Source organism: Protomyctophum bolini (genome assembly GCF_963924005.1).
Source record: "Protomyctophum bolini genome assembly, chromosome: 7".
Classification (NCBI taxonomy): domain Eukaryota; kingdom Metazoa; phylum Chordata; class Actinopteri; order Myctophiformes; family Myctophidae; genus Protomyctophum; species Protomyctophum bolini.
The window spans coordinates 22,801,213-22,945,391 of record NC_137868.1 but is presented as its reverse complement, the minus strand read 5'-3'; the positions used below and the strand labels follow the sequence as shown (position 1 = coordinate 22,945,391).

General features: G+C 42.3%; 1 protein-coding gene across 11 annotated transcripts; it reads left to right on the top strand.

Annotated features, from left to right (window-relative positions):
• The first annotated feature begins 52,368 nt into the window (after positions 1–52,368).
• mef2d (myocyte enhancer factor 2d) lies at positions 52,369–124,785 on the top strand. 11 transcript variants are annotated; one of them, XM_080768440.1, is made up of 13 exons: positions 52,369–52,579; positions 81,303–81,715; positions 87,861–88,064; positions 99,046–99,180; positions 99,412–99,549; positions 105,302–105,515; positions 107,957–108,007; positions 112,869–113,047; positions 114,293–114,322; positions 116,704–116,824; positions 117,614–117,779; positions 119,157–119,225; positions 123,781–124,785. In XM_080768440.1, the coding sequence occupies exons 2-13, from the start codon at positions 81,662–81,664 to the stop codon at positions 124,196–124,198; spliced, it is 1,779 nt and encodes a 592-aa protein (XP_080624566.1). In that variant the 5' UTR covers positions 52,369–52,579; positions 81,303–81,661; the 3' UTR covers positions 124,199–124,785. The 11 variants fall into 11 exon arrangements, with proteins under 11 accessions (XP_080624566.1, XP_080624569.1, XP_080624563.1 ...); XM_080768443.1 differs by lacking the exon at positions 52,369–52,579 and adding an exon at positions 71,897–72,121 and having other exon boundaries at positions 114,293–114,313; XM_080768437.1 differs by lacking the exon at positions 52,369–52,579 and adding an exon at positions 71,897–72,121.
• Positions 124,786–144,179: the final 19,394 nt, after the last annotated feature.

Genomic DNA, 144,179 nt, shown 5'->3' with positions numbered 1-144,179 from the left:
CTTCAACTACAAGACATGCAGTGGTCAGCTGATCCCTCCATTTCAGGGCACAGCACTGTGTGTATGTTTCAATGTGCTGGGTGCCATTTACGTTAGTTGAAGCGTTTTTTTTTTTTACAAATGTGCTACATTTCATGATCTAGATTAACGTATGAGTAAACTAAGGCACCAGTACTTGTTTTAGATGTTAGGTATATGTATTGATGACATTTGAGAAAGATTTTGTGTTGCCGAAAACAATATAACACATTTTACAAGCAAAAACAGCAGCACTGTGTTCTATTCCAACAGGCTACGTCATTAGCGTATCCGTGTGCGCCGTGATGGTCGTGAACGCCCCGTACCGATGATGGTCGTGAACGCCCCGTACCGAAGGGAGCCACCTACGGCAAGCCCGTTCACCACGGAGTCAACCAGATCATGTTCGCCCTGCAGCCTGCAGTCCACCGCTGAGGTGAGTCTGACCCTAACCTGGGATAGTGTACAGTAGGTCTGCTATTTATTTTTTTATCGAAGAACCACGGACATAGAAACATAGCTTTAGATTAATAATAAATAAATAATATAGTAGAAGCGTTTTTATCAATAATTTATCAATGTCATCATGGTCCACACACTACAAATTAAGAAAAAAATAAAAAACTTTTTTTAATTTTTTTTAAAGAGCACATTGTCAAAAGGGCAGGGGGTGCTCTAGCACCCCCTAGTGTCTATCTGTGCACGCCACTGATTTTCATTTAATCAAAACATTTAGAGACATACAAATATGTAGCCAAAAGCAGGAAATCATAGTGGAGGTAAAAAGGGAAAAAAAACATACAGTGAGGGAAAAAAGGGTGTGGGTGGGGGAATCAGATTTTATGGAGGCCAGTTTCGAATTGCAGCCGTCCGTATGTGCCCATTGAGAACGGTTTTGAAGGAGTCATGGGATTTGCATGGCTTAATGACTGTTGGTAGGGCGTTCCACATTTTGGTAGGAGCGAAATTAATTTAGTCCCTTGTTTGTGCCGAATCTGGGTTGCACATGGTTTGTTGAACTCCCTCTGGTATTGTGGGTGTGGACTTTGTTGACATTAAGGAAGTATTTAGACAGGTACATGGGTACCTTGGTGGTGTATCGAATCTTGTGGACCAGACCCATTGCAAGATGCTGTACTCTGTCGTCAACCCTAAGCCATTCCAGCCCGTCAAAGTGGGCACAGGGGTGACGTGGGTTCGGGGAGTGAAGTAGCAGCCTGACCAGTTTGTTTTGGGAAGTCTGGAGCCTTGTTTTCAGGGCCTTTGATGTGCTGTGGTACCAAGAGGTGCAGGCATAGTCGAAGAAACCTTGTACGAGGGCTCCTGTTAAGGTCTTCAAGGTGTTTTTGTTGAGCAGTGAGGAGATCCTGTATAGGAATCTTAATTGTTCTTTGGTTGACTTTTTTGATTATGTTGGTGGCCATTCTATCACCGGAAAGATTTGCCTCCAGGGTGGAACCTAGGTAGGTCATTTCATATTTTCGTGTGATATCATTGTCACCTCTAACCAAGAAGCCATCTGCTTTGCTGAGATTACTATTTGATCCAAAGAGAATGGATTCAGTTTTTCCCAGGTGTAAAGATAGTTTGTCATCAGTGAGCCAGGTGCAGATTCTACCGAGTTCAGAGCTGAGGGCCTTTTCAACCTGCAGTTTGTTCCTGTCCGAGACCAGCAGTGCTGAGTCATCTGCGAACAGGAACAAGTTGCAGTCACAAGCTGATGTCATGTCGTTTACATATATTAGGAACAGTAAAGTCCCTAGTATGCTTCCTTGAGGAACGCCACAGCTCACTGGGAGGGGGGGGGGGACAGTGTTCCGTTCACCGCCACCATCTGTTCTTTCCCCTAGGATTGCATCCAGCTCATGATGTGCTATCAAAACCAATTGTTTTAGCTTGTTAACCAGTATGGAGTGGTTCACAGTGTCAAAAGCCTTTTGGAGGTCCAGCATGACCATGCCGCAGTATTTGCCAGCATCCACCTCGTGCTTGATGTGGTCGCTCAAATAGAGGAGTCAGTGGAGTGGGATGAAGCCAGATTGGAATTCGTACATTAATTCAAACACACAGGCACAACAGAGAGAGAGAGAGAGAGAGAGACATGCACACACAATGCACGCAACAGTGCATTGACTGCATATCAGCACCACAAGTTCTGCAGCTGCAGTAGCATCAACATGCTACAACAGCAGCATCAACATGCTACAACAGTAGCATTCACTAGCCTCACGTAGCCAGACTCTAATAATAATCCACGCAGTGATAGTCTGGCTTAGCCTGGCTCCAGCCCTGAATCGCTACCATTTAAAAAAATCCTGGTGATTCAGGTCTGGTGGCGCTGCCTATGGCTGCGTCGGTCTCGATCGAAAATCTGATCAGCAGCTGATTGGCCATCAGCCCCATCACTCAACAGCGTCAAACAACAAAAATGGCTGCCTCCACTGCGGTAACTCGCGACTGTGTCAATCCGGTTATTTAATCGACCTATGATAAATAGTTTTTTAAAGAAAGGTTTTATGAACATCATCCGACATATTTTACCGCTTTTGTAGTAGCCCTCGTTGGCTGTGTTTGTTTGGTTAGCAACCGGGTTAGCCATAGCCACATGATTGAAAACAACGTCATCTGCTTTCCTACTATTGTGATTGGTTGGTATGAACCAATCGCCGAAGACTGCCACTTTGACAACGCCCATCCCAGAAATTGCTGCCGTGGGAAGGGCTTTCAGTCTGAATAATGAAGTGAAACGAAATGGAAATGGAAATTGAGAGTGTCAGGCTAAGTCTGGCTGGCTATGTGAGGCTAACTCTTCTTGTGCCCTGCAGAGGATTTAACCGCTCCGTAAAAGCTTCTTTTCCGTGAGATGATGCCTCTAAGGCTGATGCTATTTTTCAAATCATCTTGGTCGTCAACTTTGCACACACTATGCGCAAGCAGCTCACTACTAGTACTGGCCAATCACAGCAGGGCTGTGATCCGCTCTCTAGCTAAATTATAACTATGGGCTGCGGCCCATAATAACGCCATGCTGAGTTATAAATAACGCAGACGAGAGACATGCAGTGTGCACAGAGATACACACTCGTACAGTTCCCTTTACCATTTAGTCTGTTGTGATCCGTGAGCGTCGGCAGTGCTTGGCACAAAACCAACGTAAACACGGCACTCAGTGACAACGCAAAGCAAAACTTGTACTCCCCAGGTCCCCACCTTTTTATTTTCAGGAAGATTTCTCGTACCACCGGAGGGGTCGTTGCGTACCGGCAAAGGTACGCGTACCACAGGTTGAGAATCGGCAGACGGTACAGCACTGGTTCATAGTTTTTGCACCACCCCCGTCCTCAAGTCGTGTTGTGTTCAGGTCAGGACTGAGTCCACTCACTTAAACCTAATCTAAACAGACCTTCATTACATTCGGCTTAAAACTTATACTCATTTAGATCTTTTATTTATCCTTTTTTTCTCTGTCAAGACCTGGCAAGGATCAAGTGATAGTCCTACCATTGAAGACAAACATAAATAATGAACAAAATAATAATAAATCAAATTTGCTATATGAACACACAAAAGGGAGTAGCCTAATCTAATAGCAAACCCTCAGGTTCATTATGCAAGTCTATCGGCTTAACAATACATGCACAGTGCCTAGAGTCTGCTTCAAGATCCTTCATAGTAATTGATAGTTTGGGGTTTCCCACTCACTGAGTATAACGTAATCATAAAATGGCTATCTTGTCAAAATGGTCAATTACTCAGTGTTTTGTTATTCCTTACAGCACCTTATGTACACCGTTCAGGTATTTTGAAGCACTTTTCGTCAAATGGCACCACTGTGATGGCCATAGAATCTTAAAATATTACTTACATATAGCCTATTAGGCCTATATAGGAATATCAAAATATTAATGTTCCACCTATAGAGGGTATGCGCATGCATAAAGTGAATGGGAAATCGAGTGGCAAAGTGAGTTTAACGTCGCTTAACATCGTCTAATGCAATTAGATAGGACTTTTCTGTTTGGATGTATGGGCTGTCAAGGCCAGAAAGTAGTTTTTTGACACTCAGTAGGCATTCCCGCATAACTTCCAGATATGATGATCATGTCACACGCATATGCTCTATTCCTGTTCGTTTAGAAGATTTAGAACACTTTCCTATGGGGGTCTTTATGTGTGTAATATGTGGTTTTAGACATTTTAGATTTTAGCAGTGTCCATGATGTCACAGACACTGGGCTCACTTCCTTCCTGGACTACAATTCCCATAATGCTTTGGTGCACTGCTCCTCCTTGTGCATAGGGGGAGGGCTGTCTTACTGAGACAACAGGTAGTCCAGATCGGTAAACCAATATTCTCCAGCGCAAGTCTCAGCCGCGACCCACCCAGAAAGCACACTGGCTAAGCTAGGCTATGTGACATCATGGGCTGTGGAGTCGTGGACACTGCTAAAATCTATTTCTAAAACCACATATTACACACATAAAGACCCCAGGGTTCTAAATCCTATAAACATCATTAACATATTTGTTTTTGCAACTGTCATCTCCCCACTGTTTCAAAAGCCTATCCAAGCTGTCAGGCCTCAGCCAGGCTAGACTTCATGCACCTCTGTCAGCTCTCGATGTCCTCATGTGGAGAGGGCCTCTCTCACGGGGCCCCTCATTGAAACACCAGAAGAAGATCTCAGAGGCGAGTTAACTCCAGGATAGGCCCAATAGCATGTTCCCACTCTATCCTCCTGGAAGACAGACACACTGAGAAAGTCAGGCAGAGAGAGAGAGTGTGTGTGTGTGTGTGTGTGTGTGTGTGTGTGTGTCTGTCTGTCTGTCTGTGTGCGCGCACTTATCGTCTACTGATCATCCACTAATAAGCAGCTTAAATTGGGGAAAAGTGTAAAAGTGGCTCTGTCACTCTCTCGCTGTTCAAGGCAGACAGAGGTTTCTTCATTTTGTATAAAATTGTATACACACATACAGCGACAACTAATTTGGCATTACAGTGAATGTGAATGCAGCATGAAAATTATTTAATGTTTCTGCTAATTCTCAATATATACTTATAGTTATATACTTATAGCACTGAAACAGTGATATAACCTTTTTCCACCATGGCTTGCCAACTCAGCCAGTGCACTTGTCGATGCACAAGGCCATCAGCTGGAAAACCGTTCTTTATTCAGTTGAACAAGTTCTCCCCCTCCCTCCGGCTCATCCAATCTAGCACTAGTTCTGCCTCAGAGCATTCTGACGGACCACTCTCTGGTGGGTGTCAAGCTGCTTATTTTCACCGCCAGGCCAAAGGCATGTCCGAGACTACATTTTGTACCCAGTGTCCGTCCGTCTGTCCGTGTGTGTGTCCTACTGTGAACAGCTAATCTCCGGCACCTTTGGCTTGGTTGCAGCAAAACTGTGAACACAGTAACACACACACACACACACACTCCCTGGATGACAGAGAAGAACCTCTGGCCCAATGTTTTCACATGGGCCTGTCCGTTTGGAACAAAATGCCTCAAATCATAAACAGCGTGAAATTTCCGGGAAAGTTTGCACGCACATACCCACTAGGCCGAGACAGAAAAATGTAGCTTGAAGTTTTTTCAAATCAGCCAATTGGTGGTGATATAACAGGCCTGAACCAATCTGTGTAAAATTTGCACACTCCCTATAGTCCCTAGAGGTGAAGGAAAAACCTTTGCCCTGCATGTTTCATATCTACCTTCTATAGCCCTTGCACCAGGAGTAAAAAGAAAAAAGATATTGCTATTATTTTATCAAAATGTAACGCAAATCGGTACACATGATCTCTATAGTCATGTGATGAAGACAATCTGTTTTTTCATATTCTATCCTGGCTAAGATTGACATCAAAGTTCAAACGTGCCACTCTTGCAAACTTTAGAACACAAGGCCGCAAATCATGAACAATTGCTTTGACACTTTACACACACATTTGATGATCAAATGCCACCCTTTTAACATTGCCCAATTATAGCGCCACCTGATATTTGGAGAAACAACTATATTACTCCTACATATTTTGTCCAAACGTCACACAAATCGGTAGATCGATAGATAGCCTTTCCCCCGCGTTCCTAAGTATTAGGCGCCCGCGGGCGGAGCATTCTCACATTCAGCCTTGAAACCAATTCTGCCAGCTAGCCTGCTGGTCTTGGACACCAAATCCACACCTCCTGGGTTTGAATCTAGCTGTCATCACTATTTTTCCAACAACCGCAGACTAGTTTTATTTTGCCGATAAAGGGCGCCTGCTGGCATACAGTATAGGGGAGGAACGGGGAGGCGAGGGTAGGGGGTAGCTACGGGAGGCAGTGTAGGAAAAACTTGTTTGTGGCAATGGTGTCCGTTCCTAGCCTCGCGTAGCGATACGAATATCACTGCGTTTGATATTAGTCTCGTCCCTCTCAGTGTTGGACTTGTTTCCCCCCCCCCCCCCCCCTTCCAGATGAATCTTTGGCCGTCACCATTTTGGTCGTGAAGTCATCCCACAATTGTTAGGGGCCAGACTTAATCTGCCTGGGGCAATATGCATTGCAAAGGCAGATGAAGGCTGGCTACGCGAGGCTACGTCCGTCTGTTCTCTACCCTTTGTACCACTGTCAATTTCCTCTTAAACACTCATTTGTGCATGTGCCTGATTTCATGTTGAATGAAAAGAACAAACTGTAACAGACGAAAAACATATAAATTAATAAATGAATGAATGAATGACAGTAACAACAACTTGTTGTGGAAGTTGGCATTAACTGCCAAGGGACCATTCTAAGTTTAGACCTTGATTATGCAGGCTAAAATCCTTGATTATGCAGGCTAATATCCTTGATTTTGCAATGAAATATGCAGGGGTTTTATGTGATTTTATATGGTGAAAGTGCAGAAATTTGTGAAATATGCAAAAGGTTGCAAACTATGCGGAGATATGCGAAAAGTTGGTATAATACTGTCTCGGTCTGACCGGGTATCATGCTTGTTTTCTGTGTCAAAGGCAGTTTTTAGCTTTTACAATTTTACCCACTGTAAAGCTTTTTCTGTTTTGCTTTACAATCAGAGTTAATCATTCAGTGAATATAAAACATATTCCGGACCCCCACCCAGGCACCCACCCTGTGCTAATTCTGATAATAATGAGCATTTAGAAATGTCCTTTTTACCACCCCACTAAGAGTGCGGTTCTAAGAATCGCAGTGTTGGTTTGTTCAAACCACTTGTTTTTTTTGTTTGTGTAATGCACATGGGATCTAGGGGCTACTAGTGGGGCTTTTAGACTCATTGGTCTTGTTACATGTTTGATTAGCAGTTGCTTATGGCAGGATTGTACACAGCATGTGACTCGTCATGGATTCCTCATAGGTGCTGCCACCACCATACTTGGCAGTGCAGTCAGTCACAGATGCCATTGCCTAGTCCTTCACTATGTTCCTCTACAACCCTGGACATCTCCAGGGTTGTAGAGGAACATAGTGGAGGACTGGGCAATGCTGACTTGTTTGTGTGGTGGAATTAACATAAGAAAGTACCTCCATTTCAGTGCACTTATTTCACCTCTGACCTTTCATTTGTGTCTCCCAGACGGCAAATTGCTATTGGTAGGTCAATGGCAATGCTGGGTCCCTATAGCCGCCACACCACTACTACTCTGTGCGTGCAAGTGTCCCTCAGAAGGAGTGGGGGACGTCACTCAATCAATTCATTTAATACCAAAGTCAATTCCCATACAACCCCCCTGAACACATAGCCACCCATATATACACGCGCTCCCACACTCTTAACCAGACAGGCTAGAGGACTCTGTCTCAGCAGCCTTTCTTTGCCTCTACCCCTGTGTCTGCACCCCCTTTTCTTGTCTGAGTTTTAATGAAGAGCGGGGGACCCAGGGAAGGGACATGATTAGGGGGACCCTGTAACTGCAGGAACATAGACTTGGTATGTGTGTGTGTGGGGTGGGTATTTGTGTGCATGTCTGGGTTTTGGGGTCTAATCCCATGGAATTACAACGGGTTGAGAAACATATGCAGCATATTATGGTGCATCATATTCAGACCAGGCATCAATGGTGTCCACTGTTTTACTAATATTATGGGAGAGTATTTGTGTTAGATATTACATATGGTAATCCACTAATCTGTTTTCAACACTAAAAGTATTGATGTGTTGAAAACAGTGCTTGTTTCAGATTAGTAATGCTATATGGCTTCTCAATGGCAAATGTTAATGCATGACCAAATTACCATACAAACATAGTCAAAAAGCTGTTTTATGTTGGCAGAAGACTAGACTGATATATTATATTTTGCTTTCTGGTTGGAGTGTGTTTCAAATACCTTTCTAATGAATTTGTGATGAAGCATATGAATATTATAATTTGCCATCAAACTCACTCCACTCCAAACACCACTCTCACTGGACCGGTTCGCAGTCGAGTGTACAGCGGCTGGGATGAGGATCAGCATCTCCAAACCTGAGGCCATGGTTCTCAGCAAGAAACCGATGGATTGTGCAGTCCAAGTAGGGAATGAGACATTACCCCAGGTGAAGGAGTTTAAACAGTTTCACTGCCTAGGGCGAGATTGGGCAAGATAAATTAATGATCACAGATCGCCTAGGGCGAGATTGGACGAGATAAGGGTTTATAGTGTTTAATAATGCCATCATCACCAGGCAACGCTTCGCTTCCGCGTTGGCGACGTCATCTATTGTTTTCCATCCGTGGGTCCCGGGCTATACGCGATCCAAAAACTCTTGAGCTCAGATTGAGGTGATCATTCAAAACATCCATGTTTATATATATATATTTTATATTTGTCAGGCGCCAGTTTTTGTCGGCGACATCAGTCCCAAACCCTAACCATAACCGCAAGCACGACGCAACGCATGTCGGACCAAACGCACTGCTGCGGAATCGAGTGGTAGTCGAGTGTCATAATCCCCCCAGCTGCCGTCCCTTCTCCCGGCAGCACCGTGGCTGTTTACGGCAGTATACCGGCAGTTACTGCGTGAATCGGCGGCCACGAGATGGAGCGGCAGTGGAGTGACATAATCCCCTGGCACATGCCGCCCCTCCCCCCGGCAGCGTCGCGGCTGTTACCGGTAGTTTACCGGCAGTTGTGGCTGCTGGAGCGCAGCTGCTGAATGGACTGACAGAGCAGCGGAACGGAGCTGTCATAATCCATCCACCTACTCCGGCAGCTGCCGGTCTTCCCCCTGGTCTTCCCCCTGGCCCCGTCTCATGCCGTTTCCGGATTATGCACTCGCTGCTTCTGCAAAAGGGAGACATCGAAGAGGAAGGATGGATGGGGAAGGATAAACACATATGGAATGTCAGAACAGGTTCTGACATATATCCATATACTAATATTGATGACATCAGGGATCTCCATCCCTGATGATGTCACGAGACCTGGGCACCATATATGGGGCGACAAAGGTCGCAACCTTCTGTCGCAACCAAGGCCTTCCAACATTATGTCATTGTCGCTATGGTATAATTTTTGAAATGCAGAGAAGCCTGCTTGTCTCCGAAGGATATAGCTCAGTGAAGACCTCAATCCCAGCAATCACAAACCCTTTCCTGTTGATTACACATTGTCCTGGACAACTGGAGCTGGCTATAGGAGGTCATCATGACGGGTTTCAATCTACTTGCCCTTTCCCAGGGGACATTCTGTCACCCGCATAGAGGTCAAGTGACTGGCCTTCCTTTTTCTCTCCCCGCAGTTCTAATCTGGAGGCGTTGATTCACAACTGCCCACTTTAGCAGTGTTTGTGCTCCCTCCCACCTTCCCTTGTCTATACCCACCCATTAGTGACCTTGTCCATGGAGGTCAGAGGCTATTTGTACTAGCCTTGACCTGTCATATTATTTTACCCATGAATTGTGGAGGAACAATGCAATGCACATAATGCTCACTCCACTTGTAGGTCCCCCATCCTGTGTGTTTATCAGCCATGTTCAGGTGGTATTCATTGGATTTTGGAAGAATATGGTTTCCAAACTTTTCTTATTGACTGTGACAGGAAGCTATGAGAACCCCATTTGTTTCCTGGTGCTATACAACTAAAACCCACAGAGACACTTAACCGCTTTTACTTCGACATTCAAAATAAATCTAAATTAGCAAGGGAATTCATTTTAGATTTTTTTTAAATAAAAATGTGGAGAGGTTTATGCCCGACAGTGACGTATTATGGGATGACTGTAGGAACTAAAGCCTAATTTATACTTATACTAGATCAATTTTCGGCGCATTGTACAACAAATTCAGCGTAATTTGTGCATTTCTGGGCCGTTCAGACCATTTTGGCAAGAATCATGACACAGTAACTTGGGTTTTCTTATTCTCGTAGGCCTATGCCCATTCTCGTATGCCCTTGTTTGCACAAATCTCTCCAAACACTAATGCATGCCGTAGGAAATAACGCGCACTACATTGCATGCTTCCTACATTTACCTACAGTTTGCATTTGTATGGCATACTATGTTATATTACAATGCAATATTTTGCTTTGATGCAAATTACATCACATTTTACACATCCATCGGCCCCTCTTCACTGCGCGCGCACACACACACACACACACACACACACACACACACACACACACACACACTGCACTTGGACAACTGGGCAGTTGTATGTATATATATATATATATCTTAAATAAAACATTTTATGGTGCTACATTGCAAAACACATAATTTAATGTTTGTGAGTGTAGCACCTATATGGATAAATATCTGCTTCTTAACTTTCTAACTAACTAACTCTCTCTCTCTCTGTCTCTCTCTCTGTCTCTCTCTCTGTGTGTCTCTCTCTCTCTCTCTCTCTCTCTCTCTCTCTCTATCTTGTTCTGTATTACTGGAGTTGGGGGCCACACGGCCGGGGACCTAGACCTGAAAGAAGGAGGTAACATATATGTGGATTAAGGGGAATAGCAAGTTACCTAAAGAGATGAGAGAGAGATTACACTTCCCAGAACCACTCTGCGACATTGCTTTGTCAGAGATGAGGCAGAGGTCCATGAAGTGTTAAGTTGGCATGTGGCACGCACACCCACACGATCGCACGAGCACACACACACACACACACACACACACACACATAGTGCATCACAATGATTAACACAAGGCAACCAGTCATTTCATGTTTATACAGTATACACACAACAATCCCTTTCACACAAGCACATGTACCTATTCACACACGCACGCACGCCGCGCACACACACACACACACACACACACACACACACACACACACACACACACACACACATACATTCAGCAGCTATATGTTGCATGTATTCCATACCCGCCATCTTCAGGTCATAATAAATGCACATCTACATACCACATCTACATAAATTACAGGAATCCCTTATAGACAGCAGCAGTCAATTACTCTCTATTATCACCCCTGAATTACAGCTGATTATGAATTTCCTGCCACTCAAGAATTATTCTATCCGTCATTTCTATATATACGGTAAATGCATTCATACAAACAAGCTGTTTAATTTTGTGCAGTGGGAGAGAGTGCATGCATTGCTACATGTCTTGGTTTGACGATGTGGTTTTGTGGTCTGTTTTGCAGTCAGGCCAATAAAGTGGATGTGTATTGTAAAGCCAGCCATAATGCTAATCCTGCAATTCTCACATCTCCATAAATTAATTTTGTGTGTGTGTGTGTGTGTGTGTGTGTGTGTGTGTGTGTGTGTGTGTGTGTGTGTGTGTGTGTGTGTGTGTGTGTGTGTGTGTGTGTGTGTGTGTGTGTGTGTGTGTGTGTGTGTGTGTGTGTGTGTGTGTGTGTGTGTGTGTGTGTGCGCGTGCGCGTGTGCGTGTTGGCACAGTGTCGAGTAGGATGTAGAGAGCGGGAGAGAGGGAGCATGCAGCACAGCACAATGCACACACACACACACACACACACACACACAGACTCTCTCACACACACACACACACACACGCATGCACAGCAGCACGGCCAGTTGCCACGGCAACGAGGAGCTCGCATAAAAGCTGTGAGGAGAGGTGGAGCATGGCACCAGTCCGACCAAGACACAACTGCCTGTGTGTGTGTGTGTGTGTGTGTGTGTGTGTGTGTGTGTGCGCGTGCGTGCGTGCGTTCACGAGAGAGTGAGAGCTCGCGAAAGAGAGGTGTGCAATGTGTATTTTATTTGTCATTGTTTGTATTTTCCAGTGGTAGCCCATAATGAGATGGGGGGGTGAAACATTAACAGACAGAAAGTGTAAATAACAAAAGACGGCATGTACTTTCCAGCTACAGCTCTGTGTTTAAATTGAATAATAAGATGCTACAATACGCCTGGAAAAATATTCTCACCCCATGCAAACATATACAATTTAAAAAACTGGGACAAAATCATCATTGTCAGAGTTGTCAGACATTCAAGTGAGTTCAAAAGTCTCCACGTGCCTCTAGATTTCACTTGGACCAATCAGAAGCGCCCACGGTGACTGGACAGCGGGGGTTGGTGTGTGCACTCGGTTAGTTTACGTGTGGCCAGTGAGCTGTGGGGTCAAGGGGTCGGTCTGTGGACACGTTGTCTTGTGAATTGTCTGTTTGAGGTTAACAAAAAGAATAGGCCACACAGAGTTCTGCTCCGTTGACCTTCCATTGTGGAAAGGTTGCAAGGGGCAGCATTGATATTGTCTTTTATGGGTTGGATGGTGGTGGTCCACTTGCCCCCTAATCTCTGTCTGGTCACAGAAAGAAAACAAACATATGCTCTTCTTCAATGGGGTCCAGACCACATGAATGAACTAGTGGCGTTCCAGTTCATTAAATGGATTTGACCGTATGCTCTGTGGTCAGTATTAGTCAATCCTGATGTTATGTCACTGAGCCATAGCTATGTGCAATAAGGAAAGCCTGTAGGCCTAAAGGGCTATTTCAGAACAGTCTTTGAAAATAGGTCCATAATGTACAGATGTAATTATATGCTAAACTGTTCCTAAGTAAATGTAACAAAAATAATCAGTGTAATTGATGGACAAATTACAATGTGTGGCTTAACTATATCCAAGTTTTTCTACATGTGGGCGGCTGTATTGTGGGTCAAGGCTGGTAATCAGAAGGTCACCAGTTCCCCTCCTGGCCTCTGTCTATGTGTTGAACTGCTCCCCCCGAGCGTTCATCATACCTATCTGAGCAACCATCATCTGGGTGAAGCTAAAAACTGTATTGCCCCTGCAGGACTAATGAGGTAATTACAAAAAAAGAAAAAGAAAAACACACAAGTGCTATACATGCTTAATATGCAGTATGTCCTCTAGTTATAACCAAAATATTGGTAGGAGTATAAAACTGTCAGCTGCAGACTGGCACAGTCTATATAATCACATTTCCTTTCATGGAAATAACTCAGAAACTAAACGGACTTCAACACACTGCCCGCTTGGAACAGATTTGGGGTTCAGGCAGCACTCGTTAAAGTGCACTCCAGCAGTGTTGGTGTACAGTAGTTCACAGCAGGAATATAGCCTCATGTTGGCCTTAGAGAATTGTACCAGCAACCTTCTAATCATTAGCCTAACTCCTGACCAATGTGTCCCACTGGTCAGTGTAGTGGTTTAAATGCCACCTACAGTATACCTATATATATCTCAGGAAAAGTACAACTCCCACAGATGCTGTTAAAGTTTAAAATGTCATACATTAGTATAAATGTCACCTTTTTAGCTTTATTTGGCCCCGATATGTCAACAGTGGGACAATGACAACCACAAAATGTTTCTATATTATTTTGAGCTGTACCTGCTCACAACGCGTCTCAACTCAGTGTGATATGTTGTGAGCTTAACGTGTGAGCTTATATTTTCAAAGAACATTTTTCCTGCCTAGAATTGGGATGCCAAGGTTAATGTGGTTAATGTTGGTTTGAGGAGTAAATAAGGGTTTCAAATGGGGGTGTAAGTACTGTGGGTGTGGTATGGCTGTTAAAATGCAGACACTGACAGTCGCCTTGAACTTGAACCCCTCAGAGGTCCCCTTGACCTTCGCTCTTTTCCCGTGCTCCTCCCTGGCCTCTGCGGCGGTGGCGGCCTTTGTTGAGCTGTCTGCATTAACTCTTCGCGCCCCTCTCTCACAACCACCTCCTCCTCCTCCTCCTCCCCTCGACTCTCTCCTCCATCTTCCAGGGGGCCAGGCCTCAGCACATCTCACTCTGTGTGGCTGAATGTCAGGGTGCACCGGTCTAGTCTGCGGCGAACGCCCCTGTGGGGAATTTTGTTTTCCCAGAACACTAATCTGACCTGCGGGTCCCATTCCCACATACTGGATCCTATAGATGTATATTCCTTTGTTTTTTAACCGCTGGCTTTCTGTTGTCCCATGATAAGTAAATAATTAAGCACACTTAAAATCCTAACGCTGTGTAGTGTGTACAAATGGAAACCCCTTCTGGGTCCATTTGATTTTAGACTCTTTAGAGTGTGTTATGGTGGAGAAACAAATCTTGAGAAAATATAAAGCCAATAAGATTCTGTTTGATGTCAAACTTAATAATAATGTTAGATATACTTTCTAATATAGTAAAATAATATCAACGTCTGAATTTCTTTGGAGCTTATAGAAATAAAACAGACTTTAAAGTACCTGTGATGCATTCTTCCTACATCTTCTTTCCTCTATGCTGAACTCTTGATGACATTTGAACTTCCAGTAAAGCAGTAAACATTTAATAGATCCCCCCATGCCCCAATGTCATTTGATTTGACTAGATTGTAAAACCACATTATGCTTAAATCTCCACAGTTACCCCTGTTTATAGGATTCCTACTTCCTACCTCCTGTGCTTTTCCCAGGGGCGTTGCCCTGATTGTGTCTCGCACAATAATCATAACGTTTGTGTCATTTTGAGAGCTTTGTCGCTGATCACATACTGATGCAAGTTTCCAAGACGATACATCTAGTCAGAGCAAGAGAAAGATTCTAGGAAGCAAAAGGAAGAGTTGAGTGGTTTAATCTCCTAATTTTTCTCAGGTCTTTTGGCTGTTGACAGGCAAGTGTAATGGTCCTTCAAGTAATGGAACCAACCACTCAAGTAACATGTGCATCTCCCCGCACAAGCACACATGCACGCACACACACATACATACACACACAAACTGACACACACACACGTGCGCGTGCACAAATACATGCACACACATTTACCCACTGAAAGCATGACTCTTTTGCATATGAATGACATCACCGTAAAGTTTGTGGGGAGGTTTTGGCGGTTGGGGAGGATGCAGGGGAACAAGGGAGGATGGGTATGAAAGGGAGGACATTACTCAAATCGCTTAGCGCTTCAGTCACCCGCCTTAGCCAAACTACTTGACATTCCACGACAGGGCTCTCTTGGCAGCATCCCCAAAGATAAAACCCTCCACTCTGAGCTTAAATCATTAGGCTCCAAGTCCCCAACATAGTGTGGCCCTCCCCCACTCTATGTATAAATTCAGTACAGTAAATAAATGCTTAGTAGAAAAGCATATACTTTTGGTGCTACTGGGTGATATCATATACAGGGCGATATCTATCTTCTATCTATCTATAAATGCACCAAGTCTCTGTACGTCTGCAATCCACGTAACTCGAGAACCGTTCGCCCCAGCGACTTCAAATTCGACACACCCTTCCACACCCCCACACAGGGAGTGCAGTGCCCGGTGTCTGGTCTGTCGGATAGCACAGAACCAGCACAAAAGCCTCTGCCCGGGCTCTTGGCAGACTCAAGAAGGTGCACTGTAGTGTAGAGTCAGACGGATACCTGATTTATATTTAGCTGTGCACCAATGTCATGCACCAAAAAGACCAAATCTTCAAGCACTCAACACATTGCACTATGGCGTGTTGTGAGCTTGTAGATCAGCAGTGCAATGCGATGCTCAACCAAATATAAATCAGGCCAAACTCATGTCAACTATGCTTATAATGCTCAACTCCACCTATGTGTTTTTAAGTTACACAGAATTAAATGTGGACCGTTTCACTCTGGAGCATTTAGTTTTTTTCGGTCTGAAAAGCGCCACTGTACTATTGGGGAGTGGCTCACAAAGGTGGGCAGAACTGAACAGACGGGCACATTCTTTTTTCTTTTTTTTGCACTGACCGTGGCTCAATCCAAAGACACACATCTTCTATCCTAGCGACTGACTGCTAACACAAATCACACAGAATGGCCTCCTAGGGCCACATTCCTGCATACAAATGATGATTCTGAGGAACCTGTGAACGGATAGCAACCGAGTTCCTAGACCTTGGACGTGCACCAAAAGCCGCCTTTTCCAACTTTGGACCCCCTACCTCTATCTCTTGTGCAATTGTCCACCAGCTCAGGCTGGCCATGATCGAGGCCAATCGGTTTTACAATCTGATTCAACCAACGTTGATCGCACGTTGTATACAGTGATGCCATCTTGAAATCAAATTAATTGAGCAGCAGTTTTTTTTCTCCAAACACAGCCATACCCGAAATGTATTTGAGAAAATTATTCCGCCCAGGAATGTCATACCTGACAACATCGCCCTGTATGCCCATTGTATAAACACAAGTCAAGTGTAATGATGATTAGAGGTGAATTTCAATGATGACCAGAATGGCATTACCCCTTGACAAACCCATGTGAAAGTGAGCAACCACAGTTTCAACAGTTATCCAACATGGCTACTGACAGCATAGCCATACGCTCCAGTTTGTTCTAGTGTGCTTAACGTTGACACTTAGTTCATTATGGCCCACAGTGTTGGCTAATGCAACTTGCCTCTTGGCAGCATGTCAAAAACAGTGAATCAGATTATGAGGGCTGTAGTGGAGCCAAGAATCATTGAGGGCAAGGGGAGTTGTCACAAAAGACCAACGCTTGCACTCTGGATGTTAACACCCAGAACATAATGTAATTGCAACCTAGTTCAGTTAATAAGGGCACTGTAATATTTGCATCGAGCCTGTGTTTATTTGTATTACAGCTCATTTTAACACTCAGTACAGCTGTAAACAACAGACGAGTAGCTTGTAAAGCTCCACTGTTTCGTAAAGAGAATGCAGACACCCAAGGGGCTGCATTTCAGCAGCATTAAACCTTTTCATTGAATTACACAATACTTCATAAAACAGGGAGGATGAATGAAAAGATCCACATGATCAACCTGTACAGTAAAGGGTTACATTTCATTTGTTTTACTGGGCGACTACCCTCTTTTACATGACAATGCTAATGAATTGTGAGGGGCCCATATGTTGGTGTTGGCACGTTAGCCATATGCGGTGTCAGACTGCGAATTACACAGGGGAGCTGTAGGCCTACTCTACGATGCACAGTAGCCCAACCTGCAGGCAGCAAGATCACTACAATCCAATATGAATGATTATGTTGGATTTGGAATTTGGACATTTAAAATAACAATGTGTCTGTGTGACTGTGTGCATGTTACATTAGGCATGCATTGTGTTGAAATTCTGTACAGAATTCTTTACAGGATACTGTCAAATTTTTTGTCACAGTAGCTTAGAGTCCAATACTAAAAGATCCTGCTCTCAGCATTGTTTGATCTCAAGTGAATGTGATAATCTTTTGATTTAGCTGCAACGTTTTGTTGAAATGTAATTATTTTTGATTCTTCTGCAGAAGTGACTGCCGCAAAGCGACAAATGCACAAGGAAGTCTGGCAGGTATTGGGTTATTCGCAATATTTACTTTATTTTTCCAATAGCGCTGACATTCATTGTATCTCCACATTCACATGCAGTAGACAGCTAATCAAATGTGACCAGAAAGAAAGACAGAACAGCCATGTTTTCTGTTGTTTTCAATGTAAACCTTTATTAATATTCCATGATAGGACACAGTTTTTCATACAAAGGCACATGTGATGAACACTCATTTAGAGCATTAAGATTGCATAACACAAACATCAATTACATTATTTAAAAAACAATAACATTATGTTGGATCACTCTTAAAAAAAGAAAGAAATATATTTAGTGCAACCAATTTAATTATTGAGATCACAATTTGTGGTTTTCTTTGCCTCTGGATTGATCTCGAACAGTGATTTTTTTTCTTTCTTAGAGATTAAAACATAATTTCAAGCTTATCCAGGCAGATAAGTAATTGTCTTGAGCACTGGGATGTGCATGATTATCAAAAGAATACATTTTCTAAATTAGCCCAAGATAGTCTCCCTTGAATCAATTGCAAAAGCTCTGCATAGATTGTTAAAAATAATATTTAAAAGATTTGCATAGATTATCAGTCATAATAAAAATGGTCCTCTTCCCGAAAATTAATATAGAACGAATTAGGTTGCGATAGTACTTGGTTTATTGCATTTGTGTGTGTGTGTGTGTGTGTGTGTGTGTGTGTGTGTGTGTGTGTGTGTGTGTGTGTGTGTGTGTGTGTGTGTGTGTGTGTGTGTGTGTGTGTGTGTGTGTGTGTGTGTGTGTGTGTGTGTGTGTGTGTGTGTGTGTGTGTTTGTGCGTGCGTGCGTGCAGGTACACATGTTTGTGCATGGTACGTGCGTGTGTGCAATATACTGGTGTCTGTGTGTGCGCAATTGTGAAAGCACATGCATTTTAATGTCAAGGGCAGGAAATTAAGACGGTGTTTAAAGCCAATGTATTTATCATGTCTCTCCAAACGACAAATCATTGCAGTGATGCTGTGGTGAACCAAACCCCAGCCTTTAAAAGTGTCCTCGGAAGGCTTTAATACGCTACTATAAAATGGTGTGTCCACACAGCTCTGAGCTCTGCTTAGCCTTTTCCTGATGATCAAACACTGTTCTGTCATCAGCAATATTCTTATTTTTTTTATTCCTGCACTGATTTGCGTCACCTCTGTTAATTAAAACACCACTGTATCATAAAATGATCCTTAGTAGAAGTTTTGCTTCAACATGCCCCCCCCCCCACATGTGCACGCGTGCGCGCGCGCACACACACACACACACACACACACACACACACACACACACTGTTGCAATTGATTCTTAACAAAAGGTATCATAAAATTCATCATGGTCTGCTCTATTTCTATAACCTGGTGCCCCAAATAAACAGAATCCAGAGAAACGAGGCACACTTGCCTATTGGGCTTCAGGCCAAACCAACAATGTTGCATAGAGTATAAAGACGACAGCTCACTCCTTCGCCACTGTGTCAGCAGACACATGGAGCTGCCCAATCACAGTGCAGTATTCTTCACTGCTGCCGTGGGTGTCACATTCACATGTCTTTTTCATCCTAGCAACTACTATTAATGAAACATAAACTAATAATATGCTACGATTGATACGTGTCCTTCCAAAATAACATTATCCACCCTATGAGAAATATGAAACCTACTCTTACAGAAGAATCTGGAATTGCAGGTAGCCTAGGTCTGTGTCTTTACAAAATAATATTATGGATTGGATCCCCTATTGTCCTCCTTTTTTTATATATAAATTAGTAGAAACTTTAGGTCATGATCTTTTTGTAAAGTGAACAAATGAAAAACCAGTCAAATAGTCAAAGTGAAAGTCAAAGTAAAATAAAAACAGATTTCTCATGAAAATAAAATTTGCATTGAATATAATGTAATAATAGTGCACAAGAACATGCTTAAAGGGATAGTTCACCCCTAAAATGACTCGATTACTCACCCCATGGAGACTTGAAGCGCTTGTTTCACCTGACAAATATGATTATGTCATCATTTCTTGTTTTACATTTTTGTTGCATACCTAAGCCAATAATTTGATAATCAGCTCCCTTTACTCTGCTGGAGACCGAAATAAATATCCATGAATTCAAGACTCCATGGGGTGAGTAATGGACCAAATCTTTTTTTAGATGAGCTATCTCGTTATGATAAAACCACAGTAGCTTAAGGACATGTATGTCCATGTCTCTCTGTCCATCTTGTCATCACTCACATTCAAAGTCTGCATAACGTATTCTTGGCTAGATTGATTGATTGATTGATATACGTTATTCACATATACTGTGTGTGTGTGTGTGTGTGTGTGTGTGTGTGTGTGTGTGTGTGTGCATGCGTGCGAGTTTATGTGTGTGTGTGTGTGTGTCAGATGGCCAAAGGTCAAGGAGGTAGAAATCAATGTGATGTTGGAAGACTACCGTCATCTGGGTTTACTCCATGAGCTGAGATCTTGAATTTTTTAGATCCTTCCATTGTGTATTCTGTCCATTTCTGATCCTCTGGTTGACCTCTAACAAAAAAGCAAACAAACAAAAAGAAACAAGATAAGACAAAGCTCTGCAATAATTCTCAAGTCAGTGCATTAATGTGATGATGACTGTTAAACAATTCCAGACATAAGCACATCAATTTAGAGAACAGCACATATTCTTATCAGAGGGGAATTCATCCTTATTGCCCTTTAACTGTGCAAAGTGTTTTTTCAAAGTTGTTTAAATACAGGGCTTTTAGTGTCTCTCTCTGTCTTACATTTAGGCGAGGTAAAGCCAGCTTCATGTGTTGGATGCTGAGTTCCAGCGATGGGGATTGAGGGCGAAGTTGAAAGGCCCTAACAGGAGCCTGGTACGCTACAAGCTCCTAATACAAAGATGGAGCATGTGACACACCCTAAGCTGTTGAAGTTGGACTTCACAGAGCCATCGAAGTCCCCTTTTCTATTTTCAAGCAGCTCAGACAAGCAACTTATAATATTACACAGGGTCATGGAGTACACATGAACCAATCGTACTCACAACAATCAAGATCTAGCAGGCCAACTACCAATAGTGGTGTATTACATTTGAGCTATTATGTCGTTAGCAAAGCTCTTTAGCATTATGCTAAGACTATATGTTGCTCTTAAAGTCAGTGGGTGCAAAAATGGGCATGGCTGAGGGTTGGGAGTGGCTAAAAGAATGTTAATATGAACTGAGAACATCTTCTTTTTGTAGAGAGGCCTACAGTGAATGAGTGCGTGTTAATGGTAAATGTATAACAGGGGATAGAGAGGATGATGAAAATGATTGAGATGGTGTGTGTGTGTGTGTGTGTGTGGGGGGGGGGGGGGGGGGTGGAGAAAGTGAAAAGTGGAAGGCGCCAGTAATTAAGAGTCTGAAAGAGTGTGAGAGGGGCACACACTGCTCAGAACAAACTTTGTGCCTGGAATCCTCACTTATTATTTATGCACCCCCAACCCCCATTCCTCTTCACTTCAGCTTCCCCCCCCCTCTCTCTCTCTCTCTCTCTCTCTCTCTCTCTCTTGCTCTCTCACCCTTCACTTGTCTCCTTCTTGTGAATGAATTGTTATCATAGTGCTGTGCGGTGGTGTCCCTTCTACCAACACCACCCACCTCAACCCTCCCTCCATACTCCCCCTCCAGCTAGGCTCTGAATAGGGAGCCGAATTGAGCAAACAGTCAGACTGTCAGCTCAATAGGAGGTCTGGCCATGAACTTGAAGTCCTTCCCAGGCCCCCAGCCTCACATTAGGTTGGGAGGGGTGGTGGTGGTGGCAGTGGCTGGGTGGGGAGACAAGGGGGGGATGCGGGGGACATGGTAGTGCATGGGGCAGCCAGCCAGACTTTGGGGGGCCCCTATGTGCCAATGTTGGGGGATCCCTGCCACAGAGGTTCCCAAGGCTGGTGCTGTAGCTGCAGCTATGGGGGAAGGGTGCCCCAGCTGCCTGCTAACCTTCCCCTGTCTCTCCTACACTCAGTCTGGGCAGGAGGGGTGGTGATGGTGGGGTGTGCAGACGGGATAGTGTCTACCCCCAAGCCCTCTAGACCCTCTCACACACACACACACACACACACACACACACACACACAAAGATCCAGACGCAAGCTGCTGGCCGTGCCCACCCACCCCCTTACCCCGGCTAGCTCCCAGCCCTCCCAGGCTTCTCATCATCTCATTAGCCAACGCCAGCCACTCCACTGTCTACTGTTTGCATTGTTTTGAGCTCTGCATAATTTACACAGTAAATTGAGAATGGCCCTGGCCCCTTTGCTCAATCTACCACCTGTTTATGGGGCCTGGCCGTGATTAGTGGGCTTTGCGTTGGACACAGTTTCCAGGGCACTCATCAAGGAAGCCAAGTGACATTTCAATGCATTGCGTTGTTGATATTGATAAACATGGTTTCATTTAAGAATTGTACAGTGCTAATGGTTGTTTGAAAAGTTAGTTCACTATTTTGATACTCTTTTAACTCCAACATCAACTTAACTAACGTAAATGACTTTTGATGTCAAGGTGTTTTCTGGCATTGTTTTCAGTCTATCTATCTATCTTCAGGCAGTCAGCTTTATATTGTGTCTGACCTATGCACTCCAAAAAACTGAAACAAAGGGATCTCTCTCTGTATTAGAAGGTCAATAACATGCATTGTTTACTGGCTGCCTTATACTTAATCACTCCCAGCCGGCACTAATTGGTGTTTTAGTTTAAGCTGTTTTTAAACTTGGGAGCCTGTTGGTTGGAATAAGCTTGCGCTACAACAAGCTTGCTGACAATGAACAATACTTGAATTGTCTCAGCACTAGTTCTGCTCATGAACTCGCCACAACAAGCAGAGAGCTTCTAGTGTTGACAGCTGCTATCTTTCCCTCTTTTCACTTAGTCACCATTTGTTTTTCAATTTATTTGGTTTCCCTGTACTTTCTTGTAGTGCTTTTTATGAAAATCTACAGTGTCTCAGTCTAAGCATAGTGCATATACTTCACACAGACTCATAGACAGATACACCCGATGCTTGCAGCATTTCTATTACATTTATTTTCACTCTGTTTAAGGTTCAAGGGTTATACTATGACTCAAAGGTGCTACATACAGTATAGTCATAATAATAATGAGGGTAATAATCATAATTTAAAGATCAAACAACCAAATGTTTGGTATACATTGTCTTGCAGTTAAGCAATACTCAAGTACTGTGTTTTAAATATCGTCCAGCATCTTCAAAATGGCAGCTGTCGCCATGTCAGGGCATGTGTGTAAGGATGGCATCAGAATTCCCAAACGGGAAAGAAAACGGGGCGCTTCAGTGCACAGATGCCCACTGAATGCCTCCTGAGAGAAGCATTGAGAGCTGGGTGATTTAATGCGAACACATCCCACCCACCCCTCAACGCCACCCCACCCCCACCCGTCAGCGCATCTTGCAATTAACGAACGCATCTGAGGTGATTAAAGCCGAGGCCAACCTGCCAGAGAACAGACACGAAGGAAGAGGTCAGAGAATGGAAGCCCGTGGCTGTTTGTGTGTGTGGTGTGTTGGAGAGGACATACGGTGGTGCATGTTGGTTTGGTTGTTACCTGCACTGGTCTCCCTTCACTTCCATTTCATGCCAGTGTCGTTCTAAGATGGTGGCGTCGACTCGGCTGCATCTCGCTGTACGCGGAAAAGGGGCAGCCTGCTGAGGATGGAGCGAAGAAGGAAGGGAGGAGGGGAGAGGCGATGCAGAGGAGGGTGAGAAGAGGGAGAGCAGAATCAACAGCAACCCCCTCCTCCTTTCTCTCTCTCTCTCTGTTTTTCGGTCTTGTTTTCGCCAGCTTTCCTTCAGTAGTGGTGTTGGTAGTCTAGTAAGCCTACACAGAAAATAGGGATGGAGAAAAGACAAGGGAAGCAGGAACATTTGAGTGAATGGTTTTAACCACCTAATGTACAGACAGTTCATTTAAGATTTCACACAACCACGCATGCACACAACCACACAAATTACACACACACACACACACACACACACACACACACACACACACACACACACACCTTTTCATGTCTGTTCTCATGGTACAGTCTGCCCCTGAGCATGCAAATGACTTTCATTATGCAAATGCATGCAAATCAGATCCAACCATCTGAGAATCAAGGCTGGGAAAGGGAAAAAAACCTCGACACAGAGATTGAATGAAAGAATGAAAGAGAAAGGGGACAAGAGAGAGAAATCCTTTTGAGTGGCAGGAGGCGGTAAGTTAGGTGAAGGCTCTGTGGAAAACAACAGTAGCCCAAACACAATTACCGTCTTTACTGTGTCTATAGCTTAATTTTATGTATGCAATGTAGTGTTTATTTATTTTTTCATATGATACCAGTTTGCATTTGTTTAATGTGTCCGCCTTTTGAAACATATTGTTCTTAACCTTGTAAGAATAAGTGCACATGAAGGACGCAATGATGATGCGTCCACATCATGTGTTTCACATCCTAGGAACTGCAGCAAACATGCCTTTGAAGCTGGAGGACTAGTCAATCTGTAAATTGCATTGTTGGTCTCAGTATCTTCAACAGTGTGTTTAACCACAACAGGAGAAATCGAATATAGTTCCTTTTATACCTTTGACTCCACCACTACTATTATCATTGTTAAAGACGTGCACCTTGTAATACAATTGTATTTACTTACACAATGAATGGGAAGCATATGCAGCCTAGCTAATAGCTAATGCTATATGGCAGGGATACTCAAATAGATTTACCTGTGGGCCACATTACAAAAATGGCAAGGGGCCAGGGGCCAGTAGATACAATTACGACATTAATGATACTTGATAACTTCTCTCTTTCAATTGCTTTATTTTCGCAAAATGTATCAAAGTACAATGTGCATGCACACAATATGTAAATAAATAAATGTGTTACATTTTCTTGCATAAACACAAAGAGCTGTTTCCATAACTGCACAAATTATTGCACATAACATGAGTAGCTGTTATAATAACATAATAACATAACATGAGTAGCTCTTTGCCTGCCTGCCTGCCTGCCTGCCTGCCTGCCTGCCTGTCTGTCTGTCCATGAGTATAGTATTTGTCTGTCTGTCAATGAGTAGCTGTCTTACTGTCTGCCTGTCTATGAGTAGCTGTCTGCCTGCCTGTCTATGAGTAGCTGTCTGTCTGCCTGCCTGCCTGTCCAATTGTCCATGAGTAGCTGTCTGTCTGCCTGTCTGAGTAGCTGTCTGCCTGCCTGCCTAATTGTCCATGAGTAGCTGTCTGTCTGCCTGTCTATGAGTAGCTGTCTGCCTGCCTGCCTAATTGTCCATGAGTAGCTGTCTGTCTGCCTGTCTATGAGTAGCTGTCTGCCTTCCTGCCTGTCCAATTGTCCATGAGTAGCTGTCTGTCTGTCTATGAGTAGCTGTCTGCCTTCCTGCCTGTCCAATTGTCCATGAGTAGCTGTCTGCCTGCCTGTCCAATTCTCCATGAGTAGCTGTCTGTCTGCCTGTCTATGAGTAGCTGTCTGACTGCCTGCCTGTCCAATTCTCCATGAGTAGCTGTCTGTCTGTCTGCCTGTCTATGAGTAGCTGTCTGCCTGCCTGCCAGCCAGCAAGTTGGTTAACAGAAAATAAATTGTTATGGCTGAGTAAAATAAAATACAATAAACACAATTTGCCTGAAAATAGATTACCCAGCTATGACCTTTTTCATGAAAAAAAATGAGTAGTGATATGGCTGACTGAGTAAAATAAAACAATCTACCTGAAAATAGATAGCTATAAGTGAAGAGCAATTTCCGCAATTTCCATTTCCGCAATTTCCATTTCCGCAATTTCCTCAATTTCCATTTCCACCATTTCCGCAATTACCATTTCCGCATTTCCGCAATTTCCATTTCCACCATTTCCGCAATTTCCGCAATTTCCATTTCCATTTCCAACTATTAATGGCAGCTGGGTTTCATCATTCAAATAAAATAGAATTCTGTCCGTTTAGCTATAAAATTATGTCAGGGAATAGGGATACACAGTATATGTCTTTCATTTGCATTGCATCTCCCCCCCCCCCCCCCCCCCCCCCAAGCTTTTATTTTCGTTCGAGTAATAGTACAACTCTAATAGTATTACTTATAATAATGTAATTAAAGATAACTTCATTCAGATTTATTTATTTTTATTTCATTTTCCAGATTTTTTTTTCTTCTTTTTTTTAGATTTTCATTGGTGGGCCAGTCATAATGGTCCCGCGGGCCTGATGTGGCCCGCGGGCCTGAGGTTGAGTATCACTGCTATATGGCAAAATACCAAACACTACATTATCCGACCTAATAGGATAGTTTGAATCATTCACAGCCAGTAGAATATTCCCCACATGCATGGTCAATTACTTACACCTGCCTACACAAACCTGGTTACGAACTATTCTATTCAAAGTACCAACAAAGAAATCTGAGCAATTTGTGAGAAGAGCAGGGTGTCTGATTTTGTTAATATACTGAGATCAAGGGAAGGGATACTGCAGCCTGCAGAATGGCAACATCTTTTGTCTCTGGGTGTCAGTAGATGATGACCTATTTCGGAAATTTGAATAAGGTGGTAGAATCAGGGGTGACTTGTGTGAGAGAGTTGGGGTGGGTAGGCAGGGAGGGGTGTGACTGTAGGTGTGGGGTGCTGCTGAATGGTGGCAAACCTCTCCTAATTGGTACTTGACATTTTTTTGCCATTGGCGCTAGAGTGGGCCAGCTTTAAAGCCCTCTCTGAATCCTCATTGGAAAAGTGCCTTATGCAAATATGGCAAATGGGCTCCATTGTGAAGCCTCTGATATTAACAGCTCGTGTGACAAGGTAACCGTGTGCTTACTCTGGACTTGTAGGTGCGTGAGAGAGAGCTAGACAATGGCAGCCAGAGCGACTTCAGTCTGAACAGCCCCTTCATCAGATGCTTTGCTAAGCCACTTCGATAGAATGGACCTTTTCTATGAACAGAGGCTCTAACCAAAAGCTTTATTAACAACTGAAACAAACAAATGTGTAAAACCATTTTCCTCAGACTCTGAGAGAGTTTCAGTCCTTTTGTTGAATAGCTACATTTACATGGCCAAGAAAACGCTTTGTTGATTCTCTTTGAGAAATCCTTTCTCTCTGATAGCATCGCTGCTGAGTTTTAATGCGAGAATAGAATACATTGGTGCTTCATCGTTGTGCCATACCTCCAGCTGATATTTCTTCCTTCTATGCATATGCATTGTTTACCCTTCACTCGCTCCCCTGAGTAAGTGCATCTTGAGATCTAAAGATATCTACAGAAATTCGTTTCAAAGAAAACCTGGGGAATCATTGGAGAAGTGTAGCAAAACTGGACCATGTTTTCAGACAGGACAGCTTGGCCAATGACTACACTGGAACTCAATAGTGTGCAACGTCTTCTCATCATCACACAACACAAACCAAGTGTCGTCTTTATCAACCGAATACATTGTGGAGCCCCCAGTGTGGTCCACACACAGTCAAAGTACACCTGTTACGGCTAAGTTCCAAACGTAATCTTCTTTGTATGGCTGGCCTCATTGACTTCTGTAGCAGCCGGAGATACATTCATTTCTCTATGAGCAAGAGGGGTGGAGGCATCTGCCAGGGTGTTCTAGAAATAGGGTCTGGCCTTCTGCAGGACCAACAGTGAAGCATTTTCCAAGCCCTGTTGGTGTGTTCCGTCAAGAGAAAGAGACTGAGAGGAAAGGGGGCAAGAATCACTGAGTCTTATTCACAAAACTGTCTGGCTGTTTGGACCCAGTGGTGCTGAAAGGGAGGCAAAGGGGCCCATTGTCCCTCAGTGACAAGTGGACTAGCTCTATTGACTGTAAAGTCTACTGGTGGGTGGGTGGGTGGGTTGGGGGATGCCAGGGTCTGACCACAATGGTTGTTTTTCTACTTGACACTTGGAGTCTAATTCTGCTTGCCTAGTGCCTAGTGCATGAAAGCTAAGACAAACCCACCCATCCTCACCCTCCCTCCCTGCCTCTCGATCTCCTCTCTTTTCCCTCTCACTTTCTTTCTGTCTCAGACATTGCTGTGAGATGGGGAGAAAGAGACTGACAGTGAAAGAGAGGCCCTGTGTAGAGCTCCCATTTCTGGGCCATTTTCAGGCAGGCAAAAGCTAAGGCAGTCTGTAGTAGTCCCTAGTGTGAAGTGATAGTGATATAACTGTGCCACACACAGTGCCATCACAAACACAGTTGCACTATGACTTTTGTTTCCCTGGGCACTGATTAAGGTATAAACACAACCTGTTTCAGACTTCAACCTTTTAAACCTTACATTTTAACTGAAATGTAACCACAAGTGAACAAAATGTCTAAACAAATCCCATTTCTTACTGCCTTTACCTTCCAGAATTGATTGATTGATTGATACAGTACAGTAGATGATTTTAGTACCACATCCACTTTATTTATAAAATAAAAAAACTAAAATCACGAAATAGCCATACAGCAATCATGCTGTTTTGTTGATAATCAATATTTATAGACAATGCCATCCTATTTGGAAACGTAAATGTGTCCTGTGCGCACACTGTCATAGCTTGCATCTCAGTTATAGACCTCCATCAGGCCTGGGCAGCTGGCGTAGCGTAGGCTCAAGCCTGACAGCGAGTCGCAGGTTTGAGTCTGAGTCCTGATACCAACAGCCTTTGCTGCGTGTCACTCCCCATCTCTCCCCGTTTCCTGTCAAACTACTGTATCAATAAATGGCATAAAAGCCCAAGGCCCTTTTAATAGACCTTCATCAGGTGGGACTCCTCTACTCTTTCGTTTCACATAATACTTTTAGCTTTATGCACCTTACCAAAACCTTCTTTTTCAGGTGTCCAAACGTTTCTTATTTATTCATCTAGGAAGCAACATAACTGTAGTCATGGAACCAGGCACCACTCTGCCACCACAGAAGGTAGCATCCCTGGCTGTCACTTCCTGTCAAGACCCTCGTTCTTCTCACTTTGTCACTGAGCTCTGAGCTCAAATGTCACACTCAGCACCTGCAATGCAGCACGCTGGGACAGTGGGACAACTGCAAGGCTTGACAAGACTGACATTGTGAGGTGCGGTTACTATAATGCACTCTTAGATATTTTGCCACAGATCTGCATGACAATCATGGGTTAACTATTCAGACTCCAGTATGGCATGCAGTATTACCAAGCTTAGAGAGTCGAAAGCTACGCAAAATAACAAGTGTGGGTTATTGCAAGTCATATAACTCCACATCATATTGTGAAGAAAGACATTTGGGTTTTTCAATAGAGAACAATCCTTAGTGGCCTCACTCAACATGAGTGCCCCCCCCATAGAATTCACAGAAAGAAAAGAAATCACACCTCCAATCAGCCACCAGAGGCCTTGAGGTTGAAGATCTGATTGACCAATTACTCCTCTCCATAGGCTCAGGCCAAGAACCCGAAGGCTGAGATTGTTCTCCAGTCTCTCATGACTCTCGTCACTGGGGGCTCTTTCTGCTTGATTGCTCCTGGACCACTCCCCCCTCAGAGTCACACACGCACGCACACGCATACACACACAGTGGCATTCAGGGCTTTCCACATGGTAGCGCCCTGCGCAATGAAGGCTTTGCCACGGCCCATTCACAACCAAGCCAACTGTCACGTCAAATCAAACAACGACCAGGACCCCAAATCAAACATCTCCTCATGCAAAAGAGAAAAAAAGCGTAAGGGGGAAGAAAAAAATCAACAATGCCTAACAAAAACTAATTCTCGCTCGTTGTTGGGAGTCCGGATTAACACGGAAAACGCTTTGTTACACAATCCCATCAAAGTCTGAACATATGTATAATTCATAGCACCATATGTACTATTGTAGCTCCTATGATATAATAATAGCCCCACATTCTTTACATATTCCGTCTTCTCTTGATGCCCAGCCCAGGATACATTAAACAGTGCTGAACAATACATAGAGAATTGAGCAAACTCACTAGCAACAGATTAGCCAATACATTAACCAACTTGTTAAAGTCCTCTGCATGGCTTGTGCAAACTGGTGTGGGCTGTTTTTTCTGCATGCGTGTCTTTCTGGGCCATGTGATTTTAAAGCTAAGCCCCTGCATGCAGCCCCATACAGAGGGATCATAAGGCTTAATAGATTAAAAGTGATCCTGTTGGACCAACCAGGCTGCTATGGTTCAATGCCACTGACCAGGCCACAGAAAGCTGTAAGGAAATGTGTATGCCATTTGCCATTGTCAATGGTCTTCTTCTATCAAGAATCAACAACACCATACATCAGTAAAAAAATATGCAAATACGAAACACAAATGTACACACATTTTGCATGAGGGAAAAAAGTTTACATTTGAAACCTTGGGGATGAGTCAAATAGAGACATTTAGAGAAAATTAGCAAATTGGCAGCTGACAAAAGCCACTGTGATGTGGGCTTTGCTCACAAATGTGAACACATACACACATTCATGCGTGCTCATGCATGGATATACACATAATTGCATCAAAAATACAAACACATTCACACAGTGACAAAAATACATTCACTGTGACAAAAAATAAAAAATAAAATCATGATGCAACCTACCTTCTGCATTCTTTTATCTCCCACGTCCTTTCAAAATTGTCCATTTTCTTTGCTGCTGTGAATATGGCAGTGTGTTTCTGGGAAGGATGTGTGTGTGGTGGTGGGGGGTCTTGATGCCTTTTCAGGAGTGTAATGGGATTCTTGTTACTTTCGGTTATCTAGCTTTATGAAGAATGTACATCACTCATACAGCTAGATAACCAAAGATAACAATCAACCCCTAAGGCTACCCAACCTCTTGAGCCACAGGTGAAATGCACAGGCCAGATTCTGACCTATAAACAGAGGAAAAAGTATTAACAAAAAACAAAAATTTGATGATATTTATCCAATGTGTCCAAAATTACACATCTTTGTCGCTATACATCCTCTAAATTAGGCCTTGTATCACATTCAAGTTGTTGTAGCCCTTAAAATGTCCAAACACATCATTTTAAGTACACAGAACCGATTCGCCCTTCAGCATGGCATCATTGGCTCCACCAATTGGAAACCTATCTCAGGGCCAGAAAGGCTTTGATTGGATGACCAGTCTATCAATGCTTTGACTCCTCAAAGTCAAACAATCACATTGAGGCATGCGGAGAAAGATCCGCTGAACTGGTCCAAACTGGCTTTGGCACTGACCTCCTTTGACCAACCTCTATTTCTACCCGTTGCCTCCATCCTTATGGCACGCCAGCCTCACACAAGGACTCACCCCATGGGTGGTTGATAGCTTCAAACGCCACCCCCTGCCTCGCCCAAAATGCATTTCTAAATTAAATGAAGACCCTGGCTGTTCTACTGTAACCACAACAGAGCAAATGGCTTTATTTTAGTTTATATTATCTGACGTTAGACTCAAGGCCCATGAATAAACCGGGGTGCCCATGATCAAGAATGGGGTCAAAATACACCATACATACACCATATGCCTATCTGTTTCAGATATGGACGGCTGGACGCACGCATGCACGTACGTACGCACACATACACACACACACACACACACACACACACACACACACAGTGCTTCCTCACCCTTATGACATGCACAGCACATACAGTAGAGTAGACACACATGTGCATGTATGCAGACACAGCAGAATTCCTGTGGCACATGGCACAAGGGTCTGTCTAATTAAAACGACTCTCTGTGTGTACCCAGATTTTCTTTGTGGTGAGCCCCTCCCATCCACACCATCACTTAGTAAGTGGTCTATTGACTGAAGGCGACCAAAGAAGACATATTGAAGGCAGAGAGAATTCTCGTCCTATATCTGTATATTACATACATCTACTCCTAACACACTAGCTACATACCACCTTAACCTTAGCAACCCATTTCACTATAGACTTGTTCTACATCCAGGATCTAACGGCGTGCTTCTCACTACAAGCCCAATCACCTACATGCAAAACCTCTCAATCCTACTCAGTTATAAAGCTTCATCTGCAGGCTTTGTCTTGGAGCACTGCAAAATTCACAATGACAAAGCAGAGCCATTCAGAAGCAAACGTGCAAACATGTTGTACTCCTGGAAGGCATGTGGCTCCATGCTCCAAAGCTCATTCACACACATGCATGACATGTGCATGTGAGACACTATAGACACAGGGATGGACCTTCTGATTACATGATCTTAATTAGTTATGCAGTCTCACATTTATGCATACAGACACACACATACATCCACACACACGCACGCGCGTGCAGACGCGCGTCCACACACACATACGCATGCGCGCGCGCACACACCCCCCCCCCACCCCAAATAGATTTAACCAACATGATTTCTGTCAGGTGTACTAATGCTGAAAAGAATCTCATTGTTGTGCCAAAGGGGGAAAGGACCTGTGCCAAAGGGGGAAAACAATATTTTTTCTATGGGTATTTTATTTTTTTGTTTGTTTTTAATATAAATTGAGTGCAATTTATCAATTAATGTTGATTCTACAAAATGTATAATATGTCAATTCAGTAATTTTAGGTAATAAAATGTATTATATATTGTTATATATAATTTGCATTGCTTGTTTTATCAATCAGGAACATTTTAAAGGCCTGATTTGTAGTTTTTTACTCACCCTAATTAATTCAAATTGTACCGGTATATTGCATGACTAGACTATTATGGTAATGACATTCAGCCTATGATTAGCATTTTAAATTGATACCAAAGTAGTTTACAATAGGACTACTGTTAGCAAATTGGATAGACTAGAATTATGCATACAGACTGAAGTGATTTTTCTTTTTTTTTAAGTCAATTCTATTGTATTTTCTACTTGACCTTTTTGTTTTTTCCAATTACAATTATTACCTTCATCATCACTATAGGCTATTGGTATTATACAATTTAGGCCTGTCCTATATAGCTTGCCTTCTCACTGTGATGATACAGTCGCTGTTTGCCTCTCTTTCAGTGTCCATAGAGGAAGACCACGGCCTGCATTTTTACTTTGAACCTCCGTTTAATTTATTTATATAATATTATTGTAAATGCGTTATGTATTGTGTAGGCCTACTTATATGATATTTGTCGAGGACTGTAAATTGGAGTGTGCAATGCCAATGGTTTATTATGTTACCTATATCGTACCAGCCAAATCATCGTCTTGGCCTAGACTTGGATGATGTGTTGAATTTATAGCAACACTGCACCCATAGCAAACTATACCGAATTAATGGCAATTAACGCATTGATTCTGGCGTGTGTACATCGCAGGACTCTAGCTACACTCTCGTCTTTCATCAGAATAAAATGGTAGACCACGAAATATAGTAGCATAGAAAAAGCATATAAAGCATACTTATTTTACGCCATTGAAACGTGTCTTTAATGTGGATAGATTGATTATGTCTATACGGACGAACAATAGTTGGCAATGACCAGACCTGCTAAATCAATGAGCTTGCTGCAAGCTAGGCTATAGTGAGAAAGCATGCAGCTATTGCATTGTCACACCATTGAGATAACAAGAAGCATATGTACATTTCACATTTACAAATTAATTACTCATGCTCGGGTTGTGTAGCCAAAATGTTATGTTGTGGAAATGTGATATAGGCGGCCTATAAATTCTTTCTACGGCCATCACCACTGTGTATACTTATACCTAATGTAGCCTATCAAGCTCAAATGCTTTAGTCATATAGTCTAGCCTACTCTGAGTCTGAGCTGTCAAACATGTTTAAATGATTTCAATCAGAGGCAGCGGTAGGCCATATTACCTATTCCACGTGTTCTCATGCAGATGAATCATGAATGTCTCTCCAGGGAACCCTGGAAAAAGGGGACGATAATTGTATTATCAAACAGACTAAGCTATACTGCATGCAGGCGCAACAATCCCACCGTTTTGCAAACTGTTTGTTCAGACACGGCAATCAGCAAACTGCATTTTAGATTACATTTCTACAAAAAATAACGATGGGCATGGCACCCGCCGGACTCATGTCACTCACCAAAGCTACATTATCGAATCTCGCTATAACATTGGCAATCCCGCTTTGTTTGATTCTGGCCAGTGGCCAGAGGTGTTCGTTATTAGGCTCTATACACCCCACTGCCCTACAACTTTCACACAAGAGTGGAGTGTGTGTGTGTGTGTGTGTGTGTGTGTGTGTGTGTGTGCGCGCGCGTGCGTGCGTGAGAGAGATGCGCGCGCGCGCAATCACAATAAGTTATATAATGCAATTATACAGGCTCCATTGCATAAATTAATATTAGAATTAGACCTATACGTTTTAAAATGTATATTCATCCATATTGTAGGCTACTATTCATTCTCCGTTTCTCATATTCATCCGTGCTATTTAGGTCATATCTGATCTGCACATATTCTTATAGCTTATATTAAGTGAAAATTCCATAACCATGCAGAACCTATATACAGCCAAAACCAAACACGCAGTCAGGTTGTCCATGTGCACACGTGTGCTCGGCAGGCCTCATATTCGGCGCGCACGTGCGGAGTGGATATTTGGCCTTGTAATCCTTTATCCACAAGCTATGGGTGGGTACTTTGTGGATTGCAGGGATCGCAGCCATGTCTCATGATAATCCTCAAATCTGAGTCACGTATAGTCCAGTTCTATACGGACCGGTTCTGGCGATGGGCAACGGTTTGATTTTCTTTTTTCCTCCAAACCTTAGCAAGTGAGTTTGACCTATAGGTCTATGCATCCAATAGAGCTGCCTTGTTCCATGTAGATGTAGAACATAACTCGTCTATAGCCTATTGAAGGGCCGGTGCTATAGGCACGTTTTCTTTTTTTAAATGAGCCCACTAATTGCTTGCCTGTAACCATAAACTATAGATCAAAACTGATGAGTGCCATCAGCCTTCTGGCCCTGGCTGCAGGTGCACGTCGTGCATGTTGGAATCCAGCCTGGCTGGACGAGGGGTAGCCTGTTATGCAGCATGAGTTTATCATGAAATACATGTCTCCTAAAGTAGTAGCCTACAAGTGAAAGGGAAATCACGGGTGTTCTGATCTATAATTTAGCCTGAGGGCAACAGGCATCTGAAAGCCTGACCTCTCGGTGTAATTATAGCACATTTCATCTAAAATGATGGGGTGTATCTTCCCTGTTCTGCTTTACATCTATAGTTTATATGCCTGCTATACAAGTAGGCCTACAACATTAGATTGTATTTTTTATGCACGTGAACATTCTAGTGAACGATCCATCCTAATTCGCTATAGGCCTATACTGTAGCAGGTGCCATTCTGAAATGTCAGGAGGATATGTCTTCATGTGTGCATATCATCTTATTGAAGCATGCTCTTTTCAATGGAACTTCATTTCGAGTAAAACTAAAGAAATGCAGGCTAACACTTATCGGTTCACATGATGCTGCCTGCATGTTCAGTGCCAAAGCCAAGGCTCGAAGATGCGCGAGTCTGTTCCGTTATGTGAGTGCATATTCACAAATCACAATGCACAGACCTAAAAGAAAAACGCGTTTCGTTGTCTTGTCCCCATTCTAACACGCATGCTATACCTTCTCACACACGTCTACAGTCACACATAGATATATATATATATATATACTCACCACGGTGTCTGTGAGCCACGGTCGTATACGCTCCACTACAATCAACCGAGCGAGTCAAGCGATGTAGAACAAGTGAGCGGCGCTCGGCTCGCTCATGGTCTTGAGCGTCATGGCTGCGGCTAGCCGTGACGTCGCACTGGCCCCATCCATTCAGCTTTTCGTGGACGGGTTACCCTGTTGTTTATCGCCACCATTATTTCCCATAGCCATAGAGATGGCTCTCGCCTCCCCCCGCGGAAAGCAAAGTGAGCTGCCCACCGCCAGTCACACTCGCTATAGATGCATATTATGAACTTAAACATGCATGCCAAAAAACATATACCCGCCACCTAGACCCTCCCCTTATGACACGATGCAGGTCTATTTTGTCCCCACCCTCTCAAATTAAAATAAGCATATAGGCTACATGTGATTATTCATAGCCGTAATTTCCCCTCGGTTTAATTGGCTATACTTATTTGGCATATATAAGGCTATATACTATTATACACATTTTCACTACTCTTTATAGTTCCTCCCGTGTGTGAACCTAGACCGTTTACCTATAGACAAGTAAACAATGTAGGCCTAGTAGACTATAGCCTCGGTCAGAGAATGCTTCATAAATTGAAATGTATAAACCTATAGGCTATATAGGCCTAGCATCCTCCACGTTACACTGGCATGGCAATGGCTTATCAAGTGTGTCGTTTATAACCCCGTTTCGTCCATGTGGGATTATAAAAGTTTCGTGTAATCTTGTCTGGTTATACTAGTATTCGTTTGACATAAAGCCCCCAGCCTCATGCGCCTGAATCAAGAACGTAGACTACACTCACTATTCGCCATTGTCGTGGTCTTTGATACAGAAGAGTCGTGGAATGTGACCAGTGGATCGCCGGGGGTGAAACCGTGCAAATCAGCTTTTACTGTCACCGCCGAGCCCAGACCCCGTAGACAAGAGCCAAGAAAGGGGTCTAGGTCACTTGATTATCATAATAATCAGATCGTGGGGATAAAAATCTCCTTTGAATAAATTACTGCTTCAATAGGAGGCGCGACTGCCAAAGAGACAACTTTGTCAGTCCCTTGGTTTGTTGGGCTTCTCTCGACCAATGTTCTGAGTTCCCCTTTTCTTTCTCTTCACATTTTGGACGCTTTCCTGGAGATCAAACTCTAAATTCGACAACTGTTTCTTTCCCGCGGGCTTTGCTTGGTAAGCTTGTTTCCCCTATAGCTCACAACGATGCTTGGTTTCCAAGGCCAGGCAAGGCTAGCTTCAAACCGCTCTTTGGAAAGCGACCTGCTTGCGGCTAATGGGCTAAGCACTGGGCACAATAGCCTCGTGCCCCCCCCACCCCCTCCTCTTCGTCGACGGCATGCATGGGAACCCGGGCACCGAGGTGGACAAGGGACTGTTCAGTATTGTGATGGCACGTCTCAAGTTCATTATCACTCATCAGGCAACTCTAGCATGTCTCCCAGCCCCCACCACCCATTGGCTGCACAGATCACAGTACCGCGCCAACACATGCAGCCATTTCCATTTATAGTTTGCATTGCACCAGGCAAATTAGGCAATGGAGATAAGGGGCCCATATAGCATTTGATATCCATGCAAGTATATCGGATTGTTAATTATTTGTTTTCAACTTGGCCTCCCTCTCAATAGGCGATGTTCAAATTGGACTGCATGATTACATGATGGAAATTAGCAATATCAGGCGTTGTAGATCGGCTATTTAGGTAGTATTATATGACACACGTTTAGGCAGCATATATAGTGTTTATAAGCGGTATACATTTATCATTCAAGTTTGGTTTGCATTAGTTGAACGAAATGTTTTCTTAAATATATTGAAATTGGGCACATGTGGTGCAGGTGAGGCAACAAGTGGATCGGGTCAGGTTTTAATTGACTGGACCATATGCGAGAGGGGTTGCAATGCATTTAGGCCTAATCGGTATAAGTGGACACAAATTAATTCAGAATTCAGTTTAGCTTTCTGTCTCTGAGTATGCTTGTATTTGAGCTTGCATGTGCAATTGAGATTCAGAAAGTATTTGTATTGCCAGTTCATGCATGGTTTTTCGTAAATTACGAGGAGGGAGTTGTCTCGGTGAGGTTGGTGCATTACATTGAAGCAAAGTCACATTTCATTTATTTTATGTGTTGTAGCCTGTAGGCCAATTGTGTGAGCACGTGTAGCATTAGGCCTGTTGTGTGCATGGCATATTTTCTCGTAACTCAAGCTTTTGTTCACGACGCAAAGAGATGCAAGGAAAAGGGACCTTATATGAACATATTTAAACTAACCAACTTCAGAATGCATGGTAGTACTGTTCCATTGGCTCTTTAGCTAACAACATCCTAAAATCCCAATACCTTTCTATACGCGAAATAAATATAAGCGCAACAATAAAAAACATCATAATGTATTAAACATCCAAAATACTTGCATGCACATAAGCACATTTGGTATTTTCTCATGGAAAATGTGTCTACTTTTATTGCAAAAAAAGGTGTGACTCTTAACTCAAGATGAGATTATAAAGAGCTGGGTGACGGTTGGGTTTGCAATTTTAGGAGCCCTACTCCAGTCCAGACCCCAGACCAGAGTTTAGCACCTCATTCTCACACAGAGTATTGTCTTCCGCATGCACGCATGTGCCTGCAATGCAGTATGAGCAAATATACGGTTACGGTATAACTTGATGTTGGCAAACTTGGCTATTAATTATTTTAGCTCGGCATGATCGACATAATGCAGGGAAAATAAGTAGCCACTTGGCACTTTCGTTTGGGTCTTTTGGACCCATTTTAGGACAACCATTACATGTTATGTTTCCGGGTGTCATATGTTTCAAAGTTCAAACAACTACAAATTAATTAGCTTAAAACAAAAATAATGAAAAGAAAGGTAAATAGGCCTACTGCCATTCTGACTTGATTAACGTTGTATTTATTGAATGATTCTGATTACTGTAGACTGTCTGTCTCAGTTTAGTTCTGAATCGATGGAGCCTTAGATTTGTTTGATGAATGCCAGCTTGTGCTATAATAGCGCCACAAGCAAGAACCAAACCAATGTTTAGGTATATTTGTGCTAATGCCAAGCAGCTAGTGTCATTTGGTGACCAGACTTTTTTAAGTCGTCAAAATGCCAACGCCTTTAACTGAGCTCAGATCAAGATCCACCATGCATGTTTTGCAAACCTGATGTAATGTATATGACTACCATGCAATTTTGCAAAGCCCTATTTGTTTTGTTTTAATACAGGAAAAGGTACTGAACTCGGATCATTGGGTTTCTCTTTTAGCCAGTTTTCCTACATTGCCACCCTTGCAGCCCTCTGAGCCCTGCATCCGAGACGTGCTCTGCAACTCAAAAGCTCTCGCTCTTTTGTCCCACTAAATCTGCCCAAATTGTCAAAGCTCCATGGGAGCTGTCGCGCGCGCTCCTTGTGCCACACGAGACTCCCTCCCGAGTCCCTTCCCCCCAAATTGTTCATTAACCAAAGAGGAAGTTTTGTAATTTTTCCCCATGCTCCATCTTGCCAATGATGACTGTGTGTGTGTGTGTGTGTGTGTGTGTGTGTGTGTGTGTGTGTGTGTGTGTGTGCGCGCGTGCGTGCGTGCGAGAGAGATACAGTTTGCGCACGCGAAAGGTTTAGTGTCACAACATGCAACTCACAATCAGATGTCAGAATTTATAGCTACATTCAGACTCACCGTTTTTTCTATGTTCCGTGTCGTCCTTTAAAGACAACCAACTCCGACCTGAGCGAAACATCTCTCTCATCGCGAGCGCGTCTGCCTCAACTTGGCCTGCACAAATCTATTATTTGTAACCCACATAAAATAGACGTCTGCAGTCACGAACTCACATAGCCGTATAAGTAACATGGCCAGATTAATACAATCCAGTTTTGATTATTTGAAAAATAATCCTGTAAACAGCAGCAACAAAAAATGGCGGATTGAAAAATCTCCCACGCCAGAGTCATTACGCTTGCAATTAGACCCTAATTTGCATAAATGCTAATGAGAAAGAAATTCATATTGACGCTTGGGGGAAATATGGGAGTGTTGTGAGGACTTGAAGGGAATACGACTTTTTGGTGCGTCATATCTATTTATTTTTTATAATTTGAGTTTTTGAACAATAGGCTACACATAATAATCTTTTTTTTTTAAACAGTAAATGAAGATAGGACATCATTGCCCAAATTTGATCACTGTATCTAAATCGAATCCCAGGTTTTTTATATAGGCTACAACAATGTATGTGTTTTATACTATTCCGAACGTTTTTACCGGCATTTAGGCCTAGCAGCAGGTGTTAAATCGTGTAGCCTGTTGCGTAGGCTAGTGAAAGCACCCCCAGGTGATATGCTGCATTGAGTTTATCTTGATGAACATGCTAATATTGATATTTGTTTAGTAAAATATAGCCTTTATTGCTCAAAACCGAACGTGAATGCAAAACAACTCCAAATTCCATTTGTTTGAGGGAAGGACATGCAGGCATTGAATAGTTTAATTTTACAAACCTGATATAATTATCAGCCAGCCTGAATCAATATGATCAATGTGGAGAGAACGAACGTGTGGTATAACGACAGGGGAATAAGTTTTGGATGCAACAAGCCTGTGTGTATAGGGTTTTGCATTCATCCTGATTCTGCTCAGCGGAGTTCGGGAATGCTGAAATGAAGCGTATAGGCCTAATGCCAAATTAATTGCTTAATGAGAATGCAGCGAGGCCCCCGTCATGTAGTGTACTGTAGGCCTAGTGGGCAGTGGCCTACATATCACGCAGAAGAACTCAAATGACATCGGGATGTTGAAGTGCAGCATCACTGTCTCACTTTGAATTGTGTGCATGCATTCAATGACACATATAGGCCTATATCAGATGTTTTTAGTTTAGTTTAGTTTTTACATTATAGATAGGCTATAGGGCATAGGCCTATTTAGGCCACAAGATAACATTATATGGTTTGCCTATATGTTTTTGATGGAAGGTCAAATACAACCAGATTGGACGATTTAGCTGTCTGTCACATCAGGACCACAATGGAAGCTATAGTATTTTGTGTTATCCTTTAACAATCATAAAAATCATTTCCCTGTACTATTTGCAAACTGCTAATAAAGTATTCAATCAATCAATCAATCAATCAATCAATCAATCAATGTCGATTATTGGGAACGGTATTTGACAACTTTACCCGTGTGTGTGTGTGTGTGTGTGTGTGTGTGTGTGTGTGTGTGTGTGTGTGTGTGTGTGTGTGTGTGTGTGTGTGTGTGTGTGTGTGTGTGTGTGTGTGTAGTGGAAAGGGGAGCACCCTTACCTAGGACATTTAAGACAATTGCATGCATTTACTTACTTTAAAATATTATATAAATAATTAAAATTAATATATCCTCTTTCTTTCTTTCTTTCTTTTTTGTTTGTTTAATTTTGTGCAACATGCCTAAAGTCGTAATTTAGCAGGTTGGTTCCCAGAGATTTGTGGATGACAACGCATGCATTAAAACATCTTGTATACATGTTGAATAATGTATTGTATTATTTCCTTTTTATTTTCTTAGTAAACCTGTATTTTGACCTTTGATGATATAAACTCATAATCTAGCAAGGCTTATTATATGACCAAACCTCCAAGAGATTAGTGAGGTGCAGATATATTGCAAGCGTCGTATTTGGAGGTATTCTGTGAAACTCTCTGACTCAGTTGTCAGCGTGGCTTCCTTAACCTGGCGTCCATGGAGCACAATAATAAAATAAAAGCACCGTTTTACATTAACCTCATGTCTACAACCAGTGGAAAATAAATAAATAAAATTAACGCATGTTCCTCTAAAGTCTATAAGTAGTGCATGGAATGTATAGTATTTAGTGCAGTGTATTCTCTTAAAAGGATGTTTGGTCGAGAGTTTATATATCCATATAATTTCTTAAAGGTTGCAGGTGCATTGATTATTTTTGTTAAAATAAGTGTTAAATATATGTGTCTGTATTCTAATAGTCACCATGCATGTGCCACTAAGCCCCAATTAAGTATGTGCACTATAATAATTGTATTGAGAAAAAAGCAATAGGGGCATGTATAATTCGAAAATGTGTGCAAATGTATGTATAACAGTAAAACTATCTGTAATTAGTAATTACCTTTATGCCACTTATTTAATTATTGGAGCCAAATTTTGTTTCCCATAACGTTCGAGTTGTGCATTATTTTATAAACTCAAAGTAAGTCAAACTGAAAATGTCAAAGTGAAACAGTATTGTAGGCCTAAAGAACGTATCCCAACTTCCCAACCCCATCTCACAGTCAGAAACCTATAAGGCCAGATAAGCTGCACCTGTGCGTATAGGGCGCTGTCCAATCAATGGTGCTGAAGTTGAAATAAGTAACCCATATATAGGGCTGTTATCTTCTGGACGATACTTGGAAGATGACCTTTTCTGCAACAAACCTACTGATGCCCACTGACTGACGCACACACACACACACACACACACACACACACACACACACACACACACACACACACACACACACACACACACACACACACACACACACACACACTGAGACCTATGGTGCCCTATACTGATCCCTAAGGATACAATAAATAATCTCTGGGGATTTATTGGAGAGGACATTTTGATGAAAAAGATCCATCCAAAGTAGAAGAGAATCTCTTTGAGAATGCAACCTGTTTCTGCTTTAAACTTCATACTTGATCTGTGTAATGCTATAGTAATAGAAGTCTAGTAAACATTTAATAATAATAATAATAATAATTATTATTATTATTATTATTATTATTATTATAAATTGATCAAATCGTTCCAGACATGTTCAGAAAGAATCACACATTCAGGTAAATATTTTCTTATCGTGTAGGCTTATATAGATTTAGCATAATTAGAGCTACATGCACTTTGTAATGAGAAGTAATTCTGCAGAGATATAGGCTGCGGAGGTTTGAACAATTTCAATATCGGAATACATTCTGTGCCTTGTACCTTTATAAAAAAGAATTCCCATGGTGACCAATGACTAAAAAACAGTGGCATTTAATAATAGGCCTATAGTTACAAGCAAAATAACACCCCACTGAACTGAACATGCCTAACTGCTTTAACTTAGAAAGTTCTAAGAAAGTTGTTTGGATTGATAGAAGTAATGAATAAACAATGAAAATATAAATCTCTGGATTTCATGTAGCCTAAATCATTTTAATGCCTGCATATTTCCATGCATCATTTAATGTAGGATTTGTCTGAATCCCCTTTCCCAATAGGAGTCTGTCCAGTTCTCTATATGTTCATATTATAGCCAAAATCTAATATTATTTGATTAAATAATAATAATAATGATAATAATCATAATATTAATACATAATACTGCTTAGGATTATATTTGAAATATTTCATAACCAGATATTCATTGTTGAATTGTGGTATTTCTTACTCTTAAAAATATTATAATATCTGTATATGGCCTGTATAGGGGATTATTGCGGAGGAGAAAATGTCGTACACAAATACACAGCGCATTTGCATGCTGTATCCCACGGTGGAAATTACAATGGCGTGCAATTAATATGCACATAAATTAAAAGTGAGAGGTTTCTAAATTCCAGGCACAGGCGGTCTTCCAAAGAGGATAGGAGAGAAAGGGTCTCAGTTGGCGGAGGAACAAGCCGACTGTTCACACGCTAATCGGAAGGGGGTGGGTGGTGGTGGTTGGGCCATGCCTAATATGTCTCTCTACGCACATTATTTTAGACTGAAAATCCATTTCTGCAGTGAGCCAGTGACTGGACGATTGAAACCATTATAAGTATACAATAAATTGCTATTAAATGAGTGATAGCCATAGGCTTTTCTAGAGTGATGCAGCCTATTATGGGCATATATTCTTAAAGGTGCTGTAAATGTTTGTTTTTGTAAAAGAAATCATTGCGAATAGGGGTCTATTCTTAGACAGAAAAAAACAACAACAACAAAAAATATTTTCAGGTCGGGATATCCTCATGCAGGATATATATAGGCCTATAGGAGAAACAAGTTAAACACACTATGCATACTATGAACATTTTAAATTAGAAATGGGTACTCTCTCCTGATTGGCTGAAATTGACTATACCCATCTGAAAAAGTATTTCTGTAGCTGGAGATATATATATATAGGATTATAGGATATACTCTGACAGTGGGGAGAGACCCAATTGTTATTGAACAGACACAACATTGCAATTTATCAGACTATAGCCTTAACTAAAAATAGATAAAAAGATGATTAAACATAATTATCATTTCGGATCTGGGCACGATGAGGTGGTATGCGTGGCCACATGATGACAAGTTCTGTAGTGCTGATGATCCCCCCCCCCCCCCCCACACACACCTTTTTCATATGCATTGAATGACTTGACTATAATCGATTAAGCCAAATTAGGACCTGGCCCGGCTACACTACACTAAATCCCGGGCCCCGTCATCTCCACAATCATTTAGTCATGCTTTGGTATTTGTATTTCAATAGCCTAGCTATATAATAAAAAGACGAAACTTGTCACTCAGGCCTACTCTAAACTAATGCTTCAAATCTGATCTGACACACCGGAAATCTCAAATAAATAAACTGCATAATTGCAGTGCAGCTGCAGCTATCAAAGGATCTCTTGCAGGTGGTGATCTCGCGGAGACTAAAGGTTGACAAGATACATTTGTTTAGTGTTATTCAGTCAGTGCATTACTTAGTTGATACTGCGCCCTACTGGCGAAAAGGTTTTACTACAACTAATTTAATAGAAAGAAGAAAGATGACAAATGGAGCCATCTACTGCCGAGCTTTGAAAAAACAGCAGAATTATCAAGTTAATTTAAAGCTTTTGAAAATACCATGCATGTTCAATCATGCTGTATACGTGCTGTATCCTTTACTTTATTTCAGACCATATCCCGAAGCATGCACACATTTATTTAAGATCATGTTATGATTTAAGACTTTTAAAAATGCTTTAAAGATATGCCATTGTGAGAGCCTGTTAACGGAATGGAGCAATTGCAATCCGTTAGATCTCCATAGATGGAGCTGACCTGTTCTGACATTACATATGTTGATCCTCCCCACCCGTCTTTCCTGTTCTGACATTACATAATGTTGATCTGACCCTGTACACTCAAGACACGATCCATATATGGCCAGTACAGAATTTATTCCATATGTTGATCTGACCCCCCTATACCAGCAGTCTGCCGTCACCCAGGCAGATGCGTGCACACGACCTCACCCTATAGGGTGTCGTCGCTTCTCGCCCTCAGGGCGTCTTACTGGTACATGTATGTATATGTCTCAGAGTGACAGTGGCCCGGTTTCCCAAAGGAAAAAACACTGGTATGGTGTTGCACATGCTCAGTTGCCCTCTAGGCCGCACATGAAGCCTGTGAACATAGACATAACGTGCATAGATTTGCCACGCAATGGTAGGCCTGGTATGGTAGGCCTCAGGCCTACCATAGTCTAGGTTGTGTATTTCTATGTTGTTGTGTTTGACAGTGTTTCCCAAAAAAGGACATAGTGTTTGATTGGCTGCCATGCAGCCAATCAAACACACACAGGCTTCATGTGCGGCCTAGAGGGCAACTGAGCATGTGCAACACCATACCTCTTACACCATGGTGTAAGTAAGAGGTGTCCTTTGTAGTAGACTTGTAGTGCCGCACACAGCAGCCTGTGAACATAGACATTTTGTGCATAGATGTGCCACGCAATGGTAGACCTCAGGCCTGAGGGCTGGTATGGTAGGCCTCAGGCCTCAGGTCTTAACATTGAGGTTAAGTTTTTCATGCGTATAGCTGCATTGAGAACTTCTTATATGGTTATGGCTGTCATGTGTCATTTTGCTTCCTTGACCCACACTTGCCTTACAACTCGAGTGTGTTTACATGGCACGTGGGTGGGTCCTAAAAAATAATTGGCCCAGGGGGCTGAGAGCCTGCTCTGTTCTAAAAAAAATCACACCCGTGTGAAGTGAGGGGTGCTATATATACCTGTACATTGAATATGATTGGCCCGGTTTCCCAAAGGACACCTCTTACACCATGGTGTAAGAGGCACGGTGTTGCACATGCTCAGTTGCAGAATGGTAGACCTGAGGCCTGAGGCCTACCATTGCGTGGCACATCTATGCAAGGAATGTCTATGTTCACAGGCTTCATGTGCGGCCTAGAGGGCAACTGAGCATGTGCAATACCATACCTCTTACACCAAGGGGTGTCCTTTGGGAAACCAGGCCAATATCATATATGTCAATATATATCTTGACATTGTAGGGAAAATTTACGTCATATGTAAACGAGCAAATCAGATAACCAATCACAGGCAACAGGCATTCTGATTGGCCAGAATGAATCAATCACAGGCAACAGGCATTCTGATTGGCCAGTATGGGATGATACATGGTGATTTATGATGATAAGAGCTGATAGAGCACCCCTCATTTCACACGGGTGTGATTTTTAAATAATAATCCCTGTAGATTAACTGTTTTCCTATTTTAACACCCGTATGAGTAACAGAAATAGTGATATGGGGCTGACCATGTAAACAACAAGCTGACAGTGTAAAATCCCCACAAGTTTATGCAAATTAGTAATATAGTGATTGAAAAATACTAATAAAGAAAGCTGCAAGGCGTTATAGGGTGGCGCAGCCGCAGTGGTAAAGTGCCTGCACACCACCACAGAGGTTGAGGGTGTGAGTGAATCCATCCGGCTTCGTCGAGTGTCTGTTTGAGCAAGCACACTTGGCCTGTGTTTGGGGGACAGAAGCCGGTCGGGAAGGGTGATATCACTTCATGTAATCCTGCAGCATGCGCAGCACTCGTCAGCAGGGAGTGTTGTGCGGGAGGAGTAGAACGAAGGCTCCACATCCTACCGGTGGGGGCTCCTCACTGGCAGGTGAGTCAGTAGGATACAATACCAGTGTAAATAAACAGAAGTATATGAGGAGGAATTAACTATATATTAAATTGGGGAGAAAAAGGGGTAAAAAGCAACACAAAACAACAAAAGAAAGCCACATTTATCTGATGATTTTGCTGATCCAAATCTGCAAATTAAGATTGATTAAGACCTACACCTTACTTATGGGTTGATCCTTTGAAGATTTATGTGAATCAATTAATCAATTAATATCATAACACGATAATATATATAATTTACAAACAGTAACAAAAGCTGTCTATTCACTGGACATAGCTTTGTCCTTAGAGTTGTCCTTATCAAGCCTCTTTAGCTCTGACCTTTACTTAACCTTTTTTCATCTGTTAACAGCTCTTATTGGCTGGGCTTTAGTGAGACCAGCGAGATTAGCTGAAGTTGATTCTTTTCATGTTTAATGGCAACCATGCAAGCAAGGCTCCATATAGGCCTACCCCATATCGGTTGTGCAACTCTGTTCTAATGATTGCCACACTTAAGCCCTAATTGTGGGGTACAAGCTGAATAAGGAGTGGGGGCGTTTGTTGGCTCCGTTGCCATGGACACTCAGTTGCTATGGCAGCCAGCAGGATGCTGTGGAAGCAGAGTGTGGCGGAGCAGCGGGTCACTGCAGAGAGAGGGAACTGCACCCACACACCTCTCACACATGGACCAGCATACTCTTCTCCAGCTGGGTGACTAAGAGACAGTGAGAGAGGGTGGGGGGGGGGGGGGGGAGTGTAACTACATAGGCAGGCAGGGTGAGAGAGAGAGAGGCAGGCAGACAGGCGCAGGCACAGGCACAGGCAGGCAGGAAGGCAGGAAGGCAGGCAGGAAGGCAGGCAGGCAGGCAGGAAAATAGTAAGAGAGAACAAATTACTGGCACTGGGTTTTATTTCTCAAACAAATTAGAACAACATGGCCATGTTTGTGTTGAATGACTTTCAGGTCTGAGGCCCCTGAAACCAGGTAGAAAGGGCAATTAAAACAAATTAACAGCTGGGAGGGGAAAGCTATAAGAGAGTGATAAGAGTCTGCAACAACTGTGTTAAAAGTGCTAAGGTTGGGACCCACTGGGATTCAGTAAGACGCCTGAGGGCGAGAAGCACTGAAACAAGAGAGCATCTTAATACAGCACAGTTGAGAAGCAGGATTTAAACGTATTAATCTGGTGTCAGCGAGGTCAGATGTAGAGTTGCTGGCCGGCTCATATGCAGATCTAGTACAGTATGTCAAACCATGTATGGCTATCCAGGGGTGGATGAGGTCAGTGTTGTGAATGTGATCTTCATTGGAGATCCAGGTGATGATACTCAGCTCCACATAATGGAGATCCATGTGTTGTACTTGGTTCATTTGAAAGTGTGACTCGTGTCGCGGCACGAGTTAAACCATTAATCTGGTGTCAGAGGTCAGATGTAGATTTGCTGGCTAGCTCCATACAGTATTTAAGCAGATGTAGGTGATGATCCAGTCTTCTCCATGTATGGCTATCCAGGGTTTGATGAGGTCAGTGTGTCAGATCGAGATATGGAGACAGCAATATATTGAGCGTGTCACGAGGCGTGGCGTGATGTTACGAGGCGTGACGTGAAGTCACAAGGCGTGATGTCACAAGACGTAATGGACTGGCAACTATATATGGAGGTGTGACTCGTGGGCCGAACAGACGGCTCAAAGTTTTCAGCGCAATTATTGTGGGGTGGTGTAACGGCGAGCTGTTTATTATTGTTATTTCTGGTGTTGTTATTTTATGGTTATGGTTCGTTATACAGTATATATATATATATGTACTTATTCCTATTTCCATATATATATTTATACTAGACAATAAAAGTTCATTCTTTACAGTTATGGAGCTAAGCTTATATATCAGGACTGTCAGCAGCCTTGTTTAATGTTTACACTGTGCCACTGCCGTCAGTGCTGCTGCTGTTATCATTGTAATTCTGCTTTTCCAAGTGCAGATGAAGGATGTTAGGGACATCGCTTGCCATCTCTCGTGAGAACCGGTAGAAGCCTTGTGAGGCTTTGATAACCCTCATTGGCCAAGCCGGTCATGTGACGGTCCGGAGGCCTCGGACTGTCCACTAATAAAGGACACACTCTGCCTGGCATTCGCTAACTTAGCTCTAGCTGTTCGCTATCATTCTGTTGGTTAACTTTTGCTTATCCTTTTTTTTTTACGTTCAGCTCCCTTCGGGAAGGAGTGTTAGGTTAAGTTATTGTTTTCCCCTCTGTTGATGGTTAGGTATTCTGGTTGATGCTTCTGGTATAGCACCCATCCATCCAGAGACTTCTGTAGTGGAGGCCTCAGCCTCAGGGTCCAGCATATACTGTAGGAGAACGGAATAAGCAGGAAGTTGGTCCACAACACTGGCATTCAAAGCCATTCATGCAAGTGCTTTCCTTACTATAAGGCAGTTCATGTCAAGGACCCCCAAATTGACACTCATTAGCCTGCGGATCCCCATTAGAAAATACAGTACATGCCAGGGACCCCCCATAAGATTAGATTTTTATGGCTCTAGCAGTGATTCTCAACCCGTTTAATTTCATGGACCCCCAGTTTGACATGCATTAGTCTATACAGACCCCTATTTAATGCTGCATGGACCCCCAATATTGTAAAATCAAAGTTAATTTAACTCTGAGTGTAGTGTACAAATGGAACCAAACGGACCCATTATGGTCCGTTTGGTTCCATGTGTACACTAACTAAGCCACTTGTTTACAATACATGAGAGTTACAGACCCATAAGAGTTAATTTGGTTCCAAACTGTCATTTTACTGGGGACCCCCTGGAACTCCCTCAAGGACCCCTGGGGGTCCCCAGACCCCACTTTGGGAACCACTGCTATAAGGTCTTGCTCTGGCGACTTGACCCATGAGCCAGGTATTGACTTCCAGTCATCGACTATTTCAGTGTAGTGCCTCATGTTGTTGTTAGAGGTGGATGGTCCGAGAGAATGTTATTGGTCCGTTTTCTTGGCAATCAGCCCAAGACCAACCTTGGCATGGTCTCCACTACTCTGGTCAAGAGCACCTGTGCCTGCTCCACAGAATCTGCCTTCCATCTGAATATCTGCCTGGCAGATGTCATCCACAAATGTCCCAGCAGATATTTCTTAATGTCCGCTAGGACTGGTTTTCTTGACTGCTATAATGCGTATTTTATATGTTTCTTTGTTGCTCTGTGTGTGCCCATGCAGTGATGATGCCCATCTAGGGACTATGTAAATGAGCTCTTAAGATGTTTCTGGTGCAATACATTTATTGTGCATTGTCCCTTTGATAAATAAATAGATAGATCATGCCTCTGCATAATCTATTGACAGTCAAATGCCATTTTGATGTTTACAATGTGTGTAGAATCAAAGTGACAACCAGGCACATGTGTGTGGAATGTGTTTAAATAGCATTCACGTTTAAAGTCTTCATCAACATCTGACCTGTAGAAACCTCACATAAATCCATGGGAAAGATTGTCCCCGCTTTTTGACAGATAAGTGACACCTGTTGTGCTTCGAGTTGCTGTTGTATCGGTTAGTGATTTTTGCCTTAATGAAGGCTATACTTCAAAGTTCTGCTATAATATATAATATTGTGTTGAAGAAAACCTTATAACAGATGAATATAGGATTCTTGCATATTTCTGTTTATCTAAAGTGTATCTAATGGTCTATGATTAATCAATTTCCAAAGCACTTCATGTCCAAGTCTTTATGTTATGTTAAAGAAAGGTGAATTGTGTGATATCCGTCATTTTGCATACATTTGTATCACTTGATCAAATTGAAAACATCTCATTTTGGTACACGGATGAATAATGAATATGTAATGATGTAACGGAAACCTTTGAGTGAACGCCACAGAGATTTTCCATAAAAGGTCATTGTCTCGTGTGTTTAAGTTAGGCATACTTATGCCAAATTCTCATAATATGGCTGTTTGTTGTCATTCATTTCCCATGCCACTTCCTTGACCTAGGGGCCATGGAGTTGACCACTGGCTTGGCCAGCTGTATGAACAGGGCCGATGTGAGGAGGGAATAGGGTGCCCGTCTGTTTGCATTAATTCTCTTCTGCAAAACCCTTCTGCATAAGCTCCTTACATAAAGCATAAAACACTGTGTAATCCGTCTCTCCCTCTCTCTCTCTCTCGTCTTCAAAGCCCTGTCCTCTCACTAGTTACTTGATTACCCCCAATTCTCTCTCAAGCTTTATCTGTCTGCTTCATTGATAGCACAAGAGATCCAATGTTTATTTAAGTGAAACAGCTTAAACCATGTAGACCTACAAGTCAGTGGTCCATTCACTACTACCCCTCCCATCCCCATATGTTGCAAAACTTGCACTGCTTCAGAATATGACATGCTGACTCAACTGTGGCTCCTATAAGTCCTATAACTCTCAGAACCCTTCAGTTCAGAACCAGTTTTTAGTCCATGAGCCAGACCTCCAAAGTTGGAACGTTAATTACGAATTGAGTGGGCAAAACCATACCTATATTAAATTGTAGGATCAATATAAATCAAGTATCAAGTAAATTAATATATGATAACCCTTCCACAGTATAGTAGCTTTTTCATATTTTCCTATATGCCTAGGTATGGTTTTGCACACTCAATTCATAATTAACATTCCAATTTTGGAGGTCTGGCTCATGGACTAAGAACCAAAAAGAACTGAACCGGTTCCCAACCGGTGGAAAAGGGGCCTAAGTGACACACACACACACGCACACACACGCACACACACACACACACACACACACACACACACACACACACACACACACACACACCTGTTGAAAGTTTGTTGTGAGTGTATGTGGCAGAATGATTGGCAGTGAGCAACAGGCTAATTATAAGGATATGGTGGTGTAATGCCGGCCATTTCCTAAAGCCTAAACTAGAAAGTAATATTGTTAAATATTGCACATCACACTTTTATTTTCAGACTTCTCAGACTTTCAGTATTGCTAAAACATCGTGCTTAAGGTTTCCTATTTCACTAGTAAAGGAAACACTGGGTCCTTGTTCCTGAGTCCACACGATAGGGCTACCAGTACACCATTCCTTTCTGCACAGCTATGACTTTAAATATTCCAGCCAAACCATTAGCTCCAGACTGACGAAACGTGACGTAGACCATTTGTACAGTATCTGGGAAATGAAAACAGAATAATACAGAAACGGCATGGTTTAAGGTGTAAATACGCGATGTTGTCTACAATTTCAACGAAGAGCAAAGGCACGCTCGGATAAATGAAGCTGTTAGTTGAAGTAATACATATACACGGCGTAGCTTACACTGACACGCGCTACATTGTATGTGTGTCTCTGTCACTGTAACGTCACCCCTTTCCTCACTGTAAACACTATGTTCTTCCGCCGACACGAGACAAAATAGGTCGGAAGACATCACCCCTCAGCATTATCCAGTGTAATGTAGGCAAGTGTGACGGTTATCAAGTCATAATTCTACTTTAATGAGTTCTACTTTAATTGCAGTCGCGGTATCCAAAAGGTAATATTGCCACCAAAACGTTTTAGTGTCCCTACTAACTAACACTCAACCACGTTATTGTAAAACTTTTCAATTTGAATTCGAGGAAACTTGATAAAACTGCAAAAGCATATTATAGCCTACATTTATCTATTTAAAAAATATATGTATATATTATTATTATTATTTTCATACATAAAAAAGTTTTACATTAAGTCCATGTGCTAACTCCGGATATTCTAGTTTGACAATAATAATATTCATAATAATAAATATCATTGAAATGGCCCATTTTTAATATACGGTACTGTATAGATGTAGATGTTGCTGTGAGAAGCGGAGGGATATATACTCTCTCTAACACATGATGTCGCCATCAGTCCTTCCTACTTCACCTTCCACCAAGTCAGCGCTGATGACTTGATTGGTTAAGCAACGTGAACAGCACGAGCCTATTGGTTCAGCCAATGTCAATCATAAAGCAATGCTACTCAAGATAGATTAGGCACAATCTAGTGTATCATTTGACAAAACTAAATAGTTGCCTTTTACATGAAGTAAAAAGATTTTTAATTGAAAGCCTACCGAGCTCACTTGAGGGCTATTTGTCATCTTCACCATCCGCTCTATGCAGTTTGTATAGATAGATTTGTAGGCTATAGTCTTTGAATCGCCAGTCTGTCTCATCAAACAGATGTGGATACAGTGCTAGGGTAAGTGACTCTTTTCAAGCTTATGTTCTCAATTTTGCTTTGCTACACTGTTTCCCTTTAACTGGATACTTCTGACAACTAAATACTGAATACCATGCTTACGGTATATTATTTAAACATGTTTCACAGGGAGTTCATAATTATACGGTTTCGTCTCGCGCAGTCTGTTAGTCATAAGGGGTAAGCTACGCGGTGATTCACGGAGTTTGCCAAGTTATAACGCTGTAGTCTAATAAAGAGAGGTTCATATTATGTTGTTTAAACAGAGACATCCCTCTAGACTTCGTTTTTATTGTCCGAGCTGGGATCGTGCTGGATCGTCTGTTCATGTGCGCAACAGTCATAACAGTTCATTAGGAGCTGTCAAAACGATTTATGGCAAGTGTCACCGAGGTTTTGACGCAATTTCTCTTCATTTCGGTAAATGGATTTCATCTTAGTGAATTGCATGCCTAGTTTATTGCTAACTTTATCACACTATCAATTTTGTTTACGCGTTAACTGACGTATTTACTGCACAGAAAAAGTGGACAGACCAGAACACCTTGTGCCAGTAGCCTATTTGCAAGGTTAAAACCTATTGTGTTTGATTGGTGAATGTGTGTGAAGTGTGTTTACCATCTGCACATGCATAGGCATGCAAGTACGTATGTGCAGAATAATTTAATGTCACTTTAATGTCACAGAGCCGAAGCAATTGTGCCCTCATATCTGCGAGCGCAATTGCCTTTCAGGAGAAAGTATGATCAAACTTCTGATTTCCTAAAAATCCGGAAATAATGTAGCCTGTAATGAAGTCTAGCTAGTATGATATCATCAACAATGAACTAGAATAAGCTTCTGACAAGTTAACGCAGTTTGTTAGAAATTCTGGTCTATCTGTGTCAGCTTTTCCATATCCGAATAAATGCTTTATGCTGCTCATTGGATCATAGAAAGATCGACGTCGTCGGTAATCCCACACAGGTCAGATAAAACATTCCCCTGTCTATATAATAGGCTAACATTCACGTGTAACGCGGTGGGAACCGATGAGTATATTCAGCATGCTCACGGACAGGTGGAGTCGTGATTCCCGACAGGGTGTCACATGGCAGAGACAGGATCTCCAGGGAGTCAGACCAGATAAGGGTGCTCAGCAGCCCTGGAAAGCGTCCGAGTTGTCAGAGTAGAGCAGATTACTGGTTCTGAGCTGTCCCCAGAAGGACATGGCTGCCTCAAGAGTTTCCCATGCCCACCAAGTAGCTTGTGTTTGCAGGTAGGACAGGGAGGGACAGCTGTTAAGTCCCACAACACATGTCATGAACAGTCATGTGCTGTAGCCTGTACCTATATGCCTACTGTCAGTTTGTCGTCATCAACAACAACAACGTCAACAACAGCACACTGAAACGCTTTCTCTCTCTGCCACGCTAATTGTAGGGTCTTCTTAATACATGGTTTAGATCAAATGTAATGTCATGGACATATGACTACTTTGTTGTTAGACATTTACATCTGCCATCTTAGATTGAACAATGGTAATTGCCTCTGACAAAGACCTGCAGAGTAAATATTCCCAGTTTTCCAACTTTGTGACATGGAGGCAGCATTCTTATATCAGCAGTGCACTGGGTTTTCTGACACATGAGCAGGATGGGGGAGTTTGGCTGACAAATGAATACGAATGTGGTGCTGTCTCTGACATTGTCAAGATGTCAAAGCTAATGGGAGCTTTACACCCCCCAAACCTACCACCTTATCTTATCTCTCCTCTCCCTGGGAGACTTATTGGCTCTCTTGAGTCTCCCAAAGTGTGGCCTCAATTCTAACATCATTAGAATCTTCCGCCATCCATCCTCTGCTTGATCTCCATCAAATCTGTGTCTCGTGTGTGTATGTGAAGAGAGTGATAGAGATGTTGAATGCTTTTTTTAATTTTCTTTACACCAAATCAATCTCACACCTGTCTCTTTGTCTGTCAATCTGTCCGTCTCTTCTCTCTTGGCATTAGAGACCCCCTGGCCTCTTATTCAGGGGCTCATCAGCCATCCCACACATTTACCCACCCATGCGCGCACACACACACACACACACACACACACACACACACACACACACACACACACACACACACACACACACACACACACACACACACACACACACACACACACAAACAATCAATCCATAAATTGGACGATAGAAAGTAACTGGTCTAGTTCACTGTGAAGGGCTTAAGCTCCAGATAACTTATAGGCTCAGCTAAAGTAATGGGCTTTTGTGTGCCTGAGAGCGTGACTGCAAGCAAAGGCACATGGTACTCTCTGAGCAAGTGTAGGCTAATGTCAGGGCAACTGTCCACATATATTGCAATCAATACCATATTACAGGACCTATATATCGTGATACAGTTAATAATTGGCATAATGCGAATTTGGATAATACAGTTACTGAGTTTCATGCAAGATGCGTAGTTTACATCAAGGTAATGGTCTGCACCCAAACAAGACTGTTTAGTGTTTACCATGCTGAACCTTAGCCATGTGCCTTATAGCACTCTCTGTTGGCTCTAGTTGAAACAGAGGGAAAAGAGGCTCCCTCCCTTGTTACCACCAGTTTGAGGAAGTATAATTCTCTCCAGCTCTAGCTTCCTGCTGAATTGCAAACACAATCAAATAGCCATTGTTCTCCCCAGACACAACATAGTGTCACAGTCTTTGTAGACTGCATGACTAGATCATTGTGTTTGTGTGCCCATCTTGGAGCCATAATTGTAGACTGTGTGGATATTTCTGTGTGGACATATAAATGTCAATGTGTGTTGTTTCCATAGTATGCCTGGATGTCCTTTACTTCAATGGGTTTTAATGGAAAAAGACAAACTGGGCTATAAAGATGGGCTATGGGCAGTTCCCGTTTCTACTAGGTTGACAACAATTAATGCTCTCCCTGGCTGCTATAGAACTGTTGTGTTTAAGCTATCTATATATTTGATACATTAACCCAAAGAGCAAGTTAAGTAAGGCACACTTTCTCTGAGAGCATTTACAGAACACTCCACTCAGTAAAATCTAGAAAGCTATTTCATGAACCAGATCTTCATTGTATAGGCAGAATTTTCAATATGGTCTAATCATTTTCAGTAATCCCTTTTTTTTGCTGGACAATGTATTGACTGATTAGATTATTAGTAAACCCATGGCTGGCTGCTCTATATCTTGCAAAGGTGCTGCTCCATGCTCCAAATCCATATACACACACACACACACACGCACGCACGCACACACACACACACACACACACACACACACACACACACACACACACACACACACACACAAAACATTGTGCATGCTTGGCACGGGAATGTTTAGGAAACCCTGCACTAGCTAGCCCAAACTGAACTGTGAACTCCACGACAATTGAAAAGCATTCATACTGTACAAGGTTAGAAGAGAAAGTCCCCTTTCTAATGTTTTACTAAAAGCCTGACACCTCAAGACATGCAGCTTTCAAAGTGAGGAAGCATTTTCGTCTCACCGAGCACTTAGTACCTGTGTTTGTGCTCTGGTCATGTTGCTTTTGTGGCCTCTTTTATGTTATTCCAGGGCAGATTTTGCCCACTGCTATTCCCACGCTGAGCGGGGAGAACAGGAAGAACTCTACTGCACAGCAGGGAGGGTCCTGCCTTCTGCTATTATGGCTATGATTCAATCATTGCAGGGCCTCGCTTTACCCCAGCAATTTGTAGCAGGGAAAGAAATGTCACTCGCTCCTTTTCGACTAATGGAACTTCAGGCCAAAGGTGCTTTTACACAGAGCAGATGTCATCAGCCGATTAACACGGAAAGTAGCACTGGCAAGTTTTGCCTCACGATCTCTACTCAGTACCCGCTGTGATTTCAAAATGGCTTCTAGGTCATAACCTGAGAACCAATGTGAAGTATTAGGGTCCAGAAAAGCTGTGGCAACAGGGTAACAAACCTTACTTGCAGAACTAATCTCTGTCTCCTCTATATCAAGCTCTTAATTGAGTCATCATCAGCTGCTGATCTAGGGGTTAAACAGCAATTAAGGTAATGAGCATACAGTCACAGTAAAGGGAGGGAAGAAGTTGCATGTTTGTTTAGAGTACTTGTGATTTAAAACTTTGCCATATACATATTTAACGTATATATTTAAGCAATAACAATCATCCTTCCATAAATGTATTATAGACTCAGGGGCCTGCTAGGGGCTTGACTGGATTACATTGTACAGGGGAGACATGAGTTTCATCCTTGCATTTACCAAGGCAGAACTTGCCAGCACTCATTGTATGTCCTTTTACATGATTTTATTTACCTCTGAGAATGAAAACGTACGCGTTTCGGCCTGTATGGCCTTCCTCAGCGTTGTGACAAGACAACAGGAAGTGTGGCATTTATGTATGAGATACAATCAACAGTAATTGAACACAGGTGTCAACCGTTATCATCTTACACAGTATCAATAAGAAGTCTCTATTTATGGTAACAAGACAGGATACATATCATGGAAACACAATCGAATAAACCCATAGTCGGCCACATTGGCATACACAATTGGACATTTTCAAATTCTAATTACCTTACGGTTTATAAGTTCTATAATGAGCACTGATAGGAGTGATCTGTATTCCAAAGGTCTCCCTCCTTATCTATATTTAATGTTTTCTATTAATGTTTTCCATTTATCTATTGTCTTTATACATTTCTAATGGGTTTAAGATGTATCAATGTCTTTTTAGTCTATTAGCTTTCCAGGCACTTTAGGGGCCGGCCCCACATTCATTATGATAGCTCATTGTGATGTATTCATATTTTACTATACTATTTATTCGATTGTGCTTACATGATATTTATCCTGTCTTGTTACCATAAATAGAGACTTCTTATTGATACTGTGTAAGATGATAACGGTTGACACCTGTGTTCAATTACTGTTGATTGTATCTCATACATAAATACCACACTTCCTGTTGTCTTGTCACAACGCTGAGGAAGGACATACAATCATGAGTGCTGGCATTTTCTTCACCTCAACTTATATCTTCGAGCCTTGCACCTAGAAGGATTTTGTTTGAACCTGGAATGCTGCGGGTTGTCTGCTAGTACGGCAGTACTTTTCCTTCACCAAGGCAGAACTGCCAGGCAAAGCGAAGACTGGCCAATCACAACACGTCCTCGCCAGGCAGGCTTGCGGAGACTCATGGGTCAAAGATGTTGGCTGCTATGTTATTTGTATCCAAAGTGGCTGCTGATACCCCACGCTGCTCCCGTGCTTGCGGTTATGGTTAGGTTAGGGTTTGAGGTAGGTTGTCGGCCTATTGACACTCGGAACAAATAGTATGTCGGAACAGCCTGTACCCAACTACATAGTGCTGCTTTAAGGTTCACTGCGAAAGAGGGTATTGAAGTGAAGAGGAGCAAAAATTCTTAGCAGGCAGGCCACATATGGTTTTGATGGTGGTTGCTATGTTATACTAAACAATAATACAGTGTTAATTTGGACACCAAATGTTAAAATGTACTTTTGATTAAATTAAATCAGCACTAGATTTGACTGTATAAGGTCCTTCCTTTGAATTTGACAGTGTAGCAGACAGTGTGTGTTGAATTCCTTCCAGTTTTGATGATTTAACTAACTAGCTAAACCTAGCCTTTGATTTGGGCTTTTCACCCTCTTACTAAAATGTCCAGTCAACTATTGAAAAGGAACACCTTTTATTTATTTATGATGTCACACATGAGAACAAGACTAGGCAAGTCTAGTTCATCCGAACCCTAGCTATAGCCAGGAACTGTCAGAAACTGAAACCTTCATGATGACTTCCCTACTTCCTAACCTCTGCTCTGGTGGCAGGAACGGTGAACTGAATGCATATTTCCAAAATGCGTCACATATAAAATTTCGACATGGATGCTTTTATTTTGCTGACGATGAAGTAATGGAGGATTTGCTCAATTTGACTTCTGTCGGTGCATTTACCGTCCTATACCATTGGTTCCCACACCAAAATGTAAATTTAGCATCGCCATCTAACGGGACCCACATTAGTACAAAAATACATAATGAATTTCATTATGAATTATGATTAAATTAAAACAAAACACCTTAAATAAGGTGGAGGCTCTTCGGACGTCATGCAGTGTTGTGGCAAAAGGGGCAGTTATTTACAATCAGTTGGACTCAAAACCACATTTTGCCAAAGTAATCAGTCCTCTCTAGTTTTCTCTACCCTTCAATTTATCTGTCAGAGTATGATGCTTATCATGTTTTGACACGTGTTAGTCCGAAATCCGGTTAGTCAGACTACACGGCTGGTTAAGACTCATCCGTGGCTTGCTTCCGCGTGTGATTAGGGTTAGGGTTTGGGGATAGTGTTAGTATGAGGCTCTATGGTCGGAATATTGGGTAGTCAGATTTATGGGTGTCAAATTATTATTGGGACGCCGGCCTAACACTATACACTAGTGATGTGCGGGGCGAGAGAGTTGTGTTTTCAGTCAGTGCATGGATGAAACAGGAGCGAACAAAACCATAGCACATTCAGCCCCATACAGGTTCGGTTTTAGTATAGACAATTGATATTATTTATCTTTTATAATTGTGTACATGAGAGAACATTGAACGATGACTACAGTGAGTGTCGTGTCATACAACATATGTTACATTCAAATACAGTTCTCGTGCAGCACAGGGTCAGGATATCAGGATAATGACTAATGAGGATATTATTGGCCGCTGTGCATACTTGATCAAATTAGCAACACATTGAACAAGCTAGATGATTTCAGGTGGAGAGAGACGGAAGAGCAACATCAGGGAGGGAGAGAGACCGAATAGGAGAGGGAGAGAAGGTACCAGAATGCTTTTTTCCCCCTCATTTTCTGCCACGCTGCGCCCGCCCCGCTATAATTGCGCTGAAAACTTTGACCTGTCTGTCCGCCCCGCGGGTCAACCCGCGGGACCTGCGGGCAACGGGCCGGCCCGCGCATCACTACTACACATGTTTTGATAGGGCAAACCATAGGAATTATGATGGTATAGGTCAGGATGGCAGTGTGCCCTAGCATTTCCTAGAAAGACTGTCCCATTACCCAGAAAGTCACAGACTCGCCCTGCAACAGCCTGGCAATGTATCCATCAACAGACTTGTCGTCCCCTCAAAGAACTGCTTTTGCAAAGCCCTACACTACAGTGAGCCTGCTTAACCGCTGTATGTTGCTGTGGATGACGGTGTTAGTACTAAATGCTTTATACGTGTATAAGTCAAGATAATGTATTCTATTCTCATAATTCTATTACCAGTGTAATGGTGCTGGTGTGGTGTGTAATTCGGTTCTGTTTATAGAACATCATTAGTCATACTTGAATAGGGACAGGCGTCTCACCAGGCCTTAACTGCTCACTACAACCAATCTGTAAAGATCTGTTATATAAAACTTAAACAGCAGAGAGAAGAAAACATTAAGCTAAAAACTACTTGGCTTCAAGCGCACTAAATTGGTCCTTTTCTTGAAATATCCAGCTTTGCAACTGAAATGGGTATCTACACTGACCTCATTCTATCTATAGGTAGAAACCGATTAATATATGAAAACAATAAATGCTTGTAATGTTTATTTTGATCTGGGATTATGGAAACTGTAGAAAATATTAAAACTCCTCATTGTTACAACCGATGTCCATACCCTTGTGTGATTTAATTTGCCTCCCTTGCTCTCAGGCCAGTTTTGCCATAGTGTTTTATCCAGATTAAGTTGTATTTTCTGCCCTCTTAGTATAGTCTTTACCAATCGAAAGGGTCACGTTGCAAAGCTAACCAAATGGACATCATGTATACGACGGGATCGAGGGCCAGTATGCCGGATCAAGACATCACAACCTACAGTATGTAGGTTAAATGCAACTTAACCATACACATTTGAAGGATTAACCTTAACTAACAGGAGATGAGTGGAGAGACACAGTGGCAGTGTTATAGTATATCACCATTATGGTCGGTTTGACCTTGACTGAGACTGACTGGTGTCAAAATCCACTTATATTTGAATCCATTTAGTTCAGCTTTGGCAATCTTTAGGGCAAGAAGAAAAAACAATTCAGTCTGTCACTCTACTCCCTTCATGTGGTTCAAAAATGAGTAAGTCGTTTATCTTTACTGGTGGCTTTATTTGTGCACTCTTATGGCTTAAAACTACCAACGTAAAACTAAATAAAATAAATAAACAACGATCAGAAATGAGAATAATATAATGTAATAATAATAATAATGTAAAGCACACAAACATAATAAATGAAAATATATTGAAATTTACATTTACCTCATTGGCTGCATAATAGCATGAAAGGAATGAGGTCCAGGAAACCCAAAGAAACAAAACTAACTAACTAACTGAAAACAAGAAACAAATTAATCAATTCAACCCATAATGAAACACAACGTAAAACTTAAATATAAACAATAAACGTAAATGTGGACATGAAACAATGAAAGAAATATTGTCAGTGCCACGCTGCTTACAAACACACTGTGAGCTGCTAGTGACTAGTGAGCTTACTTCCGGCACACCATATATGGCCAAGCAGACGGAATACGTCGGAATTCAACTTCCGACAGCGCTTGAGTAGAATAAATGATATATCAGTGTACATAGACAATAACAAATAATGATAAAAATATACTATGGCAGAAATATACTATGGCAATGTTTAATTGACACAGTCAATTAAACACCAATTAACTGAATGATACCCAGTGAAGCATTTGAAGGAGTTTCCCTTATTATTTTTTGTTTTATTTATTTGACAATGCACAATAGAGCTCAATATTATTTATTCTAGATTCAGTTATGCTTGTTCAGTTCATCATTTCACTTGAGGTATGTTGTTGCTGCTATGTCAGGGAGCACAGAGAACTGTAATGAGAAGCACTAAAGGTGAGAAGCACTAATTCAGGAAAAAGGTTCGTTCTGGTCTTAAGATCAAAAGGGTAAAAGTAGTAGTTTTGAAGATATCTTCTTAGATTTTGAGATATCTTATTTGCTAGCAACAAGCACATTTTAGCCCAAGGGTGGCACAGAGGAAAGGTCATGATGTCACTTAAATCAGTGTGTTCATCTTCCGGGGAGGTTGATGGTGCACAGTAAATTCCATGCCGATCCAGCCAGTAGTTTTCTTGTTTGAGTGTTGGACGGAATTGTCATGTGGATAAGACAAGAAGACAGAATAGGAATATATACATTGAAAAAACTAAACAATGTTCAGGATATAGATTGTAATGTAAAGTGAGAAAAGAAATAAAATATCGGTCACAGAATAAGACCAGTTGCTGTGCCACCATACTGATGGGGTTGCTGCTGTGGCGTGAGAGCAGCAACCCCATTGCTCCAGCACAGCTGAAACAGCATGTACGTATGAGATCCAGGAGTTGAAACACTACACCCTGACTTCTCACACATCTCCCCCTCCCTCTCTTACTTTCGCACTATACCCTTCTCCCACTTGCCATGACTCTGATCCTCTCTGGCTCTCTGTCTTGCTTACGACTCCCATTCTCTCTCTTCCATCTTGCTGTCCCTGTCACTCGCTCTCCTCCTCGCACCCTTTGATCTGAAGTTCTGCTGCTTCTTGTTCCTCATCATATAACCTCCTCTTCCAAAGCCCCGCCTCTGTTATTCCTACCCACACCTTTGGTGAGACTCCTCCACTTCCCACAGCGCTGAAGCGCAGCAGCTAGGTTATGCCCTCATTTGAATGTATATCAACCTCTTTCTCACTGGGGCGTGGCACAGTTTTACGGCTGTACAGCTGTGGCTGGGTAATGGGACCATCTGCAGAGGGCTCATTGAGTTAGCCGCAAGCTAACATGGAGCAGGGCAAGATGGCTGGCTCATTCTTTCTCTGTTGTGGAGCAACCATTACCCAGAGCTGGGAATAGTTCCAGGGAGAGAAGAGGAGATGGAGGAGTCGGGCTGGGAGAGGGAAAAAAATTCCACCCTTACAAAGTGACACACTTCTCTGTGTTTAAGCACGTGTGTGTGTGTGTGTGTAGTTGTACTCATGACTTCAGGCATGTGTAGAATATGTGCATTCATGCTTGAATGCATACATTTGTACATGTGTGTAAGTGCACAAACATGGGTTTATGTTGTGTTTGTGGATACAGTATGCATAGGCTTGTGTGTGTAATGTGTGCAAGCGTGCATGCGTGCCTGCCTGCGTGCGTGGTTGCGTGTCTGTGTGCGTGCGTGTGTGTGTGTGTGTGTTTTCCCGGTGCTGATCCCCAGAAGCAATCTGAGTAGTGCAGGGAACAACTGGGAAATGCAATCTGATGTCACTGTAGACCAAGTGTTGAAATGGCAGGTCATACACCACATGTCATAACCCTGCCTGTCCAACCACTCGCCCCCCAGAGATATTGGGATGACCCTTTGATTCGCTGTGACAATTGGAAACGTGTCGGTCATAACACATTACTTTACAGTGGCCTTTTTCCATGCTGAATAAACCTTTAGCAAAACCGGATTAAGGAAAAGTGCACCGTAATGAATACATTATTGAAGACTTAAGCATCTAACAGTCCTGCTAGCCAACCCCCCCCCCCCCCCCCCCCTGTGTAGAGGTTGTGCTGTTCCTTACACACAGGTATAGGTTATCAAGGTATTGCTCGGAGCAGAGTATTGTGCCGAAAACTCCCATGGTAATCTGTCCATTACATTTTGAGGTATCTTCACTATCTTGTGATATTTTGGCCTGAGGGAGGCAATAGAGGAAATGTGAAGATCACTGAAATGGATAGGATTCAACCTCTGGGGAGCATGAGTGTGCACAGCAAGTTTCATCATGGCAATATACCCTTCGATTTTGAGATATTTTGTACAATTGGACACGTGAACGCGTGCAATGATAGTCAACGGCCAGCGCGTTCATGTCCAATCCATCCCAGAATGCACTCTGTTCCTACCCGGAAGGAGGAGTGAAATCGCCTCATCATCATGCGCTTTTGAGCAACTTAATGCAAGTGGATGGGAGGAGAACTCGGGTGCCGTCTCTATTCATATATAAGGTTTACATGCAGTAAGGGCCGTCGGGATCGGGAGTCGAACCCACGGCACACTGCCAGACTAGATTACCAGCCACGGTGCCTGGACCGCTGAGCTACGGCCTAGGCCACCACATTCATTTACATTTTTGTATTATAAAGTAACGTATGTGGTCTGCCAAAATGTTTTGCTGAACATGGCAGTTTTGATTGATTGATTGATTTATTAACAGTTTGAAGAATTACAGTACATTTCAAGTACAACTCAATACAAAAACTGTTAACTTGTGAGTGGACGACACCATAAAGCATGGTGTTTACAATAGGGCCCACCATTTTCAATTCATCAAAACATTTAGAGACGCACGAATTTACACAAAGTATATAGTCAAAACAGTGATTTCAATGGATAGAAAGTGAAGTTGTTTTCTGCTGGGCTGTGTCAGAGCTTGCGTTAGATAACGGTTTATTTGATGGTGTTCGATGGGTGATGCGTCCTCACCTCTGTCAGGCCTCTCATGCTCTCCAGCCCACATACTGTACTGTACTCCCTATGTAAGAACCAACGTGCTTAGACATCCACCCACTGACACTCTCTCTCTCTCTGTGTGTCTCTCTCTATCTCGCACGCACGCACGCATGCATACACACGCACCCACACACACACACACACACGCACACACACACGCACACGCACACGCACACGCACACGCACACACACACACACACACACACTCTCTCTCTCTTGCTCTCTATTTTTCTCTCTCTTCCATCGTTCCTCAGGAAGATTCTCACTGTTTATGTTATTGAATTGATTATCATCACAGATAGAACACCATCGTCAGACTATAAAGCTTCCTGTCTCACTCTTTAGAAAAGAGAAGTACAAATGTGTTTAAATGTGTAGAGAAGGGAGGGGGTTTATTTTGAGGCAAGAGTCGATAGTATTACTTCAAACTGGATTGTACTCAAATATAAACACACACACACACACACACACACACACACACACACACACACAGTCACACACACATACACACGCTATTCTTTTATCGTAAGTGCTTTACAGAAGAAGACATTTTTATCATCTTGTCTCCTTGTGCAAAACAAGCCTCTATCCGTGATCCTTATTTATACTTAGTTGTGTGCCAGTGTCCAGAGACACATATAACGGTGTCATACTGTATGTATTTCTGTTTCAAATCTGCTGCTGAGCCAATCAAGCAAAGGTATGGGGAATTTTATCGTAGGAATAAACGGATATGCCACTGTTTTGGGATTACTGTTATGCACAAAGCCTATTGTATGAACACAGAGTAAACGTAATTGAGGGAAAGGGCCAGGGGAACTTTCTCTGTCATTATGGGTTGTACTGTAAATACTGTTGTTTCAGTTGATTATGATAATTATCAAGACTGAACTGGCACATCAAAAGTGTGCTAGTGTCCCCTGCATTGCTCAACACTAGCTGGAGCTACAGTACACAGGGAATGGTGACTGCACGTTTCAGCCCTTTGAGTTACATATGGAGCCATAACTCAATGCTTAATTTATATAAAGCTGGTCTAAGTTCACAACAAAACCATAAAACTAAGTTACCGTGTAACACATCACTTCGTGACGTATTGTAAGCTTGTACGGGTCAGCTATTTCCGTTATTTTCAAATTCGTAAGCAAAATTATGAAGTAAAATGATTAAATATCAGTAATGTATTGGTATATTTTAGTTATTTGTCATATCTGCCCAGTGCAATTTGTGATTACGAAGCCTAAAAACCAAACAAAAATGTAATTTCATTCATATGTTCCAACGTTCAATGGCAAAAACACAATTAAATCGTTAATTGCAATTATTTGTGTGACAATTAATCTGCAACTTAAATTTGTAATCTTGACAGCCCTTCATGGCACGTTGTGAGTTTGTAGATCGGTTATTTTAGGCATGTGACACCGGCATGTCACAGCAGCACTACAGGCTGGAGTACAGCGCTCCATACAGCAACAGAGTGAATCATAAGAGAAATGAAAAACTGTGATATGGTTGTTACAAAAAATGGTTGTGCAAGAAAAGTGAGGGGAAGTTTTTGCCCAATTTTGCACACACAGCAAGTTTACCTCAAATCCGAACATTATTTTTTTCTTTCTTTCTTTTCACCCAGTGGTTTTCTCATCCAATCCAGAGAAGTGCTGTGCTTTCAAATCCTCTCTCTTTTCAAGCTTTACTCCTTTACAAACTAATACTTGTCCTAAATAACCTGACAGCGTTCCATCACCATAGTTTGTTTCACTGGAAAGGTTTATCTGACAAAAGCTTTTGGGGAGTATTTGGTGGGTACAAGATATCATATACACACATTTGGGAATAGACATTTATAAAAATGTGCCTTTTCACCTCTCATACAGTTGTATGAATAGAAGTAATGCAACCCACGCTGCAGTATCTATACTGGCAAAATGCAGCTCTGTAAATGGAGTTGAACCTATGCATTTTACATATTGGTGGTCTATAGCCTTAAGGATGGCTCAGTGATTTCATTAGAGGTCTACATATCAAACACACAGTAAAATATGTGCTACTGTTAAGCCATGATTGATGACGTGGTCATATCTAGTGGTTATTTTTGAAGAGAAAACCTGTATATTGTGTTTTCAAATATGTATGAATTAGCACAACTGTCCGTTGATCTCTGTCACATTTTCCTGTCAACATAATTCCACTTACTGTAGGACACTGGTGAGTGAAAGTAAAGGAGCTTATGGCTTTTGGCCCATAGTTCTGTGCTCTACACACTGACTCTACAGTAGCATCTGTTACCACATTCATAGATGGTACACATGCTGGTTGAAGCCACTCAAACACATGCTGTTAGGGTTAGGCCATAAAGCTATGTTTTATAGGACTGGGGAGGAGATAGCACAGATATATGCACACACACACACACACACACACACACACACACTCACACACACACACACACACACACACACACACACACACTCACTGTGTGCGCGTGTGCATGCGTGTGTGGGGGGAGTGAGGGTACACGGCGGCCTGCATGTGTGTGTTTATGTTGTCCTTTTTGCATTTAGGGACTTGGGTATGGGGTGCATGTGAATGCTATGTGGTTACTGGTGGGGTTCAGAGAGGACAATTCCTCTGGAGTCACAACAGGTGTGTGTGTGTGTGTGTGTGTGTGTGTGTGTGTGTGTGTGGAGGACTGAAGGGAATTATGAGCTAGCTAGGGTCTGGGAGGGGGGGGGGGGGGTGTTGTGAAGGTTCCCCTCTGCCCCACCTGTAGCCTGTCAGCTGTTGTAAGCCTGTTAAAACGTCAGCTGTTTCTGAGGAGAAGTAAGTGTCTGTGTGTGTGTGTGTGTGTGTGTGTGTGTGTGTGTGTGTGTGGTAGACAGTGTCAGAGAAACAGGGGATAAGGCAGATGGGGAGGGGCTGAGTGTGACCATGTGGGCCTCGCTGCACTCCCCCCCCCCCGCACATCAAACGCTTTGTCGCCTGTGGGGATTTGTTTGTGCATAACACAGCGCCTCGTGTGTCTACGTTGCAACGCCATGACAGTTGGGATTTGCTGGGGAGTGTGTGTGTCAAGGAGCTCATAAACCACACAGGTTCATGTCTCCTCAGGAGTCAACTGCCTCCATCCTTTGAATACCAAATCCATCCTTACCACAGCTCACATAGCAGAATGGTCTGTGAGGGAGACAGACCCGTTGGACTTTCACGCGTGGAAACAGCACTATAATATAACATTTATGCTTCCTTTTATTTGTCTTATGCATTTATAGTACCGAGCATGACAGATGAGAACCACAGGTTATGGAAGTTAATCGTAAAACATTTTATTCAATTTTTGAGGGGCGTTATGTCTATGCTTTGAGGGTTTGTGTAAACACAAACATTGAAGACAAAAGTGTGTAAACACAAACATTGAAGACAAAAGTAAGGACACAAATTGTTATTGGCCAGAATGAGATGATGTATGATGACGTATGATGATAAAGCCCTAACCACACCAAAGGGTCGCCATGCCATCCTTGGGTCTTGAAAGGAGTTGCATGGTGACCCTTTGGTGTGGTTTGGGCCATTGAATTCCATGCGTTGAATCACACAACTTGGGACGGCGAGCATCAACGTGTGGTTTGGGCTTAACCCATTCTGGGCGGGAACCCCTTTTGGTGTTTTAAGCATTATATTATAATTTAGATATTGAAAAATAGCAGCTCTACAAGCTCATAGCGCGGCACCGAGTGCCGCTACGAGCTTGTAGATCTGCTATTTTTTAAATCGTGAAAATGTGGCGCAAATCTTTGAATATATATTCTTTCAGAGCGAACGTTTTTAACTCAAATATTTTCTTCCAGGCGGTCCCTGGAACAACATATTTTCAGATGGCAGCTGAAGGCCAATTACATATAATTTCTGGGGTCCTTTACATTAGTTTGAGAATCACTGACAGTAATCCTTAAATCAAAAAAGGAAACATTGTGGTTCTTCAATTGTTTCAGAGGCATTTAGACAGAGAAAAAACGTATTTGACTTATGCACCGCTAACAGCACATATTAGTCAGTATTCCCACCACTACAGTATACGCTGAATTCATGTACATTATGTTCCATTTGGAACTTGCTGCTAACACAAAACACACTGAGCAGGTGAAAGTTTTGATCTCTCTTATGAGAGAAGACGGAGGTTGCTGTAAGTGGCTTACATCAGTGGGGTCCGGGCCCTACAGGTCCGTGATTGAGTTCCAGGGGGTCCCCAGCTAAATGATGGTTAGGAACCAAATGAACCCTTATGGGTCTGTAACTCTGAGAGTGTAAAAGTTTTTGTTAAATCAACATTGATTTTACAATATAAATTGGGGGTCCCAGAGATATAAATGCCATTAAATGGGGGTCTGTAGACTAATATGCATGTCAAACTGTGGGTCCTTGAAATTTAACGGGTCCCTGGCATATCTTTTCAAATGGGGGTCTGCAGGCTAATGAGTATCCTTTTGGGGGTCCTTGACATGAAAAACATTGGGAACCACTGGCTTACATGATGCATACGTAGAGATAAAGAGAAAAGGTGTTGATAGACTCATAGACCTTAAAAAAAATAGCGTAAAATAATACAATAACTAACATTTTCTACATTTAGTATAACATGGAATGTCTACAGAAAAGAGAACGGGCGGTGTTGAGAGCGCAGAAGGGCGACTCTGTGGTGGCAGCTGAATGAGGCACAGGGAAGGGAACAGGTTCCAGCGTCTGTTGGGGCTCGTCTTGCCAGCTCTTGACCTTTGACCTTTAGCTGTGATAGCTCAGGGGGCTGGATTAGGTGAGCTGGGCAATGATATACAGTAGATTAAAAACAAGGATACATATGCTGTAGGGAAATTGGATCATTCCTTGTATGGAATTTCTTTGTAAAATTCCCTAGCTTTTTTCTAAGCGCAATTTATGTTTGTACTTCAATCAGCTGAATATTACGGGGCATATCGTCCTTGTCCATTTGAACAAAGGGAACAAGCTTTGATTGGTAAGAAGCTTATATTATTTTTGTGTGCCTTTTTGAACGGGATTGTAATGGGTTCAAAATAACCTTTTACAATGACACATGGTATTACACTTGGTAAATGAGCTGTGAATGGCACATAAAATAGGCTGTATTATTTAACACACAAACCTTTCTGTCGTGAGTCAGTACTACAACTTAATGTTGCCAAATTGTAGTTTTTCGTTCGATCATTTCACATCTTGTGTCAATGGTATTGCTAGTATGTTCAGTCCAACAGTAACCACGCTGCTCCCAAGCTAGACATGTGGATGTGTTGAAGATGATGCATCCTTTTGAAGTGGGTTGCATCAAGAAGAAAAGATTGGGTAGGGTAGAACTGAGCTGAGGATTCATTTGAACTACTCAAGAGCTTTGTGACAGCTGTTATCGCCAAGTGCTCAAAACCTGCTGAATGGTTCCAATTCCCTGTGAGCCTAGTTTGAGTTACATGTAATACATTTATCATATGACTATTTCAGCATTGGCTGTATTAAATGTACAGTATGCTGCAGAAGAGCACAAAAGCCTGTTTAGATTAAAGAACACTGGACATAGATGTTATATGAATTAATGGCGTAGACCAAATGACTGATGGGTGTGTTTTGTTTTGGAAATGTATTATATTTGATCATGTTAGCAGTTATTTTTGACAGACCTTCGCAAAAAGAGTATAAAAGGCATGTTTACAATTACAGTGATGCGAGAAAGCCTTTCTTATTATTTATCTATTTATTCAACTTCCAAATCATCGAGAGGGAGATAGTACCTAATCATCACATTATTCATTCATCATTGCCAAACACTGTGAAGCAAGTGTTTATTCACAATCAATTAGTCATTCACTGCAAAGATAATAACATACTACGGGATTATGCACACATTGAACATACAGTATAAGCTCTTGAGGGTTCTTTGAATGTGTGTTTGTTTTTTGGTGGCTCACGTTTTATACAAATGTCACCTCTCTTGTATGCATTCTTCTCAACACTGTGTCGGTTTCCAGTCAGACTTTCCTGCCACGGTGCATGGATACACATCAGGGCTGTGAGTGCAGAGCGTACATGAAGCTCTGTTTGTACGCTTCTGTATTTACTCTCAGCATAAATATACTGCCTCCAGGCACAAGAGCTTCACTTTTTCCTCGCCATCCTCTCACTACTTTGTAGAAGAAGAAAGAATACATAACCCCTCTCATTCTGCCAATCCACCATCAGCACCCCCCACCCCCTCCCCTCCTTCATGCCTGTTCTCCACCACATGCAGCCATGCACCACACAGTCTTGGGCAGCGCTCACATTTGTTTCAGGAAGACAGGAGCTAGGCACATAGATCCCCTTATTAGGCTTTGGGCCAACACAATGTGTTCAACATGGAGGGCCCCAGGCTGCCTTGCACACAGACGACAAATGGGGAGGCAGGCAGGGAAAAAACCTGGACAAGGGGCAGTGAGATAAGGCCACTACCAATCACTTGTGTTTGTTGTGGAAGTAATTGTGTCCTCGATGTTCTGGCATGAGCCTTGTGTGTTTAGGGCTGTTGTATATTTTTCCCATCCATGGGCAGATTTCCTGCTTCGATAGACAAAGTTGGCCTGTTCTTTTTTTCTTCTGCCCTTCGCCAAAAATGTATCCATATAAGTTATTTGCTTTGAGACAAGATTGCCCTTTGGAATTTTGCCCCCCGTTTAACCATTGGACCCTGGGCACAGACGTTCCATCACCCGTACATATATTCACTGTGGTGTGTGGAAACTCAATGACACAACTGTTCAACAGACTCCTGGCCTCCCGTTTCCCACACCCTCCTGGCCCCCTCAGAGATTTCAAGGTCAGGAAAGGGCACAGCCTGAGATTCCCTCCTTGGGAAGCAGCGTCACTGCTGAAAATGGACAGGGATGACAATCCTTCCACAATGTTGTACAACAGCCATCTACAGTATCTCTTTAAATTTGGATTAGTGAACTTTTGATGTTCATGGCTTCTGGGACAGTTCAGAGTTATCAGTGTTGCCGTCGACGGCCTTCAGTGGATTTGACAGGAGAGATGCAACAACGCGTCAGTTGAGGATTGACAGGGAGGGGAAGGGAAATCATTTTGGCTCCAGTGCACACAGATCAGCCTGGGCAGAACAGGACAATACTGGTGCGCACTGCACTGAACTTCCAACAGCTGAGCATTTGACGGTATGAGTGTGTAAATTTCAGAAGGGCGAGAGGCTGCAAGGGGCCATTGGAACAAAAGGTACCGTATGCAGGCAGCTGCCATCGCACCACCAGCAGCTTGTGATCTTTTTTTTTTACACTTTTATTTAACCAGGTAGTCCCATTGAGATGGTAATCTCTTTTACACTCACAGATGGGCACAAGGATCAGGATGAGGTGTTCGAATGTACTCAAGTGATGGACCTGACACACTGCATGATACAGAGACCCCCCCCCCCCACACACACACACACACACACACACACACACACACACACACACACATACACACACACAGTCACAGCCACACACATATCGTCACATCCATCTCACATCTCAGATGCCAGTATGGACACTGATGAATTGGCGCCAGTTGCTGAAGGCATATTAGGGCAAAGGGTGGTGTGGGAGGGGTTTAAGGGTGTGAGGGTTGGGGGCGGGGGTGACAAGGAGCAGCAGGGGATGGGAAGTCCAAAGAGACGGGTGGTTTGGGGAGGGGGTATCCAGAGGAAGGTGTAGCATGAGCAGTTGTCATTTCTACCCACTGATCGCAGGATGGCACATGTGCTGCTTTGAGTTGGAAACCACCCGATCAAGGATTACAAGCTTTTGTGATCTCTGAATTGGAATATCCTGCATTTGGATTTTTCTTCTTTGAGTAATTGGGAATCCAAGAAGCCTGGAGTTCTCTGTTTGCTTCAGAACAGTTTAATTGACCTGGTCTTTAAATTTGGACGGTAAGGGCAATTATTTCAAACTTTGGGTTTATGAGTCAGTCTACTGTACCGTGACATAATGTGCTTGTAGTAATTTGTAATAATGTGTGTGGGTTAAATCCCTAAATCATCAGAAAGTGTGACCATTCATGTTGTTTAGCAGGGCTAAAGTAAAAAAATAAAACCATGATTTTGGTGAAAGTACAGTACAAGACTGCAATCCCAAATGATGTCTTGTTAAAGAGTTCCTCGCTGTGCTTTGGACAGTTTCCGATCGGTCTAGGAAAGTATTGACTGCTGGTGCCTATGAGGGCTTTACGAGGTAGATAGCGAGGAGTGTGCAGTGACTTGCTGTTTGGCCTGCACCTCGTCAACCATGGATCTGACACCTCGCCTCACTCTGAAATCTGCTAATGGATTGCGGGAGCAAAGGTGGCTCTTGTGGTCTCTATCTGCCTGTACAGGTATATCCTCTGTAATAGCCATCGCAACATAAACAAATGGCTCTCCTAAACTACCGATCTGTCAAAGACGGTTAGAGAGCACTTTCTAAGTTAAGAATACGTTTGTTTGCTCAGAGGGAGCAAAACTAAATGTTTAGATCAGTTGTTCTCAACCTGTGGATCGGGATGTTTAAAAAGAAATTGGGGGGTGGGGTGGGGTCCCCAGATGACAGCGAAGTGACAATTTAAAGACCCCTTTAATACCTTGACTGAAAGAAAGAAAGAAAAAGAAAGAAAGAAATAATTCATTAAAAGTAATCAACAAACTAAAAACATTTTCCAAATTATACTATATTATAATATATTGTAAACATATTTGTTAATGCTAGATCGTCTATTTTTTACAATATTTGTGTCAAACAAAATGTAATGCATACATTCCAAGTGCTTCTAGGGTGGGGGTCCCCAGTTCAAATATGATTATTTGATCGCGGCCTGAAAAGGTTGAGATCCACTGGTTTAGATCAGAGGTTCTCAACGTTTTTTGGCTGGGGACCCACGCCCCGCCCCCCTCCACACCCCCAATACAAATTGACCACTACAATAGCGAAAATAGATCATAAATAAATACTGAAACCAGATCATTAAGGAAAGTTTATGCATGCACTATGTGTAGTTTGTGTACTATGTAAACTCTTAATTTCCAGCCATTCAGTTTGGCGACCCACCGGGGGGTCACGACCCATGGGTTGAGAACCCCTGGTTTAGATGATTGTGAATCTGTTTTTCATGGTACGTAATTTGCTTACCGTGTAATAATTTCACAAATACTCCCCCCTTTACCATGAGCATGTAGCAACAGAATGTCTACCTCGTGACCTTACTCATTTAAAAGCCATTCAAAGGGACATGGCAAGGACTCGTGTTTCTTTGAACAGCTGCTCTATCGCCGGCTGTTTGAAGGGAGTCTTCACGAGTAGACTGACCTAGCTTGATCACTTTAGATGTGGCTACTTTGAAAGTACTGTCCCTCAGCCAAAGAGCGTCACAGTTCCTATTTAACCCACAGACTTGAAAGCGAGGGCTAATGTGCTCCAGGTTGTGACACGCTCTCGAGGCAGGGAAAGAGAAGAAAGTGGCATTGCGTACATGCACACGCAACACAATCACATTTTTTGTATTTGCAGAGTACATTCAGGTTTCTCACATGTACGCACATTCCAACTTTACTAATGGCAGTGTGGCACCTGGAAAACCAGCAAAATGATTTTCCAGGTGAACATTCTGAAAAGGGCATGTATCTCAACACTGAACAAAAACATTCCAACAACTCACCTTCACTGGTAAAAAATAAATAAACATGAATGATACCATTCCATGATATATTTAGGTACAAGACTGCTATCTTGATCTTGCTTGTCTGCCTCTTTTGTAAAGGCTTTCATTGATGGGAACGTGTTCGACTGGTGATGATGCTCAGCGTTGTACACACGCAGATTCAGTCACACGCCCTCTCTCTTCACATGTCACATTGATGTCCTCATTGTTTTATCCAGAGGGCATCTCTCTCTCTCTCTCTCTCTCTCTCTCTCTCTCTCTCTCTCTCTTTCTGTCCTTCTTTCTTTCTTTCCTTCTCTCTCTTTCTCTCTCTCTCTCTCTCTCTCTGTCTTTTTTTCTCTCTTTCGTTCCTTCTCGCTCTCTCTCTCTCTCTCTCTCTCTCTCTCTCTCTCTCTCTCTCTCTCTCTCTCTCTTCCTTCTCTCTTTCTTTCCATCCTCATGCTCCAAACAACTTGGCATTGGTGTGAATGAACATCTTCAGCTTCAACACGAATGTCTATTCAAACTGTGTTCTTAATCATCGGGTTGGCTTCACTAGGCCACCCGGCTTCTACCTAGTACTAGGCCAAATGGAACAAAAAATTATAGTCTCTCATTTTATGGGTTTCTTCTCAAAAATACTGAGAGTAAACAACAGCAATCAATTTTGCACATAACCAAAACAAAAATGACAACACTTACACACGCACGCATGGCTACTTTGTATGCACGCACACAAGCACACTTTTGTCCCGTCCATTGATTTCACTGAGCTGGGTAATTCCTGTTGTGTAATACATTCTTCCAATGTGAGTGCATTTGATTTCTGTAATCAAGTAGGACAAGTTTGACCATGGCGCCAGCACAATGGTGCACAACAAAATAATAGCCTACTCAATATTGTGCACCTTCCTTCTTTTTGTTTAATCTAATTATCCAATAGCCACAGAGTCACACCTTCCAGGGATGGGTGTGTCCTGTTTGGGCTGGTGTCACTGATGTAACCTGACAGGTCAAACCACATAGTCCACTCCTGTGACGCTATGACAGGGGCAAGCTTCATGTCAACAAGTATTGCGTCGACTGCCAGCCACAGTTCTTTCTGGTCCACAAGTTTTCAGTTTAAGAAAGACGTGAAGGACAAAAGGGACCTTTGCCACGTGCGTGAGTGTGCGATATACAGTCCTTCTATGAGTTTTTCCTTTTTTCTTTCCTTCTTTCTTTCTTTTTTTGTTTGCTGTTTGTGTGCAATAAGCTATGAGTGTGAACATTAGATCTGTGACTGTTGCAGTGTCCTGCGTTATATACTGTTTGAGCTTATGTCTTTTTTTGTCTTTTTTTTGGGTGCAGATGTGTATGTTTATTTGTTTTTTTATGTGTGTGTGTGTGTGTGTGTGTGTGTGTGTGTGTGTGTGTGTGTGTGTGTGTGTGTGTGTGTGTGTGTGTGTGTGTGTGTGCGTGCGCGCGTACGTGCACACGCGGGTAGACTGCAGTATTGACAGGGCCTGGCAGCGGAGGCGTGATTCACGAGCTGAGAGGCACAGATCTCCTTACTGCCCCTCCCAATCCTCCAGTTCTCCCAGCCCCCTCCGCTTAGAATTGCTGCACTTGCACTGCATTGGCTATCCTGAGTCCCCAAGACCTCTCCAAAGACCCACCCATGATTAGTTAAGAGGTCGTGGTGGTGGTGGTGGTGGTGGGGGGGGGCTTCATATTCACTGGCAGAGCTGGCACAATTTCACAGTCATAATTCAAGCTCCAGACGCAGGGCCAGCTCCCCTCTGTTCACCCATTGTCCCCTCATAAATTGCAAGCACTCCCGAGTTCAACTTCCTCTTGTACCTGTCAATCCCCTTGAGGCAGGTCTCTCCGAAGACATGTTTTTGCGGCGTGCAGCTTGAATGAGTGAGCAGATTGTCACCAGGCAGAGCTGTGCAGGATGGTTGCCCAGGAGCATGAGGCAACAGGCTTTAAATATCCCACAGCTGGTGCTGGCAGAACCCCCCCAAGGTTGAGGCACAAATGCAATCGAGTCCCTCCGGGTCAGATGAGGGAATTCAGTTGCTCAGCTTGAACCCCCATTTGTGTCTCTTGTCTGTTATGGTGACAGGCTAACTTGTCATATTGTTACTCCTTCTCCTTCTAGTCTTACTGTCTTACTTATTGTTTGTTTATTTCCTGAAGTAGTTGTCAGTCCATCCTCCTGAGCAGTGGTGGAAAGTAACTAAGTACATTTACTTAAGTACTGTTAAGTACAATTTTGATGAGTATTTACAATTTCCAGTACTTTTACTTCTAATCTACTACATCTCACTTACTTTGTAGATTGTGATTATTATTACACATACTAACCACATACATTTCGGCCATTTGTAAATTAGCCGATCTACAAGCTTACAATGCATCGCGATTCAACGCATTGTGAGCTTGTAGATCTGCTATGTTCAAAAGATTTTGTACAATTGATGACGTGAAATGGGACATTCTGCATAATGAGTACTTTTACTTTTGGTACTTTCACTCAAGTAGCCTACATTTTGAATTCTGGACCTTTACTTTGTTGAGTATTTTTATGTTTTATACTTTTACTTAAGTAAATTATTTGAGTAGTTCTTCCACCACTGCTTGTCGGTCCATCCTCCTGAGTACGTCTTATTGAGAGAGGCACATAGGCTAGGTACTAGAAAGTACGTCTTATTGAGAGAGGCACATAGGCGAGGTACTAGAAAGTACGTCTTATTGAGAGAGGCACATAGGCGAGGTACTAGAAAGTACGTCTTATTGAGAGAGGCACATAGGCGAGGTACTAGAAAGTACGTCTTATTGAGAGAGGCACATAGGCGAGGTACTAGAAAGCCGGTAGAAGGTACTGGCAACATTTGCCAGGTGACACTACACTGCTGTCACTAGTCACTGTCTTTCTCGCTATACAGGTGGCTCAGATCCATTCATTGATCGTTATGCATGGTGCAACTTTACCCAGCTACCTTTTATTTGGTTTTATCTGATTCCCTTATCACATTTTGGTTGTATGGAAAGTGCGTGACAGTGCCATTTATTATCTGGTGTTTTGTCCATCACTTGAGTCCCCCCTCCCCCCCATCCCATCCCTCCCTGATTCTGATGACCGCTGAGATGCTGAATATTGTCAGCGTATTGATCTGCCTGAACCTTAAACTGAGGGACAGATCTGTCATCTTGATAGCCTGCTTCAGAGGCCATGACACCAGTGTCTAGATGGAGACTGGTGGTCCTACATGAAACCTGAAGCCCCCGGGAGATCTGGAGGTGACTTGTGTAAGATCAGCCATGTCTGCCAATAACGTCTGCCAGCATACAGAAGATAATGTTACAGATACTGAGGTTGTAAATGTACCCCGCTCCCCAAAGAAACATACATAAACATAAATATAGGTAATTTACTTCGCACACATCGACACCTACCGGTAATTTGGTTGGGAAGATTAACATTGCAACATACACTGTTTAGTGGACACATTTATCAATAGCACTTTTACAGCCCAATTAATATATGCTTGCCTGTACCATTTTCAGCATCGACTGAATAACCCTTAAAATATTAGTGGCACACTTTACCCTTTGCGCCATACCGGACAAGGTTAATGAGTGTTTGTGTAAGTACAGTGTGGACTGTTATGGATTGTGCAGTGGGGTTTTCTATGGAGCTGGCTGTGGTCAGCTCTGGCAGGCACTGGTGCTGAGTGGGAGAGGTGATGGATTTCTCAGCAGTGCTCTGGCCTGGCTCCAGCAGCCAACAACCCCCCACCAACCAACCTCCACCGTCAACCGTTATCTCCCTGCTCCAGGCTGCTATACTGCCACTTATACATTGGGATAGTAAGGATGGACATGCAGGAGGACACACACACACACACACACACACACACACACACACACACACACACACACACACACAGAGAGAGGGCAGGACACGATACAGACCATTATATTGATTTTGTATATTATTGGCTGATATTTTCATTTCATAGATGTAGCATATCAGTATTTGAAATCAGCAAAAAAGAGATTTCAAAACAATGACACTAAACTAAATATATGTCCAACTCCATTATACAGTATCTGTTCAAGACTGTGGGGTTAAGAGCCATTACAAATCAGATTTTCATGCCCCGTAGTGCTATCTGACACAATATTCATATACTGGTCATGCTTCATGACCACACACTCAATTGAGGCACATTTTATTGTAACATGTAATTTGAAAATAATCCTCAGTGTTAATAATGTATCCATGTGCATAAACTAATAATATGAATTTGACAGTGTATATGCTTGTGTGGCATGTGAGTAGTTTATTTTCTTCATGTCGTGACTCAGTCAGGCCCTCAGTGCCCCTCCACTGCAGGCTGTGGCACATTTGACCAGTGGGAGGTTGGTTGCTGGCTCATGCAGTGCAGAGTACCACCTTACAGCTTGTGGCTTTCCTTTCCACCCACATAGCCTGAATAGGAGTTTGAGGCTCTGAAATGCTTAACAGGCCCAGCAACAGATGTGGCGGATAACGATACTGACCAACATTTTCTAACTGTTCTTTTGTGGATTTAATCTTTGTCGGGGGCTGCTCCAGGGCTGTGACCTAGAATGCCCTCTTTGATGCTTAGCTGTCATATTTTTACAATGCTAGCATTATTTTCCACCATGTAATATAATAATACACTTTATTTATTATATCACCTTTCTAAAACAGGGCTTGCAGAGTGCTTTACAAAATAAAACGGTATGATATAAAAAAATAAATAAAGAAATACATTTTTATGTAAGGATCACTAAAAATATATTTTTAGGTGTGACTAATAACTTAAGGAATGTAATGTATTACCCTATGAATTCTTCTAATTATGGTTATTGTTATTTTCATCCTGTTTTTTCTTGCCCTAGACATAATTGTTTGTACACATATCATTAAAAGGATTTAACAACAGTACATAACTAGATCAATATCAACAAAGGACAGGCAACATTATAAATATCACATCTTCTCTTCAAATAATGTTTTGCTCTCTAGAGAAATCTGGTGGATTTATCCTTGAATATTGGCCTATAATGTAGGGCAGACTAACAAACAAAATGTATTCTATGATATCTCTCAGAAACCTTCAGATTTCCTTCCCAAAATGGGGTAAAGAATCTAAATATTCAGATGTGTGAAATTACCTGGATCATCTGTAGAATATCAGTACAAAATGTACAATCTCAGATCATACAGTCTCAGTACTAATTTTCTTTTCTTTTTTGGAGATAGGCATTTGTTTCATGTAACTGCAAAATAGACAAATATTGTACTGAACTGTTTTATACTGTTTTTGGTTGTCGTATGCTAGATTCCTACCTGCAGTTCATATCCATTGGTGTACCTCAGGGTTATCCAGGCTTGCTGTAAAATCTGTAATTAGTCTGTTTGTCTTGTCCAGAGCTTCTCTGTCACTCTTCCTTGCTCAGTGAGGCAGCAGACACACTCCAGACCCCCTGCCTTCCATGTGAGAGTAGATACTCTGTCTGACATCAGACATGGGAAGTGAGCTCCAGCAACATGAAGGGTAAAAGGTCGAGACTTGACCACCCCAAGCAGATAAAGCTGCCTTTTCATGTGCAATCAGCCCACAGCCTAAATACAAATCACACCAAAGTGCTGCCTTGTTTGAACTGCAGACCAATGCTTACAAGAAACTGGAACAGTTGGCTGTTAACGAGTGCTACTGCATGGTTATGTGCACACACACCTTGTACTAGTAAAACATTTTGATACAGCTGTATTTCATGAATATTGAAGCCATTGTGATCTCCTTGTCCGTCTCTCATGGGCAAAATAGTCCTTGTACAATCAGAGGTCATCCTTGCCGTTCTTTTATCAAGGTTTCTACAAAACAATTATGACACCCAAAACTAACGACCTCCCAGCTGTCCTTTCTCTGACTTGCAAGCAGTGTATAATTCATGTAGAAAACTCATCATCTGGGCTAAACAAATTGCATTCACTTGAAGCAAGTGTGCACTAGAGCTGTCACAAGCTCACGACAAGCTGGTGCTGTGAGCTTGTTGGTCTGCTATTTCCACTATATTTTGAAAATGTTTAAAAATGTATGAACATTTTTCACATTGAAACGATTATGACATAATTCTAATATAATTGTGACAGGCCTAGGGTGCACACAGCAGCGAAAAAGGAAAACAACTCTTTTATGGCACAAGTGCATTGTACATTCTTCATGAACGTAAATTGTGGGCGTTAATATTTCTATTGATCTCCCAGGTATGGGGAATGCAAGCAATGTGGTAGAGTTGGTTGGTATGGTGTCTGCACCCAAGGCTTTCCAGATGCTCTGGTTCTATTGCAGTGACTCTGCACCCACTGTCATGTGGCTGCGTGTGTGTGTGTGTGTGTGTGTGTGTGTGTGTGTGTGTGTGTGTGTGTGTGTGTGTGTGTGTGAGTGTGAGTGTGTGTCTACACACAGTCTGGATGTATATATAGAGAGCTATTTTTAAGGCTGAACCACAAATAGTAGTAGTGGGGTTTATAAACGGGCCTTTGCTTCTGTTGCCATTCCTCGGTTGCTGCCGTCTGTTTGTTCATTCATGAGTTTGCATGTATATGCACAGACACTCTGAGGGCCTTTTCCTTTGCCCTTTCCCTTTTTAAATTTTAAATTCCTAGTGTATCCTTTCTGTGTTTTTATTAAGAGATCCTTGCATATATCACAACCCCACCCCTTATTTCATGGTTAGTTAAATATACCATCTTGAATTAGACATGTTTTTCTAGCCTATCTTTCGCAGCGTCACATATCATTTAGCAAATGCACTGGAGTTTAACTAACAGCGCATAATGTTAATTGTTATTACCGGACCTAATACCCAATCTGATATCCAATGTGAATATCATATTATTGGGGGCTCACCCGGCCCAAGCAGGCTAATCATGGACCACGGGGTTGGGTACAGGGTGCTCTGCACTCCGCTCTGCTCTGCCTTCGATTTGGGAACCACATGCGGCATGTCAGTCGGGCCAGGCCGGGCAGCCAGTTGCCGTGGGCAACTGGCGGATCAGTGATGTGGCGGTGATGCCTCTAATGAAGCTGACACAGCACAGCCTCCCTCCATACAGGCCCCCGGGGGTCTCCTGCTCCGTAGTGTGCGGCACAATTCAGCCCCCACTCCTCACACACACACACACACACACACACACACACACACACACACACACACACACACACACACAGGTAACACTAACCCCCCAAACTATGTATCTTTTCCACTAATTTGATGGTGCAGAACTCTTCTTGAAAGGGTTAAGGCTAAGACGATGTTGATAGAAACCAAAGTGGGTCACGTTAGACAAACAATGCCTCTTTCCCCTTCTCTGAGCGTATGAGTCTGATGAATCACTCTCCTCTGTTTTCCAGGAGTTCCAGCAGAAGTCAAGGAAGGCGGGGTTAGAGGAACCAAGTTCAGCCAGAGAGTGGATAAGCTACAAAGGACCATGGTCTGAAAAGGGCACTGCACATCAACCCCATTATTTCTGTCCTCCGCCTCCCTTTTTTTATTTTAGTCTACGGGGGTAAGAGAGCCTCCAGCCCAGCTGCTTCAGACAGGTGGAGCAGAGAGGAAGAGAAGCCTCGACACGGACCCCAAGACACCAACAAAAGTCAGCGCCTCCTTGGCACCAACCAGAGCAGCCACCTCAGAGCCCTCTCAGGACAGCTGTGACCTCTGACCTCACCACGCCCCCTTCCATTGCCCCTCCCACCGCCACACCGGAACCATGGGGAGGAAAAAGATTCAAATTCAACGGATCACTGATGAACGCAACAGACAGGTTGGACTCATGGACTGTGTGTTTATGTCTGTGTGTGTGTGTGTGTGTGTGTGTGTGTGTGTGTGTGTGTGTGTGTGTGTGTGTGTGTGCGCCCCTCAGGTGAATAATATTCCCACAAGGATGTGTGCTGTTTGTTACTGTTTGCATGTCCCATGCAACGTCACATGACTTGATGTTGAGCGATCCAAAGTGTCACAGCGGAACAATGGTATTATGTTTTATGGAGATCGTGTGACTCTGCATGGGATTCTCAGTCGTGTTTCAGTGAAAACACAGAAAGTGTGAAATTCTTTAAAAAAATGCTCCGGTTACATCACAGCATTGTTGCACAGGATGAAAGGGTAAACGATCCATCTAAAATGATTCAACTGGTAAATGGGCTTTGCTCCATTGAGCAGATTGAGTAATGGATTTGAAGTGCCTGCCTCCCAAAAGAGAGAGAGAGAGACAGACAGACAGACAGACAGACAGACAGACAGACAGACAGACAGGCAGGCAGGCAGGCAGGCAGGCAGGCAGGCAGGCAGGCAGGCAGGCAGGCAGGCAGGCAGGCAGGCAGACAGACAGACAGACGGACAGACAGACAGTCTGCAGAGCATATTGTGCACTATTAGCTTTTGCACATAACCACCAAGATATTACAACCGTTGAGAGAGAGAGAGAGAGTGAGGAGGGGCTGCAAGTTAAGACACTAGTAGACCCAAGGGCCTGAAATTAATCCTCATTTTTTTCTCTCATAAATCTTAAAAGGTTTCATTTCCATACAGGAGACAAAACTATGCCCCCAGGGTTTCAAGCAGTATGGTGGTGCGTTATTCAGCAGTGCACAATCAGGCTGGGAACATGAAACGATCTCTGATGGGAGACAATTCTGTTTAATGGAGCTCGCACTGGTATCAGGTGGCAAGAGTATTTGTCAATGGTGGCTGAGGTAATGTTCTGTCTAGTTTATACCACCATACTTCCAGGATCAAATGCTACCTTTTGACCAGGGTCATGCTTTTCCAACATAGCAGTGAGTTTATTTATATTTTTTATGCTCTATCATTCCATTCACAGTGACTTGAGCCAGTGTTTGTGCAAATGCATTATTATAATGTGTTAAACATTTGCATTTGACGTGTTTGTTTTGTCTTTTAGATACAGTAGACCTTTTAATGCAACTGTAGAATGAGCCCAAATTCATAGTATGGAGTTACATTTAAAATTCTCTCAAGATTTTGCTGTTTATATGATAGAGAAGGGAAGAAGGGTCAAAAAGGAAGAATATTTGTTTTGTTGTTGTGTTATTGAGCTTTACAAAAAGCTTCTGTGTACTTGAAGTAGTCTGTCACTTGTGTGTGAGTTGACTCTAAGGCTGTTTATAAGCAGGTAAGCACTAAATAAATTCAGATTGGAGGAAGACCCTATACAAATATTCAGTTGAAGGGTTGTAGCTGTTAAGTTGAACAGTGCTTTATAGAGAATAACTAAGGCTGGACATTGTTGGCATTGTTTCTTTTATTTTTTTACTTTACTTTTTATCCCACGATTTTGCAATAATCTTTTTTCACCCAGTGTCAATTATCTAATGTAATCCTGGGCGCTTACACTTCCTCTGCCAACCTGGGGAGGCAACGGACTGACCTCATGCTTCCTTCTATGCATGAGGAGTCCAAGCTGTTTCTTTTCACCTGACAGGGAGGAGTTTCCCCGGCCGGACGTAGTGTGTGGAAGGAACATGTTATTCCGAACAGTTCCTTTCCCCTCCATCAGGCGCCCCGCCCCGGCTGGCCAGGGGGAGGTAGTTTAGAGACCTGGATTACTGCATGTTTTTTGTGAGGGTACCTACCCTAGGGGGCACGGGGAAAACATCGTTGGCATTGTTTTGATGCCAAGATCACTTTACTATAGCCAGGTCCACACTGCCCCGACGAGCGGCTGTCGCCAGTCGCGAGACTGTCCGCAGGAGACTCCCCGACGAGAAGCTCCCGTCGCTTGCCGTCCCTATCGCCTTATCGACGCGTCGGAACCTGTTGATGAAGAACCGAACATGTCCGGTCGGTTGCCAATGTCGGGAGCGGCGCTATCCATGTTGTAGTGATCAGGGGGGTAAATGCTCCACTGTAGAGTGGACTTCTAGTCTGCTACAGGTGTAGTGTGTGAACTAGATACCATATTCTCAATATCAACTCTCAATTAATATCTATATGTAATACCAATCAATCAACTCCAGTCTCCAAATCAACTCCAAAGCAAGACTACCGAAAATAACGCTATCTTTGTTTGTTTTGGTGAGAAGCGCTGTTGCCAGATTCTGTGAGTGAAACAAGCGACCAGGTCTATGAAAACAAATCCAAAAGAAGCAACCAGTTTCACTACTAGAGCCCATCAGCTGAATCATGAAAACAAGCCCAAATAAGCAACTACACTTCAGAAATAAGCCCAAACTATAAAGCAATGGACAACTATGAATATTAAGCTATATTACAGGACAACTAGCCCAAAGTCGCTTATAATAAGACCTGGCAACACTGCAAACCAGAGCTTTCTGCAATTTGCATGGTGGAAAATAATCTTTCGTCTGCAGACTGTCTTTGTGCAGATAAAAAATGCTAGTCTGTTGTCTTTAAATATATTTTTTATCCCACAATTTTGTAACCCATTTTTCACCCCTGTGCCAATCATCTACTGTGATCCTGGGCTCTACACACCCTCCGCCAACCTGGGGAGAGCAACGGACTTAACTCATGCTCCCTTCATGCCTGAGTGTCCAAGTTGCTCCTTTACACCTGACAGGGGGAGTTTCCCTGGTTGGACGTAGCGCGTGGAAGGAACACGTTATTCCAACCAGTTCCTTTCCCCTCCATCAGGCGCCCCGGCTGGCCAGGGGGAGGCAGTTTAGAGACCAGGATTACTGCATGTTTTTGTGAGGGTACCTACCCTAGGGGACACGGGGAGAACATGCAAACTCCACACAGAAAGGCCCTTTTGCCAACCCTGCCTTCGGGTATGGGCACGCGGGTATGGGAGGAGGAAACACGCCGCCAGCACCCACAGTGCCCCGAGCGGGAATTATGCTAGTCTGTTGTAATGTGAGAGTTTTAAGTAGTCTTTGACTGGTCTGGACAAGTTTCCTCGGTCTGGAGTCACCTTAACACTTCTCAGCACAATGAAGAAAAGTACGAATCAGTAAAAACGTCAATATCAAAATACAGTAACATGCATGACATACATTTAACATAAAAACATAAAACACAATTAACCAAGCGCAACAATCTTGTGCAAGCTATTCAAAAAGGTGTCATGTTATTATATAACAGATTATACTTTTCTATTTGATATTTGTGTTCATTTCCTTTTATTTTTAAATATATATAAAAAAAAAATATTTTTTTAATCTGGGGTATTCAAACTTTGACTAGCTTTTATAAGCTAATGATTCAATGAATTTGATATTGATGACAAACAAAACAATTGCACATTATCATCTGAATAGTTAATTTAACTCGATGTGTAAAAATTTACATATTTTACTGTGTATGACAAATTAGGTCAATACCGAATGACACAGATGTGGTACAAAACAACATTGTGGTTCCCGATGGTTTGGGTCACATGACCGCACGCACGCATGCACGCAAGCACACGCACGCACGCACACGCAACTGTGACCTGCTCACTGCCTATAAACCAATCATCTCTCAGATCATCAGACACTGGCCTCATAACTGTACCTGGAATAAAACCTACATTTGGTGAAGGTGCATAGTCACTGGTCCTCTCTGGAACAAACTAACTGATGACCTGAGTGACATCTGCGTCCTCTATAAGCTGGTTTAAGAGGCCGGGTCCACAGAGAACGCCTTTTGAGCTGAGGAGCACTCTAGATATGTCCATAGCGCTCACACACAGCGTGATGCCGGCATTGTTCGAACATGAACCATTGAGGCGCTCAGTGCTCAAACATCACGATGCTTGGACACTGGGAAGAGGAGCGCAGCAGCGCAACTTTAGAAATGCATGGCAGACTGCCGCTGCAAAGTGCCACTGAGAAAATGTGTTGACCTTTTCAACCGAATGGTTGACCTAATGGTCTTGGAAGTGTCGTAGAAATTTGATCTCTACTGCAAAAGACCCAGGTTTGAAACTGGGGTAGGGCATAAAGTTGCAGATTGCAGCTTCCTAGACTGTTAGTATTAGTCTTTGTGCGTGTGTGCGTGCGTGCATGCATGTGTTCACTGTAGGTAGAGTGGGGGGGAATATGTGGATGCATGGGTTTTATAAATGTAAGTGGGTACTTTATGTTGTACGTTATGTATACACAGTATCTGTATATGTCCTTATATGTTTGTCTGTAATTTGAAGCTCTGAGTTTACTGTGTCTGAAATGGGCTATATAAATTTGACTTGACTTAACTGTCCTTTTCTCTCTGTACTGAGGCTGTTTTATTCTTCAGTTGCCATTGGTTACCTCACACTTCTATTCTTAATGTCAATTACAAGGAGCTTATTTATGGCGGTGTTTGCATCAAAAACACAAGAACCAGCGTTAGTAGGCCTACCTGGCAGGAAAGAACCCAATGCACAAAATTAACAGCACAATGGAGAGGTGTTGGGCTTTTGTTCGGTTTTTACTTTTTAGAGAGGATGAGTGATCTTATAATATTTATGGTGTTACAGTTAATCGCAGCGCACTACATGACACCAATTGTCCCACTGTCACCTTGTCACCTTCTATTCATTACCCTCTTCAAGCCGACACCTATTTATTTAATCTTTTTCATTTTCTGACACTGCTGAGTACTTCTGCTCTCACCGTTCATGTTTATGTGTACAACAGAGAGAGACAGACAGACAGAGAGATACAGTACAGTGAGATATATAAAGATGAAAGAGAAAAACAAAGAGAGAGAAATAGAGTGAGGTGAAAAAAGAGAGAGGACGATGATTGTAGGAGTGTGTGATGAGGTGGGAAATGGGGGTGGAGCGCACGTGGGGGCGGGGCGGGGAGGGGTGGGATGTGGTAGACGGTTGCCAATGGATACGACCCCAATATAATTTGATTTGTGGCAGCGGGAAGCAATGACTGAGTGAAAGTGTGTGTGGTGCTGGGGGGGGGGGGGGGGGTGGAGGGTGTGAGAGAGAACGAAGGAGAGAATAGAGAGAGAGAGGAGAGAGAAGAGGAGATGAATAGAAAATGAGGACGAGAAAATGTGAGACAGCGGAAGGAAAGAAGAGGGAAGGAATAAGGGAGGAGGAGGAGGAGGAGGATGAGGGCGGGCTGCTTCGTGCCCCACAGAGAGACATCAGTGTAACATGGCGGGTGCTGAAGCAATTAGAAAGAGAGAGGAGGGGAGAGAGGAGAGATGGATGGATAGGGTGGGTGAAAGAGAGATGGAGACAAGGTCTCACATGGCAGCTGTCGTGTCAATCGGTCTTTCTCTCTCTCTCTCAATCTCACCAGGTCTATCTCTCTTTCTCTCTCTCTCTTTCTCTCTCTCCAATCTCTTAACTCACTCGACCCCCCCCCCCCCCCCCCCGTGTGTGTGTGTGTGTGTGTGTGTGTGTGTGTGTGTGTGTGTGTGTGTGTGTGTGTGTGATCCAACCAATTGAAACCAAACAAAGCCAAATGGCCCTGTATCGTGAATGCCACCCAGTGCACCAGAGGAGCACTAATGAAAACGACCAATAAGCACGGTGGGACTCACCGACCCCACCAGTGACGCCTTTAATTAACCAGAGCTGTGCTACCGCAACACCGCTGTCTGTCTTTTGATGTGATGTTTGTTCACACTTTGAGTGCCTCTCAAAGATCTGTGTGTGAGTGTGTGCATGTCGGTGCACACAAGAGTGTGCGCATGTGTGTGAGACGGAGAGAGAGAGAAAGAGGAAGGGATTGATTTTAAGTTGTGTTATGATTCTCTCTTTAAAGGAGTCTGTCTACTGTTCCATATTCTCTTACGTACTGCATCACACACACACACACACACACACACACACACACACACACACACACACACACACACACACACACTGTTATTGTTATTGTTATATACACTACCACCCCCAATATTAAATTACTTTTCTTTTCACCCTCCCTCCCTACCTGTCTGTCTGTCTGTCTGTCTGTCTGTGTGTGTGTGTGTCTATCTGTCATCCCAAGGTGACGTTCACAAAGAGGAAGTTTGGTCTGATGAAGAAAGCCTATGAGCTCAGTGTGTTGTGCGACTGTGAGATCGCCCTCATCATCTTCAACCACTCCAACAAGCTGTTCCAGTACGCCAGCACAGACATGGACAAGGTTCTGCTCAAGTACACCGAATATAATGAGCCCCACGAGAGCCGGACAAATGCTGACATCATTGAGGTAAAGCGTGGGGGAGAGGCGTGAGCAAAGAAAGGGGAGGGGGGAGGAGGGGGATAAGTGTTACAGAGAGATTCAATTCCATGCTAAATGACAAGCCGTTAACCCCGTGGGACTTTGTCAAGATGTCAATGATAATGCTGTGGTTTTGTTTGGATGGGTATGCCGTTGGCTACTATGATTTTATCTTATTATTCCTGTATGGAGCAAGAGGGCGGGCGTTGATTTGTTGTTTATTGACTTGTTATAAAGTTACGTCAGAGAATATTGTTCATCCAGTCTAGTCAAGGCCATTTTAATTCAGTGCTGTTAAGTCTCTCATCCTAGTCAAGTGAAGTATAATCCAAACTGCCTCAAGTCCACTCCATTCAAAGCCATTCCAGGACAGTTTAGTAATTCTTTCTTTTTTTTACCCCATTTTTCTCCCGAATTTAGTCATTATGACAATTGATTCCACCCCACACCCTGCCGTTGTCACTGCTATTGTATCCTATTGGCTCACCTACCAGTGAGGAGCCGGACGTAGATCCTTCGTTCTACTCCTCCCGCCCAACACTCTCTGCTGACAGGTGCCGCCCCAGCCCGTAGGGTTACGTGCAGTAACAATTATCACCCTCCCTGTCCAGCAGCTTCCCTCCCCCGAACGCAGGCCAATGTTCGTGTAGTAGACGCTCGACAAAGCCGGTGGTGGGCAGGTACTTTACGCCACCCGAGCGCGACAGTTTAGTCCCAAGTCCAGTGCAGTCTAGTTTCGAATGAGTTCCGTCTACTCCAGTCCATTCTAATATGCTTGGAGCCATTGCCTGGCCTGATGCCTGGCAGCATGCAGAGAGGACAGGGATACACAGTAAAATCCTCCGTGTTCATTTCACTCTGAAAGTGTAATGAATGGTATAAATACACAGTTTTTATATGCTCAGAGTAATATTAACACAGAGAATTTAGTTGTGTAGGGACAGCTGGACCTCCTGTCACCTCCCCCTGGCCTTGGCCACATCAATACCCAGAGTCTCGCCCAACAACAACAAGCCAAAGGGAACACGCCTGGAACCAATGGCAATAGTACTGGCACAAAATGGCCAGCATTTGAGAATTCATCTATCTATGGTCCTTTATTTATTCATGTACTGCTGAAAAAAGCTGCACTGGAACCTCCTAAAGCCAGATAATCTTTGTCGTATATTCTAAGTATGACCGATCTACAAGCTAACTCACAATGTGTCGCATTGCAATGTAGATACTATTTCCCTTGCAGGACACTTATGTACAACTAAGATCGGGCTTAAGTGAACAGGACATGCCTTGTTGACCCTTCTATTCATAATAGCCCATACATGAATTGAACACAGAAGTTGAACAAAGTGTGCCTCAGGGTATGGTCAAATGTCAATACTGGCTGCCCTGGGAATCCTTAGTCAGCTCACTTTCTTTACGAAAAAAAGTTATTTCTTTTTTGAGGGGCTAGCTTTCCGGGTTTGTGTGAACACAAATATTGGTTTGTGATTGGCTGATCACCCCATAGCGATGATTTGATTGGCTGAGCAAAGTACATTATTGAAGATAAACGTGAGGGCAGAAAAGTGAAAACGCCAAAAGTGATTGGCCGGAATGATGTTTGTGATGATTTGATTGGCTGAGCATGGAATGTGATGTATGATGATGATGTTTGATGTATGATCATAAGAGCGCCCCTCACTTCACACGGGTGTGATTTTTAAGTTACCGTATGTGTTTAACAAATGGGAAAGCATACTCTGGTATTATTATTGTCCAGATTCCTGGAGAGGCTAATAATAGGGAAACTGCTCCTGATCTCCCTAATAAGAAGGGATGTACCAGAGTGATGAGAAATATCACTTAAAACAAAGGTGTGAACAAACAAGAAACCTACAAGTACTACAAATAAGTGTCTAAATCAAATGTTAGCAGGGCAGAGGCATCAAGATAAAACCAAGTTGTTTAATAATGAAGAAGTCTCTGGGAAAGTGTTGATGAATCAGATTTGGCCCTCCGTCAGCTGAAGATATAGGACTGAGGTAGCAGTTTGGATTTGGCTTGATGTCTTCACAGCTTCTATATCTCTATCTCTTCTCTCTCTCTCTCTCTCTCTCTCTCTCTCTCTCTCTCTCTCTTCATTCTGTTGTCCTAAACTCACTTTCCATCTGTCTATTCGTCTGATTATCTGTCCCCGTGTGACTCGGGCGGTTTTCGGTCTTTCTTTATCTGTTCTGTGTCTTTGTCTTTTGTTGTTTCTGTCTTTCTGCATGTTCCTCTCGCTGTCTCTTTTTCACCAACTATTTTACAGTATTTGCTTGTGTGTGTAGAGGTAAAGATTATCTGTGGGATGTATCTTCAGCTGCAGATGGCTCTTAAGTAAGTGTGTGTGTGTGTGTGTGTGTGTGTGTGTGTGTGTGTGTGTGTGTGTGTGTGTGATGGCAGGGCGTTGGGCTGCTCTGGGCCACATTACTGCAAGCTCCACTGACCGTGTGTGTGTGTGTGTGTGTGTGTGTGTGTGTTTTGATTTGTTTTTTTCTCTATCATTCTGTCTATGTGTGCGTGTACACTCTTCAGCAGTAGCCCATGAGAATGCCTCATACAATATTCAGGACTGGTGAGAGCCTCTTGATCTGTGTGTGTGTGTGTGTGTGTGTGTGTGTGTGTGTGTGTGTGTGTGTGTGTGTGTGTGTGTGTGTGTGTGTGTGTGTGTGTGTGTGTGTGTGTGTGTGTGTGTGTGTGTGTGTGTGTGTGTGTGTGTGTGTGTGTGTGTGTGTGTGTGTGTGTGTGTGTGTGTGTGTGTGTGTGTGTGTGTGTGTGTGTGTGTGTGTGTGTGTGTGTGTGTGTGTGTGTGTGTTTGAAATTGTGAAACATATTTTGGACATCAAACCAGTTGAATGGGGACGGCATGTCAAAATGGGGACAACATTGGTGTCCCAAATTAGATTTTACTGCACTTTCAGTCTTTCACGTAGTTAGGGGGTTATCTGTTTGGGTATGGTTACACTGGTTATGGTCAGGGTTAAGGTTAGATTTAAGGTCTCCACACACCAAGCGCGAATTCTGATTTGTAAGTGGCGTTTCTCCATCGGTTTTCCGAAAAACGCGGCCGGTGTGCAACCACCTTTAGGGTGACAATATTGCCCTACAAAGCCAAAGTGCAGTAACCAAAATTGGCTGATATTTGGCTTAAAAGTGTTTCAACTGGGGTGCCGCTGGCAAAGTGGTCCAGGCACATGTCACATATAGGCTTTGGCCTCATGGCCTGACAGCGTGTCACGTGTTCGAGTCCTGTTCATGACGACCTTTGCTGCATGTCCTCTTCTCTCTTTCCTGTCTATCTTCACTTGATACTATCAATAAAGGCAGAAAAGCCAAAAACAAATCTTAAAAAAAAAAGATATCGGCAAATAAGTGATATCACACAAATTGCAATGTAAATATGTTCTTGAGTTAATTGTTTATCCCCCAGAATGCACAAAGGCTAATTTGACAATTGGAATACACAAATAAATCGGTGTGTCCAAAAATGTAGCTACGGCACTTTGACTTTGTGGGGCAGAATACACTATGTGGGATATGCGTTTAAACAGATGTAGGGTAGGGCTTAGGTTAAGGTTATGATTACAGATTGGCTACAGTTAAGGCTGGGAAATGTGGAATCAATGTAAGCCAATGCAGCATCCGTGTGTGTGTGTGTGTGTGTGTGTGTGTGTGTGTGTGTGTGTGTGTGTGTGTGTGTGTGTGTGTGTGTGTGTGTGTGTGTGTGTGTGTGTGTGTGTGTGCGTGTGTGCACGTGTGCACACACAGGCATACATCCATGGAGGTGTGTCTGTGTGCACCCCTGTATCCCCATCACAGGCCTAAAGGCATTCAGTAACATTCTGTAGTGTTTGTCCTTACCTGTCCTCTCTGCCAGATGCTCTGACAAACACACTCACATGTTTAATGGGGTCTCGTGCCGTTTCAGCTTGCAGAGCGTAGGACAGACCAGTCATGTGAGGGACTAGGAACTGCAAGGGGGATTGGGGGGGTGGGGAGGAGAGAGATTGGGAGAGGGAAATGGAGAGAGGAGAGAGATTGGGAGAGGGAAAGAGAGGGAGAGAGAGAAGGAGAGAGAGATTGAGAAGGACAGAAGAGAGGGAGAGAGAGAGAAGATAATCGGATAGTCACAGAATGTGCCCATTTGCCGCTCTGTCTCACCCCTTCTCTCCAAGCAAGTGCTTTTGTGTGTATAAATTATGAAGTGTGGATAGAGTCACGCAGAGACACACACACACACACACACACACACACACACACACACACACACACACACACACACACACACACACACACACACACACACACACACACACAAAGTTAGGCTTACAGTATGTATCCCTATACACACTCTGTGTGTGTGTGCACACAGCCATGTCCCACAGCTCAGAAGCACTTAAACCCACACTGACGTTAGATACATGAAGCATATACTGAATATCCTTCACACACACTGAGGCATTCCTTCACTCTAATGCCAGGCTGAGAGAGGTGATGTACACGCGCACACAGCCTCTTTCTCATTGATGTGTGTGTGTGTGTGTGTGTGTGTGTGTGTGTGTGTGTGTGTGGGGGGGCAGCTTGTATCTCCTGCCACAATGTGTTAATCTGCTTGACTGCAGATCCCAATCAGTGAGAGGGATGCGAGAGAGAGAGAGAGAGAGAGAGAGAGAGAGAGAGAGAGAGAGAGAGAGAGAGAGAGAGAGAGAGAGAGAGAGAGCAAGCGAATGCTGAAGGAGAGTGGATGAATAGCCAACGCAAAGGAGTGAGAGAGGAGAGAAAAGAAGACCATAGAGAGGGGGATGCCCTGTTTCTTTAAGCAGCTCAAGAAAGGAAGACCTTTACAGCAAGCTGCACTACAGGGGCTTAAAGACTTTGCCACCTCTCTGATTCCAGGTCGCAGGTCTGATTCCCCATGTCTGTCAGAGAGAGAGAGATGCACACACACACACACACACACACACACACACACACACACACACACACACACGTTGATGCACTGGTAGGAAAATATCTTGTGTTAATCTACCTACACAAGACTGTCTGCAGTGCGGAATTATTTGAAAGTGACAAATTTGCCATTTGCAATGGCTGTTCTGCTTCTGTCATTCAAGGAGGGAGCAAGACACAGTCGTTTAATTCCAGACTTAATAAGCCGCCTGAAGATCCGACAACCCAAAATATACAGTAGCCTTCCTCTGCACATCCTTGGTGCTGAGGTGTGGAAGGTGTTATAATTTGGAGAGAATGATCACAAAAGCCTATTGTAATCTGGGATACAGCACATTGATTACTTTTTTTATTTTCTATAAATCAGTTTAGTACAAAGCAGTATTTTGTATGTATTTTGCAGCACAAACTTTCAATATCACGCTCGCCTAAATTTAAACTCTTCCTGTGGCACAACTGCCAAGTGATTGAAGTGAATACGGAGGAGATTTTGCATGGCGGATGGTCTATCGGGGTCTTTCTCCAGCCATTACACCACCAGCCTTTGGCTGGATTATTTATCCATGAGGTTAATGGAGTTCTGCTAGCGTTGTGCTCTCTGGAGGCTGGGAATGGCTTACTTAGTTGCAGAGCACAGCCAACTGTAAAGGCCGCTCCTCCATAGGGGTGGTTTGGAAACCTGTCAGTGTGTTATGGTGTTGAGAAATTGTTTTCATTGGAGGGTACATCTTGCTTTAGTTATTTATTTTGATGTACTAGGAAAGATATCCAGAACTTGTATCCTGTGTTTAGTAATCCAATATGAATCATTAACGCAGCTGACACTCAAAATAAACCAGAATGAATCCAGTGACGGACGTAGAGATTGTTTTCAAAAACCTTTGCATGGAACATTGTATGAACCATGGTGATTGTGACTATGATTACATCACTGTGAGAGAGGGACCAGGTGACCCACGCTGGCCAACCATACCACGGGAAGGAGGAGCCTAGTGACTGTGTCCGGTAGAGATTAGGAACTGAGCATATGACAGGTCTTAGGGGACATCCAAGGAGTTTGGTTGGCATAATAAATCAGGATTATCTGAGAGGAAGCGTCTGTGTGGGGCAATTCAAAGTGCTCCGCCAACCAGCCACTGTATTGACAAGCCAACACACGTGTTTCCCACATTTCCCAGTTTTTGCTTTTCACATACAGTAGTAGGCCAGGCTATGTATGTTTCCGTTAAGGTTAAGTGGCAATTATGGCACTTGATGGCATAACCGTCATTGGACCATGTTTATTTGGGGGAATGTTGTGAACTGTTGTTATATAGCCTGCGCGTGTGTGCGTGTGCGCACGCACGTGTGTGTGTGTGTGTGTGTGTGTGTGTGTGTGTGTGTGTGTGTGTGTGTGAGCAGCAGGTAGGAGTTAAGGGGTTTTGTTCAAGGGAACTTCAGCAGGACATGTGACTGTTTGTGGGGACCTAACTGGTGGTCTTTTATTGACTGGATATTTTCACCAACCAATGTAGGTCACCCCTTAATTAACATCCACATCTACACGATAAAGTGTCAGTGTCAAATTAACATTTTAGATAATGTAGCTTTTTTTGTACACTCTCAGACATGAATGATCTGTCTGTGCAGTGTGTATACAACATGAATGAGAATGGAGGATGAGGGACAGACAGAGGCCCTTCTAGGCCCCACATTCCATTATCTGAGACCATGTGGTATGTGGCAGGGATATGACTAAAATGTTTTCCCAGGATAGCAGTGTTTTCTTTTGATTTAATAAACACAAATTCCAATTCATTTGTAATGGAATTACTATTTCCCAGTTTTTTCCTTCCCCCCCCCCCGCACTGTTCCGATCCCTGTAATCGTCTATTCGCTCATGCTCACATCCAGACCGCACCGCCCCAGGTGACATTGTTCCATACAAAGCTACAGACGAAAGCCAAGTTGACTTGCCCTCCCTCTGCAGCCTCTCCGCGTCAGCCCCCAGCTCCGCGTCAGCCCCCAGCCATCGTAGGGCAGCGATAGACACGTTAACGGCCCGCTCCATTATACAACGCACAAGGGGGCATACGGGCCTCAGCGGCTGAGTCGTCCCCCATCTCTGCTGCATGCTCTGTAGCAGCCGTGGCTGTCGTGCGGCGCAGGGCTTCGCTGCAGAGACAAGACAATGGTGGTCAGGCGCTCTCCTGCAGGAACGCCCGGGGGGCTTCCGAAGGTCCTGAATGCCACTATCCGCAAATGGGACATGACATGATGTTACGTCTTGCCCCCACCGTGCAAACGAGTACAGGCCTTGGTAGGGTCTTGCTACTGCACTGCAAATCTGTGTCCTCCATCCAAAGCTGTGCACATAACGTAATGTGTGAGAATGTGCGCACGCACACACGCACACACAGACACATACTGTACACTTGTACTGTACACCTCGTTGCAGAGAATGAGTGACGGACAGAATGGACAGAATGAGAAAAAGAGAGAGTGGGAAAGGAAATGGGGAGGGGAGGGGACTCAAGAGGAAAGAAAATAGGATGGGAAAGCTCTGGGAATAGGTCAAGAGAGAGCAGGGCAAAAGAGGACAGTGAGAGGGAGACAGAGAGAGAGAGAGTGATGGGAAAGACGATAAAATGACAGGAGAGGAGGGGGAGGAGGAAGTTGATGATCTATGAGCAAAGAGAGAATAGGCGCGTATGAGCAAATTACACAGAAGAAGGGGGGAAAATAGCAAAAGTGGGCAAAATGCCAGAAGGTGAGAACGAGTTGGAAACTCTGCCAATATTTGTGAAAGATAAGATGAGGGTAAATATGTGGAGAAGGCCACACTTGAGAGATGAGAGCGAGAGGGACAACAACGAAAGAACGAGAGACGAGATTGAGAGACATGAGACAACGAGGGAGGGACAGGAGTGCATATATATACAGTATATATATATATATATATATATATATATATATATATAGAGAGAGAGAGAGATAGAAAGAGTGGTGTAAAGAGAGTGGAGAGTGGGAGAGAGAGAGAGGCTGAGAGCGGGAGATAGGGTGAAGTGAGCCAGAGGGGGAGGGGCGGGCCTGTCAGCAGCCCAGCCAGTCACAGGCCTGCATGGCGCTCTGCAGGGGAATCTTACCCTGGCAACACAATAGAGCGGCCGGCGCACTGCTACCAGCAGGGAAGAGGAGAGGAGGGACAGGTGGACAGATGGAGCAGACCAAGAGACAGGCTGATCAGCGGACGGAGAGTGTGTGTGTGTGTGTGTGTGGTGTGTGTGTGTGGTGTGTGTGTGTGTGTGTGTGTGTGTGTGTGTGTGTGTGTGTGTGTGTGTGTGTGTGTGTGTGTGTGTGAGAGAGAGAGAGAGTATATGTGCGTGTTTGCAATAGAATGAGAGAAAGGGAGTATGTGCGTGTTTGTGATAGAATGAGAGAAAGGGAGAAAGAGTATGAGAAAGAAGGTTGTCAAAATGTATTTGTGCGTGTGCGCGTGCACAGAGAAGTGAATAGCCCTGCAGAGGTCTTTGATTGTCGGGACAATTTTGTATGCAGGGCAGGCAGTTGTTGGTTTTTGTGCCACGACAATCTGTGGCGTACGGCCATGCCTCGATCACGTCTCCTCCAGCACACACCCCTTTGTCACACTTTGTCATCAAATTGAACGTTGTTCTTCTGTCAAAATAGGCCGACAGATACACAGACACCAAACAATAATTCGATTAAGAACTAACAACATGGGAGCTGAAGAACTGACGCAACTCCAACCCATTGTATTTGGATCCTATAGATCCATGCACTAAATTGTATTGGTATGGATGGACACATTTAGTGACTGTCACCATGTTGTTACACATCTGTGTTACTTTGACACCGTCATAAGAACAGCTTCACATACTGTATATAATGAGATTAATTTCAGGAGTGATATCGTTTTGAAAATGCACTCTTTAACCCCAATCTCAAAATTCTATCATTGTCCTATCATTATAGGTATAACCATTATGAAACCGAATTTGACATTCATGAGCCCTAGTAACAGTTTGTACAACAAACTGTGTGCATATTGTTGTGTCTAGGGGTCTGCTAACCAACTCACGTGGTCCTGACAATGCACACAATGCATTTAAGGAAGTAGGACACAGCCGAGCTAACCATTATAAAGCAGCACCTGTGTGTGTGTGTGTGTGTGTGTGTGTGTGTGTGTGTGTGTGTGTGTGTGTGTGTGTGTGTGTGCGCGCGCGCGCGCCACTCTGAAGCAGCAGGCAAGAGACGAGGGCAGGTCCACAGTGGACAGCAGGCATACAGTATATCGCCATATAACCAAAGCCATCACATATGTTTTAAATTGGGACATACCGGTAACATGATATAACAGCATCTCTATGTCTACATGGACATGTGTTTTAAGCGCTCTGTGGAAGAAACAGTAAGCAAGTGTTAATTGTAATGTCTACTTTTAGATAGTTAACCTATCAAGAAGTTAATCTATCTTCATTAATTTGTTTATTAATGTTCTTTATGTTCTAAGTTTGTTGATAAACCAAGCCATGGATTTGGAGAATAGTTATACCACTACCTAAGTATAGTTACCAAAACATGAAGTCTTTAGCTTCGTCAAGGTAGTTTTGCAGGTACTGTACATAACCCCCAGCTATTGTACAGTGTACATCTTCCACATCTGCAGGTACAATTGCATGTGGTTGAGTCATCCCCACTTAGCAGTGATGGTCCATAGCATGTGGCCTTGAACATGTACTTCCAATCCAACCTCCATTCATTATAGCACTACCATGCACGCAAATGGTAACTTATAAAAAATAAATATTGGGTACAATGTATTGAATGTAATAATCAGCAAGCTTTGTTCCTTCACATTCCATATTTGTTCTTAGTGATAGATGTCAAGGCAATAGCACTTTACTTCATGGACAAATGAGGTGACACACAGGTGATATGTAGGGACCTATACATATAACCCTTGCTTACTGTGTCTGAGGTGAATACAGTACATGGACCACAGAAGACTCCCCAGCTCAACTTTAAGATCCATTTTGCTGGAAGGAGCTGTCTGGTTGGCTGTGTGGTCAAGAGCCCACCAAGCAAAGCTACTTAACGGCTAAATCTTGTTTGCCAGAATCCGCTCAAAATAAGAGCCTCCCTGTTCTGCTTGAAGGCTGGTGTATCCTTGGTTGAATGCCGGTGATGTACAATGGAAAATGTACAGCTCTCAACGTTGTGAGCTTGTAGAGATGTACCCGACACCTGTGCACACATACCGTAACTCAGGGATGAAAAAGAGTGCTAAAGCTGAAAGAACCTGACTGCTGTTAGCTGAGGTGCTAACACCTCCATCCGCCTCTGTCTCACCCTTTACCCTTTATTCTTCGCTCAACCACTCTCCTCGCGTGAAGCTTCACACCAATTACCAGCACCGTTGATTAGTTGATGTGTGGCGAGATGTGTATCACAGCGAAATGCACTTTCCCAGACTTCATTCTCCTCGAACATAAAAAACCCCAAAAGAAAATACTTTTCCTGGCTGGAATTGGAATCAATAGGTTACTTCACCCTTTTAATAGTCTACTTCCTGAGAGTGCCTGCTGTGCAACCGGAGCAGATTCTGTGGGAAGAACATGCTTTGATGTTTGGTTGTAGATGTTATCGAGAGTGAACTGAACTCACAGATCGATACAGGATTGAGAGTTCATGTTTTGTATCCCTTCGGCCGTTCCTTGTCTTGCTTGAATGAGCTGCTAAAAACTGTTATTGGGGGCAGTTAGTGTCTCACCATTAGGGGCAACTTCTTCAGTTCTCATTCGGTGACTAGTGGTGGTATTAGCAATTTGCTGCAAAGAGTTGAAAATGGTCATCATGTGTCACAAAAGGTGTTTGAGAAATGACCATGTTACACACATTTTCCCCAAAAGGTGCCTGACAAAGAAGAAGCTTTCCATATAGAATTAAATGTAAACACTGCGTCTCTCCCTTCCTCTACCCTTCCTAACCACTTTAGACGTTGCGAAAGAAAGGCTTTAACGGCTGCAACAGCCCCGAGCCGGACTGCGATGACTCCATTGACCAAAGCCCGCTTAACGACGACAAGTATCGCAAGAATGATGACCTGGACATCCTCTTCAAACGCTATGGCGTGAGTACCACCACACTTTATCACTTTTATCTAACCCACCCTTTCTCTTCTCTCTATCTTTCTCTCCCCCCTATCGCCCCTCCTCTCTCTCTCTCTCTCTCTCTCTCTCTCTATCTCTTCCCTCTTTCTCTCTATCTCTCTTCCCTCTTTCTCTCTATCTCTCTCTTTCCCTCTCTCTCTCTCACTCTCTCTCTTTATCCCCCCCTTGTCCTCTGTCTTTGGGGAACGAAGGCTCTGAACAAGAAAGAGCACCGGGACTCTGAGAGCCCAGACCCAGAGGAGCCCTTCTCCCTCACCCCCCGCACTGAGGAGAAATACAAAAAAATTGACGAGGAGTTTGATAAAATGATGCACAACTATAGGCTGTCAGTGAGTACTGTCCACTGTGTAACCCCTACCCATCCCCATCCCCCGTTTTGATACTTTGCTGTTGAACAGACAACCTGGCCATGGCACGTGCTGGCCCGCCATGGGTTTGAGTCTGATTCATGTTTAGTTGCACGCCGGTGTAGCGCTGCACCGAAAATTGCAGATCTATGAGCTCACAACGCATCTCGATGGGTAGTGACTAGTGAGCTTGTAGATCTGCGATTTTCAGTGCTCGACACACCGTGCAACCAAGTATGAATCAGGCATTAGTGATTGCTGATGGTGGCACTGACTACTCACAGAGCACCTGCCTTCACCACTGCTCACCCTCACCTCCCTCGCTTCATCTCTCACCCTCAGCCTTCACCCATCCACCCTGTTCCATCACATGTGTCTCACCCTCAGCCCTCACCCATCCACCCTGTTCCATCACATGTGTCTCCATCACAGGGCAGCATGGCGTGGCAGAGAGTCGTGAAAGTTACTGTAGGAGGGCGGTTACTTATTAGGTCGTTTAGGTCGTTCTTATTCAAATTCAGCATTGTGATACTGTCAGCAGGTCACAATGGAGATCCAAAATGAGGAATACAGTTGGTTAAAACAGCCATAATTAGTAAAGATCCTTACACACCGGTGACAAAATCTTTTTTCGGAACAAGATAAAAATGTCATGGCAAATAAAGGCATCGATCTGTATGAATGAGACATCAACTATGTGAATATGTTAATAAAATTCTTGCCGGTGATTCTAATATTGTTTTTCTCGTCATGCCCGCGGTGTTTAAAGTCCTTACACTGGAGAAACAATCAAATGCAAACTGCTGGCTGGGCATCAAATGTGCTTTTGATAGCATACACCTCACATATCCATTTTTACACACTGACTGAGAGTTTGATTAACATCCAAGATTGTGCTTTACGTATTCCTGACATTATCTAGGAAATGGAAAAGAATGTGCATTTGCAAGCTAGCCATTTATTAATTGTGCCATTAGGGAGGGCATTCTACTTCCAAGTGTCAGTGCTGCTCTCCACAATCGGTGTACTGTATTTCTGATATTATCCAGGTCTGTCTTCTGGCTGGCATGAGGCCAAGCTCCTTTTACTTCTCCTCTCCTGTGCCAATAACTCTGCGATTCATTTTTTCATCGGTGCTCAACCATGCCATTAATGTCACTTTAATGAGTTGCATCAATTTACAACCATACTTCCTGTTTCTCTGCTCCTGTGTTGGGGTCAGTTGGCACAGAATAGCATCCTGCTGAGCCCACTACATGTAACCTATAATGTCAGGGGTTCCCCAACCTTCCCATAGCAAATACCCCAAATAGCCTTAGCTACTGGCTGCAGCCTGTTTAGTTTGGAATGGCTTTAATAATAATGATAATGATAATGATAATGATAATGATAATATTATTATTAATAATAATAATAAATAAATAAATAAAAAATGTGTGTGTGTGTGTGTGTGTGTGTGTGTGTGTGTGTGTGTGTGTGTGTGTGTGTGTGTGTGTGTGTGTGTGTGTGTGTGAATGGGTAAGTTCAAACGGCTGAAGGCCAGAGCTAATGATTTCGCCCCACTTTTCGAAATTGTGGCACTATAACAGGGCCCGAACCGTAGGTCGTACGGTCTAAATTCTTCTTCTCCGTCAGACAAGATTTTCTACCATTTTGCGTTTTCTTCTAAACACACTTTTTGCTACTACTCTACTACAATTTTGTTGAATACTCACGCAAAGTGGTATATTATCTCTGTGGTCATGTGATTGAGGTGTATGAGTTACATTGTTCAGATTTCATTCCAATTGGCTATGACTGCTGCCTCACACATTTTACAGGCCCGACCTGGTGGAGACCTGCACTCTGAGGAGCCCACTTCACTTTTCTTTTTTAAATGTAATTGTTTATTTATTTATTTATGTATTTTATTTTATTTTAGTTTTCATTTTACTCTGATTTCCATTTGGCCCCCTGGTGCCCCCTGGCAGCCACCACTTTGAAAACCACTGGCCTACAGTATGTGATTTTAGAAAGTTCCCAAACTCACTCATATGGATCCGGCACGGTAACACAAAACATGAATGTGTAACATGCACACAGTATTTCACAAAGGCCTCAGAAGCTTTTATTATCCAATATGATTATGTGAACGTAGAACCACTCACCCACATCAAAGTAACCCTCTCAGAGAAAAGGCGCTGCATCTAAATTCAATCACTTCAGTGGATACTGCTTATCCTGTGTTTGACCTAGGCTTTATCAGTCCTCTGTGCTGCTTGTGTGGTGAGCTGAAATAGCTCTTAAAAGCATTTATGAGAAGAAAGGCACAGCAGAAGGAGAATAGAATTCAATCTGCCACCCCTGGAGACCTGCGGCCCCTATCGCTAGTCAATTGGAAGGTAGTTTATCTCTGCCAGTGGTTAGCTGTGCCGTCCCCCCCGACAGCCTTTGCCTGGCACACCTTTCATAGAACACTAGCAACACCCCCTACCCACCCCCATGCCCATGCCGCCTCTCTTTCACTCAGCATCATAATCCCCAGCATGACAGCTAGGGGCTGGGATATACAAGCTTAATCCCACTTGTACTCAAATATCTCTTGAGGTAGACAGAGAGAGAGAGAGACAGACAGACAGACAGACAGACAGACAGACAGACAGACAGACAGACAGACAGACAGACAGACAGACAGACAGACATTTCTATTCCTGTTTCTGAAGGGAACAAGAGTAGGATGTGAAACTCGTTCCTCTGTTCTTTTTACGGTGTGGTACTGTCTTGAAGAGGGTCTGTATATGTCTGTCTGTATGACAGCGGCTAATCTTGCAAACCGCTATGTCTTGTGCACCTTTACTTTCATTCTTTTTTCTTTTTCTTTTTAGAACTTTAATTTTATAATGGAAGACAATGATGGTTCTCGGTTGGAATGGGCTGAAACTGGACTGTCAGTTCAGGCTGTCTGCATTATTTTAGATAGCAAAATTGTTTTACTTTTCTTACTTGAATTCCAATTTTATTATTTTGTCATCCCCTGGAGACCCTTGAGTACTCTTAAATGACATAGTATAAAATACCAGAAATACAGTATCTTCTGTTTTCATTTCTATAGGGGAAAAGGGGAGGGAAACAACTTTCTACAAATGTAAGATTGATGTTTAACAACAAAACCACAAGTTAGATTAGTGCTCAATATATAGTCTAATTTGATAATCAAATATAAAGGACCTGCAAATATCACCCTGAGGTTTTTTGTTTAGTTGTTTTGCCTCATTCAGATCCTAGCAGAATATGATGAGACATTCCTAAAGTTGAAATGGAAAAAATGAAAAACTTTCAAAGGTTTTCAGGACAAGAGGGAGAGGAGGGAAACTAGGACATGAGTTTAATTCATTCTGATATACCCTCGCATCTAGGAAACACGCCCATGTAGAAAGAACTCCACCAAGGGAAAATAGGTTAGCATTGTCTCCCCTCTTTTTGTTCTGCTCCTCAATACAGGAACAGCTCCTAGTCAATTATTTACCTTCTCCTTAAGGTTCTCGTCCTCTGTGTTAATTTGACTGTCAGCACGCAATTAACCTTGCATCTGCTGTCGGGAGCATCTTTGTTAAATGCACTTTGAGTGAATCACGACCAGTCCGTGTGCAATGTGTTAGAAATTGCAACAATGTTCAATGCTAATGGTACAAGCAGAGCAGAAAGGTGGACAAAATAAGAAATATGCTTCAAAACATTATGATTTTGATGATAAATGGCTAAGATGGCATGGTTGCCCAATGATTGAATTGAGACAAGATGATCAGTTAACGGAAAGTTCACAGGTTTGATTTCTGCACTCCCAGTCAAAGTGTCCTTTTAAGATTAGTACCTCAATTGTGAACGTAGTGGGCTGTTCATTTCACCCAAATCCTGTCAACATAGTGCTGTCCTAGTGCTGTATGGTCCACATTAAAACATCTCTGTCCACCCTGCACTAACATGCACCCTCCCTCCCTCCCTCCATCATGATCATCCATCCATTTATCCACCCATTCTCTGCCCCTATTTTCTGCTTGGCCAGTGTGCAGTGGTGCAGTGCTTTAACCTATTCTATTCACCTGCCCAGGTCACTACGCAATGAAAATCCTCAGTATTAATTTAACTCTGAGAATATAGAAATGGAACCTAATAGACACAATAACCAAATATATGTTTTCTTTCTTTCTTTCTTTCTTTCTTTCTTTCTTTCTTTCTTTCTTTCTTTCTACCTCTCTCCTGTTTATTTTCTCTGGCCCAACAAAGAGAAAACAATGGTGTCTGTCCATATACAGTACATCTCCCTTTTACAGACAGCAACAACATGATAATGACAAAAGAAGAAGGATACAGTACAAAGCATAATGTCACTCCTTTCCGCTTAGTTTCTCCCTTTCCCCTCCCTTTGTCTGTGCCCCCCCCCCCCCCCCCCCCCCCCCGTTATAACACAGTAGGAAGGAGGAAACAATCAAGGGCAGAATAGTCTGTCTTCGTCTCATTTAAACTGGGTTCTAGGCAGTACAGTACGGCGCAGTACAGAGTGGTACTGGCCCACATTCTATATATAGAAGTCCTTCTTTCTGCCTGAACCGGAACAGGGTGAAATGGGTCAGAGGCGGGCAGAACACCGGACAACCCCGGGGTCCTTTCCTCTTCCGCACATCCCACTACCCTGGAATGTGCAGTCAGCTGCTAGAGGCATTGATTCAGAACCTGTGAGAAGTAATCACATTTTGAGAAAACTTTCATTCGACCTTTGGGCAATTCTCTAGAGTTGGATAAATAGTTGCAGTAGGGGTTGCATTTGATGTTGGGGTTCCGTTTCACTGGGCAAACTCTCTATAGTTTGAAGGTAACATATTGTTTATGTGATTTACTTGCGATTTTATGCGCAAGTAAATCAATCTGCCAAGAAAAATCCTCCGTAAGAGTCAAACAATTTACCAAAATGGAAGAGTCCATTTGGGTCAATATTTACGCTCTCAAAGTTAAGTTATCATTGAGGATGTTACTGCGTGAGATTTAATTTCCTCTTTTTTGGTATGGGGTAGGTATGGGTGGATGTACCGTAGCTGATGCTGTAACATAAAATACACAGTGAGAAATGTAATCAGTAACCAAATGCAATAACCAACCCTGTTGCACTGCTGCTGTGATTGGGTTTTAACCTGGCATGGGATGTGAAGCCACCATAGCCTCTTGAACTCGCCAACAAGTCACTTTGCATGCTAATACTAAACAAGGCAACAATTGCGTGTTTGTGTATACACAATGTATACGGTATACAGATATAAACTGTGTGAGAGGGTGTTGCTGTGAGCTTGTGTGTAAGAATGTATTTGAAAGGTTGTGCTCCAAAAAGTCATACAGTATCCCTGTTGGAGAAAAGACTCCGGTCAATCAATGAAAGAATCTTGATTTTGTCAACCAAGGGCTTACATTTACCATCATCCTTCAACAAATATGCAACTTAATTTTGTGCTATCAATTATATAATACAATTTTGTGCTATCACTTACCATACTAGCATAATTTCCACATTTTGGATATGTCGTTTTGGAGTGACACTTTTCAATCAGTGACTGTCAATGTGTTATTTGCTGAGCAAGCTTGCCTGGGTGAACATCTTAATTTGTTTCAATTGCTGTTGGTCGAGTCGACGTCCAAGCACATGGCAATTGATGTAGGAGTGTCACTAGATCTAAGTCCCGCCGTCTTCCTGTCTCCTCTCTGCCAGTCTGCCGTCCCACAGCCCACCTTTTCCATGCCAGTCACGGTGCCAGTGTCCAATCATAACCTCCAGTTCAGCAACAACCCCGGCGGTGCCCTGGTCACCACCACCTCCTTTATCACCTCCACCCTCACAGATCCTCGCCTCCTATCGCCCCAGCAACCCACACTGCAGAGGAACAGTGTGTCGCCAGGGTTACCGCAGAGGCCAGCCAGCGCAGGTGAGACGTTGCTGGAGAACAGCAAGGCTTTTTTCTTATGATGGCTCTTTTCCAATAAGAAGTATAACCAGAGATAACAGAATAGCCTCGTAGATGAGCTGTTTTCGTTAAAAGATGATATTTGAAAGTACGAGCTCGGAGTTCTGGGTTCCAAGAACCAAGCAGAGCACAAATGAGGTTTGAAACAGAGCTGTAGTGCAAATCTAGAACCTGTGAAATTAGTGACATGGCAAAGCACAGTTTGGATTTTAAGTGTTTTTCCGTGTGTGTATGAAAATCTGCAATCTCCGTCCGTCAGTCAGGTCACTCCTCCATATGGTTGTCAGTCCATTATGCCTCGTGACATCACGCTTGTGACACGTTACACCACCATATATGGTCATCAGTTCATCACGCGTTGTGACACGCTCCATATATGATGATCACGACACTGACCTCATCAAACCCTTGATAGCCATACATGGAGAAGACTGGATCATAACCTAGATCTGCAACTCCGGCCAGCAACTCTACATCGGACCTCAAACCCTTAGATCTCCATATTTGGAGCTGACATGTTCTGACATTCCATATGTTGATCCCTCCCCACCCGTCCTTCCTCTTCGATGTCTCCCTTTTGACTGATAACTGTCCATTCAAACTGTAGACGGGCCCGCCCCAAAGTTATTAGCGCAGCCATGCCCGGCAGCCGGCGAAAACTAGAGTTCTCAACAACCCCGGCTCTACCTGGGCTGAACTGTTCTGACATTCCATGTGTTGATCTGACCTCATCAAACCCTGTACACTCAAAACATACTCCATATATGGCCAGTACAGAATTCATTCCATATGATGTTGATCTGACCACCCATGCCAAAGCGCCAGCGCTCGCCCAGCAGTCTGCCGTCACCCAGGCGGATGCGGATGCGCAGGGCATCTTCCTGGTATACTAAAGTAGTGTGTTTGTGTGTGTGTATACAGGTCTCATAGTAAGTGCTCACTGCGTTCGCAACAAGTAAGACGCGCAAACGCGGGAAGCGAACGCAGCTATACGTCCAAATATGGAGTGTGTTGCATCAATCACAAACAAATCACTCAGCTCCATATATGGGCACAAAAGGGACACACACAGACAGACAGACATGATCTGCTAGGTCTCATAGTAAGTGCTCACTGCGTTCGCAATAATGTATTTTCCTGATGTACAGCACACCTTTATAAGCTTCTGATGCCTCCTGCATGGAAAACCAATCATCAACTCTCTGACTAAAGGGATTTGTGCCCCATTTTTTTGTCTCACACAAGGTTACTTATCAAGCTTTGTCCCGACAAACGTAATCTCATTGTAAGCCAGAATTAGGTGATGTAACACATGGTCATACAACAAACGCATTACAGTATTTGTCATAACACACCATCCTCCAAATCAAAAGGTTTCCTTTTTCTTTACTACCTCTGGTAAACAACAGGGACATTTTCCATGTTTGAAAAATGTGATATCACTGAGGTGATTTACACGTACGTATCTCCCTATTTTATACTTAATCTTGCGATGGGGTCACAGCGGAAATAGCCGATCTTCAAGCTCACAAGGCGTCATGACACAATGCGTCGGTATCGGGAGTCGAACCCGCGGCACACTGCCAGGACTACCGGCCAAGGTGCCTATTTTTTTAACTTTTCATGTATAATGACCAAAACAGGAACACTAGGTTGAAAGTCTTCTTAGTTGACCATAATACCAGTAAGACGCCCTGAGGTCACGTGCACGCATCCGCCTGGTTGACGGCAGACTGCTGGGAGAACGCTGGGACTTTGGCATTGGGGGTCAGATTATGGAATGAATTCTGTACTGGCCATATATGGAGCGTGTCCTGAGTGTACAGGGTTTGATGAGGTCAGATCAATATGGAATGTCAGAACAGGAAGGACAAGTGGGTAAGGATCAACATATGGGATGTTAGAACAGGTCAGCTCCATATATGGAGATCTAAGGGTTTGAGGTTTGAGGTCAGATGTAGAGTTGCTGGCCAACTCCATATATGCAGATCTAGGTGATGATCCAGTCTTCTCCATGTATGGCTTTCCAGGGTTATATGAGGTCAGTGTCGTAATCTTCATATATGGAGATGGCCATATATGGTGGTGTGATGTGTCACGACTCACGAGGCACCATATATGGAGATCTAAGGGTCTTCATGATGTCACATAATGTCACGAGGCAAGGTGATGTCATGAGGCGTGACCATATATGGAGGCATAGGTGACGGACGGACGGGAGATATAGGTTTTCATATCATAGTAAATGCGACCTACAGTCGCAATAATACTACTTTACGTACATCGGGGGTCAGTAAAGGAGGAGATATAAAGTAACCACAATTATCACTAAGGGCAAAATAAAAGATGAAAAATGTTGATTTAATTTTTCACCATTGTCTGTCTTTCTCGCCCTCTCTCAGGTGCTCTGTTAGGAGATATGGGAAACTCAAATGGATGCCCAAGTCCAGTTGGTGAGTAAACTCTTTTTTAGCTGGGTTGGCTGTGTTCATTGTTAGGATGAACACAGCCAACACACTGGTCCGTTTAGTCATTGAATAAAGATGTTCTGCAGGCTAGTTTGGGCCCTCCACGCTTTTAACTGCCACTTGGAGTCTACCTCAATGGACGTATTCTGTTTGGTAGGAGGCAGAATGCCTCGTGTGTGGCAACAGGCTGTCACATGCACATACATATATGGGCACAGAAAGAACCCGCTGACACACACACACACACACACACACACACACACACACACGCACGCACGCACACACACACACACACACACACACACACACACACACACACACACACACACACACACACACACACACACACACACACACACACACACACACACACACACACACACACACACACACACACACACACACCTGTTGGCCAGCGACAGCTGAGGGTCACAGGACAGTCTGCTTGTAAACAGTTGAGTTGGTAGAGACGGGATGGGACGGGGGGGGCAAAGAGTGAGATCCTGATCCTTGATTGTCAAAAGGAAGGACTGAAAATTTGTGAAATCATACATACTCTGTCTCACCTCGACCGCCATGCCCCCTAAGCTATCTCGGTTTATATCTCCTCTTTACTGCTCCGTCTCTCTCTCTCTCTCTCTCTCTCTCTCTCTCTCTCTCTCTCTCTCTCTCTCTCTCACACACACACACACACTCACTCACTCACTCACTCACTCACTCACTCTCTCTCTCTTTCTCTCTCTTTCTCCTTTTCTAGCCCCCTCTCTTTTTCAGCTGTTCCTCCATGTCTTCTCTGTAGAGTAATGTAGCACCACTTCCCCCCACCCCTCCTGTCTCTCTCTCACCCCCTTCCCCTCCTCCAACTGTCCCCTTGTCTTGGCACAAGGCTCTCCTCAAAGGTGACTTTGACACCAACCAGAGCTCTTCTCTGAAACACCCTCAGCCAGTGTAGATACCGTTAGGAAGGCCACAGAAGTTACAGTAATATTGTCAGAGGCCTTCTTATACAAATAACATTGGTTGTTTTTGTGGTATAGATTGGTATGAAAGTAGTCAATATATCTTTGTAGTAATATGCTGATTATTAATCAGCATATTACTACAAAGATATATTGACTAGAAACATCTTGATACTTAATCAGTGATTAAGTATCAATATGTTTCTTTCCAGCCATTTCCAGGCAATCATATGATGGTTTTGAAGAGATTTTTGACAAAGTGCTCTAAGGTTTGGCTGGTTTTAAATCAAATTGAAAAGCATTACTTGTCTTTGAAGAAAGGCTTGCAAGTCTGAAAAGCCGTAAATAATTTGAGTAATTTCAGTCATTCGTTTCACTCACTACGTTTTTTCCTCTAAGGGATGGTGGAATAAAAACACGTTTAATTCTATTTAGTTTTATTTCCCTTTTTAATTCTTTCCCAGTGCAGTGACACATTTCCAGAGATTAATCATAGACTGGGAGTAGATTAGACTTGAAAAATGTGTTATGGCCAAGGCTTAGAAGAATCTGTGGAGATTCATTCTCCGTGGTCCTTTTGGCAGAAAATCTTTGGGAAATTTGTGACGTTATGTAGCCCATTTAGTTCTTTGCTTCTACAGTGTACAACCACTATTGTATATTATGTATTGGATGACATTTCAGGGATTTGCTGATAATGAATGGGAATAGATATATATAGTATATATAGTGCTTTTCCAACCCATCAAAGCGATCTACAATTTATTAAACATTCTCCGATGTAGGTATACACAAATAGGTGCTGTGTACTTCTAGATCAGAATAGATCTAGATTCTAGACCAACCCCTTGCTGACTAGGCCAGTGGTTTTCTATATTTTTGTGCTCAAGGTCAAGGCACACAAAAGAGCAAGTCAAAATCTCAAGGCACACGTGGACATGTCCCACAGTACACCAGTGTGCCTCGGCACACCATATGGGAACCACTGGACTATTAGTTACTATCATGATCCATGCTGTACAACGTGCTGATGTCATGGCTCCTTTCTAGCCAGAAACAACAAACCCCATCATTTGTCCTTTCTGTTCTTTCAAGGTTCTCTTTCTTTTCCTTTCCTTTCCTAACTCAACCCTCTTCTCTCCACTCCTCTTAACTCCTCTCCTGGAGCTGTCGTTCTCAGCTGTTGTGTCCAGGGCTTGGGGCTCCGGGCGCAGGGAATGTCACCATTGACGTCACACGGCATTCCACACATTCCCACGCCCAGCCCGGCGTAATGGGAGACAGCAGATACACACACACAGACACACATCCAAACACAGTGGATACGCTGACAAAAGTATGCACTCTCAGTCTCCATGCTTTTTACACCGCAAATAAGCATACAACGAGCCAGTCTGTTTTCATTTGGATGACAAAGGAAAGTGCTTCAAGGCTGTACTGTATGTACACTACACACCTATGTGTGCTCCCTCATGCACAAACCTACACACGTTTGTTTGGTAAATGAAGGCCATCTCTGGTCTAGTCAGGGATTAGGTGTTGGGTTTAAGAAACCCAGGGCACATGGCCAACAACACACTGACACATGTGGGTTTCAATTCCTGGCCCACTCTCTCAATCACTCTCACTCTACTTGCACTGAACTCACTCTATTTTTGACTCATTCACTCACTCACCCTTCTGTCGCTGCTTACCTCACTCTACCATCATCCTTTCTCACTCCTTCCTTACCTCCTGTTCCCTCTCCTTTTCTCCCACACTCCTTTTCTTTCCTCGCTCTTTCATCACCTAACCAGGAAAAATGAGGGCTCAATTTGTTTGTTTGTTCATACTAGTATACACTCACACAGACTGTACGCACACACGCAGGCACACACTCACACACACGGTACATGTTTGTGTGTGTTTCCATAGACTTGTACCATTCGCAATTGCATCATCGTCTTTTTTAATGCCATCCTTTCCACTTCCACACTCACCCACACACACACACACATGTACACACAAATTCCCATCAGAGCCGGTGACACACTTTTTCTCAATGCGCGTGGGGTTCCCAGAAGAACCTTCCACTTTGGCCAGTGGTCACCGACTCGCTTCCATTGTACACTAACGGAAATTAACTTGACTCGGGACAGTGAAATCCTCAGTGTCCAAGAGTGTACTGCAAATGTACATTTGCACACTCTCTGAGTTACAAATGGTTACATTAACACTGAGAATGTCACTGTGTGGTGCTATGGGAGCTGAATCCTACCAGAAGCTTCAGTATAATGGAAACAATCTTCTCTGTTCCCCCCCCCCCCCCCCCCCCGCTAAGCTGTCTCGGAGGGAAGTGTGTCATTATTGTTGTTGTCTTTGTTGTTTTCTGTTAGCTAGTGTGTGAGTTGCGGCTAGGGGAGGAATTATCGGTAATTTGCGTAAAAGTCTTTGCCAGTGTGTGTGTGTGTGTGTGTGTGTGTGTGTGTGTGTGTGTGTGTGTGTGTTTTTTGTAGTGGGTGGGGGTTGGGGGGGTGAGGATGTCACGTCTTTCCATGTAGTGTGTGTGAGTGAGATGAAGCAGCGTCACATGCCACTATCGTCTGGAGGCCGCGTCATGGAGCACTGCTATCTGCTATCGCACAACAGACCCCAACCCCCCTCCCACACACACACACACACACACACACACACACACACACACACACACACACACACACACACACACACACACACACACACACATACACACACAACCACGCGCGCGCACACACACACACACACACACACACACACACACACACACACACATACACACACACACACACACACACACAACCATGCGCGCACACGCACGCACATACCCAAGAGACTGCAGTGCTCTGTGTGTTTTTGTGCGTCTGTGTGCACACATGTGCCAAGGCTGGGAAAGTCCCTTTTCCAAAGACAGAGTGAGTTGTGTTTGAATCAAATGCTCTTTTTAACCTCTGATGGCCCATGCCTCTCCGTCTCTGTCACGCCGTCTGTTAAGGAACTGTCTCTACTTCCCTTTCTTTAAGATTTAACCTGTTCATCTGTCTCCTTGTATGCATTTATTGTAGAGCCTGGAATGTTGTCTTGACACCTTGTAGCCACCCACGCAGCTTCTCACCACCAAGACACACACACACACACACACACACACACACACACACACACACACACACACACACACACGCACACACACACACACACACACACACACACACACCAAAACATACATGAACGCACATTGCACACATATTTTTTTGTTTCGTGAAGGAAACAAAACATGAGCGGTATTGTTATTGTTTCTCACAGTGCCACTCGTGTTGTACCATCAGAGGTTGGAATGTGTTTAGCCATGACAAATGTTGTTTGAAAAGAGGGCGCGTTCAGAGGACGTAACCCAAAGTGCCCTGTCACATTGTTGGAAAACAGTCATGAGAAAAACTCAAGTTCTTGGTGGTGAGAAGCTAGAGAGTGAGTCTATTTGTTTTTGCTGAGTGCCGAACCAGTTCAAGCACTGTGTCATATGAATTGATGGAAGAGATATGGAGTAGGCTGTTTAGTGGTTCAGTCACTGCTGAGAGGAAGTAGTTATGAGAATGGGACGTCGATTTAATGTAAAAATGCTTTGAGAAAGAGAATACATACACACATTATTTTATAGGAAGGCCCATGGGAAATGTGTATACTGTACACACACACACACACACACACACACACACACACACACACACACACACACACACACACACACACACACACACACAGAGAGAGAGAGAGACACTGGCGCACACTTACACACAAAAGAACACAAGGTAGACACACGCCCTCCTTATCTAAGCTCATTCTGTCTCTCTGTCTGTCTCTCTTTCTCCCTCCAGCAAACGGCTACATCAGTGCCAGGGCTTCTCCTGGCCTCCTCTCCGTCTCCAACGGCAACAGCCTTGGGAAAGTAGTTCCGGCCAAGTCTCCCCCTCCGCCCAGCCCTCAGATGGTCAACAGCCGCAAGCCAGACCTGAGGGTCATCACCTCGCAGAGCGGAAAGAGCCTCATGCAGCTGGTGAGAACTACAACTATGGCAGTCCCACTGGGACATTAATGGTTGAATCTCACAGAGATTGGCCACTGAATATCTAGCCTACATATAGAGTGGGAGAGTACAGATAGGACTTTCCAGTGGCCTGCAATATTTCACTTTGCAGTAGTAAACATTCACTAAACGTGTACATGTGTATACTATTCACTGCTCCTAACAGTTAGGATGTGTTAAATGCAGAGGAGAAATTCCACGTATGTGCAAATGTACTGTGACGAACATACAGTACCCCCTTTCCCTCATCTCAGATCATATTCACACCCCACAATTATAGCTTTTATTTATTTTTAAGATATTTTTTGTGGCTTTCGCCTTCATTTTATTTGATAGAGGGATAGATATACAGTAGGATGACAGGAAATGCGGAGACAGATGGGGGGGGTGACATGCAGTAAGGGCCGTCGGGATCGGAACCCGCGGCACACTGCCAGACTGGATTACCAGCCAAGGTGCCTGGACGGCTACGCCAGCCGCCCAGGCCCTCAATTATAGCTTTAAGACTTTGATATGATTTGGATCTCTTTTAGCACATCGGCTAATCTTCTAAATGTCCAGTTCACATTAAAAACATAACATTACAGCATACAAATAATTATAGAAACAACATCCAAGTAGGCCTATTACACTCACTCACGCAAGCACGCACGCATGCTCATACACACTCAGACACAGACACAGACACAGGCAGGCACAGCATGTGCCTGCCCATATACAAAATGCACCCATTTCCATGGTTATACCAGTATATCCAACCTACAGCCTACTGACAATTTCATATAAAAAAATATGAGAAAACCAAATAATAATACATCAATCAATAAATGAATTAAAAAAGAGTGGTTCTCAATCTTATCTGGATCAGGGCCCACTTTAAAATCTTGAAAGTGTTCACACGAGACTAAGGGTACCCAGGCATCTAATTTTTGCCTCTACACCAAATCTCTCCACCAAACATAGCTGATTGCTCAAGCTGACAAAACATTGCATTGCAACATGTTATGTCGTGAGCTTGTAGGCTATTCATTTTAGTCTAATATGACATGCCCAGAATAGGGACCCTAGGGTTCATGTGGTTAAGTATGAATATTTCTTGGGCAAGTTGGCGACAAAAAATATTGCACTCTTTCGATATAGCTTAATTCAGCTACTTGGCACAGAAACATAACCCTACACTTCTCTACCCCCTTCTCCCACGGGTTCCCCACGCAGACAGAGGAGGAGCTGCTGTTGGTGAGTGAGGTGAATAGATTTCTCCTCCTAGCCTTCTGGATGTGGTGTCAAGCACTGTGTGATCTCACCAGGCATGACTGTGACACCGTTGGCAAATGCATCCCTCCTGGGCTGAGTCATTTGCACTAGGGCTATGATTAGAATGTTGGTACTGTAGCAGTGCGAGCATCGGAGCACACAGTAAACTTAGCGCGGCCTAGCGAAAGGGTTTCTGATTGGTGAACGCATACAGCAGAGGAGTCATCTGGCTGTCCTGGGTGTGGAAAGGTGTTGTGAGCGCGTTAACATGTTATCCAATGCTGGGTTCTATGTAGGTTTACTGTGTTTACACAGTAAAACCGAAGTTATGACATGTGTAAATGTCATGTATTCACACATAAAAACATTTCCTGAAACTACATAGAGCTCAGCATACTGTAAGTTAAAAATGTGTTGAAAGAACACAAAGACAATACAAAGTTACAGTATGTGATAAATTGGTGAACAATTAGAGAAAACAAAAAAAGAAAAGTCCCATGCAAATATCAACATTCAGATTTGGAAAAATAACTTTATACAATGGTGAATCAAATCTCTATTGCCATTTACGTGGAGAGAAGAATACATTTACCCCATCCCTATTCATCATTGATAGTTGAAAAAGGTTTTGGAGAAACAAAAAAACACTTTGACCTGACCAGATAAGTGACTCCTTGGCTCTGTTGCAGATCCATTGTGGGTACGCCTCAGCATGTGCATGGGTGGGTTTCATTTGACTGACTGCTATTACTGTAATAGAATGTTCAGGATGGTGTTGACTGAAAGACACCATACAGCCAAATGTATACTTTATCTTGTGTTATGATATAATATGAATAAGGCTCAACGTCATTCCCACTGGTATTCATGTTTATGCACTTTCCACCACGCACCACGCATGGACGTGACGCACACACACACACACACACACACACACACGCACACGCACACGCGCACACACACACACACACACACACACACACACACACACACACACACACACACACACACACACACACCTCTCATACCTGTCAGTACACACATAAAGGGATTCACATTTCTCACCTCCAAATATTCTCATCCACATTGTACAGTACATTCTGTACATGTACAATGATCTAAGCCAGGTCGTGCAGACATTTCTGATACACTATTCCCAAGACTCAAACATACTCAAACATACTCAAACTCACAGACACGCACGCACACACACACACACACACACACACACACACACGCACACACACACACACACACACACACACACACACACACACACACACACACACACACACACACACACCACTTCAGCATGTGCACTTCATTCGCTGACACACCGTGTAGTGTAGTATATGCATGCAGTTTTGTCAGCATGATCCTCCATCAGTTAATGCATAACACCATCTTCCATGATAGCCCAATATAACACGACTATCCACCCCTGGTGACAGTGTAGCCAGCATCACCAGGAGATGTGACACACTTTTCATGTCACACATTAACTTTTCAGAATCGTGTGAATATCAAACCCTCCACCAATGTGTGATGGCAAATGTATTGGAAGGAAACACCGAACTATCTATTACGTTGAATGATATTTCTATACTGCCCTATGAAGGCAAAATGCAGTAAAGCCTTTTTGATTTAAATTAATTATTATTATCTCTGTATTTACTCTTATTTTTGCACAAACCCAAACTTTGTAGCAATTAGTGTATTGATAGTTATTATTAAAAAAAATCACCATCAACAGTATTGTTAGTACATTCACATGTGTCTTTTATAACAATTTTGTAACTGTAAGTGTCAGCGACGTCACTCTCTTCTCAGGAGACAATGGAACTTACTTCACTTGAAGTCCTACTCAAAGCAGAGCACATTGATTAGGCCTGCAATGGGATTGTTTTCTTGCTCCAATAACAATGTCTCTGGATTCACTCTGCAGTCTTGGGAAGCGTGTAATATATATTACTGTAGCTCCACATGCTAACCATTATCATTACTGTTGAGAATGGATGAAATCATGTGTTATGAACCTCTGCACCCAGGCCTTATAAGGATAACAAAACAAAAAAGACGTTGGTAGTGGAACTACTTTTCTCACGACAAAGAACCATAACACTGAAGTGAACAAATACAAGATTGGGTTTGCTGGTAAATGTCAAACAAAAAGCTATTCACAATTAATCTACTGAACCATAATAATGAAAACAATCCACTAACTTTGGATTGGATAACAACTCGTCTATGGTATTAGCCTACTGTAACTATCACAACATTCCACTGTATAAGTGTGCACGCAATCGCTTTGTCCTCCTCTTCCGCTCTCTTTGTCCCAATGTTCAACTCCCATGTTTTGATTGTGTTCCCAGAATGCTCATCGGCTAGGCGGTTCCCAGGTGGCGCAGGCGCTCACCACGCCAGTGGTCTCCGTGGCAACCCCCAGTCTCCTAGCGCCCTTCTCCAGCATGCAGACGGCCTACAACACCACCGGTGAGCCCAGCAGCATGGCAGGCCGTGGTACACTCCATGTACAGCTCAGTCACAATTAATACATCATTGTCACCTGATCGCAATTGTTTGAGATACAGTAGTCACAATTATTTTGCATAGTCGTCAGAGTTGTTTCCATTCATCTGTTGTTCACGTGTTGTGAGCCAGTGTTGATTTCGTCGAGTAAATATACGTCTATGGCATAAAATGTGTTAAATATGGCCTATTCTGGCCAAAGTATATCATTTTCTTTGTGATTATTAGTACTGGTCATTGCCAGTCATTTCTTTCTGTACATTGACGTTATTTGACATATCTGCCCTGTGCAATTTGTATTTAAAAAGCCTAAAAAGGCAAACTGCGACCCGATTCTTGATAAGCGGTTGAAGATGGATGGATGGATGTTCTGAACACAATCCACAATTAAATCGTTAATCATAATTATTTGTATGACAATGAATGAATCATCAACTGACCGTGACAGGCCTATGTACAGTGCAGTACGAGGACAAATGAGTCATGTAACAACAAGCAACACTTGTTAAATGCTGTGTTATGTTATATCTGTGGATAGCAGATCACAAGCTTAAGAGTTTGACACCACCAAGCTGCCATGAATATTCACTTTGTTCACTGTGTGAGCAGTTCTGGAGTGATTCCACTTCAAAGGTCTACATTAATATGGATTAGACGTAATTAATATTGATACACCAGAAAGTTGTATGATGTGAAACATTCCACCCTCTCATCCCCCCCCCCCTCTCTCTCAACCCCGCCCTCGCTCCTCAGAGTATCAGCTGACAAGTGCAGACCTAACAGCGCTCCAGACCTTTACACCATCAGGGCTGCTGCCTGGCAACATGGCTGCCTGGCAGCAGCAACCGGCACTAAACCAGCAGCAGCAACAACAGCAACAGCCCCAGCAGCTGAGCTTGGCGTCCCTCAGTAACTTGGTGTAAGTTCCCTTTCTTTTGGTCAACCAACTTGCAACCACTTGAACCCCAGCGTTTGTGTAGACAGGACGAAGCAGTCAGTTTTGTAACCCAAGTCCGCTTCACTAAGACTTACGTGGTTGAATCCTTGTTGAACTTTGGTTGTACAACCTTGGCATTGAATTAAATACCTGCCCATGATATAATTCCTAATATTATAATATCATCATGTGCTCCGTTTTTAGAAAATAATGAAAACTATTTAGAAAATGAGTCCTGGTATGTAAAGTCTCCCACCTATTTCACCTACAGGCAACATTTCAAAACATCACTAGTGTTACACTTTTTAATATATATTTTTTGCCATCAATGCTATTATAACATAAAGACAGACACTTTCCCCAAATGACATACATTACATGCTTTTTTGGCAGAATCTGAATTGTTTATGTCCTAAAAGTGTTATTTTGAAATCTGTTTCATCATGCAATGAGAGTGAATGGAATCACTACTTCCAGTTTCTTGCTCATGGAGCATAGAATCAACAGATTGACAATATTTGGATGTCATAGCCAAATTTCTACCAAAGTTCAACATCACTTCAACGTAGAGTTCTCAACGGGCCTGAAAATGAAGGCCCGGCCCGACTAATTAGCATACATTTCCGGGCCGGCTGGGTAGGGTTGGATAGGGTCGTGTTTGGGCAGAATTTGCTACTTCAACCAAACATCATTGGATTGATTCACCAATTTTCTGTCAGCTGCATTGATTGAGGTCTAACAAGGCTTACTCTAGTCTAGACCTTCTGTCTGTCTTTGACCAATAGTGAGTGACTAAACTATTAGATATGCATTATGCAAACAATGTCCTCTCAAATCAAGCTTGCGTGTGGTATCTTTCTATGCTAGATGCAAAACATGCACATAACCTACTTGAGGCATTTCTCACGTGCAAAGCCGCAATATCATCCTCACTGCGGTTGATTCATCTATCTGGTGACCTAGATAACTCCCTGGTTTCTCACAGCTCCAAGTCCCTCTGGAATTTCAGATCTCTGATGTAGTTTAGGCTAGGCTGCTAGTCTTTCGCTGTATGCTACTACTACTAGCTAGTGATGCTCACTGGACAGGTACTGTAATTGTATTCTACCATGTTAGTATTGGGGCTACATTAGTAGAATACTAACAGGCGTAAGCTACCTGATTTGTCCACTATTAAAGTTACAGTATTTTACCCTATATTGTCCCCCAACCTAAAAAATCTTTACTTAAATTAATACTAATGTACCGGCAATAGTCTAAATGTACAGTATTTCGATTCTAGTGTGATATGTTATGTGTACCCTTACCCTGGGTGCAAAACTAACTGCTCCTTTGTTGTTTCCTCCCTTTTCTCCACAGCATGTGGGGTGCAGAGAAACAGAATGGGGAGATGGCTAACTGCATCTCCAGTTTTGCAGCTAACCTCAGGTGAATGACTTATTGAGCATTTAGTGCTACATGTATATGGCATGCTTGTGTCTGTCAGGTTATGTGCACCATGCTGTAGCTGCTAGGCTCAGTTATGTGCCCATGGCATTAAAAAGAAAAATCGTATATGGTACGTATAGTCACATATTTTAACAAATCTTTATATCACAATCAATTCGTATTTACAATGTTGGTCTCATGCCTGTCTTTGCAAGGCTGTCTACTTTACATTCCAATCTACTGTACATACGGTAGGCCTTTATACAAAGAAGACGGGTCCGCATGTGATTATAAAAGTGTTATAATGTCACAGCAGGTGATGTTCTTTGTCATTTTCATGAACAAAGAGCATGTCAGAAGCAGCTCCCTGTTAGGCGCCAGGATGTGATCATAATTATAAAAGAAATCCCATATGAAAGTGTTCACATATTCACACACTAAAACAGTATACAGATATTACAGATTATGTTCTTGTTGCTTTGATACGACCTTGTATGACCTTTAATATAAATGCATGGCATAGGTTTTCATAATTCATTGACATATACCTGTACATCATTCAAAGTTATGCGCACTTAGGCATGGACAACAAAATAATCTGTTTTGAATGTGAGGTGAGTCATTTTAAGCATATTTTGCAGATGCATCACTGCAGTTGGAACTCACCACCTGCTTTCTAGCAGGTGTTGAACTAGAAGAGCAGATCATCATTACAGCGTACTTCTACCACTGCTAAACCCTATATAATTTGTTGAGCAGTGTCCTGCAGGGGTCTGTCCCTGAGTCCCTCCTTGTTTCCCTCTACTGATCTACAAGCTATTATGACATGCCCAGAGTGATAAGACCCAAATAGTCCAAACGGGCCTTAACACCTAATGGGAAGCCATGCTTTGCCACATTGTGCCAGTATGGGTAACACCACGCAAATGTGGTGGAAGAATAACCCAGAGCAGATACCAGTGGTTTGTTTTACATTTCATCACACAGCGGCCTCGCAGCAAGCAAACACTTCCAATCAGAGAGTGATTGACGGCTTGGCTGCAAGCCTCACATTCGCTGTCAGCCACGGTTTACCTCACCACAGGAGTCGAGAGGAAATTATTTCTGTCGGTCCCCTCGTTCTCCCCCGTCCCCTCTCCACTCCTTCCCTCACTTCTTCCGTCTGCCGAGGGGCCAATCACTACCCTTTGCCATGTCAAGGCCCGCTCTAGCACTTGCCGCACATCTGTTGACCTCCCAATCTAAATGTTAATGTCAGACGGAGGCCTCCCTGCCTTCGCATTTTGGACTTGTTTGCTTGCTTACAGAATCGCTTTCTGGTTGGCTGTTGCTCATGGCGGGTTGAGCATGATGTGATACAGAAGCCGTGAGTGTGTTTCATTACTGAGGTGGAGCTTCTGGGCCTCCAGTGCAGAAACAGATACAGATATGGAACATCTTTTGGGAAGCTGTCTGTCTGCTACTGTCTCAGTGTCCTTGTTGTCTTCTTTTAGATTTGATTAGAACCAGCCTTATTGTCACATCACAGGTTTACAGAAGTAAATAGGTATATCTGTTATTCCGACTTCACTCCCTCCCTCTAACACACTCTCTCTCTTTTTCTCCCTCTCTCTGAACTCTCTGTTGTTGTTGAGGAAAACCATTTACAGACATTGCAAGCATGGTTAAATTGCTTACAGGGCACACTATTTGTCTGCTGGGCACAATGCACATATGCTATCAGTGCTGGTCCAGGCAAATATATTAACTCCTGGAAGGATTGGTGAGTTTGTCCAAACTACAGAGTAGGAAATCACAGTGTAAATCACATTGAAAACCTTTCTTTGGCTATGCAGTATATAACTTTACTCCCTGGAAGGACTATAATGACATTTCAGTACAGTATGCAGCACCTGCACAGTACAACACTACAAGATTTCGGTTACTTTTAGTTTTTGCATAGTGGCCAGACTGCAAACACATTTAACTACAGTGTGTGATTGATCTAGTTTTTCCATTTCTATGGTAACCATCTTCTGGACAGCACATCACTGTCTACCCACCCACTCTTTTCCATCCAGTGATAGGTTTTTAAACATGCTTGTTTCTTTCTCTAATCCCTCTACAGCATGGCCTCTCAATCCAACTTGCTCTTTGGCAGGGAGGATGGCCTCTGCTGGTATTGTACTCCCTTTACTTTAGCCACACATCTGCAACACGCTTTCCCAAAAAACACTGTCTGACTCTCACATTTCTCTCAACCTCACTCCCTTTGAAGATTTTTGCTCAAAAACAAGATGCCCATGACTTGAACAACGTCACACCTATTCCATAGGTGGATTGCAGTACATAACAGATAATGTTATATCAAATATTGGACTTCACTTAAATCCTTTGGTAGCAAAAATCACACTTTTGTTGACAGAATCCTCTGTGATTTAGGTAGGTTTTAGGTTGTTTATTTTCCCCAACACAGATACATTATATGGTGTTTTTCAACTACTATTCGTTGACATTTCTTTTACCGCAAAACACCTATGAGATGCCAACCAGTGCAGTTGAAGTCCTCAGAAATCACAGTGTTTTGGGGAAATGCGGCTGTACTCATCTGCACCGTACTGTAACCAAGTATTCTGCTTCTGGCTGTACTGGCTGTGTTAGCGCTCGGGGCTAGCCCGCACTCTCGCCTTCATCACTGTCACCGGCCCGCTGACTCTGCCATTTTTACTCACCATAGCAACAGCACCCCTGTGGCACCATAATCCATCTACCTGTACCGGTCCATAATGCAAAGCTCAGGGTTTGATAAAGTGGCACACCAAGAGACAGAGTGAGTTTCAGCGTCAAGGGGATTTGACCGTGTGTGTGTGTGTGTGTGTGTGTGTGTGTGTGTGTGTGTGTGTGTGTGTGTGTGTGTGTGTGTGTGTGTGTGTGTGTGTGTGTGTGTGTGTGTGTGTGTGTGTGTGTGTGTGTGTGTGTGTGTGTGTGTGTGTGTGTGTGTGTGTGTGTGTGTGTGTGTGTGTGTGTGTGTGTGTGTGTGTGTGTGTGTGTGTGTGTGTGTGTGTGTGTGTGTGTGTGTGTGTGTGTGTGTGTGTGTGTGTGTGTGTGTGTGTGTGTGTGTGTGTGTGTGTGTGTGTGTGTGTGTGTGTGTGTGTGTGTGTGTGTGTGTGTGTGTGTGTGTGTGTGTGTGTGCGTGCGTGCGTGCGCACATGTGATTGTGTATGAGGGTAGCTGGAATGGGAGCCAGTGAGTGAATATGCATGCTAGGCACTCAAATTGCCTAGAGGTTTCCTATCTTAAATCCAGTCGTCTCCTTTCCCCCGCTCAATCTAGCGGTAATTGAGGGAATATTAGAGATGTTATGGATGGCTCATGATGTCCCATATTAGGACATACCCAAAGGGGAAAATGCAGTAATTGGGAGTTTCAAATCGAATAGACCACACTCAGCGTGTCAAGCTGAGGGGGGAGGGGGGGGGGGGGGGAGCACTTGCTGTAAAATCTTGTCGACGGCGCCAAGCAGCCTGTCGGAGTGCATAGTCAAAGGCTAGAGTCAACCACAGTGATAAGCTCAACTCTGCTCAACTCACATCTGAACACACATGGGGGTTGGGATCTTTCTGTGCAGTGCTTGTACAAAAAGTCATGCACTGTAACATGATCAGTATGCAAAAAGGGGTCTCCAACTCTTTAGTTAACAGAAAATACATTTTCAGGTCAAGATACCAATGTTAGGAGAGAGAACCCCATCAAAGAAAATGTATCATCTTTAATTGTATAGTGTTTGTCATCTCCCAATTTCACTTATATCCTGTATCCTGAATGCTCTCTCTTGATTGGATGAGAGAGGGAGAGAGTGTTTTTGTACTTATTGTCACTAGTCTTGGGTTCAACATTTTCAAGAAGATGCAAAACCAGAAATACAGCCATTAATTGTTATAAGTGCTGCCATCTACAGGTAGAAACGTTCACCCTGTTACACCCTCTTGCACAGTTTATAAACCAGCATATGACATCAGTATATCTACAGTGTATAGTACTTTTGGCACAGCCTATGTCAGAGTCACACCCCCTGATAACCCCTGATCACTCCACCCATTATGTGCACTAGGGGGCGACATTCCTCCTTAAGGCAGCGTGTCTTCATGTGGCCCCTCACACGGTCCTGCTTGTCCTTGTGTGTCTGTGTTTTTAATCCATGTCCATCACCATCAGCCCTGCTGTGCTGGTTTATGCCATAGTCTCACCTCCTGTTCTGGAATATGGCCCAGTCTCGGTGGCTTGGTTCTGTGTTACATGACCTAGTGTATAATGTGTGTAGAATATTCATCATGTACAGTTGACTCAATATGCTTATCCGCCTATTGAGTCAATTGTACAGTACATTCATCTTCCAGTGGCTATTACAGTATGTCTTTTGCAATACTACCTATCATGGCTGCTTATGGTGTACCGTACTCATGTTGTTTTCTAAACTTCTGAAGAGATGATGTGATGTTTATGGATCTTTAACAGAGCTTATGTTCAAATGTCTCTTCGTAACATTTTCGTTTCCTTTCTCTGTCCATCCTTGCAGGCCGATGGGTCACATACCTCAGGGCGCCACGCTGACAGTCAACACAAACCCCAACATCAACATCAAGTCAGAACCCGTCTCACCCAACCGCGACCGCAGCACCCCCAGCTCCATTGGCACCGCTGGCGGAGGCTGCCAAGGCCTGGGCTCTGCCACTTACCCTGGCAGCCTCCGTCTGGACACTGGAACCCAGGGCCGCTCACCCGTTGACAGCCTCAGCAGCAATGGCAGCTCATACGATGGGAGCGACCGGGACGACGGGGCCCTGGGACGAGGTGGGCCCCCTGACTTCCACCACCAGGCAACGTCCGGGGGGCAGCAACCGACCATGGTCCTCCTGCGGCCCTCTTCGGCCGATCCCCAGGACCAAGATGGGGCCAATGTCAAGAGAATGAGACTGGACGCCTGGGTCACATAAAGAGATGGCTAGAGACTGATGGACGGACGGATGGACGGATGAATGGTTGGATGGTGGATGGAGATGTGTATTTGTGGCTTGTTGTACATGTCCCTCATCCCTTACCCCCTTTCTCCTTCCTTCTACATACAGAAATGCCTGCCATCTACCTAGTTATCTACCACACAGAAAATGCTGACCTCACACTCTCTCATGTACCAAACACACACACACACACACACACACACGCACGCACGCACGCACGCACGCACACACACACACACACACACACACACACACACACACACACACACACACACACACACACACACACACACACACACACACACACACACACACACACACACACACACACACACACACACACACACACTGAAGCATGCTCACACATATTCTGTCTCTCACGTGTGTACTGTGTATGCGTGGCCACCAATGACAATGTATGACAATGCGTATACACATTTGTACTCGTGTACTCTTTCACTCCCACAGACAGTCACAAAACCCTAAAAGGGTTGAGCCACCAAACCAGGGATTACATGTTTTATTATATGAGATGATGATTGATAAATTGGACTTGAGAATGGGCTGGTTGTAAGTCTGTTAGCTTGACAGGTTGTGTCCTTGACTGGGTGCTCTGTTCACCCTCCATACAAAATGCATAAACATGTTGCTGTCGGGAAGAAACCCTGCCACCTCTATGTTTCAAATGTTAGTTTTTTCGTAGATTAGTGCCCTACTTCATCATACAAAAGTGTGTCAAACAAAGGTAGTGAATACAGCAGATCTACAAGCTCACAACATGTCGCCATGCAACACATTTTATGATTGTAGATCAGTTTCACTATATATATATATTTTTTCTTTTTAATAATGAAAACGAAACGGTTTTGGACATATACGGTACAAGGTTTCCACCCGATAGCAATGATTTATAAAGTACACACTCATTCGATGCCCTGTTGATCATCCACTGACGATCCCTAAAGTGGCTACACTGCTCTGTTGTAACAACCAAATGAGATCACATTTTTATATACAATGGCAGGACTGTAATTGTATGGTAGACCTAGATGTTACTTTTACTGTTACTTTCTAAGATACTGGGCCATTTAGCTCTTTTTTATGTGTTCACTGGTGTTCTGTTCGCCTGTCTGACTGTTGATCATCATTAGAGATTGGATTTATTTTTAGATTTTGAATTTTAAGGACGGTGAAAGACACTAATCTATCCAAGGCGACATCCTGATTCTGATTCATTTCTGTAGACTGGCAGAATACCCTGTTAACTCGTAGGGGCCCCTGTCTTTTGTTTGATTCAATGTAAAACGAGGAACATAATTTGTTACTTTTTTTTTAAACACAGACACTCTTATTAGCCCACATCATGACAACTACAGATGCTGAGCAGGCGAGAGAGAGAGAGAGAGAGAGAGAGAGAGTGTGTTCATGAACACAAAAGCTCCTTTTTTCCAACTTGAATTTGACAAATACTCGTTCTAATACATTCATCCTTGAACACACCTGCAACATGCATGATGGCATTTTTATTTTTGCTGAAGTATTCTATACAGTTTGAATAGCTCACTGTTGTTGTTCAAAGAAAAGACACAGGTACCGTGTATATAAGCAATCTGTTCTCCTTTGTGGCTTTTGTATGACATGGTGAAGGGTGTTTTGAACTTATACAAATATATATATTTAGCAGCCTGAGACAGTAGCAAATGAGCGCAGAGCTCTGCATCCAAAGCAGGGGATTTCAACAGATAACAGGGACTGTACATAAGATAATTTTATATTCGGCAGGATATCCCTAAAAAAGAAAAAAACAAGCTGAAGTGCTGATACTCAGTGGATGTCTATGCATATTCATAAGGTGTAATATGCTGACAAGCCAAGAGAGGGTGCTTTAGAGGCAGAAAGGGAAGAACTATAGTAGGCTACAATAGCTGTGGTGACTGTTTGAATAAGCAATGGTTAGTAGTACTAATTGAGCGCACTTTAACATCCCATCCACCCTCTTTCCTGTTGCAAAAAAAGAAGCAAAACAAAACACAGATCGACTCCTTAGCTTAGACCCACTGGCAGACACAGAAAACACAGAAAACACACACCACACTCAGTGAGCCAAGGACTCCTCAGTCCTTTCTTTCGTTCAAGTTGTCCAGGGGCTGCGAGCAATTTACAGTGTACTCTTTAGACACTAACTCCTGATTTATACTTAATTGTGTGCCAGTGTCTTGCACCAATAGCTGATCTACGACTGCTTGTAGGTTAGTTATTTTCAGTGCGAGACATGATGCGCAACCTCGTATAACTCAGGCTTAAGCCATGTATGTATAGTTAAAAGATCTCTTGTTTACTTGTCACAGGTCAGCTGTAGTTTTTTTTATCATGAAAAGGTTAAACTAAAATGGTTATAGTGCATTTGTGCATTTTGTGAACTATGAAGGATGTCATTTTTGTATTCTATAAATGTGCGATTAATGTGAATTTGAGGAATAGTGGATAGAGTGACAAAAAAGGTCAAAAGTGCAAATTAATTTAACTTTCTGAAAGTGCTCAGTCACAGTGTTGATAATCCATTTTGCTCATTAAAAGCTTTGGAAGCAGAATTTGGATATTGGATATTCAAAGAGGGAGGTACTCATATTCCAACTTAGACTGGTTGACTTTCTAATTATCACATATAACAGCAATATCTGTCATGGAAAGTTAATTTCTCCTTACTTTGACCCACTACAAGCCTAACCTTTATGGCACACACTTTCAGACATCACATACTGTACACATTCTTTTTCTGTGAACTCCGTCCAGCATAGCAGGTTTAAGTGACTTGGCATTGGCTCTAAGTTGTTGCTTTTTGTTTGTTTGTTTTATCTGTGCAGTTGTCATAGGGACTGAGCAGCCAGTCAAAGTTTATATGAACGGTTTGCCTGAGAGAGTGAAAGAGTAAACCTATATCGCTGAGTGTATTCAAACATATTTAGACTGTAAGACTGTTGTGCCCTGAGCTTTGAACAAAAATGTTGATCCTTCTCCGAAGGCTTTTGTTAGGTAGCCATAATCTTGAATAGAGCCACAAGCCATGCTGTTATAAAACAAAATAAAATGGCGTTTATTGAGAATGAACTTATGGGGGATGTAGTTTTATTTGGCACTCAGGGGTGTTATAGCTGTAAGGTCAAGCGAGGTGTTGTACAAAGCCCTGAGAGGGGTCGCTGTAATCAAAAAACGGAAAGACAATCCTCCTGAGAAAGTGTTGAGAATCTACACCCCCATGATAACCCCACGCCCTTCATATTTCCTCATGTATAATGATGTTTTAAAAAATCTCAATCACTTTCCAGTGTTAATTTGTGCTGGTGACAGTTCTATCGTATGTTTTCATTATAATTGTTCTATGATAATTGATATTACTATTATGATTACTATCATCACTATCACAACCATTGCTTATGGTAACTGTATGGATGATATAGAGATGACAATTTTGACCTTTTATTCAGCTTTTATTTTTGTTGTGCGTAGGTTAGGGATCTTGTTTTATTTGGAATTTTATTTTATTATTATTATTATTATTATTATTATATAAATATATTTTGTTTTAATTTGTTTTTGTTTTCTTGTTTTTCTTTTGTTTTTCTTCAAAAAGGGTGTTACTAATATTGCACGATTTTATGACATGAAACAAACAAACAAAAAAAACAACAAAAAAAACAAACAAAAAAATCCCAAACCATGATATTAGTACAAGTGAGGTTACAGACACACGAGCGCTAATGCCTGATTTGCACTTGGTCCCGTGCCGTACGTGTCGTGCACCGGAAATAGCAGATCTACAAGCTCATACGTGTCAGCTCTGACACATTGGGAGCTTGTAGATCATCTATTTTCTATGCGCAACACCAGCACCTAACTGAGTATAAATCACCCGTAAGCAGGTTGAGTACGGTGACCAGTTCAATGCTGCAATTTTTAGTCCTATGTACAAACTCCTACTAGTCTACACACGTGGTTACATGGGGTGGGGTGGGGGGAGGGGGGGTGACACATGTAATTTATTTCTGACACGATGATGTATGTCGATGCATGGGCGTTAAAACAAGCAAAGAATGATTCTTGTTATAGGGAATAAAATATTGAAATGTAATGTCAACACAAATATACATCACAGAAATAAATATTTAAAAAATGAAGAAAAAAAAGTTTTAAATAAATTATAGCTAATATATTGTGTTTGACTAGTCAGCTTTTTGTTGTAAAGAATTTTTTGTTTTGGTTTTGTTTTGTTTTTGGAGAATGATATACAATTTGTGTATATTTTCATAAATAAAGTATGCACTGATATGTTATTATAAATTCTATACTGCTTTTACAAAAGAAGTGTTTGTTATTGTACCAAAGTATCCATTTGTCCCTTCTTACCCTCCCCTTTTGCGTATGTTTTACCCGTATTTTATATATTAAATAGACAAGTTGACCTACAACAAGGGTTGGTTTTGTGAGTGTGTTTTTTTGGTGTGTGTGTGTGTGTGTGTGTGTGTGTGTGTGTGTGTGTGTGAGAGGGGGATTGGATTAGAATGGGATGTGTAGTGTCGTGGTTTTACCTCTAGATGTCACTCTAATGTTGGAAAACTAATTTCCAATATTTTCATGCCAGATCCAAAAAGCTTGCTACACAAATTTGTTTCACAGCTTATTTGGATCTGGGATCGCGGAAGCAAATTCGATGACGGGGCTGTTCCTTTTTTTCAAGATACATGGTAGATGATTGGATGGGAGCGTCTGTCTATCACCGTGTGGGCGTGCAAACACAACCAATCATATCGACGTGTCTATATACCGTCACATCCGCATCCCGCCTTTAGCTCACGCTGATTGGTTCGGTACGAAGCAGATCTGACTCAGGGCTCAACTCCGTCAGAGATCCCAGATGAGTGTTGTGTTGGGGAATATGTTTACGCAATACCGCCCTCATCTGGCAGCGTCAGGTTATCCCTGCTTGGCACTCAGCATCAATGGGCTGAATTGGGGGGTCAAATCAACTAATCAAATGATTCCAGAAAGCGGCACGGCTGCAGCTCACTGCTCCTTAAGTATGTTGCGGTAGAGAGAACGTCTGTTTCGGTAATGATTAAAAAAAAATGAAAAAATTGAATTTTTGATAAAACAAATTATCCTCGTTTCTCATCATTTTGGACCATGGGTCATAGCCCATATCGTACGGCATACTATAGCGCGCCGTTTTTCATCATTTTTGAGGATTTGAAAAAAATGACGAAATGACAAAAACGATGGGTTATAGCCCATGTTTTTTGAAATTTAGAAAAAAATAGTTAGCCTCGTTTCTCATCATTTTGGACCATGGGCTATAGCCCATATCGTACGGCATACTATAGCGCGCCGTTTTTCATCATTTTTGAGGATTTGAAAAAAATGACGAAATGACAAAAACGATGGGTTATAGCCCATGTTTTTTGAAATTTTGAAAAAAAAAGTTAGCCTCGTTTCTCATCATTTTGGACCATGGGCTATAGCCCATATCGTACGGCATACTATAGCGCGCCGTTTTTCATCATTTTTGAGGATTTAAAAAAAATGACGAAATGACAAAAACGATGGGTTATAGCCCATGTTTTTTGAAATTTTGAAAAAAAAAGTTAGCCTCGTTTCTCATCATTTTGGACCATGGGCTATAGCCCATATCGTACGGCATACTATAGCGCGCCGTTTTTCATCATTTTTGAGGATTTGAAAAAAATTACGAAATGACAAAAACGATGGGTTATAGCCCATGTTTTTTGAAATTTAGAAAAAAATAGTTAGCCTCGTTTCTCATCATTTTGGACCATGGGCTATAGCCCATATCGTACGGCATACTATAGCGCGCCGTTTTTCATCATTTTTGAGGATTTGAAAAAAATGACGAAATGACAAAAACGATGGGTTATAGCCCATGTTTTTTGAAATTTTGAAAAAAAAGTTAGCCTCGTTTCTCATCATTTTGGACCATGGGCTATAGCCCATATCGTACGGCATACTATAGCGCGCCGTTTTTCATCATTTTTGAGGATTTAAAAAAAAATGACGAAATGACAAAAACGATGGGTTATAGCCCATGTTTTTTGAAATTTTGAAAAAAAAAATTAGCCTCGTTTCTCATCATTTTGGACCATGGGCTATAGCCCATATCGTACGGCATACTATAGCGCGCCGTTTTTCATCATTTAAGGATTTGAAAAAAATGACGAAATGACAAAAACGATGGGTTATAGCCCATGTTTTTTGAAATTTTGAAAAAAAAGGTTAGCCTCGTTTCTCATCATTTTGGACCATGGGCTATAGCCCATATCGTACGGCATACTATAGCGCGCCGTTTTTCATCATTTTTGAGGATTTAAAAAAAATGACGAAATGACAAAAACGATGGGTTATAGCCCATGTTTTTTGAAATTTTGAAAAAAAAGGTTAGCCTCGTTTCTCATCATTTTGGACCATGGGCTATAGCCCATATCGTACGGCATACTATAGCGCGCCGTTTTTCATCATTTTTGAGGATTTTAAAAAAATGACGAAATGACAAAAACGATGGGTTATAGCCCATGTTTTTTGAAATTTTGAAAAAAAAAGTTAGCCTAGTTTCTCATCATTTTGGACCATGGGCTATAGCCCATATCGTACGGCATACTATAGCGCGCCGTTTTTCATCATTTTTGAGGATTTGAAAAAAATGACGAAATGACAAAAACGATGGGTTATAGCCCATGTTTTTTGAAATTTCAAAAAAAAAAGTTAGCCTCGTTTCTCATCATTTTGGACCATGGGCTATAGCCCATATCGTACGGCGTACTATAGCGCGCCGTTTTTCATCATTTTTGAGGATTTGAAAAAAATGACAAAATGACAAAAACGATGGGTTATAGCCCATGTTTTTTGAAATTTTGAAAAAAAAAGTTAGCCTCGTTTCTCATCATTTTGGACCATGGGCTATAGCCCATATCATACGGCATACTATAGCGCGCCGTTTTTCATCATTTTTGAGGATTTTAAAAAAATGACGAAATGACAAAAACGATGGGTTATAGCCCATGTTTTTTGAAATTTAGAAAAAAAAAGTTAGCCTCGTTTCTCATCATTTTGGACCATGGGCTATAGCCCATATCGTACGGCATACTATAGCGCGCCGTTTTTCATCATTTTTGAGGATTTGAAAAAAATGACGAAATGACAAAAACGATGGGTTATAGCCCATGTTTTTTGAAATTTCAAAAAAAAAAGTTAGCCTCGTTTCTCATCATTTTGGACCATGGGCTATAGCCCATATCGTACGGCATACTATAGCGCGCCGTTTTTCATCATTTTTGAGGATTTGAAAAAAATGACGAAATGACAAAAACGATGGGTTATAGCCCATGTTTTTTGAAATTTAGAAAAAAATAGTTAGCCTCGTTTCTCATCATTTTGGACCATGGGCTATAGCCCATATCGTACGGCATACTATAGCGCGCCGTTTTTCATCATTTAAGGATTTGAAAAAAATGACGAAATGACAAAAACGATGGGTTATAGCCCATGTTTTTTGAAATTTTGAAAAAAAAGGTTAGCCTCGTTTCTCATCATTTTGGACCATGGGCTATAGCCCATATCGTACGGCATACTATAGCGCGCCGTTTTTCATCATTTTTGAGGATTTTAAAAAAATGACGAAATGACAAAAACGATGGGTTATAGCCCATGTTTTTTGAAATTTTGAAAAAAAAGGTTAGCCTCGTTTCTCATCATTTTGGACCATGGGCTATAGCCCATATCGTACGGCATACTATAGCGCGCCGTTTTTCATCATTTTTGAGGATTTAAAAAAAATGACGAAATGACAAAAACGATGGGTTATAGCCCATGTTTTTTGAAATTTTGAAAAAAAAAGTTAGCCTAGTTTCTCATCATTTTGGACCATGGGCTATAGCCCATATCGTACGGCATACTATAGCGCGCCGTTTTTCATCATTTTTGAGGATTTGAAAAAAATGACGAAATGACAAAAACGATGGGTTATAGCCCATGTTTTTTGAAATTTCAAAAAAAAAAGTTAGCCTCGTTTCTCATCATTTTGGACCATGGGCTATAGCCCATATCGTACGGCGTACTATAGCACGCCGTTTTTCATCATTTTTGAGGATTTGAAAAAAATGACAAAATGACAAAAACGATGGGTTATAGCCCATGTTTTTTTAAATTTTGAAAAAAAAAGTTAGCCTCGTTTCTCATCATTTTGGACCATGGGCTATAGCCCATATCGTACGGCATACTATAGCGCGCCGTTTTTCATCATTTTTGAGGATTTTTAAAAAATGACGAAATGACAAAAACGATGGGTTATAGCCCATGTTTTTTGAAATTTTGAAAAAAAAAGTTAGCCTCGTTTCTCATCATTTTGGACCATGGGCTATAGCCCATATCGTACGGCATACTATAGCGCGCCATTTTTCATCATTTTTGAGGATTTGAAAAAAATGACGAAATGACAAAAACGATGGGTTATAGCCCATGTTTTTTGAAATTTCAAAAAAAAAAGTTAGCCTCGTTTCTCATCATTTTGGACCATGGGCTATAGCCCATATCGTACGGCATACTATAGCGCGCCGTTTTTCATCATTTTTGAGGATTTGAAAAAAATGACGAAATGACAAAAACGATGGGTTATAGCCCATGTTTTTTTAAATTTAGAAAAAAATAGTTAGCCTCGTTTCTCATCATTTTGGACCATGGGCTATAGCCCATATCGTACGGCATACTATAGCGCGCCGTTTTTCATCATTTTTGAGGATTTGAAAAAAATGACGAAATGACAAAAACGATGGGTTATAGCCCATGTTTTTTGAAATTTCGAAAAAAAAAGTTAGCCTCGTTTCTCATCATTTTGGACCGTGGGCTATAGCCCATATCGTACGGCATACTATAGCGCGCCGTTTTTCATCATTTTTGAGGATTTGAAAAAAATGACGAAATGACAAAAACGATGGGTTATAGCCCATGTTTTTTGAAATTTCGAAAAAAAAAGTTAGCCTCGTTTCTCATCATTTTGGACCATGGGCTATAGCCCATATCGTACGGCATACTATAGCGCGCCGTTTTTCATCATTTTTGAGGATTTGAAAAAAATGACGAAATGACAAAAACGATGGGTTATAGCCCATGTTTTTTGAAATTTAGAAAAAAATAGTTAGCCTCGTTTCTCATCATTTTGGACCATGGGCTATAGCCCATATCGTACGGCATACTATAGCGCGCCGTTTTTCATCATTTTTGAGGATTTGAAAAAAATGACGAAATGACAAAAACGATGGGTTATAGCCCATGTTTTTTGAAATTTTGAAAAAAAAGGTTAGCCTCGTTTCTCATCATTTTGGACCATGGGCTATAGCCCATATCGTACGGCATACTATAGCGCGCCGTTTTTCATCATTTTTGAGGATTTTAAAAAAATGACGAAATGACAAAAATGATGGGTTATAGCCCATGTTTTTTTAAATTTTGAAAAAAAAGGTTAGCCTCGTTTCTCATCATTTTGGACCATGGGCTATAGCCCATATCGTACGGCATACTATAGCGCGCCGTTTTTCATCATTTTTGAGGATTTTAAAAAAATGACGAAATGACAAAAACGATGGGTTATAGCCCATGTTTTTTGAAATTTTGAAAAAAAAGGTTAGCCTCGTTTCTCATCATTTTGGACCATGGGCTATAGCCCATATCGTACGGCATACTATAGCGCGCCGTTTTTCATCATTTTTGAGGATTTAAAAAAAATGACGAAATGACAAAAACGATGGGTTATAGCCCATGTTTTTTGAAATTTTGAAAAAAAAAGTTAGCCTAGTTTCTCATCATTTTGGACCATGGGCTATAGCCCATATCGTACGGCATACTATAGCGCGCCGTTTTTCATCATTTTTGAGGATTTGAAAAAAATGACGAAATGACAAAAACGATGGGTTATAGCCCATGTTTTTTGAAATTTCAAAAAAAAAAGTTAGCCTCGTTTCTCATCATTTTGGACCATGGGCTATAGCCCATATCGTACGGCGTACTATAGCGCGCCGTTTTTCATCATTTTTGAGGATTTGAAAAAAATGACAAAATGACAAAAACGATGGGTTATAGCCCATGTTTTTTTAAATTTTGAAAAAAAAAGTTAGCCTCGTTTCTCATCATTTTGGACCATGGGCTATAGCCCATATCGTACGGCATACTATAGCGCGCCGTTTTTCATCATTTTTGAGGATTTTTAAAAAATGACGAAATGACAAAAACGATGGGTTATAGCCCATGTTTTTTGAAATTTTGAAAAAAAAAGTTAGCCTCGTTTCTCATCATTTTGGACCATGGGCTATAGCCCATATCGTACGGCATACTATAGCGCGCCATTTTTCATCATTTTTGAGGATTTGAAAAAAATGACGAAATGACAAAAACGATGGGTTATAGCCCATGTTTTTTGAAATTTCAAAAAAAAAAGTTAGCCTCGTTTCTCATCATTTTGGACCATGGGCTATAGCCCATATCGTACGGCATACTATAGCGCGCCGTTTTTCATCATTTTTGAGGATTTGAAAAAAATGACGAAATGACAAAAACGATGGGTTATAGCCCATGTTTTTTTAAATTTAGAAAAAAATAGTTAGCCTCGTTTCTCATCATTTTGGACCATGGGCTATAGCCCATATCGTACGGCATACTATAGCGCGCCGTTTTTCATCATTTTTGAGGATTTGAAAAAAATGACGAAATGACAAAAACGATGGGTTATAGCCCATGTTTTTTGAAATTTCGAAAAAAAAAGTTAGCCTCGTTTCTCATCATTTTGGACCATGGGCTATAGCCCATATCGTACGGCATACTATAGCGCGCCGTTTTTCATCATTTTTGAGGATTTGAAAAAAATGACGAAATGACAAAAACGATGGGTTATAGCCCATGTTTTTTGAAATTTCGAAAAAAAAAGTTAGCCTCGTTTCTCATCATTTTGGACCATGGGCTATAGCCCATATCGTACGGCATACTATAGCGCGCCGTTTTTCATCATTTTTGAGGATTTGAAAAAAATGACGAAATGACAAAAACGATGGGTTATAGCCCATGTTTTTTGAAATTTAGAAAAAAATAGTTAGCCTCGTTTCTCATCATTTTGGACCATGGGCTATAGCCCATATCGTACGGCATACTATAGCGCGCCGTTTTTCATCATTTTTGAGGATTTGAAAAAAATGACGAAATGACAAAAACGATGGGTTATAGCCCATGTTTTTTGAAATTTTGAAAAAAAAGGTTAGCCTCGTTTCTCATCATTTTGGACCATGGGCTATAGCCCATATCGTACGGCATACTATAGCGCGCCGTTTTTCATCATTTTTGAGGATTTTAAAAAAATGACGAAATGACAAAAATGATGGGTTATAGCCCATGTTTTTTTTAATTTTGAAAAAAAAGGTTAGCCTCGTTTCTCATCATTTTGGACCATGGGCTATAGCCCATATCGTACGGCATACTATAGCGCGCCGTTTTTCATCATTTTTGAGGATTTAAAAAAAATGACGAAATGACAAAAACGATGGGTTATAGCCCATGTTTTTTGAAATTTTGAAAAAAAAAGTTAGCCTAGTTTCTCATCATTTTGGACCATGGGCTATAGCCCATATCGTACGGCATACTATAGCGCGCCGTTTTTCATCATTTTTGAGGATTTGAAAAAAATGACGAAATGACAAAAACGATGGGTTATAGCCCATGTTTTTTGAAATTTCGAAAAAAAAAGTTAGCCTCGTTTCTCATCATTTTGGACCATGGGCTATAGCCCATATCGTACGGCATACTATAGCGCGCCGTTTTTCATCATTTTTGAGGATTTGAAAAAAATGACGAAATGACAAAAACGATGGGTTATAGCCCATGTTTTTTGAAATTTAGAAAAAAATAGTTAGCCTCGTTTCTCATCATTTTGGACCATGGGCTATAGCCCATATCGTACGGCATACTATAGCGCGCCGTTTTTCATCATTTTTGAGGATTTGAAAAAAATGACGAAATGACAAAAACGATGGGTTATAGCCCATGTTTTTTGAAATTTAGAAAAAAATAGTTAGCCTCGTTTCTCATCATTTTGGACCATGGGCTATAGCCCATATCGTACGGCATACTATAGCGCGCCGTTTTTCATCATTTTTGAGGATTTGAAAAAAATGACGAAATGACAAAAACGATGGGTTATAGCCCATGTTTTTTGAAATTTTGAAAAAAAAGGTTAGCCTCGTTTCTCATCATTTTGGACCATGGGCTATAGCCCATATCGTACGGCATACTATAGCGCGCCGTTTTTCATCATTTTTGAGGATTTTAAAAAAATGACGAAATGACAAAAACGATGGGTTATAGCCCATGTTTTTTGAAATTTTGAAAAAAAAGGTTAGCCTCGTTTCTCATCATTTTGGACCATGGGCTATAGCCCATATCGTACGGCATACTATAGCGCGCCGTTTTTCATCATTTTTGAGGATTTAAAAAAAATGACGAAATGACAAAAACGATGGGTTATAGCCCATGTTTTTTGAAATTTTGAAAAAAAAAGTTAGCCTAGTTTCTCATTATTTTGGACCATGGGCTATAGCCCATATCGTACGGCATACTATAGCGCGCCGTTTTTCATCATTTTTGAGGATTTGAAAAAAATGACGAAATGACAAAAACGATGGGTTATAGCCCATGTTTTTTGAAATTTCAAAAAAAAAAGTTAGCCTCGTTTCTCATCATTTTGGACCATGGGCTATAGCCCATATCGTACGGCGTACTATAGCGCGCCGTTTTTCATCATTTTTGAGGATTTGAAAAAAATGACAAAATGACAAAAACGATGGGTTATAGCCCATGTTTTTTGAAATTTTGAAAAAAAAAGTTAGCCTCGTTTCTCATCATTTTGGACCATGGGCTATAGCCCATATCGTACGGCATACTATAGCGCGCCGTTTTTCATCATTTTTGAGGATTTTTAAAAAATGACGAAATGACAAAAACGATGGGTTATAGCCCATGTTTTTTGAAATTTTGAAAAAAAAAGTTAGCCTCGTTTCTCATCATTTTGGACCATGGGCTATAGCCCATATCGTACGGCATACTATAGCGCGCCGTTTTTCATCATTTTTGAGGATTTGAAAAAAATGACGAAATGACAAAAACGATGGGTTATAGCCCATGTTTTTTGAAATTTTGAAAAAAAAGTTAGCCTCGTTTCTCATCATTTTGGACCATGGGCTATAGCCCATATCGTACGGCATACTATAGCGCGCCGTTTTTCATCATTTTTGAGGATTTAAAAAAAAATGACGAAATGACAAAAACGATGGGTTATAGCCCATGTTTTTTGAAATTTTGAAAAAAAAAATTAGCCTCGTTTCTCATCATTTTGGACCATGGGCTATAGCCCATATCGTACGGCATACTATAGCGCGCCGTTTTTCATCATTTAAGGATTTGAAAAAAATGACGAAATGACAAAAACGATGGGTTATAGCCCATGTTTTTTGAAATTTTGAAAAAAAAGGTTAGCCTCGTTTCTCATCATTTTGGACCATGGGCTATAGCCCATATCGTACGGCATACTATAGCGCGCCGTTTTTCATCATTTTTGAGGATTTTAAAAAAATGACGAAATGACAAAAACGATGGGTTATAGCCCATGTTTTTTGAAATTTTGAAAAAAAAGGTTAGCCTCGTTTCTCATCATTTTGGACCATGGGCTATAGCCCATATCGTACGGCATACTATAGCGCGCCGTTTTTCATCATTTTTGAGGATTTTAAAAAAATGACGAAATGACAAAAACGATGGGTTATAGCCCATGTTTTTTGAAATTTAAAAAAAAAAAGTTAGCCTAGTTTCTCATCATTTTGGACCATGGGCTATAGCCCATATCGTACGGCATACTATAGCGCGCCGTTTTTCATCATTTTTGAGGATTTGAAAAAAATGACGAAATGACAAAAACGATGGGTTATAGCCCATGTTTTTTGAAATTTCAAAAAAAAAAGTTAGCCTCGTTTCTCATCATTTTGGACCATGGGCTATAGCCCATATCGTACGGCGTACTATAGCGCGCCGTTTTTCATCATTTTTGAGGATTTGAAAAAAATGACAAAATGACAAAAACGATGGGTTATAGCCCATGTTTTTTGAAATTTTGAAAAAAAAAGTTAGCCTCGTTTCTCATCATTTTGGACCATGGGCTATAGCCCATATCATACGGCATACTATAGCGCGCCGTTTTTCATCATTTTTGAGGATTTTTTAAAAATGACGAAATGACAAAAACGATGGGTTATAGCCCATGTTTTTTGAAATTTTGAAAAAAAAAGTTAGCCTCGTTTCTCATCATTTTGGACCATGGGCTATAGCCCATATCGTACGGCATACTATAGCGCGCCGTTTTTCATCATTTTTGAGGATTTGAAAAAAATGACGAAATGACAAAAACGATGGGTTATAGCCCATGTTTTTTGAAATTTCAAAAAAAAAAGTTAGCCTCGTTTCTCATCATTTTGGACCATGGGCTATAGCCCATATCGTACGGCATACTATAGCGCGCCGTTTTTCATCATTTTTGAGGATTTGAAAAAAATGACGAAATGACAAAAACGATGGGTTATAGCCCATGTTTTTTGAAATTTAGAAAAAACATAGTTAGCCTCGTTTCTCATCATTTTGGACCATGGGCTATAGCCCATATCGTACGGCATACTATAGCGCGCCGCTTTTCATCATTTAAGGATTTGAAAAAAATGACGAAATGACAAAAACGATGGGTTATAGCCCATGTTTTTTGAAATTTTGAAAAAAAAAGTTAGCCTCGTTTCTCATCATTTTGGACCATGGGCTATAGCCCATATCGTACGGCATACTATAGCGCGCCGTTTTTCATCATTTTTGAGGATTTAATTTTTTTTACGAAATGACAAAAACGATGGGTTATAGCCCATGTTTTTTGAAATTTTGGAAAAAAAAGTTAGCCTCGTTTCTCATCATTTTGGACCATAGGCTATAGCCCATATCGTACGGCATACTATAGCGCGCCGTGTTTCATCATTTTTGAGGATTTGAAAAAAATGACGAAATGACAAAAACGATGGGTTATAGCCCATGTTTTTTAAATTTTGAAAAAATAAGTTAGCCTCGTTTCTCATCATTTTGGACCATGGGCTATAGCCCATATCGTACGGCATACTATAGCGCGCCGTTTTTCATCATTTTTGAGGATTTTTAAAAAATGACAAAATGACAAAAACGATGGGTTATAGCCCATGTTTTTTGAAATTTTGAAAAAAAAAGTTAGCCTCGTTTCTCATAATTTTGGACCATGGGCTATAGCCCATATCGTACGGCATACTATAGCGCGCCGTTTTTCATCATTTTTGAGGATTTGAAAAAAATGACGAAATGACAAAAATGATGGGTTATAGCCCATGTTTTTTGAAATTTCAAAAAAAAGAAGTTAGCCTCGTTTCTCATCATTTTGGACCATGGGCTATAGCCCATATCGTACGGCATACTATAGCGCGCCGTTTTTCATCATTTTTGAGGATTTGAAAAAAATGACGAAATGACAAAAACGATGGGTTATAGCCCATGTTTTTTGAAATTTTGAAAAAAAAGTTAGCCTCGTTTCTCATCATTTTGGACCATGGGCTATAGCCCATATCGTACGGCATACTATAGCGCGCCGTTTTTCATCATTTTTGAGGATTTAAAAAAAAATGACGAAATGACAAAAACGATGGGTTATAGCCCATGTTTTTTGAAATTTTGAAAAAAAAAATTAGCCTCGTTTCTCATCATTTTGGACCATGGGCTATAGCCCATATCGTACGGCATACTATAGCGCGCCGTTTTTCATCATTTAAGGATTTGAAAAAAATGACGAAATGACAAAAACGATGGGTTATAGCCCATGTTTTTTGAAATTTTGAAAAAAAAGGTTAGCCTCGTTTCTCATCATTTTGGACCATGGGCTATAGCCCATATCGTACGGCATACTATAGCGCGCCGTTTTTCATCATTTTTGAGGATTTTAAAAAAATGACGAAATGACAAAAACGATGGGTTATAGCCCATGTTTTTTGAAATTTTGAAAAAAAAGGTTAGCCTCGTTTCTCATCATTTTGGACCATGGGCTATAGCCCATATCGTACGGCATACTATAGCGCGCCGTTTTTCATCATTTTTGAGGATTTTAAAAAAATGACGAAATGACAAAAACGATGGGTTATAGCCCATGTTTTTTGAAATTTTGAAAAAAAAAGTTAGCCTAGTTTCTCATCATTTTGGACCATGGGCTATAGCCCATATCGTACGGCATACTATAGCGCGCCGTTTTTCATCATTTTTGAGGATTTGAAAAAAATGACGAAATGACAAAAACGATGGGTTATAGCCCATGTTTTTTGAAATTTCAAAAAAAAAAGTTAGCCTCGTTTCTCATCATTTTGGACCATGGGCTATAGCCCATATCGTACGGCGTACTATAGCGCGCCGTTTTTCATCATTTTTGAGGATTTGAAAAAAATGACAAAATGACAAAAACGATGGGTTATAGCCCATGTTTTTTGAAATTTTGAAAAAAAAAGTTAGCCTCGTTTCTCATCATTTTGGACCATGGGCTATAGCCCATATCATACGGCATACTATAGCGCGCCGTTTTTCATCATTTTTGAGGATTTTAAAAAAATGACGAAATGACAAAAACGATGGGTTATAGCCCATGTTTTTTGAAATTTAGAAAAAAAAAGTTAGCCTCGTTTCTCATCATTTTGGACCATGGGCTATAGCCCATATCGTACGGCATACTATAGCGCGCCGTTTTTCATCATTTTTGAGGATTTGAAAAAAATGACGAAATGACAAAAACGATGGGTTATAGCCCATGTTTTTTGAAATTTCAAAAAAAAAAGTTAGCCTCGTTTCTCATCATTTTGGACCATGGGCTATAGCCCATATCGTACGGCATACTATAGCGCGCCGTTTTTCATCATTTTTGAGGATTTGAAAAAAATGACGAAATGACAAAAACGATGGGTTATAGCCCATGTTTTTTGAAATTTAGAAAAAAATAGTTAGCCTCGTTTCTCATCATTTTGGACCATGGGCTATAGCCCATATCGTACGGCATACTATAGCGCGCCGTTTTTCATCATTTAAGGATTTGAAAAAAATGACGAAATGACAAAAACGATGGGTTATAGCCCATGTTTTTTGAAATTTTGATAAAAAAGGTTAGCCTCGTTTCTCATCATTTTGGACCATGGGCTATAGCCCATATCGTACGGCATACTATAGCGCGCCGTTTTTCATCATTTTTGAGGATTTTAAAAAAATGACGAAATGACAAAAACGATGGGTTATAGCCCATGTTTTTTGAAATTTTGAAAAAAAAGGTTAGCCTCGTTTCTCATCATTTTGGACCATGGGCTATAGCCCATATCGTACGGCATACTATAGCGCGCCGTTTTTCATCATTTTTGAGGATTTAAAAAAAATGACGAAATGACAAAAACGATGGGTTATAGCCCATGTTTTTTGAAATTTTGAAAAAAAAAGTTAGCCTAGTTTCTCATCATTTTGGACCATGGGCTATAGCCCATATCGTACGGCATACTATAGCGCGCCGTTTTTCATCATTTTTGAGGATTTGAAAAAAATGACGAAATGACAAAAACGATGGGTTATAGCCCATGTTTTTTGAAATTTCAAAAAAAAAAGTTAGCCTCGTTTCTCATCATTTTGGACCATGGGCTATAGCCCATATCGTACGGCGTACTATAGCACGCCGTTTTTCATCATTTTTGAGGATTTGAAAAAAATGACAAAATGACAAAAACGATGGGTTATAGCCCATGTTTTTTTAAATTTTGAAAAAAAAAGTTAGCCTCGTTTCTCATCATTTTGGACCATGGGCTATAGCCCATATCGTACGGCATACTATAGCGCGCCGTTTTTCATCATTTTTGAGGATTTTTAAAAAATGACGAAATGACAAAAACGATGGGTTATAGCCCATGTTTTTTGAAATTTCGAAAAAAAAAGTTAGCCTCGTTTCTCATCATTTTGGACCATGGGCTATAGCCCATATCGTACGGCATACTATAGCGCGCCGTTTTTCATCATTTTTGAGGATTTGAAAAAAATGACGAAATGACAAAAACGATGGGTTATAGCCCATGTTTTTTGAAATTTAGAAAAAAATAGTTAGCCTCGTTTCTCATCATTTTGGACCATGGGCTATAGCCCATATCGTACGGCATACTATAGCGCGCCGTTTTTCATCATTTTTGAGGATTTGAAAAAAATGACGAAATGACAAAAACGATGGGTTATAGCCCATGTTTTTTGAAATTTAGAAAAAAATAGTTAGCCTCGTTTCTCATCATTTTGGACCATGGGCTATAGCCCATATCGTACGGCATACTATAGCGCGCCGTTTTTCATCATTTTTGAGGATTTGAAAAAAATGACGAAATGACAAAAACGATGGGTTATAGCCCATGTTTTTTGAAATTTTGAAAAAAAAGGTTAGCCTCGTTTCTCATCATTTTGGACCATGGGCTATAGCCCATATCGTACGGCATACTATAGCGCGCCGTTTTTCATCATTTTTGAGGATTTTAAAAAAATGACGAAATGACAAAAATGATGGGTTATAGCCCATGTTTTTTTAAATTTTGAAAAAAAAGGTTAGCCTCGTTTCTCATCATTTTGGACCATGGGCTATAGCCCATATCGTACGGCATACTATAGCGCGCCGTTTTTCATCATTTTTGAGGATTTTAAAAAAATGACGAAATGACAAAAACGATGGGTTATAGCCCATGTTTTTTGAAATTTTGAAAAAAAAGGTTAGCCTCGTTTCTCATCATTTTGGACCATGGGCTATAGCCCATATCGTACGGCATACTATAGCGCGCCGTTTTTCATCATTTTTGAGGATTTAAAAAAAATGACGAAATGACAAAAACGATGGGTTATAGCCCATGTTTTTTGAAATTTTGAAAAAAAAAGTTAGCCTAGTTTCTCATCATTTTGGACCATGGGCTATAGCCCATATCGTACGGCATACTATAGCGCGCCGTTTTTCATCATTTTTGAGGATTTGAAAAAAATGACGAAATGACAAAAACGATGGGTTATAGCCCATGTTTTTTGAAATTTCAAAAAAAAAAGTTAGCCTCGTTTCTCATCATTTTGGACCATGGGCTATAGCCCATATCGTACGGCGTACTATAGCGCGCCGTTTTTCATCATTTTTGAGGATTTGAAAAAAATGACAAAATGACAAAAACGATGGGTTATAGCCCATGTTTTTTTAAATTTTGAAAAAAAAAGTTAGCCTCGTTTCTCATCATTTTGGACCATGGGCTATAGCCCATATCGTACGGCATACTATAGCGCGCCGTTTTTCATCATTTTTGAGGATTTTTAAAAAATGACGAAATGACAAAAACGATGGGTTATAGCCCATGTTTTTTGAAATTTTGAAAAAAAAAGTTAGCCTCGTTTCTCATCATTTTGGACCATGGGCTATAGCCCATATCGTACGGCATACTATAGCGCGCCATTTTTCATCATTTTTGAGGATTTGAAAAAAATGACGAAATGACAAAAACGATGGGTTATAGCCCATGTTTTTTGAAATTTCAAAAAAAAAAGTTAGCCTCGTTTCTCATCATTTTGGACCATGGGCTATAGCCCATATCGTACGGCATACTATAGCGCGCCGTTTTTCATCATTTTTGAGGATTTGAAAAAAATGACGAAATGACAAAAACGATGGGTTATAGCCCATGTTTTTTTAAATTTAGAAAAAAATAGTTAGCCTCGTTTCTCATCATTTTGGACCATGGGCTATAGCCCATATCGTACGGCATACTATAGCGCGCCGTTT

Bases quoted from the DNA above. Each gene is read 5' to 3' on its own strand.
- mef2d (XM_080768440.1), top strand. From the start codon at position 81,662: ATGGGGAGGAAAAAGATTCAAATTCAACGGATCACTGATGAACGCAAC. The intron at 108,008-112,868 runs GTGAGTAAACTC...TTCTCCCTCCAG, and splicing joins TGGATGCCCAAGTCCAGTTG to CAAACGGCTACATCAGTGCC. The intron at 113,048-114,292 runs GTGAGAACTACA...TTCCCCACGCAG, and splicing joins GAAAGAGCCTCATGCAGCTG to ACAGAGGAGGAGCTGCTGTT.